At 44.9% G+C, this 144,179-nt stretch overlaps 1 protein-coding gene, 1 long non-coding RNA gene and 5 other non-coding genes across 8 annotated transcripts; all 7 read right to left on the bottom strand.

Annotated features, from left to right (window-relative positions):
• Positions 1-31,502: 31,502 nt before the first annotated feature.
• Positions 31,503-93,119, bottom strand: LOC141086651 (cell cycle control protein 50B-like). 2 transcript variants are annotated; one of them, XM_073572892.1, is made up of 8 exons: positions 92,966-93,119; positions 86,175-86,401; positions 68,911-69,015; positions 64,484-64,591; positions 55,997-56,087; positions 53,009-53,152; positions 45,096-45,299; positions 31,503-33,134 (listed from the first exon to the last, which is right to left on the bottom strand). In XM_073572892.1, the coding sequence occupies exons 2-8, from the start codon at positions 86,385-86,387 to the stop codon at positions 32,950-32,952; spliced, it is 1,050 nt and encodes a 349-aa protein (XP_073428993.1). In that variant the 5' UTR covers positions 86,388-86,401; positions 92,966-93,119; the 3' UTR covers positions 31,503-32,949. The 2 variants fall into 2 exon arrangements, with proteins under 2 accessions (XP_073428993.1, XP_073428992.1); XM_073572891.1 differs by having other exon boundaries at positions 92,865-92,971.
• Positions 93,120-125,325: 32,206 nt separating this feature from the next.
• Positions 125,326-135,146, bottom strand: LOC141086644 (uncharacterized). Its single transcript, XR_012231629.1, has 6 exons — positions 134,990-135,146; positions 133,908-133,944; positions 131,245-131,293; positions 130,543-130,576; positions 127,373-127,413; positions 125,326-125,588 (listed from the first exon to the last, which is right to left on the bottom strand). It is a non-coding gene; the product is annotated as an uncharacterized lncRNA (long non-coding RNA).
• LOC141089157 (small nucleolar RNA SNORD49) lies at positions 127,248-127,318 on the bottom strand. The gene has a single exon (XR_012232196.1). It is a non-coding gene; the product is annotated as a small nucleolar RNA SNORD49 (small nucleolar RNA).
• Positions 127,491-127,559, bottom strand: LOC141089211 (small nucleolar RNA SNORD65). Its single transcript, XR_012232212.1, has one exon. It is a non-coding gene; the product is annotated as a small nucleolar RNA SNORD65 (small nucleolar RNA).
• On the bottom strand, positions 130,936-131,006 carry LOC141089219 (small nucleolar RNA SNORD99). Its single transcript, XR_012232213.1, has one exon. It is a non-coding gene; the product is annotated as a small nucleolar RNA SNORD99 (small nucleolar RNA).
• On the bottom strand, positions 131,378-131,510 carry LOC141089173 (small nucleolar RNA SNORA44). Its single transcript, XR_012232201.1, has one exon. It is a non-coding gene; the product is annotated as a small nucleolar RNA SNORA44 (small nucleolar RNA).
• On the bottom strand, positions 134,825-134,961 carry LOC141089150 (small nucleolar RNA SNORA16B/SNORA16A family). Its single transcript, XR_012232193.1, has one exon. It is a non-coding gene; the product is annotated as a small nucleolar RNA SNORA16B/SNORA16A family (small nucleolar RNA).
• Positions 135,147-144,179: the final 9,033 nt, after the last annotated feature.

Raw genomic sequence — 144,179 nt, 5'->3', positions numbered from 1 at the left:
ACTCTATGTTATATGTACTGTATGTCTATGTATGTATTGTATGAATGTATTGTATGTAGTATGTATGTAGTATATATGTAGTATGTATGTTGCATGTAGTATATATGTAGTATGAATGTAGCATGTATGTAGTATGTAGTATGAATGTAGCATGTATGTAGTATGCATGTTGTATGTATGTAGCATGTATGTAGCATGTAATTTTTTTTTTTTTTTTTTTTTTACATTCAACACATTAGCCGGATGATGGGACTACTACTGTCCCATCATTGGCTAATGTGTCAATCACTGTCATGGTAGCAGGCATCGCCCGATGGAACTTGTAGTCCCATCGGACGATGCCTGCACAGACCCCCGAAGCCGGCACAGCCCCCCGGCAGGCCGGCACAGCCCCCCGGAGCCTGCACAGCCCCCCGGCAGGCCGGCACAGCCCCCCGGCAGGCCGGCACAGACCACCGGAGCCTGCACAGACCCCCTGGCAGGCCGGCACAGCCCCCCGAAAGGCCCGTACAGACCCCAGAGAGGCTGTACAAGGGAAAAACAGGATTTTTCTTATTCCGATACCGGAAGTCCCATAGACTTGAATTGGACTTCCGGTATCGGAATCGGCGATACCGATAATTTTTTTTAAGATCGGCCGATCCATTCCGATCCGATACTTTGAAGTATCGGACGGTATCGCTCAACTCTATTGAGGAGGTAAGAGCGGCTGGGACCCTAGGAGGTAGCGACCATGCTATTTTAGAATATTGGATAACTAGAGGAGGAAGACCTGTGAAGACTCAGACGTAAAGGTTAGATTTCAGAAAGGCAGATTTTAAGATACTCAGAATTGGAGGGATCCAATGGCTGGATATCCTTAAGGACAAAAATGTCCAGGAAGGATGGGAAATCTTGAAAAATGAGATTCTCAAAACACAATCGTTAGCAATTCCAAAAAGAGAGAAGAATAGGAAGCCTTTAAGGAAACCAAGATGGCTGAACACAGAACTTAAACGCATGCTAAAAGAGAAGAAAGAAATGTTTATCAAATGGAAAGAGGGAGGCATATCTAAAGAAGAATATAATGCTGTCTGCAGAACCTGCAGGGCACGAATCAGATTACTAAAGCTGACAATGAATTAAGGTTTGCAAGAGTCATCAAAAGCAATAAAAAAGGAATTTGGGGATATGTCAAAAGTAAAAGAAAAGTCAGAGATGCTATAGGATTTCTACAGGATGAAAATGATGAAATGGTAAGACAGGTTGTTGAGAGGGCCGAACTTTTAAATTCCTTTTTTGTATCTGTTTTCTCTCAGAAAGGAAATGTAGCATCAACTGATCTTCACTATCCTATTAAGGGAATAGAAGAATGCAGGATATCTATAAAAAGAAAAATAGGAAACACTTAGCTAACCTAAATGAATTCAAGTCTCCAGGTCCAGATGAATTACACCCCAGAGCACTGAAGGAGATATCAAAATACATTTTTGAACCACTCTGCATTATCTTTGAAAAGTCTTGGAGAACAGAAGTCCCAGGAGACTGGAGAAAAGCAAATGTTGTTCCTATCTTCAGAAAGGGCAAGAAGATGGACCCAGGGAACTATAAGCCGGTGAGTCTGACTTCTATACAGGAAAGATCTTTGAACAAATTATTAAACAACATGTAAGTACCTGGATAACAATGAAGTAATTAAACAGAGTCAGCATGGGTTTGTAACTAATAAGTCATGTCACACTAACTTAATTTCCTTCTATGACACAATCACTGCCTGGGGGGGGGATCAAGGAAATGCTGCAGCTATAGTATAACTTGACTTCAGCAAAGCATTTGACAAAGTTTCTCACACAATTCTTATTAAAAAAAATGACTAAGGCCGGTTTCACATTAGCGCATTTTCAGCGAGCGCACGGCCGGGGGTAGCTCCGCCCCCGAGCCGGCTCTCTGCCCGGCGTGCCCGCCCCTTCCTTGTAGCGCCGCCTCCTAGCGGACAGCGGCGCCTGCGATCGGCGCACCCTATCTTTAGCATAGGGTGCGCCGATCGTGCGCAGGCCGTGCGCTAGTTGCGCTTTGACCTGCGCTGCGCACTTTTGACGGTGCGCCGTGCGCGCCAAAATCAAACTTTTCGGATTTTGGCGCGCACGGCGCACCGTCAAAAGTGCGCAGCGCAGGTCAAAGCGCAACTAGCGCACGGCCTGCGCACGATCGGCGCACCCTATGCTAAAGATAGGGTGCGCCGATCGCAGGCGCCGCTGTCCGCTAGGAGGCGGCGCTACAAGGAAGGGGCGGGCACGCCGGGCAGAGAGCCGGCTCGGGGGCGGAGCTACCCCCGGCCGTGCGCGCGCTGAAAATGCGCTAATGTGAAACCGGCCTAAGCATGGAATGGACACAGCAACTGTTAGGTGGATTCATAACTGGCTTAGTGATCGGATCCAAAGAGGTGGCTGCACATCCAGTTGGAAGAATGTCTCAAGTGGGGTACCACAGGGCTCTGTCCTGGGCCCTGTTTTCAACATCTTTATCAATGATTTAGATGACGGAATTGAGGGTAAACTGATTAAATTTGCTGACGACACAAAGCTAGAAAGGATAGCTAATACTAGAAAAGAAGATTCAAAAATATATAAATAAACTGGAGCAGTGGGCAGCAACTAACAGAGTGGTTTTTAACAGGAAAAAATGAAAAGTACTACATCTGGGCAATAAAAATGAAAAAAGCATATACAGAATGGGAGGAATAGGGCTAAGCATCAGCACGTGAAAGACTTGGGTAGGACTTCCTGTTCCCTTCGCCGCCATGTGCAGACGCATGTGAGGGAGCTCCTGCTGACCGCCGCAAATACTCTGCATTTACACAGAGCCCTGACTCACAAAAGGTACTGGGATAATCGTGATACCATCCGGGACCATCCGCAACATGGATCGGTTTGTCACGAGAGGCGCAGGGAAGGAGCAGAATGAGGAGGAGGTCGGAGGAGGCCTGCAGAGTGGGAGCACAGTAATGGCGACGGAGACACAGGCACAAACAGGGCAAGCACATGAGGAGATAGAACGGGAGGAGGAAGCCCCAGAGAAAGAAGGAAATTTCAGCCAGGGGGAGACAGTGGAGGCAAGAGGCACATTGGAAACGCAGCTACATGCTCATGGCTCATTAAACTTTAAACAGCTAGCAAAAGAAATGGCATCAAAAACCTTGCTGAAGACTTTAAGCAGGCAGTGGCTGACATGATCCAATCTACCACTAAAGAGCTGCAAAGCAAGATGACTCATCAGGAGCAGAAACTGCAGGAAGACGAGCAGAGAATTTCTGAGGCGGAGGACAAAGTTATTCAGCTAGAAAAACAAGTCAGTGACTTAAAGAAGCAAGCCTCCTACACTGTGGATAAACTAGAGGATCTGGAGAATAGGTCCCGCAGAAGTAATCTGAAAATGGTAGGCCTCCCAGAGACAATAAACGCACAGCAGCTAAATGATATCTGAGGTGGAATTGCCAAAAGCACTGGGACTGTCTTATAACTGCAGAGTGGAGCATGCACACTGGATAGGCCCCCCCAGAGAGGCCTCTGAGACTGAGAGGGGCAGGAATAAACAGAGTAACAAGGAAGCTCAGAGACCACGCCAGGCAGTAGCAAAGTACTTGAACTTTAAAGATAAGGAAGAAATACTCAGGGCTTACAAAGAAAGAAGGCGACCACTGATAATTCAGGGACATAAAATCCTTTTATTTGGAGACTATTCAGCAGAGGTGACACGGAGAAGAAGGGCATTCAGCGAAGCATGCACTTTGTTGTTAAAACGCAACATCAGATTCCAGCTAAACTACCCAGCAACGCTGCATTTTAGGACAAGAGATGGTGTGATGAAATCATTTTCAGATCCCAAAGAGGCCATGAAAATTATGTCCCAGCAGCAACCTTCATCTGGCCAACAATCACCTGAAAATACCAGCCCGCCGAGAGAGGAGACAGAGGGAGATGCTATATCCATATAGCCTGAGGTCAGATTTGCATTTGGAAGGAGATAATGAAAGAGAGACAATAGCTAAGGAACAAAGAACCCCAATGACAAGGGCATTCAGGAAGAACCAAACAAGACAGAATACTAAATGATCTAATGCTTATAAGATTGTGTCAAGATATATCCTGGGGTCAGCATAAGTGAAAAGTATGACTGGAATACCTCACATGATAATATGAAGATGGAAGGGAGAAATTATTGTGGTCCAGGTTGAGCTACAGAAAAACTCCTTATACTCCCAATCACCTAAAATAGGAAGACATACAGTAATAAGGGATATCATCTGTAAACCACATGGTGGTGTAGAAAACTTACAAATTTATAGGTATATTCACCCGACCGGGTCAATATCATACGGAACTATGTATGTTCAAGGAAGACTACAGGACAGCTGGTGGAGAGATCCCCCCCTTCTATTTCTTTTTTTTTCTCCATCTTATTTCTTTTCACAGGTTCTGTTGGACTGAATGGAGAATTTGGGGTGCTGATTTAATTGGTCTGCAAGCTGATCAAACTGGCTGATGGCGAATTTGTGACTTCTAGGTTTATGGACATTGTGAGGTTTTCACAACAAAAAGACATACAGTATATAAAGTTGGGATAATGATGACCAGATGTTATGTATATACTAGGTAGAAGACAGGATCTTCATTGAATGTTGATGCGAGTATTTTGTGTTAAATTCAGATATCTTCCAGGGGGAAAGTATCATACAAATGCTAGGTTCACATTGGGAGATATTGCTTGGGGGGGATGAAGGGGGTGGGAGTAAAGTATTTTTATACCTCTTTGACATCAAAAAGGAGAGATGGAGAAGGGCTTTAAGATAATATGGTTGTGAATATTAAGATGTTAGGAATTTGATATGATAAATTAAGGGACATATATGTTGATCTAAGATTTCAGAGTTTCAAGGTTACATGAGGGTCAGGGCTCAGATAGAGAATGGATATAAAATAGGTACAACATGATAAATATGGGATAATAGGCGAGCAGGAAATTGTTTCTCTTTTGTTTTGGATAATGGCGGAAAAAAGAGGAGTCAACAAAGAGGTTGATATATGGAGAGAGGGTGAGATGAGAAGGGGGGGAAAGGGAGGGAGGGAAGTTAAAGTTTATGAGCCCACTGTTATTGTACTAATTCATTACTGGTGGAGATGACATTGACAGGTAGTCCATACCTAAGAGGGAGAAGCTTCACACGTCCTCGCAGAAGAAACCATTTAGCAACTAAAAGTGGTTAGATTAATAACATGGAATATAAAAGGGTTGCGCTCACCACATAAAAGGATGATGATACTTCGTCACCTGAAAAGATTGAAAGCAGATATAGCCTTGCTTCAGGAGACACACTTGGGTAAAGAAGACTTTTTTAGAATGAAGAAATCATGGGTGGGAGAAGTTTATGGTTCTAGCTCGGTAGACAGAAAAGCAGGAGTCCTAATACTTATACATAAAGCATTGGCACACAAAGCTTCATCCGTAGAAATGGACCAGGAGGGTAGGTTAATCCGTTTGAAATTAGAGATAAATAATGAAAGTATTACCCTGTACAATATATTTGCCCCGAACATAAATCAAAATACATTTTTTATGTCCTTACAGAACAAAATACTGGCTGATAGTGGTAACAACATGATCATAGGAGGAGATTGTAATGAGGTGCTTAAGGAGGGAGAGGACAGAAAAGGGAATTTAATAAGATTAAATCCAGGAGAAGGGAAGAGATATAGGGGGGGAAAAAGGTTATTTGGAAGATATGATGTCAAATTGGCAGCTGAAAGATGTGTGGAGAAGGTCACACCCTATGGATCGGGAATTTTCACATTACTTTCATGCACACAAGACATGGTCGAGAATAGACAGGTTCTTTGTGTCAGATAAGATAACTACACAAAATGTGTGATAGCGTGAATGGCTTGTGAAATACATCACACAAACATACCCAAAGGGGAATGCTCAATTTTAGCAGTGAAAACAATAAAAAAGGACCAATTACGGGAAAAAAATCGCATGTCATAATATAAACCAAGAAAAAGATACACGACCAAAATCCAAGTATAATGAGAAAAATAGAAAATGTTTATTAGGATATACAGATATAAGGGGAAGGGGAGCTACCCAAAAGGCAAATGTTGCAAAAAGACACTCCTGGATCAAATTTTCACATTGATGAATATCATAGGGGATGAAGGAAATGATAAAGACAATAGTAGTCACAAATACAATGGGGTACAAAGACATCATTGCAATATAATTGATGCTACAAATAATAAACACCAAAAGCCCAAATGAAGGGCTATAAATAAAGTGTTAGTAACATCCCCATTGACATGCCATCCCTCAAAAGGTAGAATGTGCAAAAGAGGGCCACCCGCTCCCTAATTGGTTAAATGTGGTACCGATTTACCTAAAATAATGGTGGGGGCAGGAGCCAGATCCAGGAGCGTCACCCTGACGCGCATTTCGGCTTAGAAGCCTTTTTCAAGGGGTGTAGTCATGAAGGGAAGAGGAAGGTATAAAAAGCCCCAGCAGCCAATCAGGTCTGCTTTAACAGCGGTCTTCATGATGCCAAATCAACCAATAGAAAATCGCGGTTCTCATGTTACAGCATCACTTCGACACCGTGGGGTGACGCATGCGCAGGCCAGACCAGGGGACGGGCGTCGTCGTCACGTGACACGCGACGTGGGAAGCGTCGCCATGCCAACATTGACGCCGAGGGCCGGCGCGCAAGCTAAGTTCCTAGCGCGCATGCGTGCCGGGTCAGAGGATGGGAAGTAAGCACGGTGTCACATGGCCGACAGTTTAAACAACAGTATGGTTATACAAGGATGAGGATCATCAAGATGTAGCGGGGGAGACGTGGCTGGGCAGAGTTGATATCCCTAAACTGACGGAGGAGGAATTACAGGATTTAATTGGTTGCATCACGGAGGAAGAAATTAGTATGGCAATAAAAGGACTGGGGGCCAATAAGGCTCTAGGGCCCGATGGATTTAATGGTTCGTTTTATAAGGCGCTGAGTGAGAAAATAGTTCCCACGCTTAAAGATTTATATAATCACATTTTGCAAGGGGAAGCTATGTCAGAAGGGATAAATACGGCCCAAATAAAGCTTCTTCCAAAGGGAGAGAAGGATTTGGAAGACCCTTTGGGATATAGACCGATATCATTAATAAATCAAGATGGTAAACTTCTCTCAAAAATAATGGCAGACAGGCTGGCTAGGATACTGCCTAGATTGATATCAACAGGTTTTGTGAAGGGAAGATCAGCCGTTACTAATATAAGGAAAGCCATGTTATTGCTAGACAAGATTAGAGGGAAGCATTTGGATAAGGGAGAGGATCCAGCTATGGTCACACAGGACGCAGAAAAAGCGTTCGATAATGTGAGGTGGCCATGGTTGGGTCAAGTGTTGGATAAAATAAATCTGGTAGGTCCGTTTAGACAATTTTTGGCTGTACTATATCAGAATCCCAAAGCAAGGGTATACACGCCGGGGTTTCTCTCAGATGCCTTCGAGCTGAAAAAGGGAACGAGACAGGGGTGCCCGCTGTCCCCCTTACTGTTTAATTTGGCGATAGAACCTATGTCGAAATATTTAAGTGATTGCAGTTCCTACAAATTGATAAAGGTGGGAAATGAGACAGTCAAAAATGCCCTATTTGCAGATGACATTATTCTGTTCATGAACAACCCAGAGGAAGATCTCCCTATGTTGCTGCTTGAAATTGAAAAGTTTGGAAAATTCTCGGGCTTTCGTTTAAATAAGTCTAAATGTGAGATTCTGTTCATGAGGAGTGAAGTAAAACGTGGCCAGGAGAGTAATATAATGGGTACCCCGAAAGCGACAACATCTATAAAGTACTTGGGAATTTATTCGGGGAGAACGCCGAAACAGATTTATGATCTCAATTATAAGCCTATCATAGACAAAATAGAGAAGGAGTTGGAGAGGTGGGGAAATCTACCCCTCTTGCTGCTGTGTCGCTGCCACCTAATCAAGATGACAAGCTTTGCGAGATTATTGTACCCAATGCAAACTATCCCAATGTTAATTCATCACGCAGATGTTCTGAGATTAAACAGGGCCTTTTCTAAATTCATCTGGAGGGGTAAAAGAGCGAGATTGGCTTGGAACTCTAATGCACACAAAGGAGGGAGGGGGATTGGGATTGCCAAATATTAGGGGATATAATTTATCATGTTTAATGAGGAATGTAATAGACTGGATTGAAAAAACGGGGCGATATACTGACTACAAATTGGAAACGGAATTTTGTGGTTTGTGGGACCTGACGGCGCTGCTACATACGCTGTTGTCACACATACCGCCAAACATTAAATATTCGTTAATATGTAAAGATACCATTGCCACATGGAAGGCAGTAAGAAAACTAAAAATGTCGTGGAGTGTCGAAACACCTGAATCCTTGGGCATTTCCTACCTTTAGATTAGGTAGAGAAAATAAATTATACACAGAGTGGTTGGGGAAAGGTATACAGACGTTAGGGGACTTACTACATCTACAAGAAGGCCGCTGGTTGACGGGATTGGAAGTGATAGACAAATTTGAGCTGCCGAGATTTAATTTGATGTTATATAGTCAAAGCATTATGTATTAGACCTCCTTCAGGATGTGAGGAAGGAAATCGATTCAGAAATATGGGAGGGCTTGGTTACCAAAGACATTGGAGAAATATCTATCACCTCAATATATGGGATGCTGAGGGACATATTACGCCCTTCAGGGAAGGGCAAAATATTTCACAAAAGGGGAAAACATATACATGATGAAGAACTTGAGCATAAGACTCTGCGGGGCTGGGAATTGGTAAGAAAGCATATCATCAATGAACAATGGAGAGATAGTCAGTTCAGAATAATGCATAAAACTATATGTGGCTTCAATATACCTCTAACTCCGCAGAATCCTGATAGGCAGACAAGTTGCCCAAAATGTACAATGCCCAAAACAGACACAGAACATGGATTGTGGTCATGTCCCAGGACCCAAGAACTCTTTAAAAGTCCAGAATATGTATCTGAAGATATATGGGATATGGGTAGAAGTAGATCCATTGTGTTGGTTGTTTCACTTTACGACGGGTAAAACAAGAGGGGGACGGCTACATGACTTGTTTCACACCATTGCAATGGTGACAAAACGTCTAATTCTGCAACACTGGCTAGCTAAAACACTCCCAGGGATAAAAGAGATCAAGGAAGGTTTAACATCGGTCTTATTTTTGGAGAAGAGAAACAGAAAGAATAAAGATAAAATTACAATTTTTTTTTTTTTTTTTTAAAATGGAGAGTGTTTATAGAAACGTCACTGACCACCAGAGAAATTCAAGACTTAATGAGCGCCTTTGTGGATTCGGATTGGTATCTATTAGAAGATTTGAGTAGTAATCTGGGTAAACTGAAATGTGTTATATGAGCTATATGGAGGATAAGGTGGAGCTGGAGATAAGGTGTCTGATTTCAGTCAATGTAATCTATGAAAGTGTGGACGTAAGGGGGTTTGATAATTTTATATTTGTTAAGTTTATTTTTGCTTCTATTCAGGCTTAGGTGATAAGCATGTTTAAATATGTTCTTTGTAACAATTCAATGCAACGTTTATAACTTGTAATATGCAACTTCATTACAAAATCAATAAAAATGATGTTAAAAAAAAAGAAAGACTTGGGTATACTAATAGATCACAGACTGAACATGAGTCAACAGTATGATGCAGCAGCAAAAAAGGCAAATACAATTGTAGAATATATTGTGGAAGCATACAGTCTAGATCACATGAAGTCATTATGGCCCTCTACTCCTCTTTGGTCAGACCTCATCTGGAATACTGTGTCCAGTTTTGAGCACCACATTTTAAAAAAGACAAACAAACTGGAGCAAGTTCAGAGAAGAGTAACCAGAATGGTGAAGTTCAGAGAAGAGCAATCAGAATGGTGACCGGTCTGCAAACCATTTCCTATGAGTAACGGTTGCAGGATTTGGGAATGTTTAGCTTGCAAAAGAGAAGATTGAGCGGAGACTTAATAGCTGTCTACAAATATAGCACGTCAAATATAACACCTGTCCATTTACAATGACAAAGATCCCCAATTCACATCAGGACTACAAGTTCCCAGGTACTTTCCGCTGCATCACATCTAATGTGGTATACTTAATTATTTGCACTAGATGTCCAACTGGGGGGTCTGTATGTGGGGGAGACTGGGCAAAAACTGAGAACAAGGATGAATTCTCATTGCCACACAATAAGAGAAAAAAAATAATGGATCTACCTGTGGCAAAACATTTTTGTATGCCTTATCACAACACCATGGACATGAACTTACTGGTATTGAAAGGTAACTTCACATCTCAGAGAGACAAAAGTCTGGGAGTACAAACTCATGGCGACCTTTGACACTTTCGTGCAGGAATGAATGTGTCACATGGATTTATGTCTTTTTACATCAATCAAGGAATTTGCTCCTAAGACCTTGTGGGGGCATCACAACACATTACCAGACCCCAATCAGAGGACAATAAAACTTTCACTCCTTTTCTATGAACTAGTCCAATATTTATGGCCATAACTGTCTATCACTCCCCTATGATAGTTCTACTTCATGTCACTTGTCTTATCTGTTGCATTTTTTCTGTGCTGTGTTGTGCATAAATATGTGATTCTTCAGATTTTGTATTAGTCAATGCCTGATGAAGAGACCTGAGTAGTCTCGAAAACTTGCAATTTTTTACCATCTTTCCAGTTAGCCATTAAAAGGTATCAACCACTGAGGACTCTCAATTCTGAATATTTTTCTATCTACTGGCTAACACGGTACAAAGGTATACATCTTTCCTGTATTAATATCAGGTGGAAAGTTACCATGGTCTGTTGGAAATGTATTTGCATCTGCAGCCTTCGACATCTGCAATTATCTCATCCCAACATTCTCTGGAATGTTCCTCACTCTATATAGTAACTGCTACACAGGAGTCTTTACCGCTGATTATGTGCTCTCTGGACTTTTTTAATCAGTGTGAGAAGTATCCTCACATGTAACCTTAGCATTTAAATTTGGCCAGGGCACTAATCTGGCCACTGTCATCTGAAGTGCTGCTACAGGCGGCAAATATATTATGTACTCCCTTGTCTACAGGCATTTGACCAGAGAATGTTACCAGACCTTACCTTTATCTTACCCCTCTGTACCACAAGCCATCCTGGTATTTAACCTCGGACCTCCTGACTACCCTGTCTCAGGACTTGCCCATAGGTAGTGACATAGCATCACATTACAACTGCAATTTACATTTTTTGCCAGCATGGATCCTATTTACACGCTTAGTTATCATGTGGCGAACCTGTCTCTAACATTTCCATATCTGGCTGAAAATCACCAGAGTCTTGAATCTTCACAGTCCCAGTTGCAGGGCCACTGCTAACAGAGATTTCAATGTCTGTCCCCTATGATGTTCAGTTGGTCTTCCCCGAACCAGTAGTGGTCCTCGCTGCTAAATTTTCGGGGGAGATAAACAAGTTAAGAGCGTTCAGGGAGAGTTGTAGGCTATTCTTTACTACCCCGGTCTTCAGAGGATGAGTCCCAGCGGTTGGGAATAGTTATGTATCTATTGCGAGGGGTCCCTCAGACTTGGTCATTTTCCTTGTCCCCACAAGCCCCTGAACAGTCTTCAGCTGACACCTTAGGGGTTATCTATGATGAACCCTATAGAATCCAGGTCGCTGAGGCTAGGATCATAAACCTCACACAGGGAAGCCACACAGCTGAGGACCACTGTACTGAATTCCGACAGTGGTCCACTGAGGTTCAGTGGAATGAAGTGGCTCTTAGGTACCAATTTCATAGAGGTCGTTCTGAATCCCTGAAGGAAGCTCGCTGGTTCTGCATGATCCCCTTTGTTCTTTGGTGGAGGCGGTATGGATGGACCACAGAATTCGCCCAGGCCATATCGATGAACCAAGAAATTCGTGAGAGGCATGGCTGGCAGCAGGATGCCTTGTATTCTTCCCGGGAGCAGGCCCATTTACTTGCAGTAGAGCCAATGGAGTTGGAGCTGCTAGTTTTCGTGCAATGGAGAAAAACAGAAACAGGATCTTGGACTCTGTTTCTACTGTGGTCTCAGGACATTTTTTTAAAGAACTGTTCAACTCGCCCTCTAGCAAGTAAGCCGTCGGGAAAACGTCTAAGTTTGGATGATAGTTGAGGTCACTCAGACTTCCAGGTACTCTCTTTCTCCTCAGATAAAGTATTGCTCAAAATTGTTTTGTATTTTAAGAATTGCTAGCATTGGCTTTCAGTGGCTACGGGTCTGCAGCTAACTTTATTGATTCTCAACTGGTTCAGAAATTAGTATTAGGGACAGTTAGTCTGGCAAAACTTATTCAAATTTTTGCTGCTATTTGCAAAGCACTGCTATTTCAGAACTTTGTCAATTTTTAACAGTTGAATTCATGCTTCAAATAGGAGCACATCACTCAGAATCCATTTCCTGTTTTGTCTTGGATAAGTTACCTCCTAGGGTGGTACTGTGGCTTCCATGGTTGCTCATTCACAATTCTTTTATTGATTGGTGTCAGAAGGAAATTGTTAAGTGGGGCCCCAAATGTCATAAGAAATGTCTAAGCTCTGTGTCAGTATGCTCTGCAAGTCTGGATGGTCTGCCGGGGTACTTGAAATACTTTGCAGATGTGTTTTCGGAAATAGAAGCTGAGACATTACCTACACATTGACCTTATGACTATGCTCTTAAAATTGTCCCTGGTGCCAAATTACCTAAAGTTCACCTGTATAATTTATCTGGACCTAAATGTATCACCAAGAAAAATTGTGAACAAAAGTTTATGGAAAGGTCATATCCATCCCTCCTCCTCCCCTGTGGCAGCTGGATTCTTCTTTGTAAGAAAGAAACAGGGGAGTCTCCGTCCTTGCTTCAGTGTCCGAGAATTGAATTGAAAAAAATCACCGTTTAGAATGCATATCCACTTCCGTTAATTTCTGACCTTTATAATCAGCTTACTGGGTCTAAATGGTTTTCTAAAGTTGACCTTAGAGGGGCTTATAATTTGATACGCATCCGGAAAAGTGATGAGTGGAAAACGGCATTTTTAACGTTGGATGGTCTATTCGAAAATTTTGTCATGCCTTTTGAGTTAATCATTGCGCCTGCTGTGTTTCAAAACTTTATGAATTATGTCTTTTCTGATTGCATTGAGAGATTTGTTGTTATTTACTTTGATATTTTAATTTTCGCTCCTGATTTGAAATCTTGTCAGAAACATGTCATATAGTATTACAATCATAGAGGAAAAATTATTTGCTAAAATTGAGAAATTTATTTTTGCTGTTCACGAGGTTTAATTTCTGGGATATATTTTAGCAGTGGGTGGGTTTAAAATGGATCCTTGGAAGGTGCTAGCCATAATTGATTGGGTTAAACCTAGTGACCTTAAAGAGTTGCAACGTTTTCTAGGATTCACCAACCATTATAGCAAATTCATTAAAGTGTGTTATCAAATTGTTAAACCTTTTACTGACCTCACACATAAGGGGGCGGACCTCAAGGTTTGGTCACCGGATGCTATTGGGGCTTTTGAAAAATTGAAAAAGTTAGTATTTTATGTTTGCTCCTGTTCTAATCCAACCCAATCTTCAGAAACCATTCATTGGGAAGGTGAATGCTTTTGAGATCAAGATAGGGGCCATTTATTCTCAGGGGCCCAAAACTCTGACTAATTTGCGGCCATGTGCAATTTTCTCTGGTGGTCCCAGGCACTGACATCTGCTGGCTTAAAGGTATGGCAGCTGCCTAGGGCCCCCACTGCCCCAAGGGCACTCAGCCAGTGGTGTGTTGCTAATAGCGGCACACTACTCAGTTGCTATGGGGCCCGTGAGTCAGGGGGGCCCACCCGGAGCCAGCGGTGGAGCAGGGGGTGACAGAAGTCAGGAGCCAGCTGCTGCAGCTAAAGCCTGTGCTCGCTGCTAAAGAGAAATGAATATTCACTGCTCCCCATGGGCATGGAGAGGATTGAATATTCATTTTCTTTACTAAAGAGAATTAATATTTACTCCTCTCCATGCCTATGGGAGTGGTGAGTAGTAAATTTTCATTTTTCTTAAGCAGCGGGCACAGGCTTTAGTTGCAGCAGCCGGCTCCTTCCTCCTGTCACCCGCTGCCCAACTGCTGCTGCCCCCAGCGAATGCTGCATCCAACTGTATCTGCATCATAGATGTGAATATAGTTCAAAGCAATAATGGAGTAAAGGATGTAAAATGACACTTCCTCCCCCATCATTCCCCTCTGCCTCTGACACAGCTGGCGCGTGATGACAACACTTCATCGCACACCATGCTGCGTGCCAGGCAGACATTAGTGCAGCTGCTGAGACTGGAGCAACTGCTACGGGTTTTTTTTATATGTACCAGTGAGTGATAACTTGGCCATAATACTGTGGAAAGGGCTACATTATATTCTATGAGGGGGTAGCATTATACCCTGAGGGGGCTTCATTATATTCTATGGGGGGCTGCATTATACCCTATGAGGGGGCTACATTATATTCTATTGGGGGGCTGCATTATGCCATATGAGGGGGCTACATTATATGGAGGGCAGCATTATACTATTTGAGTAGGCTACATTATATCCTATGAGGGGGCTGCCTTATACCGAATGTGGGGACTAAGAGCAACAGAAACACTAGTTATAACATATATAATTTTATACATTCTATATATATTTTGTATGTACATATTTGGGTATCTATAATATGGATACCCCCAGTGCTCTGTGAGAAAAAAAAGTGGTGACCACTCAAAACGTACAAACTAACCAAACAACCAAAACTACTGGATTGCCAAGGACTTCCAGACAAAGAAATAATGTAATAAATATCTTAATTAATGGTGGCAAAAGAGATTACCATATATAAAAAGATTACATAAAAAATGTGCGCGTATTCAGGACAATGATACATAAAAGCCATATTGGAAAAAGCAAACCCTAAAAAATGGGGAACATACAAAAGACCTTAAGTACAAAAAAGTGTGATTGAAAAAAAATGTTATTGAAGACAATATACACTGCTCAAAAAAATAAAGGGAACACTTAAACAACAGAATATAACTCTAAGTAAATCAAACTTCTGTGAAATCAAACTGTCCACTTAGGGCCCCGTCACACATAGCGACTCACCAGCGATCCTGACAACGATATGAACTTGTCAGGATCGCTGGTGTGTCGCTACATGATCGCTGGTGAGCTGTCAAACAGGCAGCTTCACCAGCGATCAGGACAGTGACACGAGGGTAAACAAGCAACGCACGTCGCTTAGTTACCCACTGTGTACCTTAGTTACCAGCGCGCTGGTGCAAGGAGCTGGTAACCAAGGTACATATCGGGTTTCTAACCGCGGCGCTTAGAAACCCGATGTTTACCTTGGTTACCCGCGTCCAGCTCGCTGATCGCTGGTCTCCCGCCTGCCACACGCGATGCGTGCTGGCCAGCGGGAGACCAGCGACCAAAAAAATGTCCTGGCCATTCGAGCATGATCAGCGATACCGGCAGGGCCGGTCGCTGATAAGTGTCACACACAGCGATCTCGCTGGTGAGATCGATGGTACGTCACAAAACTTGTGACTCAGCAGCGATCTCGCTAGCGAGATCGCTGTGTGTGACGGGGGCTTTAGGAAGCAACACTGATTGACAATCAATTTCACATGCTGTTGTGCAAATGGAATAGACAATAGATGGAATTTATTGGCAATTATCAAGACATCAACTTACAAGTACAAATGTAAATAAGGGTTACCTATTACCGACTTACTGAAAAAAACCCAATTAAAATATAACTTTTATTAAGTACAAAAACAACAATATAAAATTGCACAGATGTCCCCTATTTTAAAGCTTAGTAAAAAACGGGCTATTGCATTGATGGAAAGAGATGAGGTATAACAATTAAACCAAATCTAACCAGCTACATCTGCCAATACAATCATATGGTCAGAAAAACCTGAATACAAGCAGTTAAAAACCTGCAAAAAAACATAGCCCAGAAAAAAAACTAAAAAAAAAAAAAACCAGAAAAGAGGGAATGGACATAAGGGGAATGTATAAAAATTGATATTTAGTGCTACCACCTGGTAACAATTTCACTCAGCCGATGTGAAGAAAAGAGTGACCTGGCCCTATACAAAATGACTGTCTGAACACCTACCTAGGTGCGGAGGTTGGCACCCTAAGAAATACGAGAATGGCGCTCCCACTCGTGCGATGGCTATCCCTAGTCTCCTATATCATCCTATTAGACGATAGATTAGAAATAGAGGGCCAGATGGCCTGTATCCACTTGCTTAGAAAATCTTCATGAATGCAGTAAAATAGATTTATACAATCATATATGAATGTGAGAAAAGGTGGAAAGTCCAGTCTAAATAAATGCATAACACTCACATACAGTAGAGCCAATTAGATATGGATTTGTAGCAAATTATGCCCTTTCCCAAAACCACTATATTATGTATATGAAGTATATATAAATTGTCACAGCAACTACCTGGATAAACACTGCCCATTGAGCAAAGTGATAAATCAACAGTAGGCAAACAAAACAGGCTTATCTGGTATCAAATTGTCTGAAATTATCGTAAGCAATCAAAAGCATCACTGAACATGCCAGATTCACATATCCCAGTGCAAATTATCAGGGGCACCACAGCCACTTCAGATATTAGATATATACCATACCCCTAGTATGAATCACCAGATATTGACAACAATAAGCCCATTCATGGAGAAAAACAGTACTTATCTGTGAATAATATACTCCTTCATTATGATAGCCAAAGAGTCCATGATAACATCATTCCTCAGATATAGTCCGCACACTCTCAACGCGTTTCCCCCTGTTGTGGGTTCATCAGGAGAGATACATATTGATCAGAGCGGTCTGGCAGAGGAGACAAATCCAATTATCAAGACACCCTCGATAAAGGAGTGGTTCTGCAGGTGGGGACCACAGACCACATCTCAGTATCAATGCTTTCTGGCTGATGTTTTGGTCACTTTTGAATGTTGGTGTTAGGGCTGGCGGAACGCACCAAATAATAAAGATGGTAATAAGGTGCGTTCGCAGCCCGGGGTCCACCATGCAGGGGTGGTAAACTGCTGCTAGTAATGGCGGACGCTATATGGCTGTATAATAGAGGGGCACACGCGGGTTAACGTCACCCGGTGTGTACAGAGGCGGACTCTGTTGCTTCACAGAGCCGCACTACCGCTGAACATAAATGCTGGCGCCTGTTAAAGCTCACAGAGCTCGGCAAGGTAAACGCTCAGTTTCAGGTCACAGGACTCAGCCCCAAGGACACAGGGTCAGAGTCCCTCTAGACCTACTAAGTGTGCGGCATCGCAACTGCGGACGCCACTAAGTGACACTGGCGACCGTGGAGTGTTGACCAAGAGAACCGTGGCATACAGACCAAGCCACCAGCCACCACTTGGCATTGATGCCAGTCTCTGACTCTTCCTCCTACTTGCTCCTCAGCCTGGGTGCTAACAGGCTAGGCTACACAACACATGCGTACCAAGGGTAGGGGTTTCCAATGAGTCATTCACCAGAGACATTCATACAACTCTCACTCCACATGGTCTAAATCTTTCTCTATATTAGCGCATGGCTGAGCGGCCATGCAAACCTTTTATAGCCGCGTCCTTCCGGGACCTTCCTGACCTACCTGATGGTCCAATCCGAGCTGGAGAAGGACCTGAGCATGTAACCTCCGATCTCCAGATCGTCCCACGGGCATGCTCAGTGAACCGAAATTAGGACTTAGTCCCTGGAGTAGCTCGCTGCTGACCAGCATGCGTTGCTATAACTGGACCAGAGGTGTCAGCAGCAGCAACCAAACCTACAGTGCTGGTCTGAGCAGAGCGCCTGGATCAATGAATCTGCTGAGCAGTCTCCTCTGCGGCCGGAGAGGAATGGGAGACTGCCGAATGCAAGGCTCAGGATTCCTGCTGTGCAGCGACAGGAACCCTATGCCTAACATTACCCCTCCTCCTAGGCCCCCCTCTCCTCTGACCCTCGCTATGCTCAAATGCCGCAATGAGGCGTGGAGCGCGGATGTTCTCCACTGGCTCCCAGGTCCGAGCTTCTGGACCATGACTGTTATGATTGGGTCACCGAGGAGGATAGCAGGCCCAGACTAAGCCACAGAAAACCAGTGAGGTTGGTAACTAAGCGGATATCCACACAACTAGCAGTAGCCGTGGAGCATGCCTACGATGATCCTAGACGTCTCGGCACAGCCGGAGAGCTAACAGCCTAAGGCAAGAAAGGGGAAAACTAAACTGCCCCAGAGCAGACCCCAAAGGAATAGATAGCCCCCAAACATATATTGTCGGTGAGACAAGATGAAAACACAAACGCAGGCAGGAAAATAGACTGAGCAAATGATGGGGTCCACACTGATTAGACAGGAAAGGAAAGGCACTGTCTGCAATCACACAAAAACCCTGCAAAAAAGTCCAACACGTCTGATGCAAAAAATACTGAAGTCGCACGACTTCGCCCACTATATCAGCACTCTGGTATATTCTGAAAGCAGAGCAAAAAGATGCCAATCTAATAAGGGACTAAAACAAACTAACACAAGCAGTAACATATAGATGGTGATTCAGCACAGCCGCAGCCGGAGCTGGCTGACCCACACAAAACTGAGATAGACAAAACCAGATCAAATGTAAACAGAATAGCAAATGAACACTTAGCTGAACATGCAGGGACTGAGCTGGAAACTAACACTTCAGGAGGCAGGAAGAAAATCACCGGCAGGGATAGAGGGAGTCGGCTGTCTTAAATCCCAATCTGAAACCCCAGATCTCCAATCGCGTCGTCCTCATTATCAGGTGTCAAGCCACTGTTAATCAGATCAGCTCCATTACCTCCAGTAACCACCAGAGGGAGCCCAGAAAGAGAACTCGCATCCCCTCTGTCAATTTGATCAGCTCCACTACCTTCAGTAATAACAAAAGGGAGGCCAGAAAGCGAATTCACAACACATGACCCTTCCAGTCCACCAAATAAAACTTTTTTCCACGTACCACCCTGCATCCCACGATGGCATTAACCTCAAATTCATCTGAGGACAGGTCAGATATTCCGGCAGATGACTCGGAGAACCAAGATATGTGGACCGGCTTAAGAAGAGACACGTGGAAGGTGTCAGAGATAGCCAAGTGTGGTGGAAGGGCCAGTCGATAGACCACAGAACTGATCTGCTCGAGGACCTTAAAAGGGACCAATGTAGTGTGGCGCAAACTTAGTGGACTCGACCCACAGCCTGAGATTACGGGCAGAGAGCCACACTAAGTCGCCAGGGGCAAAAGTCGTAGCGGGACGCCTGTGCGGGTCGGCGGACGCCCTCATTCTCTCCTTAGAGGCCTGGATGGCATCCTGAGTGCGGTCCAAAATGTCCCAAGCCTCCACTGCCCAGTCTGCCACCCTGGAATCAGTGGACGACACTGGCATCGGGACAGGAACGTGCGGATGCTGGCCGTAGTTAAGGAGGAACGGGGTCTGACCGGTGGAATCAGCTACAGCATTGTTCAGGGCAAATTCTGCCCATGGTAGTAAGGATGCCCAGTCATCCTGCCTGGCTGAGACAAAATGTCGAAGGTATGTGACCAGGGTTTGGTTAGCTCTCTCAACCAACCAGTTTGTCTCGGGGTGATAGGCAGATGACAAATTTAGCTCAATACTGAGCAGTCTGCAGAGCTCCCTCCAAAACCGGGACGCGAACTGAGGACCCCGGTCACTAACTATCTTGTCCGGCATACCGTGCAAGCAAAACACGTGTTTTATGAACAACGCCGCCAGACCTTGGGCAGAAGGCAGCCGCGAGAGTGGCACCAGGTGCACCATTTTAGAAAAATGATCGGTGACCACCCAGATGACCGTGCTGCCACTGGACTTGGGCAGGCCGACCACGAAATCCATGCCGACCATCTCCCAAGGTCTGTCCTCCACCAGTAGGGGGCAAAGTAGTCCAGCTGGTCTCTGCCTAGAGGACCTGTTCTGGGCGCAGGAGACACATGCCCAAATGTACTCTCCCACGTCCCGAGCCATATGCAGCCACCAATATGACCTAGCCAAGAGTTCCGTGGTCCGCTTCATCCCAAAGTGACCGCCCACCCTAGACGCGTGAGCCCACGAGAGGACCTCTGGCCGCAGGCGGGGAGGGTCAAAAGTCTTGCCCGAAGGCACTGACTCGAGAGCGACCGGAGCCACGGTCCTCAGACTCTCGGAGGGGATGATTAGCCGAGGCTCAGCCTCGTCCTCCTCCGCTGACACCACGGAGCGAGAGAGGGCATCAGCCCGGATGTTCTTCTCACCGGACAGATAGTGCAGGGTGAAGCGGAAACGGGAGAAGAAAAGTGACCACCTGGCTTGGCGAGAGTTCAGCCGCTGGGCTGTTTGCAAGTACACCAGGTTTTTATGGTCAGTGTACACCTGAAAGGGAAACTGGGCTCCCTCCAGGAGATGTCTCCACTCGGAGAAGGCCAACTTCATTGCCAGCAGCTCTCTGTCCCCGATGGAGTAGTTTCTCTCCGCCGGTGAAAAGGTCCTAGAGAAAAAGAAGCAGGGGTGCTTCCGACCTTGGGCATCCTTCTGGAAAAGGACCGCTCCTGCACCGACGGATGAGGCATCTACCTCTAGGATAAAGGGTTTATCCACATCAGGACGATGGAGGATGAGAGCACCAGAAAAATGGATCTTAAGGGCAGAGAAGGCCTCGGAGACCTGTTCCGACCAAACCTTGGGATTGGCTCCCTTTTTGCTGAGGGCGCCCAAGGGAGCCACCAAGGTAGAGAAGTGGGGAATGAACTGGCGGTAGTAATTAACAAACCCCAAAAAACGCTGCACCGCTTTAAGAGAGTGGGGTTCTTGCCAGTCCAAGATGATGATATGATGAGATGATATAGCCCAGGAAAGGCAAAGACTCCTGCTCAAACTGACACTTCTCCAACTTGGCGAAGAGAGAATTCGCCCGCAAGCGGTCGAAGACCTTGCAGACGTCTCTCCGGTGAGAGGCCAAATCTGGAGAGAAGATAAGGATGTCGTCCAGATAGACCACCACGGAGGTGGTGAGCATATCCCAAAAGATATCATTCTCGAAGTCCTGGAAGACGGCTGGTGCATTACAGAGGCCGAAGGGCATGACCAGATATTTATAGTGGCCATCCCTGGTATTAAAGGCTGTCTTCCACTCATCCCCCTCACGAATGCGCATCAGGTTGTAAGCCCCCCGTAGATCTAGCTTAGTGAAGATCCGGGCCCCACGCAACCTGTTGAACAACTCAGATATCAGGGGAAGAGGGTACTTGTTTTTGACGGTTATGGCGCTAAGACCCCTGTAATCAATATAAGGGCGCAACTCTCCACTCTTCTTCTGTACGAAGAAGAACCCCACCCCCGCTGGTGACAACGACTTCCTAATAAACCCCCTTGACAGGTTCTCCCTGATGTATTGTGACATGGCCTCTGTCTCCGGGAGAGACGGGGATACACACGGCCTCGAGGAGGCTCCGCGCCTGGCAAAAGGTCTATAGGACAGTCGTAGGGACGATGGGGCGGAAGAGTCTCTGCAGATTTTTTAGAGAACACGTCCGCGTACTGCTGGTAGTGCTTTGGGAGTGCGGAGAGATCCGTGGGGACCTCGGTGGAGGCAACCTGAATGCACTCCCTCATGCATCTACCCTCACAGGACTTGCTCCAGCATAGTATTCTCCCCGAGGACCACTTTATATGGGGAGAGTGGCGACGCAACAAGGGAACTCCTAGGAGAACCTGGTCAATGCCCTCGGGCATAATGAGAAGGGACAACGTCTCATGGAGTGATGGCGAGAGCCTAAGGGGAGCTGTCTGATGTGTAATTTGAGATGGTAAGGTCGAACCGTTCACCACCCTAATGGTCACGGGATGAGGAAGTGGCACCAAAGGAACTGCGTGCCGTTGGACGAAGGCTGAGGACATAAAATTTCCCTCTGCCCCGGAGTCCAGGCAGACCTCTACCTCCCAGGTAGAAGCACCGCTCTCTAACGTCCCTCTAAAGGACAGTTTGGAGGAGAAAGTTCCAGTGTCTAGTAGGCCTCCTCCGACTACCACTAGACGCAGCCGTTTCCCGACCGCTGAGGGCACCTGTTGGCCAGGTGACCAGGCTGTCGACACTGGAAACAGAGTGTGGAAGTTCGCACCGGGCGAGACTTGGAGCCGGTGCGAGACACCTCCATGGCCTCCGAAGGCATGGCTCCCAGATCAGGTGGTTCCAGAGGTTTAAAGAAGGCGGGGGCCAACCTAACCCTCGGTCTGGACTGAGAGCGCTCCAACCTGCGCTCCATAAAATGGAGATCTATGCGGTTGGAGATGTGTTGTGATTGGGTCACTGAGGAGGAAAGCAAGACCAAGCTAAGCCACAGAAAACCAGAGAGGTTGGTAACTAAGCGGATTGCAGACCCCTGATCCTATCCACACAACTAGCAGTAGCCGTGCAGCATACCTACGATGATTCTAGATGCCCAGGCACAGCCGGAGAACTAAATAAGCCTAAAGCAAGAAAGGGGAAATCTAAACTGCCCCAGAGCAGACCCCAAAGGAATAGATAGCCCCCAAACATATATTGTCGGTGAGACAAGATGAAAACACAAACACAGGTAGGAAAATAGGCTGAGCAAACGATGGGGCCCACACTAACCAGACAGGATAGGAAAGGAAAGACACTGTCTGCAATCATGCAAAAAACCCTGCAAAAAATGTCCAACACGTCTGATAGAAAAATACTGAAGCCACTAGACTTCGCTCACTATATCAGCACTCTGGCATATTCTGAAAACAGAGCAAAAAGAGGCCAATCCAATAAGGGACAAAAACAAACTGGCACAAGCAGTAACATAAGGATGGAAATTCAGCACAGCCCCAGCCGGGGCTGGCTGACCACACAAAACTGAATAGACAAAACCAAATCAAATGTGAACAATAGCAAAGAACACTTAGCTTGAGCATGCAGGGACTGAACTGGAAACGGAACGCACCAAATAATAAAGATGGTAATAAGGTGCGTTCGCAGCCCGGGGTCCACTGTGCAGGGGTGGTAAACTGCTGTTAGTAATGGCGGACACTATGTGGCGGTATAATAGAGGGGCACACGTGGGTTAACGTCACCCGGTGTGTACAGGGGCGGACTCTGTTGCTTCACAGAGCCGCACTACCGCTCAACATAAATATCGGAGCCTGTTAAAGCTCACAGAGCTCGGCAAGGTAAATGCTCATTATAAGGTCACAGGACTCAGCCCCAAGGATACAGGGTCAGAGTCCCTCTAGACCTACTAAGCGTGCGGGATCGCAACTGCAGACGCCACTAAGGCTGGTTTCACATTAGTGCTTTTTAAGCGCACGCACGGCCGGGGGTGGCTCCGCCCCCGAGCCGGCTCTCTGCCAGGCGTGCCCGCCCCTTGCTTGTAGCGCCACCTCCTAGCGCACAGCGGCGCCTGCGATCGGCGCACCCTATCTTTAGCATAGGGTGCGCAGATCGTGCGCAGGCCGTGCGCTAGTTGCGCTTTGACCTGCGCTGCGCACTTTTGACGGTGCGCCGTGCGCGCCAAAATCGAACTTTTCGGATTTTGGCGCGCACGGCGCACCGTCAAAAGTGCGCAGCGCAGGTCAAAGCGCAACTAGCGCACGGCCTGCGCACGATCTGCGCACCCTATGCTAAACATAGGGTGCGCCGATCGCAGGCGCCGCTGTGCGCTAGGAGGCGGCGCTACAAGCAAGGGGCGGGCACGCCTGGCAGAGAGCCGGCTCGGGGGCGGAGCCACCCCCGGCCGTGCGTGCGCTTAAAAAGCGCTAATGTGAAACCAGCCTTAGTGACGCTGGCGACCGTGGAGTGTCGACCAAGAGAACCGTGGCGTACAGACCAAGCCACCAATTGGCGTTGATGCCAGTCTCTGACTCTTCCTCCTACTTGCTCCTCAGCCTGGGTGCTAACAGGCTAGGCTACACAACACATGCGTACCAAGGGTAAGGGTTTCCAATGAGAAATTAATACGTGCATACAACTCTCACTCCACATGGTCTAAATCTTTATATTAGCGCATGGCCGAGCGGCCACGCAAACCTTTTATAGCCGCGCCCTTCCGAGAACTTCCTGATGGTCCAATCCGAGCTGGAGAAGGACCTGATCATGTGACCTCCGATCTCCAATGAGAGATCGTCCCACGGGCATGCTCAGTGGACCCAGAGGCGTATCTAGGCTTTCTGGCACCCGGGGCTTTCTGGCCCCATATCCACTCATTAACCCCCATCTCCACTCATGAACACCCCCATTTCCACCCATTAACCCCCCACTCATTAACCCCCATCTCCCATCTTCGGTGGTTCTTCAGCTCCACAGTGGAGCACACTTACCACCAGCGTTTGCTCTGGGCGCCGGGGAGTGACGTCAGCAGCGTGATCACATGACCTGATCACGCTGCTGACGTCGCTCTGGCCCGGCGGTCCGAGCTTCAATTGTACTGGCGTCTGTATAGACGCCAGTACAATTGCTGCCTGGGAGTCGGCGCGGCCTCCTTCTCTGCGTTGGCTGTCAGCTTGACAGCCGACACAGAGAACCGCCGACACACAGGACGGGGGGCGGCAGAACGCAGCCGCCGGGGGAGACACACTGCCGACGGCTGCATTAGGCGGCCGGGCGGCCCGACTGCGCCCCCCTGCTGCCTGCGCCCGGGGCAACTGCCCCGGCTGCCCCCCCCTGGATACGCCACTGAGTGGACCGAAAGGAGGACTTAGCCCCTGGAGTAGCTTGCTGCTGACCAGCATGCATTGCTAGAACTGGACCAGAGGTGGCAGCAGCAACCAAACCTACAGAGCTGGTCTGAGCAGAGCGCCTGGATCGACGAGTCTGCTGAGCAGCCTCCTCTGTGGAATAGGAGACTGCCGAATGCAAGGCTCGGGATTCCTGCTGTGCAGCGACAGGAACCCGACGCCTAACAGTTGGTTGTGCTTTCACACTCTTGGTAGCATGAGACGGACTCTACAACCCACACAAGTGGCTCAGGTAGTGCAGCTCAAGGGATAGACAGATAGATAGAATAGTTACTGCTGTAACCTCTTCCCTTGGATTTTCCTACACGTCAGAGTTCACTCCAGATCAGGCTGTGAGGGGGCGGAGCTTCAGTGACATCAGCGCTAGTCACTAAACCTCCGCTCCCAGCATCTCATTCCTCTGTGGTTTACAGCCGGGGTTGTCGCATTAGCACCGCTCCCGGTTGTAAAGTATTTACCCCCCAGACATTGATTACACCGTGGGACTTGACTGTTCGCCGGACAGGTATGGCTATATTGTTGGTTTATTATTTCTTTCAGGAGATCGAGGGCTTCGATTGCATTAGGAGAACAATAAAGATGTAAAACCTGTATGTTTAAATAATTCATTAAAATACTTTATTCTTATTGTGTGTGTGTTTATTTAACCCTTGAATAACTCTAGGATTAGTAATGGATAGGTGTCTTATTGACACCTCTCTATTACTAACCCGGGCTTAATGTCACCTTACAATAGCAAGGTGACATTAACCTCTTATTAATCCACTTGCCACCGCTACAGGGTAAGTGGGAAGAGGCGGGCAAAGCGCCAGAATTGGCGCATCTAATAGATGCGCCTTTTCTGGACAGCTGCGGGCTGCTGTTTTTAGGCTGGGGGGGCCAAGATCAATGGCCCCTCACCAGACTGTGAATACCAGCCCCCAGCTGTCTGCTTTAGCAAGGCTGGTTGTCAAAAATAGGGGGGACTCCACACAGTTTATTTATTTAAATAATTTTTTTTAGAAAGCGTGGGAACCCCTCTATTTTTGATAACTAGCCTTGCTGAAGCCAACAGCTGTGGATTGCAACCCCAGCTGTGAGTTTCATCTGGCTGGTTATCAAAAATAGGGGGAGACCCACGCTGTTTTTTTATTTTTATTATTTCTTTATATTCGGCGCAGGAGTGGCCGATTAATACTCTCATCCGCCGCTCCTGCTCTCACTGCAATTAGTGGTAGTAGGTGTCGGATGATGGGATCAGTTGTTTCATCAGCTACACCAGTGACCAGAGGTAAACTGAGCATGCTCATTTAAAAAAAAAAACGGAATCCATCGCCGGATTCCTTTATTTGACAGACTACAACGGATCAGTCACCCATAGGAGTCCATTCTAGCAGACGACGGACGGCGTAGGCAAAAAACGTTCCTAAAAGCTGCCGCGAAACGCGCGTTGGGGTCCTTCCATCCACACCTTGAGGTGCACTGACCACCTTTGTCCATTTCTTATTTTCACATGTCTTTCAGGGTTTGCTGCTGCCTTATTCAGCATTAGCATATACTGGCTATGTAGCTCCCTATTCATTTACATCTGCCCATGCTAAGTGATTTGTTTATACTAACACACTTTTGTGCAATGCTTAAGGGGATTTTATTATCTGCATGGTAATTGCATTATGCTTTAAATACCTTATATGCATATTTATAATGCTTTATACTAAATAAGGAATGCACTGGCATTTATTTAAATATTTATTTCCTCTTTTATGCATTTATATTTATTCCTCAGCATTGGTTTCAGTATTTTTTGCATATACATCTTGTACTTTTTGTGCTCATTATCTTTGATGTGGCATTTTTTGTAGTGCCCCCACTTTTATAATTATTGTGAATTTTATATTCATGGTTTTAACTATGTCCTAAGAAAGATTATTACTTTTAAGCATAGCTTCTTTTTTCTTTTTGGATGAACGTTCCTACATCCGTTGTCTCCAGCTGGACAAAGAATTTCTGACGGATCCGTTGAACGTCGGATGAAACGTGAGGCCATCTGTCGCAATCCGTCGCTAATACAAGTCTATGAGAAAAAAAACGGATCCAGCGGCATCAATCGCTGGATCCGGTTTTTTACAAATTTGACGAATTGTGACTGATGGCAAAAAACTGATGTGTGAAAGAGGCCTGTTTCACACTTCAGTTATTTGAAGTCAGTCAAAATCCGCCGCTTTTAGCAAAAAAACAGATCCGCCACCTTTTTGGCAGATCCATTTTTTCCCCCATAGACTTTCGTTAGTGGTGGATTTTGACTGATGGTCATCCGTTGCATCCGTTTTTTGACAAATCCGTTACAATTTTAGTGGCCGCCAGCTGGAGTAGACAGACAATGTAACATTTTTTTCCAGCGGTGGACCGCTATTTTAGACTGCGCATGCCCAGAAAATTTTCCCTGTGATGCAGTGTAACCCCAAAACGGCGTTCTCTCTCTCTCTCCCCTTTTCCGGACATCGGTTCCTTTAAATTTCATCCACTTAACGGCTGCAGCGGATCCGTCCAACAAACGGATCCGGTTGCATCCGTTTGTTGCTGAACGGAAACGGATCCGTTTTTTCACGCTTTGGCGGTTTGCAACTGACGTCAAACAACTGAAGTGTGAAACAGACCGATGGAAGTGCCAATTGGATTCCTGCCAGTCATTGTAAAATACATTTTATCCTTTTATGTATCCTTTTGATAAAGATATATGGATAAACCCGGGCCAAATAGTGTTGGAAGCATTAAAAATAATCTGACTTATCATGAAGAGGCGTATGTTAATCTGACAAAGGGGAGGGGGGGTGTAGTAACCATGCCCCTTAGAGCTGGATATAAAAGTTTAATTTTTTGTACCAATAATTTTTGTACCAATTTTGTACCAATAATTCACAAAAGAACCCTTTTCTGGTTGTTGACAAATGTAACCTGTTTAAAAGTGTTATAATGAAACATTTTGTTTCCTAAGAATTTAGAAATGAACTTTAATGAAGATTATACCTGTAAATCCAATAGAAAGAAATTGTAGACAATGAACCATAATATAAAACCTGAAATGTTCTAAAATATACAAAATACAAGAGTAAAAATAGTTAAAAAGTGCCAAAACCAGCAATTGGCACAATACAAATTACAGACTGCAGAAGGGCCCTTGAACTAATATATATATATATATATATATATATATATATATATACACACATACACATACACATACACACACACACACACACACACACAGCCAGTGTCGGACTGGAGTGCCAAGGGTCCACCAGTAACACTGACTTTGGGGGCCCGCTTGCATACAAATATTACACTACCCTCGTTCAAAATTTACCTATATCTCTATATAATAATAAACTGGGTAGTTTGAATAATGAATGATGAGATGCTGCATTTTTCTATACAGAATCAAGTGAATTATGCCAAGTACTTTTTATACAGTGGGGTTGGGGGGTCCAGATCTGCACAGGGGCCCACCGAGGGATTCCCGTTACCCTATGGGCCAGTCCAAACCTGTATAATATATATATATATATTTTTTTTTTTTTACACACACACACACACACACACACACACTAAGGACCGTTATTGTGTGTCCTTATGGGAGAAATATATATGGTGATTGCCCCTACTATGTAATTTGAGTGTGGTGTCAATTGTTGGTTTTCCCTCTAACTATTTTTACACTTGTATTTTGTATATTTAATAAAATTTAATGTATTATATTTATATGGTTCGTTGTCTAATTTTTTTCTCTTGGATTACATTCTTTGTTGTACTGAACCGTGATCATTCCTTGTGGTATATTGGGCACATACATTGTAAAATTGAAGCTTCTGTGCCCCCTGTGTCTGCTTCTTCGGCTTCAAAGATTATACTTGTAGAAAACACACGATTACAATTTTTCATGTAAAGGATCATAATCTCACTTTACAAGAAGCTTTGGTACATATTTTTGTTACCATTAAGCTAGCGCATTTGTTTTCATCTATAGGTCACCTTACAGAAAAATCACTGGTATGATGTTTTTACAGGAACAGCCAAGTACTCATATAGTTAATTACTGTATATACTCATTATAAACGAGTCACGGTTCCAGTGAGAAGGTCCCCGAGAAGGGAACACGTCTGTGCCCCCATACTGCTGCTGAAAGAGCCTGCTGGCGGCACCGGGGAACAAGTGCCGGTGTCCTGAGCAGGCGGGGACACCGGCGCGCTATGGGGGTCAGGTGCCGGTGTCGCCGCTGGCTCAGGCCCCCCGACACTTGCGATATTCACCTGTCCCCATTCCACCGCCGCGCTGTGCTCTCTTCAGTGTCCTCTGGCTTTGAGGTTCAGGTCAGAGGGCGCGAAAACATGTTTAATGCACACCCTCTGCCTGAACAGTCACTGCAGAGAGTCGGAAGACACAGCGGCGCACGGCGGTGGAACGGGGACAGGTGAAAATCGCAAGTGCTGGGGGCCCGAGCCAGTGGCAACACTGGCACCCTTAGCGCACTGGTGTCCCCGCCTGCTCAGGACACTGGCACCTGGCCCCCAGCAACGAGGTGAGTATATCATTTTTTTTTTTTGTAAAATTAGTGGCCTCGGCTTATACTCAGGTATATACGATACAAATAACAGTACTAATGGTTGTAAAGGTATATTTTATTCTTATGATACAAAATAAAAACATATTTTAGGACTAAGTTAAGGCTTGGTTTTTGACAAGACGCCTCCTGAAGGAAGAAATAGTGTTGTGTGTTCCAACGAGCCCAAAATTATCTGATGTCCGGAATCCGGTGAAGAGTTCATAAATTCAGTAGGATGGATTAGCCCCTGGAGTTTCGGCATAGGAACATTTCTAGTCTTCTAGAATCACAAAAGGAGGGAATTGTGGGAAATCAGGATCTGCTTTGTCTTTTCAGTTCCCATTTTATGCTGTAAATCTATTGGGTCGCCCTCCCAGGGCTGTGGGGTACTCGGCCCGATGAGCTTCAATGGGAGATGTCACGGCAGCTGGGACCCGGCCCGTGGCCCTGGGCGCCCATTGTAAAAGGGGTTGTTGCAGTGTGCTTATTGTGAAGAAAGTTTATAAGCGATTCGTGACGCCACCTGTGGTGTTCGGCAATGGAGATGTAAGCCGACGCTGCAGACAGATCCTCTGGGACTGATCGTGTGCTGCAGCAATGATGTTATAGCCCTCCACAGGCAGGGCTGTAGTCCCAGGGCAGAGTAGGTGAAGTGACACGTAGATGGTGTAATGTCTGGCGCAAGGGATGTAGCAGTGCTGGGCAGGTTGGCGCAGGAATGAGTGGAGGACACCAGGGCATGTAGTTCCAAAGCTTTACTCACAGTCTGTTGTACAAACAGGTGCCTGCCTCCGTGCCGTGTCCTCCGGGCCAGGGACTCAGTCAACCTCCAGGCCAGATGGAATACTCCTTTCCAACACTCCGCCAACATGTGCCTTTCTGAACGTCTCCTCTTATAGCGCCTTTAAATGAAGTACTCCTAGTACTGAGATACACTGGAGTTCCTCCTGTCCGATGTTCTTATGAACTCTACTTGTACGGCAGACAGCTGTAGCCTGCTTCGGGGACTCCTTGCTACTAAGTCCCGGCTCACTATCCAGTTGCTGTTGTGCCCCCAAGTCTTGTGTGGGAATAAAGCGGTCACTACTTCTATTCCTCCGGTGTCTGCTGCAGGACCATTAGTATCCATACAACCTCGGGGCCCCGGCCTTGCGCTTAGAACTTCTAGGAAGGGTTCTCTTCTAACCCACATCCTCTGTTCTCTTTTACTCCTCACGTTCCATACTAATCCTTCTTTCTATGGAAAATCAGGCTTTCAGTCTATGTTGCTCTCTCTCTTCCTTTCCTGTGCCAGCAGACCTAGGTCACTGGGATCTGCTGCAGCACTTCCATCCATCCCTCTCCGGGGATCTTCTCTCTCCAACTAACCAACTGACCTCTCAATCCTAAACTCTTCCCGCTCTTTTTAATCTAAACTAACTCCACCCACCTCCCAAAACGTTTCATGTTCCAAGCAGGGAGCCACCAATGGGTGCTTTGCTATACTCCAAGCAGGGAGCCGCCAAAGGTGCTATGCTACACTACTTTGTGGTGTGGGGTGCAGGTGTTGGAGTGTGGTCAGGTGTCTCCACCTTATCTGGATGGTGGGGTACCACACCTCAGGAGGAGGTGCAGTACCTCTGTGGCGACTGAGCCTCATGGGCGCCACACTATCATGTAGCACCTTTACACAGAAACCCCTCTACACATTCCAAGTGCCTGAGAAACTGAATAAAAGTAGACATCCATTTCTAAATCCCACAAACACATGCTTGCTTCTTGGCGTAAAGCCCTTTCTGTTAGGGGTGTACGCAAACCCCACCTGCATTTCATTAAGGTGGAATTTCTTTCTGGACACTGTGTGTGCCATTTGTTAATTCTCTGAGCTCGTTCCTCACATCACCTCTAATCTGGCATGCAAAACAACTCTGGTGAGCCCGATGTGCCCAGAATAAGTTCTCAATGTACCTAGGTTAGTGTGTAATACAAATTACTGTTGTACCAGGTGAAGTATTACACCACACATGCCCAAATATCACAAATGTAAACATTTTATTGAGCCAAATCATAACATATACAATTTTTATAAAACAAAGGGAAAAAAAAGTATTGGTACATACACACAAATATGTAAGCCGGTGTATATCTAAGACAATATGGAGTCAATTTGCCGAGCCAGTAATCTGTGAATCTTTTTCACCTCCTGGCTCCTCTTTTGATTAGTTAGATTGGTGTGACATCATCTGTGTGAGTCTCACACACCACGAAGATGGTGTTGCGCCAGCATGGCGAATCAAAAGAGATTCCATGAATGCTGGGAGGTAAGGAGATTTCTTTTATCCCATCCATTGGTCACAGATTACTGACCTGGCCAATGGACTGGACTCCTGCGATTTGATTCTCACACCTCTAGTTCTGATGAGTTAAACAATTTAACTTGGAGTTTTCTACAGGTCTGCCTGAGTATGTAACAGCGGTGGTCTCACCTCTCCATTTGAAAAACATTAACGATCGTCCAAGCTGAAAGTTCAAGTGTATTGGGGAATAAAAAAAAAAAGCCATAGGCTGAACAAGCCAACAGAAATATAAGGTTCCCATTTACATTAGACTATGGTCTGACTTCAGTGTAATGTGTATTGTGACAGCATTTAGACTGTCAGGGTAGAGAAGGGTTGAGCAGTTTAAATTTTAACTCGTGAGTTTTTATTTTTAATTACATTCTGGCGGAGGCTTTTTCTCCTCCCTTCTCCCTTTGAAAATACATGAACATTGTGACGAGCCAAACATTCATGTGTAAGGGTGATGATCTTAAGGCTGGATTCACACATGAACCGTTAAATGCAGTTTTCAGAGAAAAGGAAACAATATCTATGCTTCCTTCATACATTTAGACCCACTCATGGTTTTGGATTTAAACAACTGCACCAAGATGTGCACAACAATCCAGTATAAGACATATCTCAGTCTCGTGAAGAAACAAATGTTTTGTAAACTAGTACATTTTGTGAAGAGGTATCTGTATGTGACGAAATCATAGTTTTCTTGCTACCAATATTGCTATTTAAAAAGTAAACTTTGATACTGTAATATTTTAGGCCCTTTAATTATGAGCAGTTTGTTGGGGCTACAGGTCCTGAGAACCCCACTGATCATTCAAAAGACCCCTTAGAAGTGAACAGATCAGGAGGTAGGAGCACACAGCGGAATATGGGTACAACAGAAAACCTATGACTTTTTACTGCATCATACTTTGCTATGTGTGTGCACTTTCGGACAAGAACTCTGTGGCTCCCGCGTAAACTGTGCACTTCTAAGAAGTCTTTTGAGTGATCAGTGGAGGTCAGAGGATCCAAACTCCCACCGATCTGCTGAATTCCTAAAACATATAAAAAGCCACAAAAGCTAACTTGGTCTTTAATGTAAACATTAAGCAATATGGTATAGCTGGAAACCTTTTGAATAATCATTTTGAGCCTAATGCTAGATGTCTTCATCCATTTTCCCCTGGTATTTTATAAATACAATGAGCATAATAATAGCAAAAACAGTACACAAAGAGCCAAAAACAAGATATGCAATTCCCAGGAATGGATTCTTTCCTCCCATCCAGGACACCGTGCTAAAAACGATTTTTTTTCTTCCATTAAAACTTAAAACGTGAAAGTCTGTTGAGCAACAGTTAAGGTTGAACATCAATATAAGCTTTTTCATGCTTTGATGCCCTGATATTTTCCCTCTAGTGAGGTCGCCCCATTTCCCTTTCATGTGATCTCACTTTTTCATTTCTTATCATGCAGTAACTGATTATATAGACTAAAGATTATAATTGTGTAATTCGTACCTGGCATCCGGACAAAATGTAGGCGTATAGTCAATTTTGCTGACGCTTATCGGCTACCATGTATGTTGACATGATAGAATTACAGACTACGGTTTATTAATGCACTTAAGAATTTAGCTTTGTGTTTTGTTAATTTTGGCATATGATACAGAATTGTTTTCCAGGCACTGCGCCTTAAGAGGACAGAAGGTTTTTGATTTTAATCCTTTCCTCACATGATCTACAGTTACATCATATGCCAGGTCCCGTACTTTGGCTTGCGAGTCTGCATCTTTCCCGACAGCCATGGGTGTAATATTCTATGCCAGTGACATGATTGTGGAGCACCGATGGGTAGCCATGATAGCCTGGGGTCGGTTGAAGACCTCCGCTTCCTTGTCATGACTGTACTCCTGTGAAAGCATCCTATAGCTGGCATTCATAGGAGACCGTGATTTCAGCTATATACGGCAGTACTGCTGTGTATAGCACAAGCAATCAAATGATTACGGCTTCAAGTCCACTAAGGAGATTAACAAGAATAGTAGAGAAATGGAAAAAAAAAAACAAAAAAAAAAAACGCGTTCAAATCACTACATTCCTAGAAGTCTGATAAAAAATGTAGAAAATTAATCAGATAAAAAAAAAAATATAAAATGTTATGGGTCTTTGGAAATGGTGATTCAGGTGAACATTTTATTTTATTTTTTTTTTTCAAAAATTCATGTTTGTTAACTGTGTAATCATTCTGACCTAAAAAATTATATATTGGAAGGTCAGTGTTACCGTATAGTAAATAAAAAAAAAACCCAAAACAATTGTAGAGAATTGCATTTTTTTGGGCAATTTTCATTGTTAGAATTTTTTTCCCTGCTTTCCAATACATCACGTGATAAAATGAATTGTGTCATTCAAAAGTACATTTCTCCCGGTAAAAAAAAAAAAGCAAGTACTCGCACAATTCTGGGGACAGGAGAATAAAAAAATGTTATGGTTCTTGGAGGAAGCGAGGGAAAAAAAAAAAATGAAAAGACGGAAATTGGTCAAGGCGGGAAGGTGTTACTGCCTTATTCCCAAAGTCATAAATTATTCCTTATCTGTAAGATAGAGGATAACTTGCTGATTACTGGGGGGGGGGGTTCAACTGTTGGAACCTAACAGAAAAAACAGTCCCAAATAGAGCAAAGGTGAGCAGGCTTGGCCTCCGCTCCATTCATAAATTGACTGCCGGAGAAAACCAAGTACAGTGCTTGGATATTTACAGCAGTCCAATAGACAATGAATGGACCACAGGCCAAGAAATGCTCACCTTTGCTCCATTTAAGTCAGGGCCTCAGTTAAGGACAATGCTCAAGGGTTCCAAGGCTCGCATGTCAGAATCACTGTGGTCCCATGTTTGGACTCCCAGAGATCAGCAAGTTATCGTCTGATCCGATTTTGAAAAGAAGCTAACTTGAATTTTTGGATTAACCCTCAAAGCTATGAGTGTTTTTTTACATTTCTGTACATAAATCAGTTATTTAAATGGAAAAAAAATTGGCTGAAGTAGATAAACATAGGTGTGTTGGTAGCACACCGAGTCTAGATGAGTGGTTTTTGTACCTTTGCACAAAGTTACTATAACTTTGAAAAGTGCACTGAATCCACATACATAGGACCTCCCTTCTCCTTTGCTCTTGGATCCAGTTTCCAGTCTCTTAAACTTTCCTTACATAATCACATTTCCCTGACTAACACCAGAATCCATACCATACTAAGAAGCAATTCCTATACAATGACAGCATACACCACGATATTATGTGTGTGACCAATCACAAAGCATGTTTCATTTCACCAGAGCTGTTTAAAAGAAGCAGAGCTGTGATTGGTTTCAAGGAAAACTGTTGCTCATAGCAACCAATCACTAAGCAAAGAAGCTGAGCTGTGATTGGTTGCTTTGAGCAATAGTTTTCTCACTCCACGACAACACCTCAGCAGACACTGCCATGGTGGGAGAAATCTAGCGTCCCAGGGAACATAAGCTCCCAGCCATTGTCTGCCCCCCAGAAAGGAGCAGAGAGCACATGACAGAAATGAATCCCCCCCCTTGCCCATATACCCATCACACATCCTCCATTCCATAGGCATATCTTCCCTCTTAACCCCTTTCTGTCATGTGACATACTATCCCATCCATGTGCCCTGGGACTTAATTCCCAGGGACGTGATAGTACGTCACAGCGATCAGCGGCGCCCATGTGGTGAGCGACGCTGATCGCGGCCGGGTGTCAGCTGATCATCACAGCTGACACCCGACACAATGTGTCAGGGGCGGTCACAGACCACCCCCGACATGTTAACTCCTTGCACACCGTGATCAAACACGATCGCGGTGTACCGGGGGTTAAAGGGAAGCATTGGCAGGGAGGGGGCTCCCTCCATGCTTCCCTGAGCCCCCCACAGCAGCGCAATGTGCAGCCCTGCTACGGGGGGCTCCATCCCTGCAGGCCCCCAAATCCAAGATGGCGACGGGGACCTTCGGGGGCCTGCAGGGAGCTGGCTTCCTCATGCCTGCAAAGCGCAGGCAAGGAGGAAGCCTTGTGCAGTGCCTGTGATAGATCACTGATCTGTCACAGTGATCTGTGATGTGACAGATCAGCGATCTGTCACATGACAGTTATGTCCCCCCTGGGACAATGTAATAAAGTTAAGGAAAAAAAAAAAAAAAAAGTAAAAATAATTTTTTTAAAAAACCCCGCTAATTAAAAAAAAAAATATTCCCTAATAAATTCATTTTTTGGAAATTAAAAAAAACGCAATAAAAAAAAGCAATAGAAGTACACATTTGGTATCGCCGCATCTGTAACGACCCGCCCTATAAAACTGTCCCATTAGTTAACCCCTTTAGCGAACCCCTTAAAAAATAAAAATAAAAAACGAAGCAAAAAATGATTTATTATCATGCCGCCAAACAAAAAGTGCAATAACGCACGACCAAAGAGACGCATATAAATATCCATGGTACCGCTGAAAACGTCATCTTGTCCCGCAAAAAACAAGCTGCCATACAGCGTCATCAGCGAAAAAATAATAAAGTTATAGCTCGCAGAATAAAGCGATGCAAAAATATTTATATAAAGTTGTTTTCATTGCATAAAAGCGACAAAACAAAAAAACAAAACAAAAAAAAAAAAGACCTAAATGAGGTATCGCTGTAACTGTACTGACCCGAAGAATAAAACCGCTTTATCAATTTTACTGCAGGCGGAACGGTGTAAACGCACCCCCCCCAAAAGAAATTCATGAAACTCTGGTTTTTGTTCATTTTGTGTCCCAAAAATCGGAATAAAAAGCGATCAAAAGATGTCACGTGTCCGAAAATGATACCAATAAAAACGGCAACTCGTCCCGCAAAAAATAAGACCTCACATGACTCAGTGGGTCAAAATATGGAAAAATTATAGCTCAATATGTGGTGATGCAAAAACTATTTTTACAATAAAAATAGTCTTTTAGCGTGCGACAGCTGCCAAATATAAAAACCCGCTATAAATAGTAAATCAAACCCCCCCCAGTTATCACCCCCTAAGTTAGGGAAAAATAATAAAATTAAAAGAAAATGTATTTCCATTTTCCCATTAGGGTTAGGGCTAGGGTTGGAGTTATAATTGGGGGGTTTCCACTGTGTGGGCACATCAGGTGCTCTCCAAATGCAACATTGCGTTTGATATCAATTCCAGCCAATTCTGCGTTGAAAAAGTCAAATGGTGCTCCTTCCCTTCCAAGCTCTGCCATGCGCCCAAACAGTGTTTTACCCCCACATATAGGGTATCCGTCTACTCAGGACAAATTGCAAAGCAACTTTTGGGGTCCAATTTCTCCTGTTACCCTTAGGGAAATAAAAAATTGGGGGCAAAAATATCATTTTTGTGGAAAAAAAATGTTTTTTTTTTATTTTCACACCCGGGCGTTATAAACTTCTGTGAAGCACTTGGGGGTTCAATGTGCTCACCACACATCTAGATAAGTTCCTTGGGGGGTCCAGTTTCCAAAATGGTGTCATTTGTGGGGGGTTTCAATAGTTTAGGTACATCAAGGGCTCTCCAAACGCACATGACACCCGCAGACCATTCCATCAAAGTCTGCATTCCAAAACATCACTACTTCCCTTCCGAGCCCCGACGTGTGTCCATACAGTAGTTTTCTCCCACATATGGGGTATCAGCGTACTTAGGACAAATTGCAAAACAACTTTTGGGGTACAATTTCTCCTGGTACCCTTGGGAAAATAAAAAATGGGGACTAAAAGATCATGTTTGTTGAAAAAAATACGATTTTTTTTATTTTCACGCCCGGGCGTTATAAACTTCTGTGAAGCACTGGGGGGGTTCAAAGTGCTCACCACACATCTAGATAAGTTCCTTGGGGGGTCTAGTTTCCAAAATGGTGTCATTTGTGGGGGGTTTCACTGTTTTGGTATATCAGGGGCTTTTCAAACGCGACATGGTGTCCGATCTCAATTCCAGCCAAAAACGTCAAATGGCGCTGCTTCCCTTCCAAGCTCTGCCATGCGCCCAAATAGTGGTTTACCCCCACACGTGGGGTATCAGCGTACTCAGGACAAATTGCACAATAACTTTTAGGGTCCTATTACCCTTGGGAAAATAAAAATTGGGGGCGAAGATAATTTTTGTGGAAAAAATATGATTTTTTTAATTGTACCACTGTATGTTAAAAACTTCTGTGAAGCCCTTGTGGGTTCAAAGTTCTCACCACATATCTAGACAAGTTCCTTGGGAGGGGTCTAGTTTCCAAAATGGGGTCACTTGTGGGAGGTTTCCACTGTTTAGGTACATCAGGGGCTCTCCAAACGTGACATAGCGTCCAATCTGAAATCCAGCCAATTTTGCATTGAAAAAGTCAAACGGCGCTCCTTCCCTTCTGAGCTCTGCCATGCGCCGAAACAGTGGTCCCCCCCCCCACATATCAGGTATCAGCGTACTCAGGACAAACTGCACAATAACTTTTGCAGTCCAATTTCTCCCGTTACCCTTGGTAAAATAAAAAAAATTGAACCTGAAGTATATTTTGTGAATAAAAAAAAAAAAGTTCATTTTTTTTTTTTTTAAATATTCAAAAAATTCCTGTGACGCACCTGAAGGGTTAATAAACTTCTTGAATGTGGTTTTGAGGACCTTAAGGGGTGCAGTTTTCAGAATGGTGTCACTTTTGGGTATTTTCTATCATATAGAAAGTGGCTTCAAATGTGATGTGGTCCGTAAAAATAAAATGGTGTTGCAAAAATGAGAGCTCGCTGGTCAACTTTTAACCCTTATAACTTCCTAACGAAAAAAAAATTTTGGTACCAAAATTGTGCTGATGTAAAGTAAACATGTGGGAAATGTTGCTTATTAAGTTTTTTGTGTGCCGTATCTCTGTGATTTAAAAGGCATAAAAATCAAAGTTGAAAAATTGCAAAATTTTCAAAATTTTTGCCAAATTTCCGATTTTTTACAAATAAACGCAAGTTACATGAATTAAATTTTACCACTAGCATGAAGTACAATATGTCACGAGAAAATAAAGTCAGAATCACCGGGATCCATGGAAGCGTTTTAGAGTTATTACCTCATAAAGGGACAGTGGTCAGAATTGTAAAAATTGGCCTGGTCATGAATGTGCAAGCCACCCTTGGGGGTTAAGGGGTTAAAGGGATCATTGCTATGGAAGTCAGAGCAAATCCATCCAGCGCTTTGGTTTTGACCCCAGGCATCTCTTAAAGGGATCCCCGGTATGGAAGTTAGGATGTGGGATATTAGGGGTAGTAGTCCAGAGGCTCTGACAGGATGATGTGGGATATTAGGGGTAGTAGTTCGGTGGCTCTGGCTGATGGGATGATGTGGGATATTAGTCCGGTGGCTCTGGCTGATGGGATGATGTGGGATATTAGTGGTAGTAGTCCAGTGGCTCTAGCTGACAGGATATTATAGTGAATGTGGCTATGCGGAGTGGGGCTCTAATATATATCACACACATAATAACAAATTATAACTAACCGTAGTTAGTCATTATGCTCGGGCAGCGCCGGGCTCTTCAGCTTGTATATAATGAAATAAAAACACATTTCAGAAGGTGCATAGATGGATATGGGCAAGGATGCCACCATATATGATGTAAGCAACAAATAGTAAGGTTGCACCATAATGTACAAAAAAGGATTACTCTAGAACATTGAAACTGCATTACTGCCATAGGAAACAATTGAAAAACGCACTATATAATGTACACATGAAATATTTATCTGCAAAAATTGCTATGAAAAAAGGAAGGTACTTCGCTCATAGATTGGCCAATATATGTGAGCCCAATTGGCATGTCAAGGCGTCCTTTGTAAATTGGGTCCCTGTCCTGATATGTCAACTCTCCTGGGCAAAAAAAAAAACTACAATTTATGGGGCAGGAATGGACCAGCTAATCTGCTTAACCCCTTACTGCCATTGGACGCAATAGTTCGGTGAGCTCGAATCATTGCCGGGACATGTCAGCTGTTTTCAACACCTGACATGTTCCCGCAATAGGTGCAGGTGGAATCGCAATCTACCCGCGTCTATTAACTAGTTAAATCCCGCTGTCAAATGCTGACAGCGGGATTTAACAAGCGCTTCCGGCTGCTGGGACGGAAATACGCACAGTGACGATCCTCGTCACGCCAGCGACGCGTTGTTGTTGATGAGGCATTGCTATGAGCGCCACCTGGTGGTCGGCACTCATAGCAATGCAGTAATTCTGCTACATATAGGCGATCTGCTCATCGCCTATATGTAGCAGAGCCGATCAAGTAATGGATGCTTCTAGCCTCTCATGGAGGATATTGAAGCATGACAAAATTAAAAAAAAATAAAAAAAAATTAACCCCTTTCTGTCATGTGACGTACTATCCCATCCATGTGCCCTAGGACTTAATAGTACGTCACAGCGATCAGCGGCGCCCACGTGGTGAGCGCCGCTGATCGCAGCCGGGTGTCAGCTGTGATAATGTGACCGCCCCGACACGTTAACCCCTTGCACACCGCGATCAAACACGATCGCGGTGTATCAGGGGTTAAAGGGAAGCATCGGCAGGGAGGGGACTCCCTCCGTGCTTCTCTGAGCGCCCCACAGCAGCACAATGTGCAGCGCTGCTGTGGGGGGCTCCATCCCTGCAGGTCCCCGAATCCCAGATGGCGACGGGGACCTTCAGGGGCCTGCAGGGAGCTGGCTTCCTCAATGCCTGCAAAGCGCAGACATGAGGAAAGCCTTTGCAGTGCCTGTGAGATCGCTGATCTGTCACAGTGATCTGTGATGTGACAGATCAGCGATCTGTCACATGACAGCTATGTCCCCCCTGAAAAAAAAACAAAACAAAAAAAACCCCCGCTAATAAAAAAAAAAAATTCCCTAATAAATTCATTTTTTGGGAAAAAAAAATAGAAAAGTACACATACTTGGTATCACCGCGTCCATAACGACCCGCCCTATAAAACTGTCCCACTAGTTAACCCCTTAAATAAAAATAAAAAAAACTAAGCAAAAAATAATGATTTATTATCATACCGCCAAACAAAAAAGTGCAATAACGTGCTATCAAAAAGACGCATATAAATATCCATGGTACCACTGAAAACGTCATCTTGTCCCGCAAAAAAACAAGCCGCCATACAGCATCATCAGCAAAAAAAAAAAAAAAAAAGTTATAGCTCGCAGAATAAAGCGATGCAAAAATATATAAAATTGTTTTAATTGCATAAAAGCGCCAAAACATAAAAAAACCTAAATGAGGTATCGCTGTAACCGTACTGACCCGAAGAATAAAAGGGCTTTATCAATTTTACCGCAGGCGGAACGGTGTAAACGCACCCCCCAAAAGAAATTCATGAAACGCTGGTTTGTTAATTCTGCGTCCCAAAAATCGGAATAAAAAGCGATCAAAAGATGTCACGTGCTCGAAAATGATGATACCAATAAAAACGTCAACTCGTCCCGCAAAAAATAAGGCCTCACATGACTCGGTAGGTCAAAATATGGAAAAATTATAGCTCTCAATATGTGGTGATGCAAAAACCATTTTTACAATAAAAAGCGTCTTTTAGCGTGCGACAGCTGCCAAAAATAAAAACCGCCATAAATAGTAAATCAAACCCCCGTTATCACCCCCTTAGTTAGGGAAAAATAAAATTAAAAGAAAATGTATTTATTTCCATTTTCCCATTAGGGTTAGGGCTAGGGTTAGGGCTAGGGGTGTGATGGGGTTAGGGCTAGGGTTAGGACTAGGGTTAGGGCTGAGATTAGGGTTAGGGGTGTGTTAGGGTTGGAGTTATAATTGGGGGGTTTCCACTGTGTGGGCACATCAGGTGCTCTCCAAATGCAACATGGCATCTGATCTCAATTCCAGCCAATTCTGCGTTGAAAAAGTCAAATGGTGCTCCTTCCCTTCCAAGCTCTGCCATGCGCCCAAACAGTGTTTTACCCCCACATATGGGGTATCAGTCTACTCAGGACAAATTGCAAAACAACTTTTGGGGTCCAATTTCTCCTTACCTTGGGGGGGTTTCTACTGTTTGGTACATCAGGGGTTTTCCAATCGCGACATGGTGTCCGATCTCAATTCTAGCCAAAAGTGTCAAGTGGCGCTGCTTCCCTTCGGAGCTCTGCCATGCGCCCAAATGGTCGTTTACACCCACATATGGGGTATCAGTGTACACAGGACAAATTGCACAATAACTTTTAGGGTCCTGTTACCCTTGGCAAAATAAAAATTGGGGGTGAAAAGATCATTTTTGTGGAAAAAATATGATTTTTTAATTGTATCGCTGTACGTTATAAACTTCTGTGAAGCCCTTGTGGGTTCAAAGTTCTCACCACATATCTAGACAAGTTCCTTGGGGGGGTCTAGTTTCCAAATGGGGTCACTTGTGGGGGGTTTCCACTGTTTACGTACATCAGGGACTCTCCAAATGTGACATGGCATCCGATCTGAATTCCAGCCAATTTTGCATTGAAAAAGTCAAACAGCGCTCCTTCGCTTCTGAGCTCTGTCATGCGCTGAAACAGTGGTTCCCCCCACATATCAGGTATCAGCGTACTCAGGACAAACTGCACAATAACTTTTGCAGTCCAATTTCTCCTGTTACCCTTGGTAAAATAAAAAAAAATTGAATCTGAAGTATTTTTTTTGTGAAAAAAAAGTTAAATGTTCAATGTGTATTTATTTATTTTTTTAAATATTCAAGAAATTCCTGTGACGCACCTGAAGGGTTAATAAACTTCTTGAATGTGGTTTTGAGCACCTTAAGGGGTGCAGTTTTTAGAATGGTGTCACTTTTGGGTATTTTCTATTATATAGACCCCTCAAAGTGGCTTCAAATGTGATGTGGTCCGTAAAAATAAAATGGTGTTGCAAAAATGAGAACTCGCTGGTCAACTTTTAACCCTTATAACTTCCTAACAAAAAAAAATATGGTTCCAAAGTTGTGCTGATGTAAAGTAAACATGTGGGAATGTAACTTAAGTTTGTTGTGTGCCGTATCTCTGATTTAAGGGCATAAAAATTCAAAGTTGGAAAATTGCGAAATTTTAAAATTTTTTGCCAAATTTCCGTTTTTTTCCCACAAATAAACGCAAGTTATTTGAATGAAATTTTACCACTAACATGATGTACAATATGTCACGAGAAAACAATGTCAGAATCACCAGGATCCATGGAAGCGTTTCAGAGTTATTGCCTCATAAAGGGACAGTGGTCAGAATTGTAAAAATTGGCCCGTCAAGAAAGTGCAAACCACCCTTGGGGGTTAAGGGGTTAAATCACCCCCTTTCGCCCCATAAAAAAAAAACAAAAAACAGATACACATTCGGTATCGCCGCGTTCAGAATCTCCCGATCTATTAATAATTCACCGCACTTGGAATTTTTTTCCCCCGTTTTCGAGTACACGACATGCTAAAAATCAATGTAGTTCAAAATTACAACTCGTCCCGCAAAAAATAAGCCCTCATATGGCCATATTGACAGAAAAATAAAAAAAAAAGTTATGGCTCTGGGAAAAAGGGGAGCGGAAAACGAAAACGCAAAACCAATAAAAGTGACGGTCATTAAGGGGTTAAAATCATCTGTGGCTAATGGGAGTGGGAATGCACATGTCCAAAAGGCTATGATTCAATAGGAAAAAAGAAGACCAGCACATCTAGACTAGTGTGAACAGGAGCCAAAAAAAACCCAAAACATATGGTCATTATTACAGTATGGCTGATACAGTGTTCAGCCCTGCATACTTGCAACCTACTTCTATAAGCCCCATATTAGCCTTAGGCTGCCGGTCTCACCTGCAAGCTACTATTATATGCCCCTTTTACACCAGTCTAAGTACAGACATCTTCCACAGGCAAATTGCTTCAGCAATCCAGCGGGAACCTCTCCTCTTTTCCTTATGGAATATATTGCATCTAATTGAATTACCTGCACAGCACACCTTAAGGGTAGCTGGAAGCCTGCTATATGCCTACACCATATTTGGAAGCAGGAACTTACAAAAAATAATTTTGCTCGTGGACATACATTTGTTCATACTATATAGACAGCAGGCCAAGTGTAGGCCGAAACGTCTTTTTGTAGGACTGCACATAAATAAAAACTTCACCTAAAAAGGACAATTCAGTTGAGTGCCAAGTTACATTATTATTATTATTATTATTATTATTATTATTATTATAGTACAGGCTGCAGATCACCGCCAATATGTTCAGAGCGTAGCAGGGAGATCATCCATCTGCTGTGCTCTGAACAGGATGCAGGGCTGAGTGGGAGCAAAGTGCAAGTATTTGTTTTCTAGGCATTGAATGTATGGGGCTATATACTATGTATGTGTAGGGAAGGTGACCTGACGGACGGACAGACTTGACAGAATAGAGAAAGGAAGGTTTGCACAGTTTAAATAGGTGTCAGTTACTACAGTGGGGAAACAGCTGAGAAAGTGTAGTGGACATGCAGTACCTTGGATTGACCATTAGAGGGCAGGGAGGAGTGTGAGCAAAGGACTTGACATCAGCTTATGGCTTAGGAAACCGTTGGTCATGGGGGGGCGGAGTTACAGGGAACCAGGAATGATATAAATACTGAGGGAGGGTTCCAGAAAGTTCCAGTCCCCAAGGGGAACTCGAGTGACAGGAGGACTATGACAGTTTGTGCACTCTGAGGAAAACCAAACCAGGGGGACTGAGGAGAGAGAACGTCAGGGGGTGGTCCTGACAGGAAAATACCACAGTATAGACAAGGCACCGAGGTAAAGCATACCATATTGAAAGAGGGAGACGACTGTTCAGTGAAAGTACTGTTGGTTTACGGGCCTAAGGCGGCCACAGTGACGGATCTGACAGGAGCGTCAAAGAGTGAAGAATGGCCGGTACGTACATGTACGTCCCCGGTGTAAAGTACAGTGTGTGGGAAACGACTCTGGAAACGGAGAGCCGATAAGTGAAGTGAAGTCAAGTGAGGTAAAGTGTATTGAAGTGCGGTGTACTGAGAAGGCTGTCAGGTGGACGTCGAAGAGAATAAAACTTGGACCTGTTGTACCAGATATCTGCCTTCATCGTGTCTGTTACATCTCTGCGCGGTAAGAGGGACCACCCCCAGTCCGGCCCACGAACCCTACATATGAACTAGTACACTCATTGAATATGAAATCCTAGTAATTCTTCAAGAATTACACCCAATGTTTAGTAACTAGGCCGTATTGTAGGATTGCAGCAGTACTAAAAGGAAACTGATTTGGGGGATTTTCAGTAAAGGATACTGTATTGAATTTTTAGTTGATATTCTCCAGCGCGAAGCCCATCTGTGAAGTTTCCACTCTCGATTCTCCTGTATAGTTTCCGAAATGTAGGTAATGCAGCACTTCTCATCCATACAATGAAGTCCTCATTTATAAATCCTGTATTGAATGGGTCACTTGACAGGTTCCATACTTCTGTTAGCCAGTTCTGAGGTTTTGATGTCCCTGTTAGTATGAGGAAAACCATTATGGACAGGATAGATGATCACTTATGTTTATGCTATGCCGTACAGATAAATCTAATTACTGCAGAGGACACCGTCCTCCGTGATTGGACTACGCAGCTGAAAACCTGGATCCCACTGAACCGTGAAGCATTGTGGCCCCTTTGGCTTTTATTTCACACAGCACCAATCTGAAGGGATCTGGTGTCAGAAAAGTTATAAAGAACAGTTCTGCATAACAGTGGAAGGCCCTGGGCATCAATGAGGGCCCAGTTATGGGGGGGGGGGGGGGGGGGACACCATAAGCCAATTACATCCCATTAGTGGACTGAAATAATCAAGTCCGCAGAAGATTAAAAATTTGCTGCTCCTTCTGTACACCCCAAGACAGTGTGTGAAAGTGATTTTTGTGTGTTCCCCTCTTGAATTTTGCTACCCCAAGCTATTTACCATTTTCCTTATATACAGTGGGTATGGAAAGTATTCAGACCCCCTTTAAATTTTTCACTCTGTTTTCATTGCAGCCATTTGGTAAATTCAAAAAAGTTTTTTTTATTTCTAATTACCGTATTTTTCGGACTATAAGAAGCACCAGAACATAAGATGCACCCCAATTTTCAGAAGGAAAATAGGGAAAAAAATGTATCAAATGGGGATCCGTCTTGCAGTCCGAATTCAGCTTAGCTGGGAAGGGATCCAGCACAGGTGGAGGAGTGGTCACAGGGGTCATTCAGTGGTCCAGGCTGGTGCGGCGGCTCTGTGCTGGGGCAAGTGGGCTGTGCTCCGGTGCAGGCGCGGCGGCTCCGCCGGCATTTCTTCGAAGCCCGGAGGCCCCCGCACATCCGTTGCTGGCTGCCGCCATGTTGCGGTGGCCTCCGGGAACATGGACGCCGGGAAGATGGCTGCTGGTCCAGGGACGGCGCATGCGCAGGTTCAGATCTCGTCCCGAGATCTCGGGGAAGATATCTCGTTGCAGAGATTAGAATCTCGTCTCCCGAGATCCCGGGACGAGATCTGAGCCTGCGCATGCGCCGTCCACGGACCATCGGCCATATTCCCGAAGGCCAACGCACAGGGGTGAACCTAGCCTATCTGCTGCCTGAGGCAAACAGCAAAATGACGCCCCCCCCCCCCGCACACAAAACAAATTTTCATATCTATCCTGTAAAACTGAGTACAATAATGGACATTTTGATTTAGATAAATAGAAAAAAAAAAAAAAAAAAGTGGTGTCCAAACACAAGGATGTCAGCGCCATCACACGCACATACAAGAACAACACGTAAGTATCCAGAACAAGGGTCAATAAAGGCAATGGTAGGCCTGGCACAGGGCCGGACTGGGACAAAAATGCAGCCCTGCCACACAAATCCCACCAGCCCACAAACTATAGCACTCATCACCCCGATCAGTGAATTTTTGCTATAGTTTGTCGTCCCCTCATCACTCTCTTTAAGGAGTTATTTGAAGAGCCACATGTGAATGGCACCACAGTGCGTATGACTGACCACAGCTCCATTTACATGGTGCTCTTCAAAGCTACGCTTCCTAGGATCATGGGGGTCCCAGCGGTCTGATCCACAACAAAGTCATCCCCTATCCCCACATAATGCTCCATACAGTATTATGGCCCCATATATTACTGCATACAGTATATTGGGCCCCAAATTTTATTTCAAACAGTATAATGGGCCCCATATATTACTTCATACAGTATTATGAGCACCATATATTACTTCATACAGTATAATGGGCCCCAAATATTACTTCATATAGTATAATGGGCACCATATATTACTTTGTACAGCATAATGGGCACCATATACTACTGCATACAGTATAATGGGCACCATATATTACTTCATACAGTGTAATGGGCCCCATATAATTCTTCTACCCAAACCCAGCTGTTCTGGTCTCCTCAGTGTATTCTGATCCTCCGCAGTGCTTGGCACAGGGACATCATTAACTTTACCTATATAATTGTCCACTTGGACTGATAGTAATAGTGATTTGTTTGTACCCCATTGTCTGACGTTGGCCCACTTTATGGGGGTGCTCAGGGCATATGATTATACACCAGTAAAAAGTATGAGAGGCTCAATGTGACCAGTGCCACCTAGTTTCCTACCCCTCTTATTCGACTGGTACTGTGGGCACACTGACTGGTACTGAGGAAAAGAAAGAGAAAAGAAAGAACAGAGAGAAGGAAAAGAAAGAACAGAGAGAAGGAAAAGAAAGAACAGAGAGAAGGAAAAGAAAGAACAGAGAGAAGGAAAAGAAAGAACAGAGAGAAGGAAAAGAAAGAACAGAGAGAAGGAAAAGAAAGAACAGAGAGAAGGAAAAGAAAGAACAGAGAGAAGGAAAAGAAAGAACAGAGAGAAGGAAAAGAAAGAACAGAGAGAACAGAGAGAAAGATTCTATAAAGATACTACAGCAGCCCGGCTCCCACTGTAGTGCCTACATGAGCTTCACGATGCAGGACATATCATGATCCGCACACATGGCCGGCATCCCGTGTCCACAGCGATCCTGCTGTCCGCGCTGTTGGGGGGAGGATACGGTGATGGATCTGAAGCATTCCCTGAAGTGCCTCCATGGTTCTGTCACAATCGCCTCCCGAAATTACCTCATTTCCAGTCAGCTTCTAGCACGTCACTTCCAGTGGAACGTCACGTGCAAATTTTAAAGTGCTCCTCGGGGCTCCGCCGTATACTCCTGTGTCCGCGGGAAAAGTAAGCTCCCAGCCGGGAAAGTGGGGCAGAATCTCTCTCAAAATCAGGACTGTCCCGCTGGGAGGTATGAAAGCTCCCCACCATACACCTTGTACCCGTATGGCTCCGCATACATCATATACACACGGTTCCGCTTTTTATGCCTCATACACACACGGCTCCGTTTTGTACACCTCACACACACACGGCTCCACTCCGTAAACCTCGTACACATGCGGCTCTGCTCCGTACACCTTGTACACACGTGGCCATGCTCTGTAAACCTTGTACACAAATGGCTCCACTCCGTAAACCTTGTACACGTGGCTTTGCTCCATACACCTCGTAGACTCGTGACTCTGCTCCATACACGGCTCCGCTCCGTACACCTCACACACACGGCTCTGCTCCATGTACACACAGCTCCACTCCGTACACATCGTACACGTGCAGATCTGCTCCGTGCACCTCGGTCCTCGTACACATGTGGCTCCGCTCCTTACACCACACACACACACACACACACACTCGCGGCTGCACTCCGTACACATCTCTGCTCCGTACACCTCGTACACTTGCAACTCTGCTCCGTACACCTCACACACTTGCGGCTCTGCTACATACACCCTGTAAACCCCCCCTGACCCCACAAATAAAACTTCCCTCATCCAGGACAATGACAGCCAGCACAGACAGCAGAGTCCTGCATAAAACAAGGGCTGATGCACACAGGACCTGTGATGAGGTCATAGGAAGGGAGGAGTCAGGATCACATGATATCCGGATTGAAGACGCAACAGATGAGGAGAGGAGCGACTACAGGACCTGTGATGAGGTCACAGGAGGGGAGGAGTCAGGGGTCACATGATCAGGGGGCCCTGACTCCTTCCCTCCTGTGATCTCATCAATTACAGCCTCTTGCACGACCGCTAAATTGTAGGTGCTGCGGGTAGAGGAGCACATAATGCAGCCCCCTGCTGCCTGCCGCTTCAGCACCTGGCTCAACTTGCCTCATTATAGCTGTGGCCCTGCCACCGCAACATGGCAGCAGCCAGCAATGGATGTGCGGGGGCCTCTGGGCTTCGAGGAAATGCTGGCGGAGCCCCCCACAGAGCCGCTACCCCTGCACCGGAGCACAGCCAGCTGCCACCACTGCACCACAGAGCCTCGCGGCACCCGCACCAGCCATGGACAGATGTAAGTATATTGCGACCATAAGACGCACCCCCCCCCCACTTTCTCCCAAAATTTTTGGGGAAAAAAAAAAAAAAATGCGTCTTATGGTCCAAAAAATACGGTAATATACACTCTGCACCCCATCTTGACTGAAGAAAAACAAAAATGTAGAAATTTTCAAATTTATTAAAAAAGAAAAAACTGAGACATCACAGTCATAAGTATTCAGACCCTTTGCTCAGTAACCTTTTGAGCTAGTACAGACATGAGACTTCTTGAGAATGATGCAACAAGTGTTTCAAAACCTGGATTTGGGGATCCTCTGCCATTCTTCCTTGCAGATTCCCTCCAGTTCCATCAGGTTCGATGGTGAACGTTGGTGGACAGCTATTTTCAGGTCTCTCCAGAGATGCATTCATGTTTCCTTCAATTGCAACCAGTCGTCCTGTCCCTGCAGCTGGAAAACACCCCCATAGAATGATGCGCTAAAAACTTTTGGGATAGTATTGGGCAGGTAATGAGCAGTGCCTGGTATGACTAAGTATGTAATGGACAAGGCAACTGTTAGGTGGATTCATAACTGGCTTAGTGATCGGACCCAAAGAGTGGTCGTAAATGGCTGCACATCCAGTTGGAAGAATGTCTCAAGTGGGGTACCACAGGGCTCTGTCCTGGGCCCTGTATTGTTCAACATCTTTATCAACGATTTAGATGAAGGAATTGAGGGTAAACTGATTAAATTTGCTGATGACACAAAGCTAGGAGGGATAGCTAATACTAGAGAAGAGAGAGAGAGGATTCAAAAAGATTTAAATAAACTGGAGCAGTGGGCAGCAACTAACAGAATGGTTTTTAACAGGGAGAAATGCAAAGTACTACATCTGGGCAATAAAAATGAAAAAAGCATATATAGAGTGGGAGGAATAGGGCTAAGTGACAGCACATGTGAAAAAGACTTGGGTATACTAATAGATCACAGACTGAATATGAGTCAACAGTGTGATGCAGCAGCAAAAAAGGCAAATGCAATTCTAGGATGTATTAACAGAAGCATACAGTCTAGATCACGTGAAGTCATTATTTCCCTCTACTCCTCTTTGGTCAGACCTCATCTGGAATATTGTGTCCAGTTTTGGGCACCACATTTTAAAAAAGACATCAACAAACTGGAGCAAGTTCAGAAAAGAGCGACCAGAATGGTGACCGGTCTGCAAACCCTGTCTTATGAGGAAAGGTTGCAGGATTTGGGAATGTTTAGTTTGCAAAAGAGAAGACTGAGAGGAGACTTAATAGCTGTCTACAAATATCTAAAGGGCTGTCACATTGTAGAAGGATCAACTTTATTCTCATTTGCACAAGGAAAAACTAGAAGCAATGGGATAAAACTGAATGGGAGGAGACACAGATTAGATATTAGAAAAAACTTTTTGACAGTTAGAGTGATCAATGAGTGGAACAGGCTGCCACGAGAAGTGGTGAGTTCTCCTCCAATGGAAGTCTTCAAACAGAGGCTGGACAGACATCTGACTGGGATGATTTAGCGAATCCTGCTTTGAGCAGGGGGTTGGAACAGATGGCCCAGGAGGTCCCTTCCAACTCTACGATTCTATGATTCTATGTATTCGACACATACCGCTTAGAATCATCACCAAAAAGTTCTAACTCATCAGACCGGAGATTCTTATTTCTCAGTCTGAGTCCTTCATGTGTTTTTAGCAAACTATGCAGACTTTCATATGTCTGGCACTGAGGAGAGGCTTCCATAAAGGCACAACTGGTGGTGGGCTACAGTGATAGTTGATTTTGTGGCTCTTTCTCTCATCTCCCTACTGCATCTGTGGAGCTCAGCCTCAGTGATCTTGGGGTTCTTCGCCCACGATTGCTCATTTTGGCTAGACGGCCAGGTCTAGGAAGACTTCTGGTGGTACCAAACTTCTTCCATTTAGGAACTATGGAGGCCACTATGCTCTTAGGAAACTTGAGTACTGCAGAAATTCTTTTATAACCTTGGCCAGATGTGTGCCTTGCCACAATTCTACCTCTGTGCTCCTTGCCCAGATCCTTTGACCTCCTGATTCTCATTTGGTCTGACATACACTGTGAGGTCTTACCGTATATTGACAGGTGTGTGTGTGTGACGCACCCCAGGGGCCGCGGGGTACTTGGTAACGGGCCCGTCGACTTCAATGGGGGACGGTGTCACAGTGGCCGCGACCCGGTCCATGGCCCCAGGCAGTCAAATGAAAAAGGAAAGTTGTTGTTATTATTGAGGTGTAATAAAATGAGAATAAAGTTTATAGATGAGTACGTGACGCCACCTGTGGTATTCTCGTCAGAGGTGACCAGCACTGTTATGTTGTTCTCCTGAGACTGTTGGTGTGACGCAGCTGAGGTGACAATGGCGCTCCACAGGTAGAGCAATAGTCCCAGGGCTGTTGGGAGTTGTTTTCAGGGGTGATGTTGACAAGTGGAGTGGAGGATGTAGCAGTGCTGAGTGTTGGATGTAGAAAGGAGACAAGGACTCAGTTGAATGCAGTTTAAAAGGGCTTTACTCACTGTCTGGTGCACACAGACACCCACTTCGGTGCCGAGTCCTCCAGGTCAGGGGTCCAGTAAGCTCCCGGGTAGATGAGTACACCCCTCCAATACTCCCTGTCAGTATATTCCTTCCTAGGCCATCTCACTGTGCTGATTTCCACTCTCCAACCCAGCACCTTCACAGTCAGTGTCCCAGGCTAGCTGCCACGGATCCTGTCAGAATTCATCACTCAGGCGGCTTCTTGATCCTATGTTGCTGCCTTTCTGGGAAGATAACTGTGGGATTCGCTGTGGCCCTTACAGCAACCACAACTGTCAGCTTGCTTGTTAAGTTTGTTGTTCACTTCGCTAGGCTAGGGGCTGAGACCCTTCTGCGACCCAATTTCTTCCCCCCACCTGATGGCTATCAGCGTGGGACTCTAGAAATCTCACTCCTTCCTTCACGGAGCTTCCCTTCAAAGCCAATCTAGCAGCCCCTCCTGACAGGAGCTGCTCCAAGACCATCCTTCCACCTTCTCTCCCCCTGAGGGAACTCTCAACTACTTCTTCAAATCTCCCACTCTCTCTAAGCTCCGCTTACTCGCTATCACTCATTAGCTGCTCTAAATCACTCCACTTTCTAAGCTCCTCCCCTTCTACCTACCTTCCCCACTAACTCCCCCCTCCCCCCCCCCAACACCCTTTCCTAGCCAGTCTGGGATGAGGCCATCCTCCTGAAGGGTACACCCAGATGCCCTGACTAACTAGTGTGTGTTGGGTGCAGTGTTAGGAGTGTGGTAAAGTGCCCCCATCTTACCCGGTCGTGAGATACCACACCTCTGGATGAGGTTCAGTACCTCTGTGGCTACTGGACCCGCAGGGGCACCACATTTGCCTTTACAAATCAAGTCCTCTCAGTTTAATTAAACACAGCTGGACTCCAGTGAAGGAGTAGAACCATCTCAAGGAGGATCACAGAGGATCACAAGGAAATGGACAGCATGTAACTTAAATATGAGTTTCTGAGCAAAGGGTCTGAATACTTATGACCATGTGATTTGTTTTTCTTTTTTAAGAAGTTTGCAAAAATGTCTACATTTCTGTTTTTTTTCAGTCAATATGGGGTGCAGAGTGTACATTAATGAGAAAAAAAACATGAACTTTTTTGAATTTACCAAATGGCTGCAATGAAACAGAGTGAAAAATTTAAAAGGGGTCTGAATACTCTCTGTACCCACGGTATAGTAACATGTGCAGCCACTATATCCTTTTGTATGACCTGTATAACATGTTTGATAATTACCTTTAAAGAGGTCAGTTAAGCTCTGATTACCATTTTCTGGGTTCCGGAATTTAATGTTGTAATCTGTCCACCAAGATATTCCTTTTCCATTAAGTGGAACTTCAACAAACGTGCCATTTTCATTGTAAAATAGAGTCAGAACATCTGAGAAAAAAAAAAAAAAAAAAAGACCACGACCATATGCAGATGAGAACACATATAGGGACTTGTAGAATAGGGAGAAAGGGGAGGACCTTTACAATAAATCAAATTACTAAAGTATTTGGGGTTAAAAATATTTATAAGGAGGCCATTTTAGGCATCAGACAACCCCTTTAAAAGACCCTGCAATTTTTTTTAACAAGAAATTATGAAAGACATTTACATTTTTTGTCTTCAAAGTCAAAGTCAAAAGGTCTGTTTTTGCCTGCAAAATGAAAAAGTTGAGAACATAATGACTCACAGAATAAAGATAAGCCATTTAATTGATATAAAATTACATGCTCAAAAAACTATGGTAGAATTAGTCCACTTTCATAGTAACAATATAAAAGAATACAGCTTTTCTTCTTTGCATTTTGTAAGCAAAAAAAAAAAAAAATAAAATATTTTTTTCCCTTTAACCACACAATTTACCACAGCATTTAAGGAGTTAAATGGCTGGGACTAGAGTAGAGTAGACAGGAGACACTGCAGTCTTAGCTCCCGATTTTACACCAATACCATGCTGTACATTTACATTGGCATGTAATATTTTGGGCATCCCTGGTCAAAATCACTATTATTGTGAACAGTTAAGCAAATTGAAGATGAAATGATCTGTAAAAGAGTTAAAGTTAAAAGGGATTGCCGGTCAAACCAATAAGTCTGCAGTCACTCTGTGTGACTGCAGACTTATGAATACCCCAGAGCCCGCACAGTGCGGACTAGCTCAGACCTGGGACTGGAGGGTATGCATGCATTATACATACTCCTGGCCAGTGGGTGCTGCCTCGCTCCATACACTTGTAATGCCATGCCCCAGCTAGTTATGCAGCTTGTAGTTGGTGTGTCCAACTAGAGGGAGCCGCCACACCCCATACAAGTGTATGAAGCGAGGGTACACCCACTGGCCAGGGGGATGTATAACTCATACATACCCTCTGGTCTGAAGCCAGGGAATCCCTGCAGTGTGCAGTGCTTTTGACTGGCCAACCCCTTTAAAAGAAGACATTTGCCTTGTATTTTAGGCAACAAAATTACAATTTTGTATATAAGATTTTACTTGACCTTTTACATGTTAAAACGATACTAAAAGGAAAATGGTCCAATGCAAAAGTTTGGGCACCCTGCATGGTTAGCACCTAGTAGCACCCCCTTTTTTGAAAGAATCACAGCTTGTAAATACTTAATAGCCAGACAAGAGTCTCTCAATTCTTATTTGAGGAATTTTCATTGATTCTTCTTTGGAAAACTCTTCTAGTTCTGTGAGATTCCTGGGTGGTTTTGCATATTTTGAGGTCTAGCCACAGATTTTCAATGCTGTTCAGATCAGGGGACTGTGAGGGCCATTGTAAAACCTTCTGCTTGCACCTTTTGTGGATTGTGACGTGTGTTTAGGATCATTATCCATTTGTAGAAGCCATCCTGCTTTCAACTTCAGCTTTTTTGCAGATTGCGGTTATGTTTGCATCAAGAATTTGTTGAAATTTCATTGAATCCATTCTTCCCTCTACCCGTGAAATGTTCCTCATGCCATTGGCTGCAACACAACCCCAAAGCATGATTGATGTACCCCCATGCTTAATGGTTGGTGAGATGTTCTTTTCCTGAAATTCTGTGCCCTTTTTTCTCCACACAGACCTCTCATCATTGTGACCAAAGAGTTCTATTTTAACCTCATCAGTCCACAGAACTTGTTTCCAAAATGTATCAGGCTTTTCTAGATGTTCTTTTGCATACTTTTGACACTGACTTATGGCGAGGAGGCAGGAGAGGTTTTCTTATGATGACTCTTCCATGAAGGCCATATTTTGCCGCTGTCTCTGAGCAGTAGAACAATATACCACAACTCCAGACTCTGCCACGTCTTTCTGAAAGTCTTTTGCATTCAAGCGGGAGTTCCGATTTGCCTCTCTATCATTCAAACGAGGAGCTCTCACTGAAATTTTGATTGGTCTTCCAGACCTTATCTTAACCTCTACAGTTCCTGTTTACTGCCATCTCTTAATTACAATTCGTACTGAGGAACAGGCAACTTGAAAATGCTTTTCAATCTTGTTATAGTTTTATTGGCCTACACCATTGTTATTTTCAAGATGCTAGGCAGCTCCTTAGAAGAACCCATGGCTGCTGTGTTTTGGTACAAAGTTAGAGGATGCTGAGTTTTTATAAAGCTGAGGAATTTGCATCGCCAGGCCATTCCCATTGATGTTAGGTTCATGGCTTCTTCACCAACAGGTTAATTAAGGTCTAAAATCTTGGTCAAAGTTGTTTGAGTACACAAATCTCCTGGGGTGCCCAAATTTTGGCATCGGCCCACTTTCCTTTTTGTAATTTTTAAAATGTAAAAAATGAAAAAGTATATTTTTTGCTTAAAATACAAAAGGAAAAAGGTGTCATCTTCAACTTTAGACCTTTTAGAGATCATTTCATCTTCAACTTGCTTAACTGTTTACAACAGCAGTAACTTTGACCAGGGAGGGGTTCATGCCACTTTATGGCACTCCACAGGAGGAAGTGGGTCCAAGTATAAAACCTGGGACCCAAATAATTTCAGAAGCAATGGCAATGAGGAACACTTCATTTCAATTTGACAATTTTATTGAAATTAAATCTAATCTTGAATAGAAATACAGTAAGATGACCTACTACATGGTGCATATTCTGAAAATCTAGTATCCCTGATGCATGGTCTAAAAATATCTATTTCAGTACATTAACTTTTTTTTTTTTTTTTTTAACAGAAATTACATACTGTAAGGTAAAATGATATTTCCAAGTGCATAAGTTAGATTTCATTACACTTACCATTAAACATGCTGTTTGCAACAGCTCCACATGGAGCAATTGGCTTTTGTCCAGAATCCACTCTATATGGGGCACACTCATTGGCTGGATTCTACAATAAAACAGGAAAAAAGCTTGGTTCAGCACAAGTAAGGCATATATCCCTGTAAGGGTATTTAAACACATCACAATCACAGGAAGTATTGTAACAATTGAGTGAAAATAACAGCAAAAGCTGCAACATAACCAGAGCAAGCGAATCAAGAATGCCTACCAACATATCAGTAGTTTTAAATACAAGTCCAAAAGCTGTGAGAATTTGCTAAAAAAAACTGCATGCGTTTCTAGTGCTGCACCAACCAATACAACTGAGAACTTTAAATGCAATTTAAAGGAAACTGGTCATGTCCAGAAACGCCATTTACCTTCAGATATAGGGTTAATCTGCATGTAAATAGCATTAAAATCACGTTAGGCTGCTGGAACAGCGACTATAAAAGGGGAAAATGAACTAATATCCCCAGTCATTGGGGTGGTGCATGGAGGGGTGACGGTAACTGCTCATCATTTAGCTAGCATGCAGAGCTGGCTGTCCAAGTGCCAGGGAGTGATTACAGCATGCTCATTGTATAATAAACAGTTACCATAACCGCTCCATGCACCACCCCAATGACTGGAAGAGATACAGGGAGAATATAAAGTTAATCATCTCCCTGTAGCCGCTGCCCCAGGTTATGCAGCCTAGCATGATCTTAACACCATTTACCTGCAGATTGGAATCATGGAATGTTAGAGTTGGAAGGGACCCCCCCAGGGTCATCTTGTCCAACCCCCTGCTCAATGCAGGATTCAATAAACCCATCTCAGGCAGATGTCTATCCAGCCTATGTTTGAAGACTTCCATTAAAGGAGAACTCACCACTTCTCGTGGCAGCCTGTTCCACTCATTGATCACCCTGTCAAAAAGTTTTTCTAATATCTAATCTGCATCTTCTCCCTTTCAGTTTCATTCCATTGCTTCTCATGGTTCTATGTGCAAAGAAGAATAATGATGATCCATTTACACTGTGACATCCCTTCAGATATTTTAGACAACCATTACGGTAAGTCTCCTCTTAGCCTTCTTTTGTACAAGGTAAACTTTCCCAGATCCTTTAACCGTTCCTTGTAGGACATACTTTGCAGTCCGCTCACCATCCTGGTAGCTCTTCTCTGAACTTGCTCCAGTTTTTCAATATTTTTTTAACCCCTTTCTGACATTTGACGCACGATCCCGTCCTGGTGACCCGGGCCCGTATGAACGTGGACGGGATAGTACGTCATCGTGTAGCGCAGCTGATCACGGAGGGAGCGCAGCTGATCGCGGCCAGGTGTCAGCTGATTATCACAGCTGACACCCAGCACTATGTGCCAGGAGCGGTCACTGACCACTCCCGGCACTTTAACCCCCAGCACACTGCGACCAAACATGATTGCAGTGTTCTGGTGGCATAGGGAACCATCGAGCAAGGAGGGGGCTCCCTGCGAGCTTCCCCGAGACCCTGCTGCAGGACCCCAGATCCAAGATGGCCGCGAGGTCCTTCCGAGTCCTGCAGAGAGGTGGTTTGTCTGCCTGCTGAGAGCAGGTGCCGAGAAGCCTCCTGCACTGCCTGTCAGATCGCTGATCTGACACAGTGCTCTGCAAAGTGTCAGATCAGCGATCTGATATAATACAGTGATGTCCCACCCTGGGACAATGTAAAAAGTAAAACAAAAAAAAATAAAAATAAATAATAAATGAGGTATCGCTGTAATCCTACTGAGCCAAAGAATAAAACTGCTTTATCAATTTTACCACACGCAGAACGATATAAACACCCCTCCCAAAAGAATTTGCTGGATTTTGTTCATTCTGTCTCCCAAAAATCATAATAAAAAGCGATCAAAAAATGTCATGTGCCTGAAAATGGTACCAATAAAAACAGCAACTCGTACTGCAAAAAAAAAAATAAGACCTCACATGACTCTGTGGGCCATAATATGGAAAAGTTATAGCTCTCAAAATGTGGTGATGCAAAATCTATTTTTTGCAATAAAAAGCATCTTTTAGCGTGTGACAGCTGCCAAACAAGGACCCGCTCTAAATAGTAAATCAAACCCCCCCTTAGTTAGGGAAAATAAAAAAAAAAAAATAATAAAAAAAAAGTATTTATTTTCATTTTCCCATAAGGGTTAGGGCTAGGTTTGTGGTTAGGGGTATGTTGGGGTTAGAATAGATGGTTTCCACTGTTTAGGCACATCAGGTGCTCTCCAAACACAACATGGCATCGGATCTCAATTCCAGCCAATTCTGCATTGAAAAAGTCAAACGGCGCTCCTTCCCTTCCGAGCTCTGCCATGCACCCAAACAGTGGTTTACTCTCATATATGGGGTATCAGCGTACTCAGGACAAATTGCACAATAACTGTTATGGCCCAATTTCTCCTGTACCCTTGGGAGAATCAAAAAAAAATTTGGACCTGAAGTTATTTTTTTGTGAAGAAAAGTTAAATGTTCATTTTTTTTTTTTTTTTTTTAAAACCATTCCAAAAACTCCTGTGAAGCACCTGAAGGGTTAATAAACTTCTTGAATGTGGTTTTGAGCACCTTGAGGGGTGCAGTTTTTAGAATGGTGTCACTTTTAGCTATTTTCTATCATACAGACCCCTCAACATGACTTCAAATGTGATGTGGTCCCCAAAAAAAAAAAAAAAAAAAGTGTAAAAATGAGAAATCGCTGTCAACTTTTAACCCTTATAACTTCCTAACAAAAAAAATATTGGTTCCAAAATTGTGCTGATGTAAAGTAAACCTGTAGGAAATGTTACTTAAGTATTTTGTGTGACATGTCTGTTATTTAAGGGCATGAAAATTCTAAGTTGGAAAAATTGCAAAATTTTCAAAATTTTTGCCAAACGTTCATTTTTTTCACAAGTAAACAAGTCATATCAAAGAAATTTTACCCCTATCATGAAGTACAATATGTCACGAGAAAACTGTCAGAATCACCGGTATCCATGGAAGCGTTCCAGAGTTAATACCTCAAAGGGACAGTGGTCAGAATTGTTTGGCCTGGTCATCAGCGTGCAAACAACCCTTGGGGGTAAAGGGGTTACAGTATGGTGCCCAGAACTGGACATTGTATTCCAGATGAGGTCTAACCAAGGAGGAGTTTACCCCTACATCTAGAATTAACACTATATCTGCTGAGTATTTGGACTTGATATGTTCCCTTTCAACTGTACGTCTCTCATACCTCATTACCCATGTTTTCCAGACTCCTAAATAGGAAATCTTTATAGCAATACAGTTTCTTCCTATGATTTTCATTCAACTGATCTTGTTTTAGTGTATTAATATTTTCACAATATTTTAAATGTTTTACATTATAATATACATTTAAAAAATGCTAATGTTTCTAATAAGTTTTAAATTGGGATTATCATTTGTATCTATTGTTGTTACACCAGGGGTATATGCATTCCAGTACCTTTAAAAAAAAATCTGTCATCAAGACCAGAGTATTACATTGGTTTCCATGGTGAAATCCCAGTTTGTAACGTCAAAATGTGACATTTGCGAAAACTGTTAAAACACTAATATCATAAATTACCATTTAGGATTGAGAAAGCCTCAGTTGCATTTTTACTATTAAAGTTGATTTCCTGGATGTTAGTTCTGTTTGACAATTTGTTCTGAAGTATACTGGTAACAAGCTCATTTTGTTAGTTGCCTAGATTATGGTGCCATATCATTGAAAATATATATTCCTCAACATTGAAATAGCAAAACCAAGAAGGAAACGTCGTGGAATTATGGAAATCACAGGATCAACATCATAGCACCTACTTGGGGATTATGGTAGGCGGACCCTCTAGTCTTCACCAACAGCTGACCGTTACATTGATTTGGTCGTGGAACCACGTTTTTTTTCAACACAACAGGAGACCACATTTTGCTTATGTTACTGTGGACAACCTTCATGTCTTGAATGTGCCATGCATCATCTATGGCAGGGATGGGCAACCTCAGGCCTTCTGGCCGTTTGCGGCCATGACGACCTTTTATCCTGCCATCAGTTAGATTCCCAGAGATTATATAAATCACAAATTCTGGTATCTAGTAGACCAAACAGTAGAATGAATACAACACCTCAAATTTGTGTACATTTCACCGCTGGCTTCTTCAACATGCGTCGGGGTGAGGGGAGTCTACTTTGCCACAAATCTGAGGTATTGTATTCATGCCACTCTTTGGTCTATTATTTTCTCCCCCACTATTAGGTGTAAGCCTTGGACTGTTGAAATTGATATGTCAGTATATGGATAGTGACAATCAAACTGCTAATTATTTTTGTTGGTTTGTGATTTATTTAGGGGGTTTATATTGGATATTATGATTAACAATTGGATTTATGATTGGATTTAGTTCCAGCATTCCCCCTTCTTGTAATAACATCTAGCCTGTTTGTCTTACTGCCTTGCTATATACCTACTTGCTTTCATTTGTGGTTATTTACCTCTTGAATATACCAAGTATTCTAATTTACTATTATTGCATGTGGCTCTCCCCTTCTGAGGCACTTTGTTTTAATTTTTTTGCATTTGAATAAATTTGAAATAAAACATGTATTATGGATCTCTTCTTTGTTTCTGGAATTATTAGATACCAGAATTTGTGATTGTTGGATTTGAAGTGTCATTTCTTTATTTTTGTGGATACCATTGTGCTAATTTAGATTCCCAGAGATTGCAGTGTTTCAGCCAGCAGCTGTATTTTGATAGATCCAAGTCCTTTCATTTCTTTTTGCTTTGTGAGCATGCGTATATAAGCAGGATGTGGAATGCCATGACGCAAGGAAGGCAGAGTAAGGGTTAACAGTGGAACAATTTAATTATAACAAGGGAAATCCTCGCAGGGAGATAAGTTACATTGCAATTCCGGTTTTCAATTTAACAGTCTGGTTATTAAACTCATGGCGTCTGTAGGTTTCTCAGCCGCAAGTAGTCAGATGGGGGTGGTAGTACCAGCTACGGCAGATATGGAGTCTAGGTGGTTCTCAACAGATCTCGGTCCGGCTTCTGGCGGTCACTGGTTCTGCCCGCTGAGCCCCTAGTCCATAAATCTGTGCAGCCAAAGTGGGAATTGCTGCAGGAATCTTTGTCCAACACGGATGCGGCTGTCTGTGATCAATGAGGACCGCAACTCAGGGTCCTGCACGTGACACCCGCTCCTCCATGAGAGCACTGTCCCTTGCTTAGCCAGGCTCTTGGCGCTTTGCTCCCTCACTGGCTGAATGGCGCATACGCGAAAGCTCTGCTGCAGCTCAACCCCGTGCTGTCTCTCACCCTGCGGAGCGCGCCGCACACTTGCCTCTGGCCTCGCTGCAGGCGTTAAACTGAGCGCTCTTTCCCGTGCTTCCTGCCCTCTGCCCTGCCCCCTCATTTTGGGTCATGGGACACGTCTGGACCCTCATTCTCTCCCCCCGGCAACACTTGGCGCAGCCTCAACAGTTCCGGACCCAGCATTGTGCAAGTACCCACAGTCCGGTCTTCCTCCTTACATGTACTCAGTGTTCACTACTGAACACTGAGGTGCGCACAGTTAATGATTTCATCTGACACCAGTGCCAGCATATTTGAGGAACGAGGGAGAATCCATTTTGGATTATAGGTTCAGGACATCTCCGTCCACTCCTGGAATGTGCCCCCTCCCTTGGCATGCATTCCAAAAGGCCATAAAAAGCCATAAATCAGGATACAAATCCAGCTCACCAGATACGGCATTCCAACATCGGAGCACGAGACCGCTGTGTCAAAGAGCACAATCCAAGGCAAATGAGAAAAAACTTTGTCCAGCTCCACGATGTAGTGAAAAATATTCTTTATTCACTCAATAGAAATGAGGTTTAAAAGCCAGCATGAGTTACAAGGCATGCGATCGATCTACACGTTTCGTTTACGTCATCCCCTGAAGAAGAAATGGTATACATTTCGAAACGCGTTGGTAAATAAATGGATTAATCTTTCTCATAAACTGGATTGGTAATTTATCTGGCAGCGCACAAAAGTCAGAGAATTTATTCCAATATCTGTTGTAACTCATGCTGGCTTTTAAACCTCATTTCTATTGAGTGAATAAAGAATATTTTTCAAAACATCGTGGAGCTGGACAAAGTTTTTTCTCATTTGCCATAAAAAGCCATGCAATGTTTCCTTTTAATTAAAACACCAGGAAGAAGCTCTTTGAAGTTCTAACACAAGGGTGTTAAATCTTCTGCAGCTACAGTTAGCTGGCTCCTTTTGTCTGACTGAAGGACATGTTGTGCCATGGTATCTCCAAGCCACAGCAATGCTCTGAGGTATTAAATCCAGAAAATGACCTATAGTAACAGAACACAATATCTCAGACTAGAGAGCACAATCTGAATCGGCATTCCTTCCCCCATATGCCCGTGCCCGACAGCCACCTGTAGCACTCTGTTATTGAGTTATAAAGCATAGCTACCAGGAATTACATACGGTAGGCATATTTAGTCTTTGCACAGATGAAATCCAGTGGAACCCAGTGGTGGCGCCGCCAACCCATTCAGAGCTTTGGGCGGAAAGTTATGGGCCATCCACGATTCTGGACAGAAAATCTTATTCTCAGACATGGGAGGAGGAAGGCAACCCAGCCCAGGGGTGACAGCAGAGTGTGGGAGGGAACAGCCTAAGATATAAGGCAGTCCCTCATTTTGGACTAAGTTCTTCTACTGGCAGGAGGTCCGTTACCTGACGCGGCAAAGGGAACCACATAACTAAGATTTGGACCTGTGATCCATCAGCGCCTCCCTGTGGTCACATGCTACATAACACGGTAATTGCAACCTATCTATACCATACCTTTGTAATACAATCCTGACTGTATACCTGTATATTGTTCTTGTAAATATATTCCTGTATATTTCTAGTGCGCCTTTTCGGCAATTAATTTTATAATTAATCTTGGGCTGCTCTTTTATCTCGATACACGAATGCCCACGTCCGCATGTTCCTTGGTCAATTATACGCTACCTGGGTTGGTTTCTGACCTGATATAAGCCTGTTGTCGGACGGGGCTTATGTTGAACGAGGAACTGGTGGCAGAATACCGTACTGTGTTAGTGAGGAACTCTGCTCTGGCAGTGATGGCCGGGAGGTTTACATATATATCCTCAGCCTGGACTGGTTAGCCATGCCCTCTCCTCTTGGATCATGGGACCTCTCCAGCCCCTCATTCTCTCCCTCCCCCCTCAGCAACACTTGTCACAGCCTCGACAGTTCCAGACCCGGCATCATGCAAGTACCCGCACTCCGGTCTTCCTCCTTACATGTACTTAGTGTTCACTACTGAACACTGAGGTGCATACAGTTAAAGATTTCGTTTGACACCAGTGCAAGGGTGTAACGGGTGGAATTAGCACACAAATTGTACAGCCCTCGAAGAATAGTATAAATAGCCATATGGCCCTTGTCAGAAAAAAAGGTTTCTCATCCCTAGTCTAAGGACTTGTCTCCCATTGAGCACATCTTGGATGTCATTGGTTGTCAGCTGCAAAGCATTCTGCCAGCAGCGGATCTTGATGTGTGCCCAAGAGCATTCAGCGTGGCTAAACATTCATCAGGCAATCATTAATAACCTTATTGATAGCATGCCAATATTTATGTGTGTGTACTTCTGATTGTGGAGCTCACACTTCATACTAAATAAATCGTACTGTTTTAAAAATTGAGTTTCCATTTTTCTTTATCATTGGAATATCATTAACAATTCTATTGATCCTGTAACTTTCATATCATCTTGACTTTTCCTTTTTGGTGCTACAATAACAATGTTGAGGAGTGAAATAGATCTCTACCTTTTGGACGCGTGTGTTATATTTAGGTTGTTGTAGAAAAGCAATGCAAGTAAGATTTTTTTTTTTTATTTTGCGTGTCGATTGAGAAAAATAAAACTATTAAAATGGAAATTTAAAGAAGAGAGAAATTAAATCAAATCAGTATTTCAGTGTATCCACCCTTTTCCTTCAAATTAGCAGCAAACCTTCAGTTCTTCTAGGCACACTTTTTGAAAGAAACTTGGCAGTAACGTTGTTCCAAACATCTTGGAAAACTAGTGAGTGACCAAAAATGGGGAAAAAAAAACAAAAAACACACTGATGCTCACTAAGTGCTGGTATAGTGAAGCTTCTGGTAGTGAGGCAGGCTGTATGCTAGCCTGTCAGCAAAGTGACTAGGTAGGAAAAACAGTAGTCACTACTGTGCTACTAAAGACAGTCTATTTTGGGCGCACAATACTTTTGGTGGAGATATCTATAGCCACTTGGTTGAATTACACAAGCCTACATCGGGCTATGTACACTTAATACACCTATGTCCTATCTTGGTTTGCCAGCTTAGCCAAATGTTTGTTTGCTTGTAAATAATAAGAAGCTTATATTCATCATGATTATCAAAGTTTGTTCTTACCTTTAGGCTATCGAGGTCTCCACTTAACTGATTCTCATCCCTAGATATCATATAGCGATAGTGGTTCTGGTAAAAGTCCGATAATTCATAGTACATAAAAACAGGGGCCTAGAATGAAAGGATTTTACATCCATCAATATAAACCAAGATACTAGCACAGATATAGCATCAATTGGAAATTTGAAATTAGAACTAATAAAAAAAACAAAACAAAAAAAAACAAAACCAAAACCTACCCAGAAATAGACTAATTGCACGTCAAAGACACAGTAGAACAGGCTCGGCCCCCTGAATATTCCTGTCCGGCCCACTGACACTCTCAGCCAAAAGGCCGGAGAGGGACTGGTCTATGATTCTGATCTTTATCAGAATTGTATCTCCCCCCCCCCCCCCGGTCTTCTGATTGGTGGATGCGGGGCTGCTCAGTTCCTGGCTGGCAGAGGATGAGTGTTCTTAGTGTGAGATCAGTGGCCCAAAGTCATTTAACCCCTTAAACACCACTTATTCAAATTGCCAAAATCGACTCTCTGTCCACTTTGATGTCAGTTCTGATGCCCAGAACCCATTTTGGCCAGGCTGGAGAGACCTGGTTTTGATATGGGTTTCCCTGTTCTACATGTCTGCAGTGTGATATCAGTGGCCCAAATTCATATAACCCTTTCATTAACGCCCATTGTTATGCCAGTTTTGTAGTTTATGTAGCAGTTTTTAGTGTATTTACATCAGGGCACCTCACTGCAGTGTATGTTATTATTGTGATGCTTATTTTTTGTTAAACCTATTAAAAAAAAAAAAAAAAAAAACACACTAGAAGAAAAAGTTGCCGAAGAAATTGACAAAAAAGAAATAAACTTCAGCCTCGTCCTGTTTCTGCTGTCCTGAGCAGGCCATAGCATCTGCATTGCCTCCTTTCACACTGTGGAATGAAAGTTGTGGGACTGCAGATTATGTTCAGGGAGAGCAGCCACCACATCTCCCTGGATCTTCCTGGCAGCTGATAGGAGATAAAGCACTTGGGCTGAGTATTCCTTCTGAATACAGGGCACAGCAGTGTCCCCTCACCTCCACTATATGAAGTCTTCAGATGGGATATTCTGTGTGCTCCCCAAACTGCTCTTCTGCCCCACCATGTACTCTGCTGCTTCCTTACCTCTGCCCTTACCTCCCTCTTTTCTCCCAGCTTGTACTGTTGTATATCCTGTGCAGGAGAGGTAAGAGTTATGTCCCCCCATAGTGCCCCCCCCCCCCCCCCATCTGTGGCTTATCACATCCATTCCATAGACTGCAGTAAGGCTCTCTCACACCCTGCCTGTCACCTGCTGTGGATCTATGCATGTGGAATATTAGGTGGGCTAAAAAATTGGGAACATTGGAAAAAAGTTATTTCTTAATCAACTAATATTACTTGTTACAATAAGCTTTATTGCAACAAGTATTGTCAGGCTAGGTTCACACAACTGTAATATTTGTCCAAGTGCGTCCATAAAAAAAAAACCCGACCTCACGCGGAGCACTAGAAACAATGTCATGGAATTGGGCTATCCAGATTACAGTCAGAAAATGTCTGTGTGAGAAATATCACAGAACCCATCGGTCTCTTCTGTATTTCACATCAGACTCAACTGTTGAAGTGTGTGCAAAAGTAAAAAATTGGATCCCTTATGAATCATCCGTATAGCATCTGATTTTTACAAATGCATTTCCATTACTAACACAGGACACTACGTGGTTTTTTTTTTTTACATTTTATTCACTTCTGACGTATAAAAATGGATGCCATACGGAGGACAATACAGATGGAAAATAGTCTTTTCTGGATGAAAATCATGATTTTTTTATGCTCATGTAAACTTCATCACATAAGCAACTGCCACGGTTACTGCCACAGCTGCTTTCCCAACCTTGAAATGAAGCGTCATCTGTTTCAGAGACTGAACTGGTCCCTGCCAGGTCATCACTTCTCTTTAGAGCCAGCAAGGGAGCGCACTGTCACTGTGCATTCAAAGGAATACAGCACAGGGAGCTCATACAGAGTGTACGTCACAATTTACAACCGACACATTATCAGGTGAGCAGGACTAGCCGAGACGCCAAAACAGACATCACTGACGGCGCCTCATTTCGGAGATGGTGCAGAGGCTGTGGCAGTGACCGCAGCTACTGCCCCCTGATGAATCAGTGCATGCTGGGATACTTGAATTAGCCTTCATCTCAAAAAGAGTCATTGGAAGTAAAAAAACACAAACTAATATATATATATATATATATATATATATATATATATATATCTCCCAGGAAGTCAGAATGTAGAGGCTACGTTAGGGAATTTTTCATTGAAGTATAGTAGAATACGAGATGAGATTATTACACTGAATATACATTTAATATGAAATTCACCTTCGGCTTCGGACCGCCCCTTTAAGTTCAGCTGGTTGATCGGCCCTCCACAGCTGTACCAGTTTCTTATGTGGCCCCTTGGGAAAATTAATTGCCCACCACTGCACTAGAATGATGCTTCATGGCATATATGGAAGCTGGGATTTCAACGGATTCATAAAGCTCACATTTTATGGCATGGTAGAACTTACATAAGTAAACCTTTCAACGCTCTAATATTACAGGATCGTGTTCCTGTATTGTGGGAGAGATATTGCATATAATACACTGGGTTCGCTGACTTGACATCAACTAACTTTTCCAGGAAAAACAATATATAACAAAGGTTTTACCATACCACCATGTAAAGGTCTAAAATTTCACCTGCCCTGGTTTTGGCAAACAGTGGCAGTCCACCATAACAGGGGCACAGTTTATTCCTTGTCCAAGACAACTTTTCATTGGATGACGCCAACGTACAGTTGGTTTAAAAAGCACTCCCATGAAGGTTTATATCCTCATAATATATTGAAGTCATCACATTATACAGCACTGTGTACTAGGGTGACCGGATCTCATATGGGGGGGGGGGGGGGGGGGAAATGTCAGAATCTTGTTCGTCTGGACCCCACAAAACGATTCCCCTTTCCAGATATTGGGAGAGCCAAAATTTGAGCTCGATCAAACGACGTTAACCCGTGCCGCTCGTCGCTCAAAGTTTGAAAAAATCCAAATTGAGGTATTTTAAGATTTAGGTATTTTGCATAGTCTGTTAGACTATAAAAGAATGTGCCAACAACATTGCAGAAATAGCCCTGACCAAATTTTCGAACCATTTGTGGTATTTGAATGCAGAGTTGGTGGGATTATCGTTTTTTGATCCCACCATTACAGACAATGAAAAGTTGTTAATGGCTAATAAATTGCTCAGTAGCACAGATGAACCATCAGAGCACGCTAACCTACATGAGTTGATAATTTTACATAGTTATCTAATCTCTTCTAGAGCTTTTGTTAAAGTAGTTTTTGAAACGTCAGAATATAATGCTCGGCATTTGCTTACAACTTGCAGGACATATTGCTTTTGTTCTTCATCTTTTGTCAGAAGGTCGTTAAAGTCGGTTACTTCCCACCTCTTTTCATTTTTCTTTCCTAACTTTTGGATTTACAACCCTAGCGTGCTCTGATGGTTCATCAGAAATTTTGGCTCTCTCAATATCTGGAAAGGGGAATCGTTTTGTGGGGTCCAGACGGACAAAATTCCGACATCGATTTTTTGCGGTCACCCTACTGTGTACTTACAATTGCTCATTTCGCCTTTCTACCCAGCTAATTCTTCTCTTTTCTTTATGCAGAAACAGGAAGTCTCTTTTCCCTGCATTTAGCATTCCCCTTTTCAGCTCCTGACCCAGCTGCTCCCTCTCCCCCAGCCAGGGACTTTTGCAGTGACTGAAGACATGTGCAGGGAAAATTGATCTCCTGTTTCTACATAGAGCTCAGGCTACGTGCACACGCTGCAGATTCACCTGCAGGTTTTTTCCCGCGGAACCTCAGGTAAAGCGACCTGCGGTTTTGCCCTGTGGTTTCACACCTCTACTATGTTAAAGGTGTGAAACCGCAGCGGAATCTGCAGAAATTGACATGCTGCGGAAAAAAAACTGCAGCAAAACCGCAGTGTGAGCACTGTGGTTTTGAAAACCCATAGGGTTACATGGTACTGTACCATGTCTACGGAACTGCTGCGGTTCCACAGGGCCGGAACCGCAGCAAAAACCGCAGCGTGTGCACATAGCCTCAGAAGGATTCAGCTAGTCAGTTTTTAATCATGTGATGACATAGACCTAATGGGAAGCAAGAATTAGATGGGTAGAAAGGCAAAATGAGCAATTGTAAGTTCATAGGGCTATATAATATGATGATTGCAATAGAGTAAGAGGATTAAAAAAAAAAAAAAAACACACTAAAAAGTCCATGAACATGTGCAGATGAGAATTGTAGTGTATACTAAAAATTGTCATTATAAAAAGGAAAGTCAAGACAATGTAACTTACCGGAAATAATTCTGTTATATTAAAGGTAAAGTCACAGAGGCAGCGGTCGGAGGCATTGACACAATTATTGCAAGCTTCTCCTGGCACGGCACCTGTGTAATCATACTAAGTAGAAAAATAAATATACACACACATTATAAAAGTGTTCATACATTACTGTATGGAAGGCCATAATGGTGCCAAGAAAAGATAAGTGTGGCTTATTAAAGACTGGTTAACAAACGTCATTATTAGGGTGTGCACACACTGCGGATTCTGCTGCGGATCCGCAGCAGATTTGGCCCTGCGGATCCGCAGCAGTGTCTGCTGCGGTGTACAGTATCATTAAAATCAATGAGAAGTGAAAACCGCAATGCAGACGGTGCAGATTTTTCCGCGCGGATTTGCGGCGGTTACAAAACCGCAGCATGTTAATTCTTTGTGCGGATTCTGCTGCGGTTTGGCACCTGCTCCATGACAGGTGTCAACCGCAGGTCTTTTGACCTGCGGTTTTTGACAAATCTGCACAGAAAAATCCGCAGGACAATCCGCAGCGTGTGCACACACCCTAAGGGTATATGTGGAATTTGTCATTCTTTAATTATCAATTTTCATGGTAAATAAGACTCATGTCAAAACTTTTTTTTTTTTTACACATACATATTAAAATAAGAAGGCTACCATCAATTGGTAAACATCTGCATCTGACCTTTTACTAGAAAGCAACTCGTTTCGACATGTGACTTAGGCCTCTTTCACACATCAGGTTTTCGCCGTCAGGCGCGATCCGGCGCTTTTGACAGAAACCGGATCCGGCGAAATGCAATGCCGGATCCGTTTTCCCCCCATTGACTTGCATTTGCGCCGGATCGCGCCGGATGGCCATGCGTTTCATCCGGTTTTCGCCGGATCCGGCAATGTGTCGCGATCCGGCGTCTGGAAAAAACGGTGACTGTAACGTTTTTTGTCTCCGTCGAAAAAGCCGGACACGCCGGATCCGGCGCGTCTGGCTTTTTCACACAATGAAAGCCTATGAGCGCCGCAATGCGCCGGATCCGGCGAAAGCCGGATCCGTCGGCCGGATCCGGTTTTTTGGTCTGAGCATGCTCAGTAGCTCTGCCCACAAGACATATATAAAAGCAAGACAGTGGGACCCACAGCCACACCCAACATGCCACCCAAGACAGCAACCAGGCGCAGGAGAAGGCAGGAGACCACTGCAGCACCATCCGCACCACCACCACCCCAAATGGAGCAGCAAATAGAACATGCTGAGGAGGGGAGGCCAGCAGCAGATGAGAGACGGTAATTATCAAATCCCCCATTCCTCCAAACTAGGGCTATTGAATATCAAGATATTCATTGGCCCTTTGTTTCGCTTTATTCAACAGCCGCCCAAGAGATGCAGCAGCAGCAGCAGCAGCACTGGCTTCACTGGCAGCAGCTGTAACACCACCCACAGCCATGGAGTCTGGCCAGCAAGAGGACAGCACATCTTCTGGGAGCCCTCCCTCGCATCGTCAGCGTTTGACGGTAAGTTTTTATTTCCAAAATCCATCTTCTCTGTAATATATGTCTATTCATTGCCTTTTATTTCAAAACAGGAATCACAAGATGAAGAGGAGCTCCCAGAAGAAGAAGGAAGGGGTGGACAGACACTTGGAGTGGGCTCACAATTCGTAAGTTTTTTGCATCAAACGCAGAAACACAACATCACACTACACACAACACATAGAAAACAATGTTCTGCAGACCACACACAGCAAACAAATGCCTACATCCAAAGACATAACATTTTTTGTTTTCTTCTCTAGTCTTCCCAATCTGGTGCTTGGCCAAGAGGTCCTCGCAGTGCCTCCCAGGGTCGTCGGCGACAGCAACGCGGCGGTCACCAGCGTGTAAGTATAAATATTTTTGCTTTGTTTTTTTGCACTTTTTATTTCATTTCTTTTGTGGAGGCTAATTATGTTATTTTTGTCTTTTTCTTTAACAGCCTTCACAGCGTGCTCCCGACTCTGACGGTGAGGATGGAGGGATTGATGTGGACCGCCTCATCGATCTCGTCAGAGAAAGGGAGCCGCTCTGGAATATGGCTGACCGCCGCCACGCTGACCTGATTGTTACCCGACGACTCTGGGAGGAAATCTGTTCTCTCCTTGTGGGCCGCTGGGAGGACCTCGAAGCTCGGGCCCAGATTAAAGAGCGTAAGTATATACAGTACCGGTTGCTTGATGTAAACCAGTGTTTCCCGAACTCCAGTCCTCGTGGTCCCCACGGATCATGTGTTCAGGATTTCTATTTACTATAGAAATCATGAAAACATGACCCCTGGGGACCATGAGGACTGGAGTTTGGGAAACACTGATGTTGTATACTAACCACTCCTTTCTTGTTTCAGGGAACAGAATTGTGAATCGGTGGCGGTCTGTGAGGGATCGTTTCAAGAAGGAGTTCAATAAAGAGATGCGGGCCCCGAGTGGATCTGGAGGACGCAGGAGCAAGTACAAGTACGCAGAAGCCCTGTCGTTCCTCCGGGAAACAATGGTCACCAGAAGGTAAATATTACACACCACATGTGAAAAAAAATGTTATATGTAAAAAAATTTTTCAGCCAGGGCCATACCATGTCAGTATTTTAATTGTTTTTTTTTCTCTTTATTCCACAGCACGGTGAGCAGCACTCGGGAGCCGGCACGATTGGACCCTTCTGAGGCGATCCCTGAGGAGACCGGCACCGAGGGACACTTCGACCGCCCCGGTACATCTGCACCTTCCCAGCCTTCCCACACATTCGACCCATCTGTCCCATCCACCAGCACAGGAGCATCGTGGCCGCCTACATTACATGAAGCTGCTGGTGAGGAGATCGCTTTCCCTTTACCCCACCCTTCTGCCCCTGCCACCTCTAGTACACCTGCGGGTACTGGGCGGCAGCGGCAGAGGGGTCAGGAAAAGACTTATGCGCCAGAGTTCTTGCATCTGAATGCATCTTTCCAGAACTGTCTAAAAGTCTTGTCAGAGCAAATATCCGCAGGCTATCAGCAGATCAACTCCAGCATTCTGGAGGTGAAGACACTTCTGCAAACCATGCATTCAGAAGCAAGATCTTCGCCAAACCACACCTTTTTCAGGTCTGTTGTGGAGCGCATGGAAACGCTCTCTCCTGCCCAGCAGATGCATGTAATGCATTCATGCCACGCTGCTCTCCAGCAAGTTACCTCCCAACCTCCTCCTCCTCCCACCACAGTAGTTCCTCCACCTGCACCCCCTCCAGCCACTTTCCATCCTCCCCCTCCTATTACATCTACACCCCCTCCAGCCACTTTCCATCCTCCCCCTCCTATTACATCTACACCCCCTCCAGCCACTTTCCATCCTCCCCCTCCTATTACATACCATCCACCTCCAGCCACTTTCCATCCTCCCCCTCCTATTACATACCATCCACCTCCCCAGCACCATCCACCTCCCCAGCACCATCCACCTCCCCAGTACCAGCAACCTCCCCAGTACCAGCAACCTCCCCAGTACCAGCAACCTCCCCAGTACCAGCAAACTCCCCAGTACCAGCAAACTCCCCAGTACCAGCAAACTCCCCAGTACCAGCAACCTCCCCAGTACCAGACATCTCCCCACTTCCAGCAACCTGCCCCGTACCAGACATCTCCCCACTTCCAGCAACCTGCCCCGTACCAGACATCTCCCCACTTCCAGCAACCTGCCCCGTACCAGACATCTCCCCACTTCCAGCAACCTGCCCCGTACCAAACTCCTTCCCCATACAACTTGCCATCAACATCATCTGCTCCTACAGTCCCTGCCCAACCCTCCACTCCACCACCCACCACCTCTTCTGCTTCCCACATGTCCACCCATTCTGTAGTTTTTTCCACACCTTCACCTCTAACTGTTCCTTCCCCACCACGATCCCAGTCCTCTCTCCACACTCCCAGTGTCGAAGTGTCCCGCAGCCCCTCCAGCAGTATTTCCACCACACACTACACAGATTTATAATGTGTGTATGTAAATAAAAATGACCAGTTTTATGGTTTCAAAGCTTTATTAAACAAGTTTATTAAAATTTTAAAAAAGTTTACTAAAAAAAACATTTTTCAATAAAAGTTAAATTATTTTACACTGGTTGTCTGTCATTTCTTTCTGCGGCGAAAAAGGTTAAATACAGGGTATTTAAAAGGTGAAATGGTATTCAAAACTAGGTATATAACTGTGGGTAAATTTTAGCTTTTTGCCACAGTTGTGTTCCTGGTTGTGTTTGAAGCAAAGTATTTCACCTAAAAAGTTGTGTTTATTGTTGGTGATTTCCTAACAATGTACACAACTTTTGTTAAAAGGTGAAATACTTTGCATAAAACACAACCAGGTACACACCTGTGGCCTAAAGGTAAAAATAGTAAGACCATGACAAGATAGCCAACTTTGGTTGGCAAAGGTATATACTGTTGGTCCAGAAGGTACACAAGTTTGGTTAGGGCACAAATCTTTCACACTCTGTCATCCTGCCAGTGTACTCTGCCTTGAGGTGACAAAGTATAGTGCAAAATTGTCCCTCATTACTGAAACCGTCACAGAACTTCTAGTGGTAATGTCATGGTAATCTTGCAAGGTGGTTTCTTCAGAGGTGTCCTCAATGGAAATGGGTTCCTTGCAGATAACAAAATTGTGGAGTACCACGCACGCTTTGATCACCTCGTCCACAGTTTCTGTCTTGAGGTTGATCGCAGTCAATAGGACCCGCCATTTGGCTGTCAGAATACCAAAGGTACATTCAACCATTCTTCTTGCTCTTGTGAGGCGGTAATTAAAAATGCGTTTTGGTCTTGTCAATCCTCTGCTAGAGTACGGTTTCAAAAGGTGTTCTGACAGCTGGAAGGCTTCATCCCCTACACAGACAAATGGCATAGGTGGACCAGATGTTTGCGGCAGCGGTCTAGGTGGTGGGAACTGGAAGGTGTTTCCATACAGTTTACGCCCCATGGCAGACAGTTTGAAAACTTGAGAGTCATTGGAGCGGCCATAGGCCCCAATATCAACCGCAATAAATTTGTATTCCGCGTCAGCGATGGCCATGAGGACAATTGAAAAATATTTCTTGTAATTGAAATATTCCGATCCCGATCCGGCTGGCTTTACAATGCGGATATGTTTCCCGTCCACAGCGCCCAAGCAGTTTGGAAACTGACATATCTGTTGAAACTTGTCAGCAATTTCAATCCACCTCTCTGTTGTGGGCTCTGGTAAAAACTCTTCAGCTAAGGAGTCCCACAGTGCACGGCATGTGTACTTCACAATTCCAGATATGGTGGAAATCCCGAGTCTGTACTGGAAATGCAGTGACGAAAGGGATTCTCCAGTTGCAAGAAATCTGTGGGGAATTAAAAAACAATAAATTAGTTTTAAATCACAGCATTACATACCAAAACTGAGCTATAACACTTGGAGATACAAATTACCACCAACAAGATTGCAGTGAAAGTGTGCTCTGATGCGAGCATATCCAATAAATGTGGCTTACCTTAAAGTCACCATCAGACGCTCTGCGGGTGAAACAGAGAAGCGGCAATAGGTGTCCGCTTTTCTTATGAGGTGTGCAATGCGCTCCACCAAGTAATCAAAATTCTCCATTTTCATCCTAACATATCCAAAAAATTTATCCGGGTTTCGTCGAAGGTCCATGCATAGTGTAGAATAGACCCCACGCGTCATTCTCTTGGCTGTGATGGGGTGGATCCACAAACGTCGTCTACGATGCCTGATACGCTGCTGTCTCGCTCTCTCCTTCTCCAGAACAATCACCCTCAAACGATTCGCCTCCGCTGTAAAATCCGCCAAATTCTTCAAAATATTTCCAATCACAACATCCATCTTCGCCAGTAACTTGCTCTTCTCTCCAACCTGCACTTTCTCCTCTACAACCTGTCAAAGAAGGGCTGTAGGAACACGCTATATATAGTTTTCCAGTAGCCAATCCCGTTCGGAAGGCCACAAGGGTCAATTTTAAAAACCGGATCCGGCGTAATCCGTCGAAAAAACGGATAGAAAAACGGATGAACCGGATGAGACGGATCCGGTTTTGTCTGTCCAGAAAAAGACGGATCCGGCAGAAAACCGGATCCGTCACATCCGGTTTTCAGAAACATTTGCCGGATCCGGCACGACGCCGGATCGCGCCTGACGCCGAAAACCTGAAGTGTGAAAGTAGCCTTAGTGAAGCATTGTTCAATTCTGGACTGTATGAACAACAACACAGATCTTTCATTAAATTCATTAAAAAGCTTTGTTGACTTTTTATTCAGATTTTTTTTTTTTTTTTTTTTTAAAGTATATGATCTGAAAAAAAAAAAAAATTAAAAAAAAAAAAAAGCCTGAACGTTTGCTACTAGAAGAACACAACGATTACCAAATTTCATGATACAGACTGTGTACATTAACAACATGTTCCTGCAATAGGATGTAAATAAACATCCTTGGAAAAGGTTCACTTGTGTGGAGAGGGTTCAGAGGACCACGATTTGCACTATACACTGCAATACTGTGTGTCATAAATGGAGTTACAGGTTATACAGATGAAAGGCTGAGGACATTTGATCTGCCCATGTAGGGTCGGTGGGCTGAGCTGGGGGGTGGTCCCTCTTCAACAGGTCCAAGCTTTATTCTCTGGCCGTCCACTTGACAGCCTCCACAGTATACCGCACTTCAAAGCAATACACTTTACTTCGCTTCCCTTGTCGGCCCTCCGTTTCCAGAGCCGCTTCTCTCACCGTACTTTACACTAGGGACGTGTATGCGTACACTGTCCCCTCCTCACTCGTCGACGCTTCTGACAGGTCCATCACTGTGGCCGCCTTAGGCCCGTAAACCAACAGCGCTTCCACTGATCAGTCGTCGTGTCCAACACTGTCTCTCACACCCAGTGCCTCGTCCCTTCTGCGGTTCTTCCTGTCAGGACCACCCCCCTGACGTTCTCTCTCCTCAGTCCCCCTGGTTTAGATTCTCCTCACAGCGCACAGACTGTCACAGTCCTCCTGTCACTGGAGCTCCCCCTGGGGACTGGAACCTTCTGGAACCCTCCCTCAGTATTTATAGCTCTCCCGGTCCCCTGTCACTGTAACCCCGCCCCCCATGACCAACAGTTTCTAAAGTCCTAAGCTGATGTCAAGTCCTTTGCTCACACTCCTCCCTGCCATCTAATGGTCAACCCAAGGTACTGCACGTCCACTACACTTTCCTAGCTGTTTCCCCACTGTAATAACTGACACCTACCTACACTGTGCAAACCTTTCCTTCTTCACTCTGACTAGTCCGTCCGTCAGGTCACCTTCCCTACACCCACACCACCCCACCATGAGCTAGTAATTGAAGCAGGTTATCTGATGGAGAGCAGACATGGAGTACACAGAGTAATTAACAAGTAGGAAGTACAAGATATCTCATGCCATATCTATAAAATTTGACTGACACAATCCATGGGTATATCCATGATCAGGGAGCATCTGTGAGTGAAATCGCAAAAGTTTTGTGAGCTGCCAACCCACAGGAGTGCAGTATCTCCTTGATTTATAGATATATCATATTCATGTGTGGTATGTATAGAATGCTTGAAGTATGTTCAGTAAGAAGATGGCCATATTGTTTTTCTAGGGAGGTTCCTTGGGGAAAATATTACCAACAGCAGATATCTAGCCTAAAACTGGATTAGAATAAAATCTAATTAGCCGTCCTCCTCTGACCTCAGCTGAGGGAGAAGTAAAGCCCCCGTTACACACTGCGATATCGCTAGCAATATCGCTGTAAAGTCACCGATTTTGTGACGTAGCAGCGATATTGCTACCGATATCGCTGCATGTGATACTTACCTCCGACCGGCTCCCCCGCTGGTTATCGTTGGTCGCGCGAGAAGCTCCTGGCTCATTCCTCGTCGGTCACTTCCTGTGGCAGCGACGTGTGGAGCCGGGCGGGAGGACGCAGGATCGCCGCGTCTGACAGGTAAGTAGCGATCCCCGTCCTCAGCGATGTCGCTAGTGAGATCTGCCTGTGTGGCAGCTCACTAGCGACCACCTAGCGATGCACCAGCGATCCTGACTGCGTCATATCGCTAGTTGGGATCGCTGGTGCATCGCTAGGTGTAACGGTACCCTAAGGGGTCTGGTAGACCTTTTATAACATGTCATCTAAGGAATATCCATATCAGATCCCTGGAGAAGCAGTGAGTATTGCAGATCCGTCTATATTTCATGTAGCATTCTCCTCTGCCAGAAGCTCTCACAGATCCAATTCTTAAGACTTATTTGTATTTTATCCCTTTTATTTTGTTTTTGCGTGTATGAATGTCTTTATATTCATCTTTTGTAACCTTTTTTAAAGCACTGTACTTTTTTTCATTCATTTAATCTAAAATTTAATACATTTGTTCCTTGCTGCTCTATATGTATCCACAAACAATGAGGAGGGCGAGTATAGTTTGGTTGTGTTACCCAGTGTATGCCAATGTCCAAGAAAAGTACCTATTAGGTGCTTGGGAAAGTTGGGTGGCGTGTGTGCATCTCACTGGCCTATCAAAACAGTGAGTGGGGGCAACAAAAGTGTGGATATTAAAACTAGTTGTAGGGTGTGCTTGGCTCATTGTCGTGTGTGTTAGTCCCCCTTTTTCGTAGCATTAAATTCATGGGTGTCGGAGGCAAGGTGTGTTTGTGACAAATCGGTGGCAAGCATTGAGATGTTTATGACGCCGTGCTATTGCAGGATGTAATTATAAGTGATCAAATCATTGCAGTTTACAAGTAACCTAAGAAGACAAAAAAAAAAAAAAAAAAAGTTTAAAGAAGTATGAAAAAAAAAAAAGCATCAAAAGAATAATCAAAGGATAAAATAAATAAAAAGGCGCGAGACTGCCCATGCTGTCGTTGAGGGTCTAAGAATTGCACTTACCGGTAATTCGCTTTCTATCTTCTACAACAGCACCATAGGAGCAATACCAAAGAATAATGCTAGGGAGGGAGAACTGCTTTTTCCTTCCAAAGGCTAAATTCCTGTTTGAAATCTTGTCTATAGTAGTGGAGTCATTAGCCCTTTCGGCCCAGGAGACAGATGTGGCTCTGATAGAATGAGCTTTCAGAGATTCTGGGGGAGATAGATTCTAGCTCTTATGATTCACAGATCACCTTCAAATCCAGTTTGCTAATGCATTTTTTTTTTTTTTTTTTTTTTTTTTTTACACATCTTCCCTTTGTTGGGGGGACCATATTGTACAAAGATTCTGATTATTTATGCAGGCTTCAGTCTGTTGTAAGTAGTAGAGAATAGTCCTCCGGACATCCATAGCATGGAATTCTTCTGCTCTACCATTTTCAGATTCTGAGAAAAAGGAAGGGAGGACTATCTGCTGAGACATATGAAAGTCTGTTGTCACTTTCGGCAAGAACGATGGGTCTAACTGGAGAACTACCCTATCCTCAAGGATCTTTAGCTAGTATTCCCTGATTGAAATCCAGGAGACTAGAAATGCCACTTTCCACGATAGATAAACTGTGTGTATCAAGGACATTGGGTTGAAGAGAAGCATGGTTAGACCCTGAAGTCCAAAGGGATTCCATTGGATATATTTGAGAGGCAGCCGTCAATCTTCTTATCCATCAGTGAGCATCCAGATGTCTATTGAAATAAGAACTTAAGTCCTGCAACTTGTCTTTAACCCCTTTTAACAAGTCCTCCTGCAAGAAATCAAAATTTTGGCAATGTCTGGATGAAAAAGATCCAGAGGAAGGGACCCATACCAGAACCTGAAGGACCCAAGTGTTAGCATAGATGGAATTTGTAATCTACTTCCTGCTCTTCTGGAGGGTATGGATAACTCTCTCCAAGAGTCCTCTACCTCTTAGGATTGAGGCTTCAGAAGCCAAGCATTTAGACAAAAGTGTCTGGGGGGGGGGGTTAAATGATAGATTGAACTCTCATGCAACAGGTTTTAGACCGGAGGAAGAACCAGTGATCCTCTATCTTCAGAATGTTTAGGGTCCCGAATCATCCTCTTGTTGGCCACATCGGTGCGATGAGGACACCTTCTGGCCTGATTTTCTGCAGTGTTCTTGGAAACAATGGGATTGTAGGAAACACATAAGCAAGCCTGATCTTCCAAGGCTCGGCAAATTCATCTACGATGGAAAAAATGTGGTTTTATGTTTGCATTTTGATGATTTGCAAACAGATCCACCTCTGTATAAGCCCATCTTCTCATAATCATCTGGAAGATATCTGTATTCAGACTCCATTCTCTGGGATTGTGTTCGTTAAGGAAACAGACTTAAGCCCCCGTTACACACAGCGAGATCGCTAGCAATATCGCTGAAACGTCACTGGTTTTGTGACGCAGAAGCGATATCGCTATGTCTGATACTTACCTGCGACCGGCTCCCCCGCTGGTTATCGCTGATCACGCGAGAAGGTCCTGGACCATTTCTCGTCGGGCGCTTTCTGCTGGGCTTCCTGTGGCGCCGACGAGCGATGCGTGGAAGCGGGTGGGATGACGTCAGGATCGCCGTGTCTGACAGGTAAGTAGCGACCCCCGACCGCTGCTATGTCGCTGGTGAGATCTGCCTATGTGGCAGCTCACTAGCGACCACTTAGCGATGCACCAGCAATCCATATCGTTCTCGGGATCGCTGGTGCATCGCTTAGTGTAACGGTACCATTACTTGTGTAAGCTGGTAATATTGACATTTCATATAACATATTGTACACTTATCCTTGATGACTAGTAATGTTTACTGATATACTAATTATGCATTGTGTAGGCTAGATAGTTTGGTGACTTTGAAAACAGAGGAGGAAAAACTATTCAAATAGATTAAATAATCAACTAATGCTACTTGATCTCATCTCCATTCTTACCCTTTGTCAATACTGAATGAAGGACACTTATTAAGTATAAGAAGGAGGTTACATGTCGAGAGAGAGAGAGAGAGAGAGAGAGAGAGAGAGAGAGAGAGAGAGAGAGAGAGAGAGAGAGAGAGAGAGAGAGAGAGAGAGAGAGAGAGAGAGAGAGAGAGAGAGAGAGAGAGAGAGATTCTGCCAAGACATCCAAACAGCCTGAGGACCCTACAGGACTGGTGCCAATTCTGGTGGGGTGATCCTCGATTCTGCGCTCTCTTTCAAACCACATATCCAAGCCCTCGCCTCTTCCTGCCACCTCAAACTCAAAAATATTTCCCGGATCCGCTCATTCCTCAACCACGAAACGACAAAAACACTAGTGCACGCTCTTATCTCCCGCCTCGACTACTGCAACCTCCTACTCTCTGGCCTCCCCTCTAGCACCGCTCCAGTCCATCCTACACTCTGCTGCCCGACTAATCCACCAGTCTCCCCGCTACTCTCCAGCCTCAGCCTATGCCAGGCCCTTCACTGGCTTCCCATCACCAAGAGGATCTAATTCAAAACCCTAACCATGACATACAAAGCCATCCACAACCTGTCTCCTCCATACATCTGTGACATGGTCTCTAGGTACCTACCCGCACGCAACCTTCGATCATCTCAAGATCTCCTTCTCTACTCCCCCCTTATCTCTTCTTTCCACAGCCGCATACAAGACTTCTCCAGTGCTTCCCCCATACTCTGGAACTCCCTGCCGCAACACATCAGACTCTCACCATCAACAGAAACCTTCAAGAAGAACCTGAAGACCCACCTGTTCCGACAAGCCTACAATGATCCTCGGTCTAATGAACCACCGCACAACCTGCTCTACCCCCTCCTACTGTATTCTCACCCATCCCTGTAGACTGTGAGCCCTCGCAGGCAGGGTCCCCTCTCCTTATATACTTGTGCGTCCCTTGTCTTACACTTGTTTATTATTCTTGTATATATTACACTTGTCTATAATTCCCCTTTTGACATGTAAAGCGCCATGGAATAAATGGCGCTATATAAATGCATAATAATGGCTCCATCACGAGGGACACAGATCTATCATTCTACAGAAAACAACCTAGGGGACCTTGGTCCCGGTTGGAAGAATATGGACCTGCTCCATTGACAAATCGTTGAACCATGGATACATTTGGAGAAAGCCAGGATTAGGACCAGCCGGTCTCCTGGCTACATGGAGATGTTCGGAGAAGCAAGGTTGCGACCCTCGCGTTAACTGGCCTTGTACCTAAATGGACTGTCATCTTCCTACGCTTGGCCAATCTATGGCCAAGTACCTTCATTTTACTGTATTTTTCATAGCAAATTTTGCAGGTGAATATTTCATATACACATTATATAGCGCTTCCCCCCCCCCCCCCCCCCCTTTAATTTTCTATGGCAGCAATGCAGTTTCAATGTTCTAAAGTAATTATTCTTGGTAAATCATGGTGCACTTTTATTGTTTTTCCAACTTTTATGCTTTTTTTTGGTTGGCACTTCTTCACACTAGTTTGGATGTGCAGGCCTTTTTCTCTATTTGTATCAAAGCCTTTTTGGACATGTGCACTCCCATTAGCCACAGGTAATTTTAAGTAGCTAGCTGGTCCATTCCTGCCCCATAAATTGTAAGCTTTTTTTTTGCCCAGGAGAGGTGACATGTCAGGATAGGGACCCAATTTTGGAAGGACGCCTTGACATAGCAATTCGACTCACATATATTGGCCAATCTATGCGCCAAGTACCTTCTTTTTACTGTATTTTTTCATAGCAATTTTTGCAGATTAATATTTTATATACACATTATATAACACTTTTTTCCCCATTTCTATGGCAGCAATGCAGTTTCAATGTTCTAGAGTAATCATTCTTGGTAAATCATGGTGCAACCTTTGTTTTTCAACCTATCTTCTTACACTTGTCATTACCTCCTCTCTGTGTGCATGCCACAGGTGGTGTAGTCGACCCTGGGAGATCTGAAGCAATGGCTGCTATTATCCCGGCGAGTTAGCAGAAGGGTGAGACTCTAATGTGCACCATCTTGGGGTATTTTGCTGGGACTGTTCTATGTGCCAACTGCCTGTTTTGTGGTTCAATAAAGCATTGCCACACTTTAACCTCTCTCTGTGTTGTCTGAGTAGCGTTATGCCCACATTAAAAGGGAGCTGGCGTTCAGCTGGACGATCTCTGGTCCATGCGGTTTCAGCTAACAGACTGGGGTGACCACCAACCTCCCATGTCTCCACAAGGATGTATATCACTTTTGATTAAAAAAAAAAAAAAAATAAAAAAATAATTATATGCCAGAATGTTGTCAGAGCTGACAAAAACAGGTGATTTTCTGCCATGCGAAGATTCTTGCCAATATTTTTGAATCTTGTGCTCCGTTGAGGTATCCGGTGGGCCACTGTAGTCATGTTGTCCAAATAAACTTTGACAGGGTCCCCTGAAGCAGAGATGTTGCTGCCTTGAGGGTCTTTTCTACTGTCTAACTCCCTGAAGTTCAAGGACTAACTGGTGATCTCTTGTGGCCAGGTTTGATGGAAGGCCACTTGGGAGATAATTGGAGGATCTTTTGGAAAAAGTAAAATCCAAATACACTGCCCAAAAAAATAAAGGGAACACTAAGATGCCACATCATAGATATTACTGAATTAAATCACAGCTGCAAATCTTTATTCATTTCATAGTGGCATGCGTTGAGAACAAGAAAACATAAAAACGATCAATGTATATGAAATTTAATATCCCATAGAGGTCTGGATTTGGAAGGATACTCAAAATCAAAGTGGAAAATCAAATTAAACGGCTGATCTAACTTCAGTGGAAATGCCTCAAGACAAGGAAAAGATGCTCAGTAGTGTATGTGGCCTCTACGTGCCTGTTTGACCTCTCTACGACACCTGTGCATGCTCCTGATGAGTGAGCAGATGTCATGAGGGATCTCCTCCTAGACCTGGACTAAAGCATCCGCCAACTCCTGGACAGTCTGTGGGGCAACGTGACGTTGGTGGATGGAGAGAGACATGATGTCCTAGATGTGTTCAATCGGATTAAGGTCTGGGGAACGAGCGGGCCAGTCCATAGCTTCAATGCCTTCATCTTGCAGGAACTGCTGACACGCTCAAGCCACGTGAGGTCTGGCATTGTCCTGCATTAGGAGGAACCCAGGGCCAACCGCACCAGCATATGGTCTCACAAGGGGTCTGAGGATCTCGTCTCGGTACCTAATGGCAGTCAGGCTACCACTGGCGAGCACATGGAGGGCTGTGCGGCCCTCCAAAGAAATGCCACCTCACACCATTACTGACCCACTGCCAAACCGGTCATGCTGAAGGATGTTGCAGGCAGCAGATCACTCTCCACGGCGTCTCCAGACTCTGGCACGGCTGTCACATGTGCTCAGTGGTGTGAACCTGCTTTCATCTTTGAAGAGCACAGGGCACCAGTGGCGAATTTGCCAAGCCTGGTGTCCTGTGGCAAATGCCAATCATCCTGCACAGTGTTGGGCTGCGGAACACAACCCCCATCTGTGGACATCGGGCACTCAGACCATCCTCAAGGAGTCGATTTCTAATAGTTTGTGCAGACGCATGCACATTTGTGGCCTGCTGGAGGTCATTTTGCAGGGCTCTGACAGTGCTCCTCCTGTTCCTCCTTGCACAAAGGCTGAGGTAGCGGTCCTGCTGCTGGGTTGTTGCCCTCCTATGGCCCCCTCCACATCTCCTGGTGTACGTTCCTGTCTCCTGGTAGCGCCTCCAGCCACTGCGCTGACAGTCACAGCAAACCTTCTTGCCACAGCTCGCATTGATGTGCCATCCTGGATGAGCTGCACTACCTGAGCCACTTGTGTGGGTTGTAGAGTCCGTCTCATGCTATCACGAGTGTGAAAGCACAACCAACATTCAAAAGTGTCCAAAACATCAGCCAAAAAGCATTGGTACTGAGATGTGGTCTGTGATCCCCACCTGCAGAACCACTCCTTTATTGAGGGTGTCTTGATAATTGCCAATAATTTCCATCTGTTTATTCCATTTGCACAACAGCATGTGAAATAGATTGTCAATCAGTGTTGCTTCCTAAGTGGATAGTTTGATTTCATAGAAGTTTGATTTACTTGGAGTTATATTCTGTTGTTTAAGTGTTCCCTTTATTTTTTGAGCAGTGTACATATTCTTCTGTGAAGTAAATGGAGCAAATCTTAGACTTAGAAACAATATCTCCACATCTTCAACCAGAGAGTTCTTCTTGAGGAGTTAGCCAAGACCAAAGATCTTGCTGCTATCCTGACCGACTCTACTGAAGCATCCGCTAGAAATCCCGTACCCTTTGGAAGTGACTGTTACATCAGCTTTCCTCCTTTTACCAACAGAAAACAGAACTTGCTACACAAGTTGAAACGACATTCATCTTCAATGAAGCCATAGATGTTTCCCAAGACTTCCGTAATAAGCTATTCATTTTCCAGTCAATAGGATCTTTAAGTTGAAAGGAATCCTCAAATGGTAGTCGTAGTCTTTTTCCACTCTCACAACATGGATATTCACTTTTGGAATCATGGACCCAACATTTGGCTATAATAAACAAAAGAGTAAAAGCAGTGGTAGATCAATCAGCTCACCAAATAGTAGAAGTGGAGTTGTCAGAAGCCACGCATGGAACCAGACAGCAGCTGCACATGTGCAAAAATGAAGGGAGAAATGATCCAGTGGGAATAGAGGCTCTCTTTTAAAAGTAAAACTTAGCAATAGAGGCTCTCTTTTAAAAGTAAAACTTAGCATTTTTGTTGAAGTGTAAAAAAAAAAAAAAATAAATCCAAAAATACAGGGAATGTAGTATAAAATACTGTTAACAAGACCTACTAGTTTTGACAATTATCTCATGGTCTATGGTCTCATCCTGAATGGTTCGAGTAGTCTTCTCTTCCTCTACTGCCATTGTATTTCTCACAGCTGACAACAGTTCCTCCATAACTTCAGAAGAAAAATACTTTTTATGCTCCTCCTCCAAGTTTCCATTAGAGCTTAAAGGGAATCTGTCACTTTTTTTGGCCTTTCAGCTGCCGGCATAGACATCGGGGGCTTATCTACAGCATTCTGTAATGCTGTAGATAAGCCCCCGATGTAACCTGAAAGAGAAGAAAAACACGTTATATTATACTCACCCGAGGTGGGTTGGTCCGGTCCGACGCCTCCCTTCATGCGATGACGTCCTCTTCTCCCGTCCTGTATTGGCTCTGGTGCAAGCGCACTGCTCTGCCCTGTTGAGGGCAGATCAGAGTCCTGCAGTGCGCAGGCGTCGGGAGAGGTAGTGACATGTTTGTCCAAAATTGTAGGCTAGTGGCCCAGAAGTGGCTTATGTACGGTAGAGCAGGGACCCATCAGGTGAGGTCACCTTGCCATGGTTGATGGGCTTACATGAATTGGCCAATTTGTGCTCTAAGAGCCTTCATTTTCATATTACTGTAAGTAAAAGTTTTTTTTGGAAAAAAATATTTGAGGATTATCTAAATTGAATGGTTTTAATGTTTCTGTGTTTCTACATGGCCTAGATTCATGTACATGTGCTGCTGTATTCTTTTTCTATCTATATATATTTATTTTATGGCTATGGGAAGAAGGGCAGGGAAATACAAAAAAGTGTCTAGCTCAATGTGACATCACGATTATACAGCTGTCTATGCACACCAGCCTCATCAGGTCTAAAATAAGTTTCTATTGTATTAGCTTGTGATAGACTTGATTTTATTATATCAAACCAGAGGAAATGTTAATGCCTTGTATAACAAAATAATTACTGTACATATGGCAAAATATTCTTTAAAATAGTCCTGCATCATTCACCTCTCACTTTAGAAGTTTTTGATTAAAAAAAAAAAAAAAAAAAGCCAAAACACTTGTTTACCCACATCTGTAGGGAAGGGGATTATTTGCAGATTGTTTGGAACCACAGCTATCCTAAAACTGAAGCCTTAAAAACAGTGCGCTGCAGCCCCAGCCCGAATGCAGCAGAGATGTGCATGTGTGGCCTACGCTTCATTCATCGTCTATGGGACATGTGGGCAAAGCTTCAGCGCGAAGGACAAGGATTGGAGCAGAGGCCGCACATGCACGCCTCTACTCCATTCAGGACAGAGCCCATTTTTTGCAGCTCCAAAGCCGCCCCCCCCCACATCTTGTGATCACTGGAAGACCTAGAGTTGGGATCAGAAGTGATCAGCAAGTCATCTGCTATCCTAAGAGAAGATAAAGTGTTATTCCATAAAAATCAAGTTAAAATATGGTATAAACTCCAAAAATGAATTGGAGGCATTTGGGGTTTTATGGAGGTTCTTGAAAAATAATGGTTCCGGAAACACTTACTTCAAATTCTTTTATGCTGTTGGATGAGTAATATAATCCAATACCAATTCCAATAAAGGATAATCCTATAAGAAAGAAAAATGGCAGAATGATACTGGCAGAGAGAAGAGGCTGCCAGGCTGGAAGTCTCTGCTGTGTAAATGCAGTGTTGTCAGGTCTCTGAGATGGAAGGGGTTCATGATCATTTGCAAAGTTCCTGGATGCCGGCCTCATTCTGCTTCAGATAGCTTGAAAAACAAAAACACATAATTGAAGGTAGTACAAGGGGTCAGATTATCATTACTTGATATGTAGTGACATCCTGTGCTGACAGACTCTTAAATAACGCTATAGTGTTCCTGCCATATGTGTGAGCTTTAGGGCTCATTCACACGTACAATTGAATTGTGTGAAGTAGACAGAAAAGTGTAGAAGTATCCGCAAAATACCATAGATACAGAAACAAGACCTCAGACAGAACACGCATCCATTACAAGCCATGAAAATCATGGAAAGAAAACGTAAAATTAAAAAAACCTATTTCTAAAAGGAAGCAGTATGTGCCAAAATTTGGTCAGTCACTGGTCAAAACAAAGCTTGGAACAATCTAAATAAGCATCTGTCAACTTGTATCTCTTCTGCTAACACATGTCTGACCTATGGCCAGATTAGTGCACACAGCATAAGTGACAATCCTTACTGTCAAGCAAAACAATAACACTCAGTTGACAATTTATTAATATTTTTCTAGGATAAAGAGAAAAACGCACAACATTCCAGCACTTGTGTTGGGAATGTAAGAATATACGGACTTTTCAGGGCAGTGACAGATCCTCTTTAAGGAACATCTCATGCATTTTATTAGTAGTCTGTAGAATAAAACTTTTTTCTTTAATGTTGTAGCAACATTTTAAACATTTTAATAGGTTGGTTATATCATTGGCACACCCTTCCTGCATGGTCTGTATAAACAGTACTTTTTATTATGGTCTAATAATTTGGAATTAGTAGAGCATGTCAGATTATTACAGTAGCGATGGTGTTCAACACCAGAAGAAAGTGTACAGGGCCCAATTCATCAGAAAGAAGGCATACGAGAAGCTGGAGAAATACCAGGGCCTCAAAGGAGATCTGGAGAAGATGTGGAAGGTGAAGGCAACAATGATTCCAGTGGTGATAGAGGTCACTGCTCCAAGTGCTCCCAAGTTGGAAGAATGGCTACAACAGATCTCAGGAGCTACATCTGAGCTCTCTGTCCAGAAAAGCACAATGCTGGGAACAACTAAGATCCTGCGCAGAACCCTCAAACTCTCGGGCCTTAGTACACGAGATAGAGGGCTTCACAGGAATTAGGTGAGGTTATAACTATGGTTTAATTAAGAATATTTAAAGGCGTCTTTTATGTCATTATTTCAAACAAAGGACTTTATTCTGGGTGCGTGTTTTCTTACAGTGCGACTATGGGGTTAGTAATGGGGGCGTCTTATTGACGGATCTCCATTATTAACTATTACCGTACTTGCCACCGCTACAGGGCAAGTGGGAAGAGCGAGGCCAAGTGCCAGAATTGGCACATCTTAGGCTAGTTTCCTCTGTGAAGCTCCACCCCCGACATGCGTACCCTATCTTTAGCATTAGGTACGCAGGCCGTGCCGATGTACGCGGATGCCTCCACATGCGTCGTTTCAACGGTGCGGCGACCGCACCAAAATGCAACATGCTACATTTGGCGCAGGTCGCTGCACCGTCAAAACAATGCATGCAGAGGCATCCGCATGCATCGGCACGGCCTGCGTACATAATGCTAAAATAGGGTACGCAGGCCGCATGCTGACAGAGGTGGAGCTGACTGGAGGAGGTGCAGCCGGGGGTGGAACTTCAAGGAGGAAGGTCGCAGCCATCCACAGCTCCTCCATACGCTAGTGTGAAACTAACCTTAGAGATGCACCTTTTCTGAGGGGGCCGAGAGCTGATGTTTTTAGTTGGGGGGGTCAGTATCCATGGCCCCTTTTAGGCTGTTAATATCAGCTCACCGCTGTGTGCATAGCCTTTGCTGGTTATTAATTATAGGGGGACCCCATGTCATTTTTTTTGGGGGGTCCCCCATTTTAATAGCCAGTAAAGGCCAAGTATACAGTTGTGAGCTGATATTAATAGCCTGGGAAGCTCCATGGGTATTACCCCCTTCACAGGTTATAAACATCTGCCCCCAGTCGCTGGCTTTCCCTCTGCTGGTTGCAAACAGTTGTGCGGGAGCCCACGCCATTTTTTTCCAAAAAAATAACCTTTTATTAAATACATGTCCGGTAATTTGCACAAACACTGTACTAATTATATTTGTCACTGACATCTATATATCTACCTGTTGTATATGTATTTACTGTACAGAATGTAATCCATCTTTTCTGTCCTGTTGGCTGCTGCTGTGATTTTACAGAACCCGGCAGATGAATTATCTGCTTTTCTTGTATCCATCTCTCTATGAGAGACATATATGTACCATGTGGTATATATGTTTTCTCGCACCCATAGGCTTGCATTGGCGAGACTCGGACAATATACGTGTAAAATGGCAGCATGCTGCGATTTTACCCGCGTGTAGAATATACCCAAGAAAAAAAAAAATACGGGGATGTGAGCTGCACCATAGATGAATACTGGTCCAAGTGCTATGTGATGTTTTCTCACATAGCACTCGTCCGTATTCAACGCTAGTGTGACCCCGGCCTTAATGTGGAACTTGATACTGTGCTAAAATTTTGCAACTCTTAGACTATGTTCACACAATGAGGTTTTGGTTAGTTTTTGATGCTGTTGAATTTTTGCACCCATTATTTAAATTAGGTTACTTGTGGTTTTACATAGCATTTTTGTGTGCGTTTTTTGCCCCTATTTGGTGTGTAATCCTTCGCATAAAGCCACTTTGTTTTTGATACTTCCTGTTTTTTGCCTTGACAAAAAAAACTTTACTAATATACTTAGATGCTGATTATATGAGTTTCTGCCATGGAAACGCACTAAAAAGCGAATGTGCTTTTTTTACCTGCTGATTTTATGCATCTGATACAAGTCTATGGGGAAAATCTACAAATAAAACGCCATATATCTGCATGACATGCTGCAGAATTGAAACCCGCGTCACAGGTACGTTTACGCTGCGTAAAATGAAATCACCGTGGGCAGGAGATTTCTATTAATCCCATCCTCTTTGATGGAATCTGTAATACACTGCATTTTTGAAGCAGGAAAAACGCACCAAAAACTCATTATGGAAACGTAGCCTTAGGCTTTGATGACTTTTATGCTGCAAATTTTCTAAAAAAAAAAAAAAGAATTATAATAGGGTGGGTTCAACTTTATTTTCTATGAGCAGCCAAAATTGATAGTTGCAACCCTCAGCTGTCAGCAGGGTTGGTTATCAAGAATAGAGAGGTCCCCACACAGTTTATTTTATTTAAATATTAATTCAAATAGCGGCCTGGAGTCCCCATTTTTTGACAACGAGCCTTACTAAAGCTAACAGCTGAGTACTGGTATTCTCAAACTGGTAAGGGGCCATGGATATTGCCCCCCCAGCCTAAAAATAGCAGCTTGCAGCCTCCCAGAGAAGGCACATCTATTAGATGCACCAATTCTGGAGCTTTACCTGACTCTTCCTACTTGCCCTGTAGCGTTGCAGCCCCAGCTGTCAGGTTTGCCTAGCTGGTTATAGAAATTACAGGGGAACCCATGCTGGATTTATTTATTGGTGGCTGATGAATACTCCCACTGTTATTAGCGGCAGTAGATATATGCTATGGGAGCAGTAGTCCCATCAGCCACTGCCTGCTGTCATTATAATCACTTGAATATAACTCATCATTCTCCCCTGCTCACACTGATTGCCGGCAGAGCAGGGGAGAATGATGAGAGCAGTCTTCAGCACCCGTCAATGGGGGAATAGCGCTTACTGTACTGCTTCTTCTCAGGCACGTCACATGGATGAACTCACAGTGTGTCATCCGCGTGCACGTGAGAGGGACGTTTTCCACCCCCATGCTGCTGTTAAAAACAGACATGTCTATGTTTGGGTCACACGGTACGTAGAAACACACTGACATGTACACAGACCCATTCACTTGAATGGGATGGGTTAATAAAGGTAAGAGTGGAGGGAGATGTGCCAAATTCATTAAAAGGTTTTTGTCTATATTGAATTTGGTCTGTCCATCAACTGCCATATGCCAACACCAGAAATGTATGCCATTTCTGTTGCAAATTTCAGTTGCGCAGAAGTTTAGCAACATTTCGAGCGGTTTTACACCAGAATTCTAGCAAAAATGACTTGCTGAATCAGGGCACATATCGGCACCAGCTATGGTCATAACTGTGTGATATAGCTGTTGGCACCATTACTTTTGCAAAGCCCTGCCAAATAATTTGAAAAGTAGTAGAGCCTCCTCAATAAGTCAAGTAGTCATAAAATGTAAAAATTGGTGCAAGAGGAATTTTCATAACTTTTTGATGCCATAAAACATATATGGATGATAAAGTCCCCCACAAAGGCCTGCAACAGACTCAGTTCCTATACTGTAGACCTGTGCTATGCAGCTACGTATGGATGCATGCTCACTCCTTGAATCCTATTGTAAATGACATAACAGAATACATTTTAGGAGATCCCTTTGAATTAAAATGTGTAGATGACCACTTTCATTTGAGTAAAAAAAATGTATGATGACATATTACTCGAATGAATGTATACCAAAAAGACCAGTTATTAGGGCTATGGACACACATATATAGAGAACAAAACACCCCTAATATAAGGCTATGTGCACACGTTGCGGATTCTGTTGCGTTTCCGCAGCGTTTTTGGCCCTGCGGAAACGCAGCAGTTCCGCAGACATGGTACAGTACTATGTTACCCTATGGCATTTCAAATCCGCTGTGCTCACGCTGCGTTTTTTTCTGCGGTTTATAAACCGCAGCATGTCAATTGTTTGTGCGGATTCCGCAGCGGTTTCACACCTTTAACAGAGTAGAGGTGTGAAACCGCAGGGCAAAACCACAGGCTAATCCGCAGGTCACTTTACCTGCGGTTTTACCTGCGGATCCGCGTGGAAAAACTCACAGGTGAATCCGCAGCGTGTGCACATAACCCAAGTTGAGTGAATATCGTATACCTAGCTGTCGGAGAAATCCTGTTTAAAGGGAATCTGTAACCAGGTTTTTCCCCATCTATTCTGAAAACATCATAAAGTACTGACAGAGACCCTGATTCCAGCGATATATCATTTACTGGCTTGCTTAGTATAGTTTTGAAAAATCATTAGAGGACTAGTAAACCTGCTGCCAGGTAGTCAAGCATATTCATAAGCTCTGTATAACCCCACCCCCACCACTGATTGGCAGCTGTCTGTGTATACTGTACATTAGCAGAAAGCTGTCAATCATTGTTGTGGGTGGGAAGAGTTAATGAGCACCAGTAGATCTGCAGCAGATTAGACTGTAATGTTATCAAAATGACAGAAAGATGCCCAGTAAATGTCACAGCACAGAAATCAGGGTCTCTGCCTCTATATCATGTTGCACTCAGATGGGCTAACAACAACCTGGTGACATTCCCTTTAAATATATATTTAACTTCAGTGACATTACTTAACCTGGTACAATGTTGAAGTGTTGAGTTTTTGGGTCTTCGGACACGTTCACACTTTCAGAATTTGACATCGGTATTTGTTCCTCTCCTAATTTTGGCTTACAATCATAGGAAAAGTATAATAGAAAAACGTCACCACTTCTGTTTTTATCACCCACTCCTGGTTCGGGCTTACAAAATACTGAACATGACCTTACAGAAAAACTCAGGCTGAAATTGAAAGGGAACCTGTCTGCACATTTTTTTACAGATGGAATTATTGGTATACTTTTTTTTTTTCCTAGAAATCAGATGTGCCATGAGAAATCTAGCATAAAAGCCATATGCAAATCAGGCTGGAAGTGCGCTAGGGGCGTGTCAATACACATGGACCGCTTCTTCCAAGTGCACAGAAACTCCTCCGGTGCACTTACCGCCTGACTTGCATTTGATTTCTACTCTAGATTTTCATGACTGGCATCAGATCTCTACATTTTTATTGAGTCACAGATGCCTTCACAGCATTTCCACTATGTTCATATTACGTAAAAACACGCCCAGAGTTTCCCATTAAGCAAATGGCAGCCTCAGTTTTAGTCCCATTGATATTAACACAAATGTCCACGGTCTTTTGAGCAACAGTATTAAAAATCTTCGAAATTGGGACCGTGACCTAGATGGCCGCTATGAAATCTCAGCAGTAAGTTGGAGCTGCTCCAGAGCAGATGTATGGAGATTACAGACTTGATAAAGTGTCACCTACATATTCCAGCCCGGAGCGAAGCCAAATTTAGATGTGCAATAAACCTCTGGCCCAAACACCTATCGAATACAGCGCCTGGAAATATATCGGAGAGGCCTTTATTATTGGGAAAAGGTTTCTCTCATCTTCTTCCTCCTTCATGTTTCAGAGACACGGAGCCCATGGTGGATCCTGAGGAAGGCTGAATATCGCGTGATACACTACTAATGGAATAATAAAGGCCACCAGCCGCTGTAAAGTCACGTCATTCCCAGCCTTTCATATGGGCCGGTATCTAAAATCTAAAGATTAATAAAAAAAAAATGGTAGACGTAAAAAGACAACTTACCAGAGACACAAACACAGCAGCCGAGGGCGCAATCTCTTGTCACGCCACTCCTCTGGGGAGATCTAGATAAACCAGTTATCCCACTAGCAACATTGTCTTACCTTTGCTCACACTTCTCTGACACTTTTCTATCAGGACCTAAACACGTTCACCTGACTCCACCCCGCATCACATGAAGTGGCCATGACTGTGATAATGACGAGCTGGACTCCACACATCCCTGGAATACTGATCGAATGAGGCATGGCGGCCGCTGCAATAGAGCAGGGTTCCCCAACTCCAGTCCTCAAGGCCCACCAACAGGTCATGTTTTCAGGATTTCCTTAGTGTTGCTCAGGTGATAAATTGCTTCACCTGTGCAATACAAAGGAAATCCTGAAAACATGATCTGTTGGTGTGCCTTGAGGACTGGAGTTGGGTACCAGTCCATCACCGTGACAGATATGGTTTAGTGACCTTAGCGTATTTCTGTGACACCAAATTGTCCGTGGTACTGAACGAGATGGATAAACATTACCAATTTTACAATTCAATTCACCCCTCCCCCCTAAAAATAAAACATTTTTTTTTCGCAAGCATTTTTGGTGGCAACCTATAAGGGTATGTGCACACGTTGCGGATTTGGCTGCGGATCCGCAGCAGTTTTCCATGTGGTGTACAGTACCATGGAAACCTATTGGAAACCAAATCCGCTGTGCACATGTCAATTCTTTGTGCGGATTCCGCAGCGTTTTTACACCTCTTCCATTATAGGAATCCGCAGGTGTAAAAACACAGGCAAAATCTGCCGTAAATCTGCACTAAATCCGCAGGTCATTTTACATGCAGATTCAGCCAAAACCGCGCGGAAAAATCCGCAACGGGTGCACATACCCTTAGGGTGTGTGCACCCGTTGCGGGTTCTGCTGCGTATACGTAGCGGATTTTGCCCTGCGGATCCGCAGCAGACTCTGCTGCTTTGTACAGTACCATTAAAGTCTACAAAAATTGAAAAACGCTGTGCACATGCTGCGGATTTTTCAGGGCGGATTTAAATCCGCAGCATGTCAATTCTTTTGTGCGGATCCGCAGCATCTTGACACCTGCTCCATTACAGAAATCCGCAGGGGAAATCCGCAGGCTAATCCGCACTAAATCCACAGGTAAAACTCAGGTCATTTTACCTGTGGATTTAGGAAAATCCGCAAGGTAATCCGCAATGTGTGCACATACCCTTAAGATTACTATGGGAAAAACCCTAGAAAGAACACTATTCACAGAGCATGATAAATAAAAAAAAAAATGCCACAGGCTAGGGTCACACAGGCGTATAAAAAGTCATTCAGTGATGAATTCGGAAAAGTGGGGAGATTTTTCCTGACTTTTTATGCCTACACAATCCATTTGTTACAGCAGCAGTTACTAATCATTTATAAGGCGATTCTCCTATATTACAGAATTGCAATGTATCCGTAAAAATCGGAAGTCACACACTGGCTCGGTATGGCATCCGATTTTCTTACGCAGCCATAGACTTGAATGAGTGTCTCCTCCAATTTACCGAAGAAACTGGTGCATGCTGCAATTTTTTTTCCGCACACATTGAATAAAGTCACTCATCTGCACTGCCCCATTGAATAACATTGGTTTGATTGCGGTACGTTTTTTCCACGGACAGCACTCACACCAAAAATACGGTGGAGTGAACGAGCCCGAAGACTACCTTTCACATGGGCGCTCAATTTATCGAACCAGTCACAACCGCAGCTCTTACATGGCCAGCAGTCATATCAATATTAGCCTACGGGCAAAAGGGGGGCTTCTCACATGGACCTCAGGTCTGCAGCATGCTCTAGTGTGGCCGGATTAATGGACCAGACTAGAGCATGTAAATATCAGGCACCTACAGCAACAATCCGCTATATGTCCAGTCACAATCTGTGGATGTGTGATCTTAGCCTAATACAAATCACACCACAAAATCACCAAAACTCATTGGATGGCGATTTATTAAAGTGGCTGTCCAGAATTCCAAAAACATGGCTATCTTCTTTCAAATACAGCATCATCTCTGACCATGGGTTGTGTTTGGCATAATAACTCAGCCTCACTGAACTGAATGGAGCTGAGCTGCAGTACCACAAATAACCTACAGTCAGGGGTGGTGCTGTTTCCGAAAGAAAATAGCCATGTAATTCTAATCCTGGACTAAATGTGCTGTTGCAATTTGCAGAAAAAAGCTGTCTTTCATGACTTTAAACACTTTCCGCATTTTGCGATTGTATAAAAGGAGATTATTTTATTCAAAAATTTTTGACATATTTTTTTTCACGGTTAAGAGCTCGCTCACACGAGAGAATCAGCTCGATCATGGTAATGATACTCGGCTCAAACTCTGATCTGAGTTTGATCAGAGTGTCAGTTTACTGCGATCCGATTCTCTCGAATAAGAGAATAGTATCACAGGTGCGGAGAAGATGGAGAACGTAGTTTCTCCATTGTTTGTGGCCGCGTAATTTGGACTGCACTCAGATGTCATCCAAGTGACGTCCGATGTTTTACACGCACCCATAGACTTGAATGGGTGCACGTGACCTGCGGAGCCACTCGCAGTGTGTTGCGATTTTCTCGACAGACTGGGTCGGTCTGTAGGAAAAATCACAGATTTGCACTGCCCCGTAGTAAACCATTGGATCGAGTGCTATGTGATAAAACATCTCATAGCACTTGTCTGAGTTATACGTGTGAGCGACACCTAGCTGTAGTTTGGGCACACTGCATTTCTCAGAAGAAGTCATTTGACGTTCAGGTCTTGGATGTTACTGGATTGCTTTTGGCATCTATCTTACGTTTCCAGTGCCTTTGAACTACTAGGAACATGTTTTTTTGCGGGATGAGATAATGCTTTTATTCGGGTCTTTTGGGGGGGGGCATAATATTTTTAATTGCTTTTTATTCTGATTTTTGGGAAACAGAATGAACACTAAACAGCAATTCGGGCATTGTCTTTAATTTTTTTTACACTGTTTTACATTATTCATGTAATGCGTTGCGGTAAATGTGATAAGACGACCTTATTCTTCAGGTCTGTTCGAATACAGCGACGCTAGAGTTATGTAGTCATGTTACAGTTATGTAGCTGTCAGCTTTGCCTGGCTGGTTATCAAAAATACAGGGGAACCCACGCTGTTTTTTTATTATTATTAATTTATTTATAGCGCAGGGGGCAACTGATAAATCCTCCCATGAGCTGCCACCTGCCCTCGCTGTTATCAGCATTCTCACCTGCTAGAGCTGATTGCAGTGCAAGCAGGGGAGAATGATGAGAGCGATCTTCAGCACCCGGCGCTGGGGAACAGCGCTTACTGTACCTCTGCTTCCCAGGAGCCGGTATGTGTCACACTGATGTCACAGGGATGTCATCCGTGTGTCATCGGTGTGCACGGGTGCCAGACGTTTTGCTAGTTATCAAAAATACAGGGGAACCCACGCCATTTTTTAAAATGTATTTATAGATGAGAGTTGTCTTCAGCACCCGGCACTGGGGAACAGCGCTATCAGTACTGGTGTTTACCAGACGCTGCTATGTGTGGTACTGATGCGGCATACGGTTGACACATGTATTACACACATGCACACACACGGATACTGATATCTCCGGTACTGATTTATCAGGATGTCTGAAAGAGCCCTTAGTAGGCAGAATGAGCAAAACAGCATCAGATGGAGAATGGGTTTTATATATTTTTTACGCCGTTCCTCGTGCGGTATAAGTGATTAGACGACTTTATTCTTTGGGTCAGTGCGATTACAGCGATACCAGATTTATACACTTTTTTATGTTTGGCTGCTGTCACACACTAAAAGACGCTTGCTTTTTGCGGGACGAGTTGGTTTTTATTGGTACCATTTTCGGGCACATGACATTTTTGATCGCTTTCTATTCCAATTTTTGGGAGACAAAATGAACAAAAACCATCAGTTCAGGAATTGTTTTTTTTTATGTTGTTTTTCCGTGTGTGGTAAAATTGATAAGGCAGCTTTATTCTTCGGGTCAGTACGATTACAGCGATACCACATTTGTATATTTTTTTAAATGTTTTGATGCTTTTACACAATACAAAATATTTTAGAGAAAAGATTATTTTTACATTTATTTACTCTGAGAGCTATAACATTTTAACTTTCCTGCTGATGGAGCTTTATGGCAGCTTGTTTTTTGCAGGACAAGATGACGTTTTCACAGATACCATATTTATTTACATTCATCTGTGGTCCATGTGAGAAGCCCCCCTTTTGCCTGATCGGGTTTTATTCCACTTTTTGTTCAGTGGTATGATGATAAAGCATTATTTTTTGCCTTGTGTTTTTTTTACAGCGTTCACTAGAGGGGTTAACTAGTAGGACAGTTTTATAGGTCAGGTCATTCCAGACTCGGTGATACCAAATATGTGTACGTTTTTAATTATTTTTGGCTTGTTTTCATAAAAATATTTATTGGTACACTTTTCCAATTTTCCACTTTTTTTACTTTGTCCCACTATGGAACTTTTACTTTTTGCAGTCTGATCACTTGTAAAGCATAGCAAAGCAGAAGCACTAACAAACAAACTTGCTACACCATGCTCTGAGCATGGTGTAGCAAGTTTGCTAGCTCTGGTGACCCAGATGTCATGACTACATCGGGTCACTGTGGCAACCATCAGCCCCTCGTAATGACGTCACTGGGGCGTGGATTGGAGTGCACATGGGGCTCTCTCTGCATGCCTGCTAAATGCAGTAATCGATATCGATTGCAGCATTTACGGGGTTAAAGTGCCGGGAGCAGTGCGGGCACCACTCCTGGCACTGAGAGGCGGGTGTCAGCTGTCAGAATCAGCTGACACCCGTCGGCAATTGCATGCACACAAACTCTGTGAACGAAAAAATCATCATGACGTATCCATGCGTCCAGGGTCGGTAAGTACCAGCCAACCTGGACGTATGGATATGTCCAAGATCCTAAAAGGGGTTAAATGTTATTTCAGAGTTTTATCAAGAGCTGTACAGATGTAAAATCCACTTTACAAGGGATCAGATTCTCCCCAGACTGATCAAAAATATTTGAACAATCCACTCCAATTGGAAGACTGCAGATTGCGGTGGCCTATATGGTTAACAACAAGTTGCCGGGCTTCAATGAGCTTCCCACCAAGATATCTAAGAAACTTTGGGATATCCTAATGCCTCAACTATTGAGTACTTTCCAAGAGGCTGTTAAACAGGGGGCACTACCTCGATTAATGCAAGAAGCAGTTATTGTAGTTCTACCCAAACCAAGAAAGGACCCACTGCTTCCCGATTGCTACAGATCCTTGTTATCAACAGACATCAAGTTAATGGCAAAAGTCCTAGCTACCAGACTTAATAAAGTTATATTAATTGTAGTGCACACTGACCAGTAGGGCTTTATCCCTATCCACAGATGTTAACATTGTTCATTTACACCTTAATCTACAACTTCTGGCAGATAATGCAGGCGATAGTCATATTTTCACTCAATGCCAAGGTATTTGACTCCATTGAGTGGGAGTCAGTGTTGGGACAGTGGACAGTGTTGGGAAAAATTTGGCATGTGTTCTGGCTGGGTTCACTTCTTGGTTAAAGTTGTTGTATGAGGGACAAATGGCTCGGTTAAGAGTAAATGGATGACTTTCATGGGCCTTTGGGTTGGGTAGGGGTACACGGCAGGGTTGCCGACTATCTCCCCTGCTCTTCGTATTGTCAATTGAACCTCTTGTTGCAATTATTACCCAGGAATCACCTGGGAATATAATATTTTCGTAGAGGAGAAGGTGGCATTCTACGCTGATGATAGTCTGCTGTTTCTGGCGGGAGCTTCCACAACTCCACTCATAGCAATGGAGACTGTAGAGAAATTTGGGGAATATTCAGGTCTGGAAAGTAATTGAGCCAGACCTGAAAAACAGCCTTGTTCCCATTAGATAATGGCGACAATGTGCCACACTACGCTGGTTCAGGCTTAAAATTGTAACAAGCCTCTGAATTTAAATATTTTGGTGTTAACATAATGACAAAAGTAAATGACTATGAGAGATTAAATGTTACACTAATTCTTACTAAGACACAGAAAACACAGTATAACAAATGTATAAGAATACTCTGTTGTAAAAACGTAACAGTAAACAGCAAGTGCTAGTAAAAAGGTAATAACAAAACAGGGTATTTTGTTGATACGTTTTAAGCAAAAAATGTATACTAAGCCGCTCTACCAAACGTCAAGGTATTCCCATATCAGAGCAGTCCCAAACCAATTTATTTAAAAACCTTACCAAGTGTATACCTATATGAGCAGGATTCAGAAACTCCACCCCTCCCTTGTGCGCCATGCACATATAAGCCGTCTTCCACAACGTGTCCACATCGGATATTACCTTTCTGAATCCTGCTCATATAGGTACTATACACATATCGGTTAGAGACTGCTCTGATATGGGTATACCTTGACGTTTGGTAGAGCGGCTTAGTATATCTTTTTTGCAAAAAAAAAAGTATCACCTAAATACCATGTTTTGTTATCATCTTTTTACTAGCACATGCTGTTTACTGTTACTTTTTTACAACAGAGTATTCTTATACATTTGTTATACTGTGTTTTTCTGTGTTTCAGTCTTTTGGTGGTGTGAACACTGTTCTACAGACTTGTTCACTGTGTGCATGGCCCATGTGTTTTTATATTCAATTGCTTTCTTGTTTTTGCAAGATTAGGGAGGTCTCCACCCCTCCCTTGTGGGCCATGCACATATAAGCCGTCTTCCACAACGTGTCCACATTGGACATTACCTTTCTGAATCCTGCTCATATAGGTACTATACACATGGTCAGGTTTTTAAATATGTCAGTTAGGGACTGCTCTGATATGGGTATACCTTGACGTTTGGTAGAGCGGCTTAGTATACATTTTTTGCAAAAAACGTATCACCTAAATACCCTGTTTTGAATTCTTCTTTTTACTAGCACTTGCTGTTTACTGTTACTTTTTTACAACAGAGTATTCTTATACATTTGTTATACTATGTTTTTCTGTGTTTCAGTCTTTTGGTGGTGTGAACACTGTCCTACAGACTTGTTCACTGTGTGCATGGCCCATGTATTAGGTGGATTCATAACTGGCTTAGTGATCGAACCCAAAGAGTGGTCGTAAATGGCTGCACATCCAGTTGGAAGAATGTCTCAAGTGGGGTACCACAGGGTTCTGTCCTGGGCCCTGTATTTTTCAACTTCTTTATCAACGATTTAGATGAAGGAATTGAGGGTAAACTGATTAAATTTGCTGATGACACAAAGCTAGGAGGGATAGCTAATACTAGAGAAGAGAGAGAGAGGATTCAAAAAGATATAAATAAACTGGAGCAGTGGGCAGCAACTAACAGAATGGTTTTTAACAGGGAAAAATGCAAAATACTACATCTGGGCAATAAAAATGAGAAAAGCATATACAGAATGGGAGGAAAAGGGGTAAGCAACAGCACATGTGAATAAGACTTGGGTATACTAATAGATCACAGACTGAATATGAGTCAACAGTGTGATGCAGCAGCAAAAAAGGCAAATGCAATTCTAGGATGTATTTGGATCGGTCGCCCTCACCCAGGGCAGCGGGGTACTCGGAGCCGGGCCTGGTGGATTTCAATGGGAGATGTCACGGTAGCTGTGACCCGGTCCGTGGCCCTGGGCGTCCATTGTAAAAGGCGGGTTAAAGGTGATGGAATAAAGTTTATGAGTGAATGATTCGTGACGCCACCTGTGGTGTTCGGCAATGAAGATGTTAAGCCGACGCTGCAGACAGATCCTCTGGGACAGATGGTGTGGTGCAGCAATGATGGTGTAGCCCTCCACAGGCAGGCTGTAGTCCCAGGGCAGAGTAGATGAAGAAGATAGGTGTTAAGGGAGAGGGTGTAGTGTCTGGCACAGAGATGTAGCAGTGCTGAGTGGGTTGGCGCAGTAATAAGCGGAGGACACCAGGGCATGTAGTTCCAAAGCTTTACTCACAGTCTGTTGAGCATACAGGTACCCACCTCGGTGCCGTGTCCTCCAGGTCAGGGGCTCAGCCAACCTCCAGGCAAGATGAAGTACTCCGTTCCAACACTCCGCCAACATATGTGCTTTTTCTTAACGTCTCCCTTTTGCACCTATAGTGAAGTACTCTCAGTACTGAGTTACACTGGAGTTCCTCCTGTCAGATGTTCCTATGAACTCTACTTGTACGGCAGACAGCTGTAGCCTGCTTTGGGGACTCCTTGCTAACAAGTCCCGGCTCACTCTCGTTGCTGTTGTGCCCCCAAGTCTTGTGTGGGAATAAAGTAGTGACAACTTCTATTCCTCCGGTGTCTGCTGCAGGACCATTAGTATCCATACAACCTCAGGGACCGGACCCCGGCCTTGCGCTGTGAACTTTGGGAAGGGTTCTGCTCTAACCCTAATCCTTAGTCCTCCTCTCCTCACGTTCCGTACTAATCCTTCCTTCTTATGGAGAGAGTCAGGCTTTACATCAATGTCTCTTTCCTATGCCAGCGGACCCAGGTCACTATGGTCGGCTGCAGCACTTCCTTCATCCATCCCACTCAGGGGATCTTCACTCTTGACTCTGTCAGACTGACTAAATCCTAAACTCTTCCCGCTCTTTTGGTGCCAACTAACTCCACCCGCCTCCCAGCACGCTTCGTGTTCCAAGCAGGGAGCCACCAAAGGGTGCTTTGCTACACTACTATGTTGTGTGAGATGCAGGTGTTGGAGTGTGGTCAGGTGTCTCCACCTTACCTGAATGGTGGGGTACCACACCTCAGGAGGAGGTGCAGTAGCTCTGTGGCGACTGAACCCTCAGTGGCGCCACATATTAACAGAAGCATACAGTCTAGATCACGTGAAGTCATTATTGCCCTCTACTCCTCTTTGGTCAGACCTCATCTGGAATACTGTGTCCAGTTTTGGGCGCCACATTTTAAAAAAGACATCAACAAACTGGAGCAAGTTCAGAAAAGAGCGACCAGAAAGGGGACCGGTCTGCAAACCCTGTCTTATGAGGAAAGGTTGCAGGATTTGGGAATGTTTAGCTTGCAAAAGAGAAGACTGAGAGGAGACTTAATAGCTGTCTACAAATATCTCAAGGGCTGTCACATTGTAGAAGGATCATCTTTATTCTCATTTGCACAAGGAAAGACTAGAAGCAATGGGATGAAACTGAATGGGAGGAGACACAGATTAGATATTAGAAAAAACTTTTTGACAGTTAGAGTGATCATTGAGTGGAACAGACTGCCACGAGAGGTGGTGAGTTCTCCGTCAATAGAAGTCTTCAAACAAAGGCTGGACAGACATCTGTCTGGGATGATTTAGCGAATCCTGCTTTGACCAGATGGCCCAGGAAGACCCTTCCAACTCTACGATTCTACTCTATTCTATTCTATATTTAGTTCTTACTAAGTTCAAACACAAAATGGGTACCTGGTCTAAGCTACCATTGTCAGTGGTTGTGTGCACCAATGTAATTAAATGATTTTGATGCCTACATTGCTATATGTTCTGCACAACTCCCCAATTTGGATATCCCAGAGAGATTTTTATTTTTAATTTTTAAATTAACAGTCTGTTCAGGGAATTAATTTGGGGAAAGCAGACACCACGTATTATGATGGAAACTCTACAAAGAGACAGGGTGGTTTGGCACTCCCAACCCCTTGGATCTACAACATGGTAGCTCAACTCCAACATGTTTGTGGCTAGGTTGATTCTGGAGGTGGGGATGCACAGAATTTGTTACTTCAACTTTATCTTAAGTCATCTAGGTTATATGAGGCAGTGGGAGCACACAGGTTTAGGGCTTCTTCTGGCAAAACCCCAACTTTACTACTAATATACCAGCTTTGGTAGAATGTGAGAGACTTGCAGGGCCTGGATGGAATCACACAATTTACCTCACTGTGGGAAACCTCATGGCTCTCTAAATTATATCAATTGAAGGGGATCAAAAGCTGGAGCCTAAGGGGGATGATTAGGTTTTCTGATATTTTAAAGGGTGATTCGATTAAGGACTTCTCGTAATTGCACTGCAAGTTTGGAATAACTCACTCTGAATTTTATATATACTTTCAGCTACGACATGCATATCAGGCAGAGGGGCTCATTTTTGATGACTGTGTACCTAAGAATTTGAGGATGGAGGATGGCTTCCTCATATGGCTCAGGTGGTCTGCTCTCAATATCATTTAGCGCCCTACCGGACATGGTTTTAATTAAATATCCGATATGTTCAACATAAAAATGGGAGGGCATAATCAGTCCCATAGAAGAAGGACATTGAAAAGAAATTTTTGAAACGAGTTCCCCAACTGTCCCTAAGTGAATCCCAGATTCTCTCATGTATGTGTGTTGCATCAGGAATACGGAATTCCTCAATTCCTATTTGACATAGTGCTTAGACCAAACCCTTTATGTGCTAGATGTAAGGTACATTCCGCTATGCTGCTGCATATGAGGTGGTCCTGTCCCAATTTTGAATCCATTTAGAAAGGTGTACTAGAAATTATTAATAGGATTTATTCAGTCAACATTGATCCTACACCTTTTGAGGAATTATGTACGGAGGATCATGGCTAGACTGCAGTGTCTCATATGCTGTATATGGCCAGAAAATTAATAGCCCAATACTGGATATCAGTCCAGGTACCCAGAATTTATAAATATAGTCAACTGTTTATTGAATCTGGAAAGAGGTTCTTACTTGACAGAGGATTGGCATTAGGTCCTGGCAACGAGAATCACCTTATCGTTGCTGCCTGGTACACATGAATTGGCTAATTTATGCACTAAGCATTCTCAATTTTTCATATTTCTAGTGCAGTAATTCAATTCAATTTTCAGAATTCATGTTTGCATGCTATGGCGCTACAGAGTGCTGCTTTATTTGTTTGATTTTATATGAGGTGGCTACTCTTAGTAAGCACCTGTTCAGACCTAGTTTATGTTTGGATGTGACGGACAGTTTTTTGATATTTACTTGAAAAGAAACATCATTACTAAGTTCGAAAAGCTATGGGCCCTGTGAATTTCTGACTACGGTTTGGCATCAAGAGAATTGCAGCGGCATCGCCTAGGTCTCTTCTGAGCGATATTACTGTTTGTTAGCGGCACCCTGTACACCACATTAAATATTGTCTCTTCTGATGGGTCCCTACTAGAACAATCGAAAAAATAAATAAAGTCTCCTGTTATATATGGGCTACAAGGCTGAGGCTAGGTGCATGGAGCTGCAGGTCATCCATGTGGTTTTCTCCTCCAAAGCTGCCTCATTCAGACAATTTTTTTTTCCCCCTCACATATATAGAAGAAAAAAAGTGAAACTGTTTTGGATCAGATTGCGATCATTGTGTCATTTTCACCTTTAGTGATTTTCATACAAAGCTTCTCCTACCTATTCCAATGTCAAAAACAGGCTACTTAGAACAGCCCAGCGACATTGTTCTTGCCAATGATGGCAAGTGACTTTCCCATTTCATGCGCTTGTCTGTTGAATTGGATACATCTCAAAAGCCTGGCAAGTGCATTTATGCCAGAAAATTTGTTTAATGATCACATTATGATTGCACCTTAACCCCTTTATTGACCAGGCCAAATTTTTGATTTCCGACATGTCACTTTAAGTGGCCAAAACTGGGATGTTTCAAAATGTTTTAGTGATTGAGATTGTTTTTTCCAAGACATCGTGATCATGGTAAATGTTGATGTTTTGAATTTATTTATAAAACTATCAGAAGTTGGACAAATTCCTAAAAATTAGTAACTAGTGATGAGCTAGTATACTCGTTACTCAGGTGTCCTCTGAGTATTTTGGCGTGCTCGGAGATTTAGTTTTCATCGCCTCAGCTCCATGATTTGTGGCTGCTGGACAGCTTGAATACATGTGAGGAATGCCTGTTTTTTAGGCAATCCCTTCGTGTATTCAGACTGTCTAGCACCCGCAAATCATGCAGCTGCGGCGAAGAAAACTAAATCTCCGAGCACTACAAAACGTTCGGAGATCACCCGAGCATGCTCGGGAAAACCAGAGCAACGAGTATACTCGCTCATCACTATTACAGTAGTAACCTTTAAACTACGAATTATCCCTTTAATCCAATAATACTACACAATAGTTAACTTTACCTTCTGTCATCTTTACTTCAGCACTAGTGTTGAGCATTCCGATACTGCAAATATCGGGTATCGGCCGATATTCGCTGTATCGGAATTCCGATACCGAGTACCGATATTTTTTCAATATCGGATATCGGAGTTGGAAGTTCCCATAATGCAAAGAGCCACTGCTGTGGCTCTGATTGGCTGCCGAAATGACGTCATCATGATGCGCGGTCTGTGCGCATCATGATGCGCCGTCAGTTCGGGCCTTCCGGGGGGTCTATGCCGACTGCCCGGGGTTCTGTACCGGCCTGCCGGGGGTCTGTGCCGACTGCCCGGGGGTCTGTGCCGATTGCCCGGGGGTCTGTACCGGCCTCCCGGGGGGCTGTGCGCCTGCCGGTGGTCTGTGCCGACTGCCCGGGGGTCTGTGTGGACTGCTGGGGGTCTGTACCGGCCTGCCGGTGGTCTGTACCGACTGTCCGGGGGTCTGTGCAGGCTGCGGGGGTCTGTACCGGCCTGCCGGGGGGCTGTGCCGGCCTGCCGGTGGTCTGTACCGACTGTCCGGGGGTCTGAGCGGACTGCCGGGGGTCTGTACCAGCCTGCCGGGGGGCTGTGCCGGCCTGCCGGGGGGCTGTGCCGACTGTCCGGGGGTCTGTACCGGCCAGCCGGGGGGCTGTGCCGGCCTGCCGGTGGTCTGTACTGACTGTCCGGGGGTCTGTGCCGGCCTGCCGGGGGGCTGTGCCGACTGTCCGGGGGTCTGTGCAGGCTGCGGGGGTCTGTACCGACTGTCCGGGGGTCTGTGCAGGCTGCGGGGGTCTGTGCAGGCATCATCCGATGGGACTACAAGTCCCATCGGGCGATGCCTGCTACCATGACAGTGATTGACACATTAGCCAATGATGGGACAGTAGTAGTCCCATCATCCGGCTATTGTGTTGAATGTAAAAAAAAAAAAAAATACATACATGCTACATACATACTACACGCAGTTTTTGCCATAAAGTGAGAATAGGGACTTTTTTTTTTTTTTTTTTAACAGTGGCGGAGGAATACAGGGCGGAAGGATACCTACCTCCCGACACTGGTTTCCTGGAGCCCGTAGAGAACGGTAGCATCAGCTGATGCTGCTGTTCTCCACGCAAGATCGTCGTGGGACACTCGTGGACTTCTGCGGATCAGGGGTAAGTATATTGCTGCTTTGTTATTTTAATATTTATTCCATAGATGACAATGGCTTTGGGGAACAAAGTGACAAGTGATGGTGAGTATGTACTCTGTTATATGTACTGTATGTCTATATGTATGTATTGTATGAATGTATTGTATGTAGTATATATGTATGTTGCATGCATATAGTATATATGTAGTATGCATGTTGCATGCATGTAGTATATATGTAGTATGTATGTTGCATGTAGTATATATGTTGTATATATGTATGTTGCATGCATGTGGTATATATGTAGTATATATGTAGTATGCATGTTGCATGCATGTAGTATATATGTTGTATGTATGTTGCATGCATGTAGTATATATGTGGTATATATGTAGTATGCATGTCGCATGCATGTGGTATATATGTAGTATGTATGTATGTTGCATGCATGTTGTATATATATAGTATGCATGTTGCACGTAGTATATATGTATGTTGCATGCATGTAGTATATATGTAGTATGCATGTTGCATGCATGTAGTATATATGTTGTATGTATGTTGCATGTAGTATATATGTTCTATATATGTATGTTGCATGCATGTGGTATATATGTAGTATATATGTGGTATATATGTAGTTTGCATGTTGCATGCATGTGGTATATATGTAGTATGCATGTTGCATGTAGTATATATGTATGTTGCATGCATGTAGTATATATGTAGTATGCATGCATGTAGTATATATGTTGTATGTATGTTGCATGTAGTATATATGTTCTATATATGTATGTTGCATGCATGTGGTATATATGTAGTATATATGTGTGGTATATATGTAGTTTGCATGTTGCATGCATGTGGTATATATGTAGTATGCATGTTGCACAGCCCCCCGGCAGGCCGGTACAGACCCCCGCAGCCTGCACAGACCCCCGGACAGTCGGTACAGACCACCGGCAGGCCGGCACAGCCCCCCGGCAGGCCGGCACAGCCCCCCGGCAGGCCGGTACAGACCCCCGCAGCCTGCACAGACCCCCGGACAGTCAGTACAGACCACCGGCAGGCCGGCACAGCCCCCCGGCAGGCCGGTACAGACCCCCGGCAGTCCGTACAGACCCCCGGGCAGTCGGCACAGACCCCCGGCTGGCCGGTACAGAGCCGCGGGCAGTCGGCACAGACCCCCAGCAGGCCGGTAAAGACCCCCGGGCAGTCGGCATAGACCCCCCGGAAGGCCCGAACTGACGGCGCATCATGATGCGCACAGACCGCGCATCATGATGACGTCATTTCGGCAGCCACTCAGAGCCACAGCAGTGGCTCTTTGCATTATGGGAACTTCCGATATCCGATATTGAAAAAATATCGGTACTCGGTATCAGAATTCCGATACAGCGAATATCGGCTGATACCCGATATTTGCAGTATCGGAATGCTCAACACTAGTAGAATGTATGTATGTTGCATGCATGTGGTATATATGTAGTATGCATGTAGTATATATGTAGTATGCATGTTGCATGCATGTGGTATATATGTAGTATGTATGTTACATGTAGTATATATGTTGTATATATGCATGTTGCATACATGCAGTATATATGTTGCATGCATGTAGTATATATGTAGTATGCATGTTGCATGTAGAATATATGTAGTATGCATGTTGCATGTAGAATATATGTAGTATGCATGTTGCATGTAGTATATATGTAGTATGCATGTTTCATGCATGTGGTATATATGTAGTATGTATGTATGTTGCATGTAGTATATATGTAGTATGTATGTAGTATGTATGTAGTATGTATGTTGCATGCATGTAGTATATATGTAGTATGTATGTAGTATGTATGTAGCATGTATTTTTTTTTTTTTTTTGTACATTCAACACATTAGCCGGATGATGGGACTACTACTGTCCCATCATTGGCTAATGTGTCAATCACCGTCATGGTAGCAGGCATCGCCCGATGGGACTTGTAGTCCCATCGGACGATCCTGCACAGACCCCCGCAGCCTGCTCAGACCCCGGGGCAGTCGGTATAGACCACCGGCAGGCCGGCACAACCCCCCGGCAGGCCGGTACAGACCCCCGCAGCCTGCACAGACCCCCAGACAGTCGGTACAGACCACCGGCAGGCCGACACAGCCCCCCGGCAGGCCAGTACAGACCCCCGGACAGTCAGTACAGACCCACGGCAGTCCGCTCAGACCCCTGGACAGTCGGTACAGACCCCCGGCAGTCCGCTCAGACCCCCGGACAGTCGGTACAGACCACCGGCAGGCCGGCACAGCCCCCCCCGGCAGGCCGGTACAGACCCCCGCAGCCTGCTCAGACCCCCGGACAGTCGGGATAGACCACCGGCAGGCCGGCACAGCCCCCCGGCAGGCCGGCACAGCCCCTCGGCAGGCCGGTACAGACCCCCGCAGCCTGCACAGACCCCCGGACAGTCGGCACAGCCCCCCGGCAGGCCGGTACAGACCACCGGCAGTCTGCTCAGACCCCCGGACAGTCGGCACAGACCCCCGCAGCCTGCACAGACGCCCGGACTGTCAGTACAGACCACCGGCAGGCCGGTACAGACCCCCGGGCAGTCGGCACAGACCCCCAGGCAGTCGGCACAGACCCCCGGCAGGCCGGTACAGAGCCCCGGGCAGTCGGCACAGACCCCCGGGCAGTCGGCATAGACCCCCCCGGAAAGCCCGAACTGACGGCGCATCATGATGCGCACAGACCGCGCTTCATGATGACGTCATTTCGGCAGCCAATCAGAGCCACAGCAGTGGCTCTTTGCATTATGGGAACTTCCGATTCCGATATCCGATATTGAAAAAATATCGGTACTCGGTATCGGAATTCCTATACAGCGAATATCGGCCGATACCTGATATTTGCAGTATCGGAATGCTCAACACTAGTAGTATGTATGCATGTTGCATGCATGTGGTATATATGTAGTATGCATGTTGCATGTAGTATATATGTAGTATATATGTATGTTGCATGCATGTAGTATATATGTGGTATATATGTAGTATGCATGTTGCATGTGGTATATATGTAGTATGTATGTATGTATGTTCCATGCATGTAGTATATATGTAGTATGCATGTTGCATGTAGTATATATGTATGTTGCATGAATGTGGTATATATGTGGTATATATGTAGTATGCATGTTGCATGCATGTAGTATATATGTTCCATGCATGTAGTATATATGTTGTATGCATGTTGCATGTAGTATATATGTATGTTGCATGCATGTAGTATATATGTGGTATATATGTAGTATGTATGTTGCATGCATGTAGTATATATGTAGTATGTATGTTGCATGTAGTACATATGTATGTTGCATGCATGTAGTATATATGTGGTATATATGTAGTATGTATGTATGTTGCATGCATGTAGTATATATGTAGTATGTATATAGCATGTATGTAGTATGTATGTAGCATGTAGTATGTATGTAGGATGTATGTAGTATGTATGTAGTATGTATTTTTTTTTTTGTACATTCAACACATTAGCCGGATGATGGGACTACTACTGTCCCATCATTGGCTAATGTGTCAATCACCGTCATGGTAGCAGGCATCGCCCGATGGGACTTGTAGTCCCATCGGACGATCCTGCACAGACCCCCGCAGCCTGCACAGAGCCCCGGACAGTCGGCACAGCCCCCCGGCAGGCCGGCACAGCCCCCCGGCAGGCCGGTACAGACCACCGGCAGGCCGGCACAGCCCACCGCAGCCTGCACAGACCCCCGGACAGTCGGTACAGACCACCGGCAGGCCGGCACAGCCCACCGCAGCCTGCACAGACCCCCGGACAGTCGGTACAGGCCACCGGCAGGCCGGCACAGACCCCCGGCAGTCCGCACAGACCCCCGGGCAGTCGGCACAGACCCCCGGAAGGTCCGTACACCCCCCCGAGAGGCTGTACAAGGACAGAAAAGGGTTTTTCTTATTCCGATACCGGAAGTCCCATAGACTTGAATGGGACTTCCGGTATCGGAATCGGCGATACTCGATACTTTTTTTGTATCGGGCTGACACCATCCGATCCGATATTTTGGGGTATCGGATGGTATCGCTCAACACTATTCAGCACTATCTATAAAAAAAAATTGTTAGGCTGTTAAATGGTTTTAAAGTTGCAGCAGTAGTTCAAGAAAATGTACAAACCTTATTTTAGGGACCTATTCAATTTTTTAGTATCTTTGGAAGAACTGTATAATTGGAAAACCACTAATAGTTAAACTAGATTAAAAACTGCTCTCAGGTCGTTCAACTTTTCTTGTGCTTTCCAGGAATTAATGCAAATAGTATGACAGGAAAGAAAAGTTTGTTAGCTAAATGTTGCGGACTTCTGAGCAGGACTCAATCGTTGGCAGAGGCTTTGGCTGTGAATTGTCATGGCAAGTGGCTGCAAACATATTAGAGCTCGTTCACTCATCACTATTAGACACTAGACATAAGATCTTTGCATAAAGAAATTATCTGTGGTGCTTTGCTTTCACATTATAGTGTGTGCCACTCAATTGTATATTATATGCTAGTGCAAGTTTCACATGAGCTATGGGAGAGTCAGGCCATTATACACACTGCATTAGTCTGATTAAGGTCAATCACAATGAGGTTTCATATACTCATCATTACTACACATGAAGTGCCAATCATACCAACAGAATAGTAAAAGGCAGTTTGCCCCACCATTTTTGCTTTCAATACTTGATGTTGAAACACATTCATGTCCAGATGTGTGTTAACACTCACATTCCATTTGGCAACAGTGATTGTACCAGTAACGTGGAAGCCCCCTATATTTCGTGGACAGACCTGAGTGGACTTGCTTTTTTTTTGGATTGAGTTGAAGCTTTTATTGGGAAGTTCACATAACGTTTGGGATCACAGTTATCTGACGCTCTACGCTGAGCACTTTGTGGTTTCCATCTAAATCTGAGGGGCGTGACAGATGAAACCCCCGTGGGATCCATTCACTATAGTGAGGCAGTAGAGTTAAGGCCCCGTCACACATAACGACTCACCAGCGATCCCGACAACGATATCAACGTGTCAGGATCGCTGGAAAGTCGCTATATGATCACTGGTGAGCTGTCAAGCAGACAGCTTCACCAGCGATCAGCACAGCGACGCCCAGTGCGCGGCGTCGCTGTGTTTGTTAGTTACCAGCGCGCTGATGCAGGGAGCTGGTAACTAACGTACACATCGGGTATCTAAGTCACAAAACTTAGTCACAAATTTGTGACTCAGCAGCGATCTCGCTAGCGAGATCGCAATGTGTGATGGGGCCTTTACTCTGGACTCCGTTTAGCGGTGTCCTTTTCAGAAGAGCATAAAACTGGCACTTTTATGCAATCCAAAAAAGACAGACACCGCTGGATCACAGGTTAGGCCTGTTTCACACATCCGTTATTTGCCATCAGTCAAAATCCGCCAATTTTTAAAAAAAACGGATCCGCCAAAAAAGGGGCAGATCCGCTTTTTTCCCCATAGACTTACATTATTGGCGGATCTTGACTGACAGTCGTCCGTCCTACCCATTTTTGTACGGATCCGCCAAGATTTTAGCGGCTCCCGGGCGGATGAGACGGACCCTGCAACGTTTTTTGTCTCTGACGGACCGTCAGTTTGAACCGCGCATGCCCGGAATCATAGCCCCGGGAAGCATTTTAACCCGTTACTGCCATCCCGGGAGCCGCTAAAATCTCTCTCTCACCATCGCTCCCGCCGTCTCCTCACCCGAGCTCCGACCATCGCTCCCGCCGTCTCCTCACCCGAGCTCCGACCATCGCTCCCGCCGTCTCCTCACCCGAGCTCCTACCATCGCTCCCGCCGTCTCCTCACTCGAGCTCCGACCTCCCGCGACATCACGAGCTCCGACCTCCCGCGACATCGCGAGCTCCGACCTCCCGCGACATCGCGAGCTCCCCCCGGCACATGTCTTCCCGTGACATCACGAGCTCCCCCCGGCACATGTCTTCCCGTGACATCACGAGCTCCCCCCGGCACATGCCTTCCCGCGACCCCGCTCTCTTCTCGCGGTTCCCCCGGCACATCGGCTGTCCTTTTTTTTTTTTTTTTTTTAAGCGCGGTTCCTTTTACATTCCTAGATCGGCGGAACCAGTCATATCAACGGTCCGGTGGCACCCGTTGGTGTCTTGACGGACACGGATCAGTCCTCCGCTTTTTTGGCGGATGGCAACTGACAGGTAAAAACGTATGTGTGAAACAGACCTTAGACTGCGTCCACAGTGCCTCCATCTGCCTCATTATAGGGAATCTTCCGCCAGAGATCTGAATCACGTATTTCAGAGATTTACACAGAAACGCAGAAAAAATGTGCACTGAGACTTACTGCGATCTTTGGGAGAAAGAATGAAGAGCAACAGCATGTGGAAAATATGTTTAATTTATTTTTACGCCATTCCTTGTGAGGTATAATTGGACGACTATTCTTCAGGTCGGTGCGATTACAGCAATACCAGATTTATATCTGGTTTTTATGTTTGACTACTATCACACACTGAAAGACGCTTTTTATTTGGGAAAAATAAAAGTTTCACATCACCATATATTGAGAGCGTAAAGGGAACCTGTCATCCCCTCCAGGCGGTTTTAACTAAAAGAGTCACCTTGTGCAACACTAATGCTGCATTCTGTCAAGGTGGCTCTTTTATTTGGCATCCCTTCCACCGCAGAAAGAAGCGTTTTTAAAATTTGTCACTCATACCTGAAGTTTGTCCGGGGGGCAGGGGGGCAGGTCTTTCCCCCTGGACACAGACGCCTCACATCCATCAGTCATTTCCTCTTGGCGCCGCCACCGCAGCGTTCATTTATTTTCCTGGCGCCTGCGCTGTTATTTTTTTTTCTTGGGCATGCGCAGTTAGCGCTGGCCGTCCACTGAGATCACATGATGTCTTCCTTATCGCGCCTGCGTGGACGCGCGGCCCGAGATCCCGCACCGCAGTCTCTTCTGATTTATTCACACTGCAGGGCGGGATCTCGGGCCACGCGTCCACGCAGGCGCGATAAGGAAGACATAATGTGATGTCAGTGGACGGGCAGTGCTAACTGCGCATGCCCAAGAAAAAAAAATAACAGCGCAGGTGCCAGGAAAATAAATAAACACTGCGGGGGCGGCGCCAAGAGGAAATTACTGATGGATGTGAGGTGTCTGTGTCCGGGGGGGAAAGATCTGCCCGCGGACAAACTTCAGGTATGAGTGACAAATTTTAAAAACTCTTCTTTCTGCGGTGGAAGGGACGCCAAATAAAAGAGCCACCTTGACAGAATGCAGCATTAGTGCTGCACAAGGTGGCTCTTTTAGCTAAAAACGCCTGGAGGGGGTGACAGGTTCCCTTTAAGGATGAGTCTACAGCATATACATCTTCAGATTCCAACACATGGAATATGTGTACACACCCCGAAACAGTCACAGCTAACGTTCCAATAACCCCAGACTACTCGCTGCCACCACAGCTTATTCAGTCAAATGGACACCATTTAAAAGGCAGCTTGTGGCTTTGAGGTGTAGTTTATAGAACAGAACTAATTTTTATATTTAATCAAAAGGGAGGCAGTGAAAAACGAAAGATTTTACAAGTGGGACAAAATACAACATAAACCGTTACATAAAATAAAGAGGATTAACATAATTTACTACACCAGTCGCAGAGATGAGTCAGTTTAGCCGAAGGAGAGCGCGTCGGTTTGGCTATCAATAAGCAGAGCCCCTGCATACATAGATGATATGTAGCTCTCTGCACGAACACTGATAATTTGGGTTGATCTTTTATCAGACCCTAAGGGTGTGCGCACACGCTGTGCATTCTGCTGTGGATCTGCAGCAATTTCTGCTGCGGTGTACAGTACCATTATTCCCTATGGGAAATGGAAACCGCTGTGCAGATGCTGCGGAATTTTCTGCGCGGATTTTCTGCGGTTTCTAAACCGCAGAAAGAATTGACATGTCAATTCTTTCTGCGGATTCCACAGCGGTTTACCATCTCCTCCATTGTGGAGGTGGTAAAACCGCAGGGCAAAACCACAGGCTAATCCGCAGATAAATCGCAGGTCTTTTGACCTGCGGATTTATCTGCGGATTTTGAAAATCCACGCGGATCAATCCGCAGCAGATTCCGCAGCGTGTGCACACACCCTAAGGGTTTTCCTGTCTTTAGACAATAGACACTCTTCAGTCACCTGACAAATCTTTGCATTTTAATTAATCTACTTCAAAAAGCTGTACTTGGCATTCAAACCTGTCTATGTAAAATGCCATCTCCCATCTTCTCATGACAAATGCTGGATGAAAGGAAAAGGAGAGTGGAGGGGAATGAGGGACCTCAAGGGTTAATATTTTCTATCACAGGTATGATAAAGCATTGTTTGCCTCATTTTTTAGTGTTCACCGAAGGGGCTAGCGAGTGGTACAGTTTTATAGAGCAGGTCATTATGGACGTGGCAATACCAAACGTGTACTTTCACTTTATTTTACATAAAGGTATTTATTGGAAAAATGTGTAATTTTTGGGAATTTAAAAATTTTACACTTTAATTTTTTCACTTTGGCCTCAGTCCATGTGTCCTAAAAGTGTGCAAACCAACTGTGTAATGTCTTTCAGCTCCTGTTTAACAGGAGCCTACAATCTCAGAGAATATCAGTGCTGTGGAAGACCACCTGCCTGGCGCCAGTTCCCAAGATCACCTTTCCAACTTCCCTACATGACTATCGTCCAGTGGCCTTAACATTGCATGCTATGAAGTCGTTGGAGAGAATAGTAGTTGCCTACTTGTGCCTGAGGGTGAAGACCTACACTGACCCCCTACAGTTTGCGTACCAGCAGAGATTGGGGGTGGATGATGCTGTAGTGCCTCTGCTACATACAGTACATTCATTCTTGGACAATAATGGAACTGCAGTGTGCGCCATGTTCTTTGACTTCTCTAGCGCTTTCAATACCTTACAGCCGCTCTTATTATGAAATAAGTTGACTGATATCTCAGTGGATGAGGAGATGGTGAACTGGATAAGCGACTACCTGACGGACAGGCCACAGTTTGTAAGGATGGGAGAGGTGGTATCTGGCAGTGTACGGAGCAGTGTGGGAGCTCCTCATGGTACAGTGCTTTCGCCCTTCCTCTTCACATTGTATACAGCTGACTTTCAGTATAAATCCGATCTCTCACCTCCAAAAATTCTCAGAGATGACTCAGTGATTGTAGGGGGAATTGTAGGGGGACCGGGGTGAGGAGGAATATAGAAGGGTGGCTTCTGACTTTGTAGATTGGTGCCAGACTAACTGTCTAGAACTAAATGTAAAGAAAACCAAGGAGATGATGGTGAGTTTAAGGGTGTGTACACACGCTGCGGATCCGCAGCGGATTGGCCCTGCGGATCTGCAGCAGTTTTTGCTGCGTTGTACAGTACCTTTATTTTCAATGGAAAACAAAATAGCTTAGTTACTCACCGATAACGGTGTTTCTCGGAACCCATGACAGCACCACGGAGAGGGGATCCGTCCTTCAGGGACAGGAACCTACAGATAAAAAGGGCGGTACCTCTCCTCCGCCTTCAGTTGGTTACAGAGCATCAGAGGGTCTCCAGGTTAGTTAGACAACAGAAATATATACACAGCATTATAATATTGCTTATTTATCATAAACACCATGCCTAAACGGAAACACTCTACAAATAGTAAACATGCTCACCACACTCGTGAAGGGGAGAGGAATAAGCGGGTGCTGTCATGGGTTCCGAGAAACACCGTTATCGGTGAGTAACTAAGCTATTCTCTCTCACCCATGACAGCACCACGGAGAGAATTACAGAGATTGGTAGCTTAGGGAGGGACCACCGCCTGAAGGACCCTTCTCCCGAAGGTCAGGTCAGACGTAGAGGCTAGATCTAATCTATAGTGCCTGAAAAAGGTCGAAGGTGATGACCAGGTGGCTGCCTTACAGATTTGTTCTATCGATACCTCAGATCTTTCAGCCCATAAGGTCGCCATCACTCTTGTGGAATGGGCTCTCAAGCCTTCCGGGATGGTATTTCAACTGGATGAATATGAAAGGGCAATCGCATCCCTAATCTACCTTGCCAGGGTACTCTTAGATGGTTTGAGTCCCTTCCGAGGTCCCTGGAAACACAAAAAGAGAGAGCCTTCCTTCCTATATTTTTTTGTGGCCTCTAGATATTGTACTAAGCACCTCTTGACATCTAAGATGTGAAATATTTCTTCCCCCTTATTTTTAGGATTTGGGCAGAAGGAAGGAAGGACTACCTCTTGGGACCTATGAAAATGTGATGACACTTTTGGTAGATAGGCCGGGTCAGGTTTTAAAATGACTCTATCCTCTAGAATTTTTGTGAAAGGTGGTCCTGCTGATAAAGCTTGAATATCGCTCACCCTGCGAGCTGATGTTAGTGCCACCAGAAGCACCGTTTTAAATGACAGGGTTCTAAGGGATGCCGAGTGAATGGGTTCGAACGGAGGGCCTGTCAGTGTGGACAGTACAAGATTCAGGTCCCATGACGGAATCCTTTGACTAGCTATTGGCCTGGATCTGGTTGCGGCCTTAATAAATCGTGCCACCCAAGGGTTACCCGCCACATCATGGTTATAAAGAGCGCCTAAGGCTGCTACTTGGACCTTTAATGTGTTGACCGCCAGACCCTGTTCTAGGCCCTTTTGTAGAAATTCTAGGATCTTATCGATCTGAACCCCGTCCTGAACCTTTACCCCAGAAGTGGATAAGAATTTTTTCCATGTTCTTCCATATGCTCTCATCGTAACCGGTTTTCTACTTTTTTGTAATGTAGTTATCAGGTTCTCTGAAAATTCTCTGACCCTCATCAGCACCCTCTCAAATTCCATGCTGCTAAATGGAGGTTCCCTGTCTGAGGGTGTAACACTGGGCCCTGCGATAGCAGGTCTTGGAGATCCGGTAGGATCCATGGGTCGGTTACCGAAAGCATTCTTAGCCAGGAGAACCAGGTTCTTTTCGGCCAGAAGGGGGCTATTAATATCATTCTTGCCCCGTCCTCTCTGACTTTTCTTAGCACTGCCGGGGGAAAAGCGTATGTTAGACTCTGCGTCCATGTAAGCATAAATGCGTCCAGAGCTACAGAATTCTCCCTGGGGTCTAGGGAGCAGACCGTTTCCACTTTTTTGTTTCTGAAGTTGGCAAACAGATCTATGTCCGGGGCCCCTCACCTTTTTACAATCTGCCGAAAAACGGACCGCTTTAGGACCCATTCCCCCTGCCATAATTGGGAGCGGCTCAGGAAGTCTCCCCTTTGATTCTCCGTTCCTTGGATATGTAGTGCTGACAGGGATAGCAGATTTGTCTCTGCTAGCTTGAGGACTCTGGAGGATGTGTCCATTAGGGCCCGGGACCTGGTTCCCCCCTGATGATTTATATAGGCCACTGTGACTTGATTGTCCGAAAATATGCGGACATGATGATTCTGGAGCAGGGGTAGGAAGTGTGTTAACGCGTAGCCCACTGCTAAGAGCTCTTTCTGGTTTGAGGAGGCTTCTAGTTCTTGACGACCCCACGCACCCTGAGCCACCTTGTTGTTCATGTGTGCTCCCCATCCCGTGGGACTGGCGTCCGTGGTAACTATGTGTGTTATTTTTTGTTAGCGCTGGAGTCCTGGGTTCGAATCCCACCAAGGACAACATCTGCAAGGAGTTTTTATGTTCTCCCTGTGTTTGCGTGGGTTTCCTCCGGTTTCCTCCCACATTCCAAAGACATACTGATAGGGAATTTAGATTGTGAGCCCCATCAGGGACAGTGATGATAATGTGTGCAAATTGTAAAGCGCTGCGGAATATGTTAGCGCTATGTAAAAATAAAGATTATTATTATTACCCAGGGAATCCCTTTGGAAAGATTGTCTTGGTTTCCCCACCAGGCTAGGGAATGAATAGTCTTTGAATGTAGGGTAATACGACCCTCTTGGTGTCCCCCTACAGCTGACTGGTTAGCTAATACGTCCCACTGGAGCTCTCTAGTGTGTAACTGAGCCCATTGGACTGCTGGCAGGCAGGAGGATAGTGAACCCAGCAGTGACATAGTTTTCCTTAACGTCATGGAGGGATTTTGGATTGCTCTTGTTATAATTTGAGTGATTTTCTCTTTCTTGCAGTCTGGGAGACGGCACTCTTGAATGTTTTGAGTCCATTGTTAGACCCAAGAATTCCTGTACTCTGCTGGGCTCCAATCTTGATTTTTTTCAGATTTAGGAGCCAGCCTAGGCCTTGTAGAGTGTCCATCACCCTGTCCTTCTGTTCCTGGCATTTTCGGGCCGAGCTGCTTGCTATTAAAAAATCGTCCACATACGGGACTATTATTATGTCTTGCTCCCTTATATGGGCCGTCATTTCCGCTACTATTTTGGTAAACACCCGTGGGGCTACAGATATTCCGAATGGCAAGGCTCTGTACTGGAATTCTTTTACCTAGCCCTTTATTGAGACAGCTAACCTGAGATATTTTCTGGAGTTTTTGTGAATGGGGACGTGATAATAGGCGTCGCTGAGATCTAATAGCGTCATGAAGCAGTTCGGGAACAGGATTTTGGTGGTGGACCTGATCGACTCCATTTTGAAACTTTGATTCCTGACGTATGTTTAATTTTTTAAGTTTATGATCGTCCAGAAAGTGCCGTCTGGTTTGGTCACCAGGAAAAGAGGGGAGTAGAACCCTCTGCCCATTTCCTGCAGGGGAACCTCCTGGAGGACTCCTTTTTTTACCAGGTTTAGGACCTCGTTTTCTAGGGCTTCCTGCTCCTGCGTACTGGATCTTAGCGGAGTTATTACGTACTTTTGAGGTGGGAAAGAGAGAAAGTCCATTTTTAGGCCCTCCTGGATTAGGTTTATTATCCACAGGTTGTTTGAGATTTTCTTCCAGGCTGGAAGGAAAAGGGTTAGCCTTCCCTCCACCCTGGGCAAACTGTCACTTAGAGGGCTTTTTGTCTCGGGCCGAGTTACCAAAGAGGAACCCTCTATCTTTGCTTCTGTCATCCCACTTTTGTCTCCTCTGAAAAAACTTTCTATTCCGAAATGGCCTCTTAAACGTTACAGGCCCCAAATTTGGGAACCCTTTCTTCTTGTCCCCAGCTTTCTGTAGGATGTCATCTAATGTCTCCCCAAAAAGGAATTTCCCTTCACAGGGGATTGAACACAATTTCATTTTTGTCTGTAAGTCCCCTGGCCAACGTTTGAGCCATAGTGTTCTTCGGGCTGCATTTGAGAGCGCTGCTGCTTTGGACGATAATCGGACTGAATCGGCCGATGAGTCTGCTCCCCTTATTACTGGGATAGAATATAGGCTCTTATCCCTTGGCGTCCCTTCCCTTAGTTGCTTATCAAGTTGGTCCACCCATACCATTAGGGCTATTGAGGTACATGTCGCCGCTATGGCTGGTCTGAGATTACCCCCTGCTGACTCCCATGCCCTTTTAAGGAAAGTATCTGCCTTTTTATCTAGGGGATCCCTGAGGGTGCCCATGTCCTCGAAGGGGAGAGTGAATTTTTTTGAGGCCTTTGCGACGGCTACGTTGAGCTTCGGGGCCTTACCCAAGAAGTGAACGCCTCTCCATCAAAGGGATATTTTCTTTTAAGGGAAGGGACGGTGGTGTTTTTCCTGTCCGTTTTGTCCCGTTCTTTTTTGATTAGCCCCTGAACATTTTCATTTAGCGGGAAGACTCTCCGCTTTTTCTGGCCTAGTCCCCCGAACATTATGTCCTGGACTGTTTTATCAGGCCTAGGGTCCAATACCCCCATGGTAGACCTTACAGCTTTCACTAGCTTGTCTACAGTGACGCCCCCCGTTTCCTCGTCTGAGGATGAGGAGCCGGATTCCGAGGTTTTAGAGGTGATTTCTCCCAACGTCGAAGAATCCGACTGGGAAGACACTATCGTATCTTTCTTTTTTGTTTTGTCCCTGTGCTTAAGGAATATAAGGGCACTCTGAACCTCCGGTTTGATCACGGTTCTTAGGTCAGAGGCGAAATCCGGGGTTTCCTGACAGAGGACTTCTTTCGTACAAGATTCACAGAGTTATTTCTCCCAAGATATAGGTAGGGGGTCTAGTACAAGTGGGACATTCCCTGTTCTTCTTTTTCCCCTTCTTCTTTCCCTAATAAGGGAAAGGAATTCTATTACAATGGTGAATATTCACGAAGATCACTCACCCAAAAGTACATGGCTGCAGGTACCAATTCGGGAGATGGAGTCAGGTCCTGTACAGGCTGATCTCCCGGTGGCGATTTGCTCCTTGCAGCGGACGTGCTGGGCTGCGTGGAGTGGCTGCTGGAACGGCCATTTCTTCTGTTCCGTTCCTTTTGGCGATGGTGCTGCTTGGCTTGCTGCTCCTGTTGCTGGTCGCTATCCCCCATTGCTCAGGACCGCTTCCAACCAGGAGTGTTTCCAGCCCCACCATTTTAAATTTCCCGGCGAGTGACGTCACCGCTCCCATTCTGCACCGCGTCTGTCTGGGAGAGCGCTCCTGCCTATGCACCGGTTCCCGGTTTCTATTTCCAGGGCAGCGGCCATTTTGGTACAACTCTGTACCATGGCGCTGCCTGCATGTTTTCCAGGTCCGCGCGATCCCCGACCTCCTTTCCGGAGCGACGGCTCCGACTTCTCCCCCCCCCCCGCTCACCTGGCAGCCCACATCGGGCACCGCACCCGCCGTGACAGGGGCCTCCCCGCTGCCATCATTCAGACAGGTCGGCCACGGATCCGGACTCCAGGAGCACGCAGGTAACGCCGTCCTGTGGGTCACCCGTCAGGGACAGGAACCCAACTGAAGGCGGAGGAGAGGTACCGCCCTTTTTATCTGTAGGTTCCTGACCCTGAAGGGCAGATGCCCTTTCCGTGGTGCTGTCATGGGTGAGAGAGAAAACCGCAGTGCACACTGTGTGGAATTTTCTGCGGTTTCAAAACCGCAGCAAGGCACTTCTTTGTGCGGAATCCGCAGCAGTTTCCCACCTGCTCCATTGTAGAGGTGTCAAACCGCATGCTAAGCCGCATGTCTTTTGACCTGCGGATTTAGCAAATTCCACAGCAGAATCCGCAGCGTGTGCACACACCCATAGAAGGAAAAAGGATGAGTACTTACCGATCACTATTGCTGGCCAGGAGGAGATGGTTGAGAGCTACAAATATTTGGGGGTTCACCTTGACAGTAAACTCGACTGGAGGTGTCATACAGAGAAGGTTCACAAGAAGGGAATGAGCAGACTGTACTTTCTGCAGAAGCTCAGGTCGTTCAATGTGTGCAGTAAAATGCTGGAAATGTTCTACCAGTCCATTGTAGCAAGCGCCATCTTTTGTGCTATCATTTGCTGGGGCAGCAGTGTGTGAGTAGCTGACGCTAATAAGCTCAACAAACTTATCAAGAAAGTGTGGCTGTTGGCCTCCATCTTGTCTCTTTTGAGGAGGTAGTAGAGGATAGGGCTCAAAAGTGCTGGGCTATAATGAACAATACTACACACCCACTATACAAACTGTTCTTGAATCAGAAGAGCACATTCAGCAGCTGTCTAATCCTATTAAGGTGCAAGGAGAAATTCAGGAAATAATTTGTGCCAACTGCTATGGGGATGTATAATTCACTAAGGGTGAAAGATGGCTACGACCTAGGGCTAGCGCACTAAAGGGCCCGTTACACTAAGCGATATCGCTAGCAATATCAATATAACGTCACTAGTTTTGTGACGCAGCAGCGATATCGCTGTGTGATACTTACCTCCGACCGGCTCCCCCGCTGGTTATCGCTGATCGCGCGAGAATGTCCTGGGTCGATTCTCGTCGGCCACTTCCTGCTGTGATGACGAGCGACGCGTGGATGGATGTCAGGATCCCGCATCTGACAGGTAAGTAGCGACCGCTGCTATGTCGCTGGTGAGATCTGCCTGTGTGGCAGCTCACTAGCAACCACTTAGCGATGCACCAGCAATCCTGACCGCGTCATATCGTGGTCGGGATCGCTGGTGCATCGCTAAGTGTCACGGTACCCTAAGGGAAATGATCGGAGATTTGTGCACCTTTGTTTGTTACGTATTGTGGTTAGTCATGTGCAAAATCTGTGTCTAGTAATTACTCTATATAATGCTGTTCATGTTTTGTTTGTAATACTGTTGTAACGCTGCTGTGATACCATAATTTCCCTCGGGATCAATAGTGTAACGTATCGCATTATTTGACATCACCAAGATTGCGGATTGATACTCTGCAATGCTTCTGCACTGCCAAGTATCAATCAGCATCTGATGGGCAGGGAAGGAGGAAAGTCCATGCCTCCTCTCAACAGGCACTCTCAAACCACTTTCCCTGCAGGACCCAGTGGCCATCTTGGGGCCAGGGGTCTCCATGGAGACCATCAGAACGCAATTACATAGAGTTGTTCATATGGAACACAGGGAGCCCCCTTCCTATGTGCAATCTCCTCAATGTTGCAGTCAATACTAACTCCTGGTTTTCCTCCTAGCTCTCTGACCGCTCCTTTACTGTATCTTTTGCTGGTTCCTCCTACTCATCTTCCCCTTACTGTTGGGGTTCCTCAAAGATCAGTCCTATGCCCCCTTCGCTTCATATACTGCCCCTATTGGTCAAACAATCCATAGATTTGGTTTCCAGTACCATCTCTATGCTGACAATACCCAATTATACACTTCTCCGGATATCACGCCTGCCTTGTTAGAAAACACCTGTGATTGTCTAAACGCTGTGTCTATCATGTCCTCACTATGAAACTGAACCTGTCAAAGACTGAACTTGTTTCCTCCCGCTTGTTTGTGTGTGGTTCTACTATTACTCCCCAGCACATGTCCGCTGTCTTGGGGGTCATACTGAACTCCGAGCTTTCCTTTGCCCCCCCACATCCGATCACTGGCTCGCTCTTGTTATCTGCACCTCAAACATTTCTAGCATTCAATTTTTTTTACTTTTGATTCCACAAAAACTTACGGTTTCTCTTATTCATTCTCATCAGGGCTATTGCAACTCTCTTAATCGGTCTCCCTCTTACCAAACTCCCACCTCCAATCTGTCTTGAATGCTGCAGCCAGGATCATAATCCTCGCAAATTGTTACACCAATGCCTCTACCTTGTGCCAGTCATTACACTGGCTACCCATCCACTCCAGAATCCAGTACAAACTTATTACCCTCACCCACAAAGCTCTCCATGGATCAGCACCATCCTATATCTCCTCCCTCGTTTCAGTCTACCACCCTACCCGTGCCTTCCGTTCTGCTGATGACCTGAGGTTATCATCCTCAATAATCAGAACCTCCCACTCCAGTCTCCAAGACTATACACGTGCAGTGCCAATTCTCTGGAATGCACTTTCCAGGTCAATACAATTAGTCCCCAATCCTCTCAATTTTAAGCATGCCCTGAAAACTTTTAGGCTGAGTTCACAAGTAGCATTTTTTTTTGGCTTTTCCATGGCAGTTTTAACCACGCGATTTTGCCGTGAAAAATAAGCATCCCATGCATTCCTATTGGATTCCGCAATGCTGCGGTAGCATCGCTTCGCGGTAAGAAACGCAGCATGCTCATTAATTTTGCAGAATCGTGGCGATCCTGCACCCATAGGAATGCATTGTTCTGCTTACTTTCCGCATGTGGCTGTGCACACCATGCAAAAAGTAAGCAGAACATTTGCGGATGGTACCCACTGTCCGGAGAGGAGACTGTCCTCTGGGCTTTGGGTACCATATCACTGTAAAACATAGAATTTAAAATAAAAAATATTGTTATTCTCACCTTCCGACATCCTCTCTCCATGCTCCTGGTACCAGTAAGCCTTTGCAAGCGATGACGTCCGTTCTTGCGGGATCGCGAAGTCTCAGTCGTCGCAATCCCGCGAGAACGGACGTCATCGCGGTAATTGTCACAAAGGATTTCTGGGACCGGGAGCGTTGAGAGGCAGGAAAGCTGTGCGGGATGTCGGAAGGTGAGAACAATTTTTTTAAATAATTTTTTTTTACAATCTTTTACTATTGATGCCGCATAGGCAGCCTCAATAGTAAAAAGTTGGTCACTCAAACGCTATGTTTGACGAGTGTGACCAACCTGTCAATCAGTTCTCCAAGCAATGCTACAGATTGTTTGGAAAACGCTAGCAATTCTGCAAGCTAATTACGCTTGCAAAAGGCTAGTTTTTTGGCAGGAAAATCTCAGGAATTTAAAATGCGATTTTCCCACGAAATGGAATTTGAAATTCTCGGTAATTTCCACGATAGTTCCGCTACGTGTGAACCCAGCCTTATTTCGCCTCAACACATTAACCTAACTATCCCCGTGTGGCACAGTCAAAAGTTTTACCATAGCCAGGTTCCCTGCATCATGTTCCCACATGCTTTATGCATCTATTAGCCCTGTGTTTGTACTGTTACACACTTAACGTTTTGGCTGGTCCACACAATCAGGGTAATTGTTACCATCCACCTTTCGTGTCTACCTTTTTTCCTCAGATTGTAAGCTTGCGAGCAGGGCCCTCATCCCTCTTGGTATCTGTTATGATCTATGTTGACTATTGTTATGCTGTAATATCTATTGTCTGTACAAGTCCCCTCTGAAATGTAAAGTGCTGCAGAATATGTCAGCGCTATAGAAATAAAGTTTTTTATTAACTGCAGCATCAGGAGGGTTAAACACCAGTGACTGGTGCTAGCAACGATTGTAGCCGTTGCTGCAGGGTGTCAGTTCACACCCGCAACCAATCGTCACTGCGCTCAGCACGAGGCCATGTGATCACTCCACTACCTATACTGCAGTTTATGGGTATGCAGCTCCTGCAGAGCAGAATATGTACAGTGCATGTCAGGAAGGGGTTAATACCCAAATTAGCAAGTTACAGGAAGAGATGCAGAAACCATGAACTGCCAACACACCCTTTACAGACTGCTTCTTATGGTTGATTCAGGAGCAAATAAAGCCAGATGGGGGTACACATTTTACAAGTGAATGAATAATCTACATCTCACTCTATAAACAGTGGCACTAAGGTATAGAAGAAGGGCAAAAACAGTATGCACTTAAGAAAAATGTATTAGTGAATATAGAGGAGACCACCACTAACAAGAGTTTTCAGAAATTCAGGTTTATTATAAAATCCTCATTAGTGTCAAACTTCAGCTTCTCTTTTGTAGACCACCATGTGCTGGAGCCTCAGATCTAACATGTATACTATGAAAATCAAACAAGTTATTTCCAAGAATCAAGTACATGTAAAGGCAAAGACTGAGGCCTAGTCCTGTATCTGAATCTCATTTAGTAGGTCCACCAGTTAGAAGGTTATCATTGACGAGTTTAACAGCTTCCATCTCAGATGTCCTTTGGTATCAAACCTGTACAAGAAAAAAAAAAAAATATAAATCATATTTTAAATTACTTTGTAGCAGACATTAAAGACATGTATGAACATCCACACTGCATCATTTGGGGAAGTCAGCCAGCAACCTACTTGTCACCATCAACTGTAAATTGCAATTAAGGGTTTGAGAGACATCACCCTTAAAGGGGTTGTGCAGTCCAAACCATTAAGTCTGCAGTCACCGACTGCAGACTTCTGAATTCCCCCAGTGCATGCACTGCAGGGATTCATGTACGAGTAAGGCCAGTTTCACATTTGCGTTAAAGGCAGCAGCGGCCTGCACACGGCCACCGCCAAGCCCCGCCCCTGCCGTGCCTCCGGGCGCATGACGCTGCATCCCCTATCTTTATCACTGAGGATGCAGGCCGTGCACAGTATGCGTTTTGGCGGTGCCTGCGTCCTTTTGACGGTGTGCTGACCGGAGCCAAAGGCAACCTGTTGCAGTTTGGTTGCGCTCGGCGCACCGTCAAAAGAACACAGGCGCCGCCAAACGCATTCTGCGCACGGCCTGCATCCTCAGTGATAAAGATAGGGGACACATGCAGCGTCATGCGCCCGGAGGCGGAGCTACCGGCGGAGGCGCGGCAGGGCTTAGTGGCGGCTGTGCGCAGGCCGACACTGCGGCCTTTAACGCAAATGTGAAACCGGCCTTAGACATACTGCCAGCCAGTATGCAGACTGATCTGGACAACCCCTTTAAACATTTTTCCAAATACCTTTATTTAGCAAAAACTTGCAAAATTTGTAGTGCATTTTGAAAGGATTTTAAAGATGGCAGCTTTCAGCCAGCATTGTGCAGCCATCCTAGAATGGGCTTCATGGAGACACAGGTACTCCCTGCACTGCAAGATGGATGTTCATTGTGTTAGCTAAAGTCTGTCAAGTTGACAAAAGAGGGATGCAAATTCATGATGCCTGGCAAGATGCTGCTCTGACCTGATGTCTCAAGCGGATGTTCTTACACATTTATGGAAGCTGCCACCATTACAATCTCAACAGTGCATAAGATAAAGAGAACAAATCTTTTAGCTAAAAGCAGTTAGAAAAAGTATAACAATTCTCAGAGAACCCCTTTAAGTGTACAATCTGTAATATTAACATCTAGATAGAGGTTGTCCACCACTTTTACATTACCTATCCTGCAGATAGGTAATCAATGTCTGATCAGCCAAGGTCCAACACCCAGCCACCTCTGCTGATCAGCTGTTCTGGAGTTGGCCAGAAGTACCCCCGCTGAGCTGCTCCATTCACTTGTGTGCAGTACCCTGTGGCCACCACATCTGCCTCTTATTGATTTGAATAGGAGGCAGATGTGCAGTACCAAGCCCCAGCCACTATGAGTAGATGGTCAGCTCAGCAGGTGAGCACTTCATGCTGGCAGCCAATGCTACAGATAGCTGGTTGAGGGAAAGAGGAGACTGATAGGTCATTGTAAAATTGAAGCAAAACCTCTTTAAGCCATGTTGATGTAGAATTTGAGATCTAGCACTTAGACCTTTAAGCAAGTCTGGTGATTAATAGTTGTATGACTAATTGTATACATGTCCTCCTTAAGCCTAGCTGGTGAAGAGTTCTCTAGATGGACAGACATGTCCAAGCCTTGCGCAAATGACCAGTATAATTAAAGACTGCAAGTCAGAGTGGAAAATCATCGTCAGTTATCGCATCTGACGGCACTTCCTATTCCAGAGTCTCATCATATCAGTCTTTTGTAGCACTCTCACCACCCATTCATCAGGTGGAATAGTAATAACATACCTGATCTTATAGAACATCTGACTTCCATCCAATGCATGTCCCTGGAGAAGTGAAATAATGAAGCAGGTTAGTTGGGCAGGTTTGTAATTACACCACATCATAATAAGACAAACAGGACAGTCAGAAAACAGTTATCAACAAGAAGTTTCTGCCGGTAATTCCAGCTATTGTTTTGTTTTCATCATGTATCAGTTGTCCACATCCTTACAGCAAGAAGTCAAAGCATGTCTGACAATAGAAGACTACATACATCACTAATTAAATCTTAGACCTGACATTTTACTTCTATCTCAGACAATTGATAGCTCGCATATTGAGAATTTTATGAGTCCAGCAATAAAATGACAGCTCACAAGAGCATTTACTACAACCACCCAGACTAACTGCTGAAGAGACACTGGAGCAGTCAGTAAGGCTAGGTAGGCAGTGTTAAACTGACGATTATACAGTAAATCTGTAATATAAGGCTGAATCACCAATTTCAGCAGTATGTCACATTCTGAGCTTCCTGCTGTAGTTTTGAGAACAGTCAGCTGCAGCTCTTAATCCTCACAACAAGCTCCTGCTATGTTTAATATTCAAAAACTGTGGCCTCCATGCACACAACCATTGATAGTTGTCAGCTTTCTGCCAATGAACAGGACATTGTTAGGTCTAGAGTACCAGATTGCCCTAGGATCTGCCCTCAGAAAGGAAAGACCAAACTTGGTTAGACTTTCCTTTGGGTGGTCATAAAGTAAACACCCTTGTATAAACCATGCAACAGGATGTGCCATTAGCCAAGTGATAAAAGCTATTAACTTTGTGAACAATTTACAATGAGTTCTTACAGCAGTCTGACCTTGTCATTGTTAAAGGGAATCTCCCAATATTTGATTTTCTTTTAACTTTTCATATAGGCATACAAGTTATAGAATGCTGGAAGAAAGTCACTGTATGCCTCATATCAGATGTCTTGTTGAGAAATCATTTTATCACTTTGCATAGATGACCTCTTCCAGGCTATGGGGGAGCCATTTGATGATTTCCATCCTGTGGTGGTTTAATCTTTGTTCTCATTTTAAGAGCTTCTTGTGCTCCGGGGCAGCCTGTGTAGGGGGAGAGGTCTGTGTGGTGCTCTGCTTACATATTCATTTGTATGGTTTCTGACAGGTCACCAGTTACTGCAAATATGAAACAAGTTTCCTTTGAGCAGAATAGTGAACCTATGCAGTAAGCATGTATAGCATTATGCCTCCATTACTGCGTAAGAACACCTACATTAAAAAGGTGCCAGCAAAGGCACATGTGCAGTAGCAGCTATCACATTCTGATATATGCTACTGCCATTTTTTATAGAGAAGAAAAAAAGAAACTGGGCTTCAGTATAATGGCACTGATGTAGCATCATCCATCAGAACATGACAGGCGTTATTGTGCATGCATTGTAGCAGCTGCCAATTTAATGGTTAATTTAACAGCAATATCTGAGGCATAATGCTACACATTACTGTGCAGGTGCCACCACCATTATGCTCAGAGATTTTTTTTTTTATTTAAATTAACATAGAACATGCAGTATGTAAAATAGGGGCAGGTGACTGAAGGATCTGTCATAAGCCTGTACAGATGAATATAATCTTTATTTATATCGCACCAACATATTCCACAGCACTTCAGTTTAACAGTTTCAAAACACAAGTCATAAAAGTAACATCGTTAACAATACAATAATTAAAGCAAAAGACGAAATAAGACGACCCTGCTCATGAGAGCTTACAATCTACAATGAGGTGAGGGAGATACAAAGTACAGGTGTGTATTTACATTGATGGTCCAGCCATCTTGAGGGAGTGAAGGATTGATGAGATAGTGAATGGGCGACACACACTAAAGCCCCCGTTACACACTGCGATATCGCTAGCAATATCGCTGTAAAGTCACCGATTTTGTGACGTAGCAGCGATATTGCTGCATGTGATATTTACCTCCGACCGGCTCCCCCGCTGATTATCGCTGGTCGCGCGAGAAGCTCCTGGACCATTCCTTGTTGGTCACTTCCTGCGACGCGTGGAGCCGGGCAGGAGGACGTCAGGATCGCCGCGTCTGACAGGTAAGTAGCGATCCCCGTCCCCAGCGATGTCGCTGGTGAGATCTGCCTGTGTGGCAGCTCACTAGCGATGCACCAGCGATCCTGACCGCATCATATCGCTCGTCAGGATCGCTGGTACATCGCTAGGTGTAACGGTACCCTTACACAGAATGACTGATTAATGAAAGTGATAATCCGCTCTGAACAAATGTATTTTGAGGGAGCGCCTAAAGCTATGCAAATTGTGGTTAGTCCTAATTTCTTGAGGTAGAGCATTCTAGAGGATAGGAGCAGCACGGGAGAAGTCTTGGATTCGGGAGTGGGAGGTTCGGATTAGTGCAGAGGTTAGTCGAAAGTCGTTTGCAGAGTGCAGCGATCGGCTAGGCTGATAGACAGAAATGGAGGAATATGTAAGGGGGTGCCGCACCGTGGACAGCTTTGTGGAAGAGAACAAGTACTTTGAATTGGATCCTATAATGAATGGGCAGCCAGTGTAATGTAAAGCCGCCCCACATGCTGACCCGGAGCACATGAATCTAACTGAAGATTACACAACCACCACAAGAAGAATATCAACCAAGGTATCACTAATTAGTACAAGGCGAAGTTCACACTGGGCATTTATGCCAATTTTCAGTTGCATTTTATGGTACCAGCAAAAGCCTATGAGACAACTTCAGAGATCTCACGCACACAGCTTGGTTTGTCATCAGTATTTTGTGCTTTGCATGGTTTTTTGGACAGAGCATGTTACTGTCAGAGTTATTTACAGAACTGAATAAAAAAAAAAAAAAAAAAAAAAAAAAAAAAAAAAAAAACGCATGCAACGCACCAAGTCCTGTGTTTTTTTGCCACAGCTCCTTTACTGCAGAAAAATGCAGGAAGAACACCTAGTGTGAACTCAGCCTTACAGCACCAACCTGACTATAGTTTACTGAGCACAATCCTGCTGACAGGTTCACTTTAAGCCACAACTGAATGCTGCAGGATAAGCATAAAAAACAAGACATCATTGACCAATGTACAAATTTATGCATCAGTCTGCTGGATATAGCATTTCATTTAGTGGAAGGCATACAGAAGTAATTTTGTAACTCACCATCCATGTTGAAAGCTGTGAGTATCAAGTTTACCTGAAAGGTTGAAAGAAAAAAAAAAAAAAAAAAAGTCAGCAAGGAGTTGCATTCTTCCTTTATATTTGATAAGCTAGGGTATTGAACCTCTACATTATAAAGAAACAGCCATGTACTTTATAACCATGTTGGCTGCATTTGTACTGAAAAACAGCTTGTTTTTAGCAAGCTTAAAAATTGAACACTGCACACTCCTACAACAATTACCTATGTAGACATCAATATGCCAATTGAAAGACATCCGTAATTCCTTATATTCTTGGAGAACCACAAATCACACCACAAGCCATCCTCAATCGCCAAGTTGTGAAAACCACAAATTATAGTTCACAGATCATCAACATGTTATTGGTGGACATTGCCGGCCTCAGTCCCATATCCGCAGGAGTCATCCAACAGTCTCCAAAGTAATTGGTCATCACAGACCAGACAAAACCCACCATCATATAGATGTTAACTATGCAAAGCAGTGACTGCAGAGATCACACCACTGGGACCAATACTCCCAACAATGGTCTTCAAGGCCACATGGCTAGAGCAGAGGTGTGCAAGTGGGACCATTAGTCCATTCACTTCACTGGATTTAATGCACAGCTGTCAGTTCCAGTCAGCGAGTGCACACTCGCTTATTACTTTTGTTTAACCCTTTTAATTTGAAAAGCACTTACCACTCAAGTGATCTATAGCCTTTGGGTAATAATGCTTCTAGCAGCACACCTGAAAATAAAGGTCACAGAAGATTAATCATTGCAAAGGGTGAAAGATTAAATAAGATTAGGACAGTGATGGTAACTGTCAGAACTTTGTAGGTGGGTAGAGTGACAGCTTCAGGCACCAGATTAAGACCCAACCTGTCAAAGCCCCACCGTTTATCTTGCATGTCGTTGGAAAAGCTGCTGCTACATACTAGCTGCAGCCCTCGGTAAACATGCGTCAGTCAACAAAAGCAACCATTGTGAATCAACCTAAACAGTGGCTACATTACTGTAGTTTAACCCCTTTCTGACCTTAGACACAATAGTTCATCCAAGGTCAGATCCCCACTTTGATGAAGGCTCTGGCGGTGAGCCTGCATCAAAGCCAGGACATGTCAGCTTTTTTGAACAGCTGACATGTGCCCACAATAGGCACAGGTGGAATCACGATCTACCGGCGCCTATTAACACGTTACATGCTGCTGTCAAATGCAGACAGCGGCATTTAACCAGCGCTTCCAGCCTGGAAATACACGCATCGCCAACCCCTGTCATGTGATTGTGGGTTAGCAATGCGTTGGCATGACAACCAGAGGTCTCCTTGAGACCTATATGGCTGTTGATGCCAGATTGATCTGAGTGCCACCCAGTGGTCAGTGCTCATAGCAATGCTGTAATTCTGCTACATAGGTGGTGATCTGCTCATTGCCTTTATGTAGCAGAGCCGATCAAATTGTGCATGCTTCTAGCCTCCCATGGAGGCTATTGAAGAATGCCAAAATAAAAAAGTTTTTTTTAAAAAAAAAAAAAGATATGAAAAAAAATAGACTATAAAAGTTTAAGTTACCCCCCCTTCCAAAAAAAAAAACAAAAAACCATTAGGTATCGCGTTTAGAATTGCCCGATCAAAAAAAAAAAAAAAAAAAAAAAAAAAAAAAAAAAAAAAAGAAGGATTAATCCGATTGCTAAACGATATAGCAGGAAAAAGATAGTCAGAAGCACTTTTTTGGTCACCGCAACATTGCATTAAAATGCTATAACGGGCGATCAAAAGATCATATCTGCACCAAAATGGTATTAAAAACGTCAGCTCGGCACACAAAAAATTAAGCCCTCACCCAACCAGAGATCACGAAAAATGGGGACGCTACAGGTATTGGAAAGTGGCGCATAATTTTTTTAGCCAATTTTGGAATTCTCACCACCTAGATTTAAAAAAAAAAAAAAAAAAACCCACTCCATGACCTGGAGAATCATAATGGCAGGTCAGTTTTATTATTTAGTGAACCTAGTAAAAAAAAAAGCCAAAAAAAAAAAAAAAAAAAAAAAAGTGTGGGATTGCACTTTTTTTTGCAATTTCACCGCACTTGAAAACAAGTCCTCACATGGCCATATTGATGGAAAAATAAAAAAGTTATGATTCTGGGAAGAAGTGGAGCGAAAACAAAAAACCCCTGAAAAAAGCTCTGGTCATTAAGTGGTTAACAGATCCAGTCTAGTAAACCCTGCTATAGACCTCAGATCAGCAGGAAACTTCCAAAGATGGAAGTATCTAAACTTTAAGACACTGATCAGTGGGACCAAGGTCCCAATTGCCTCTACCCTCTTAACATGTTAACACTGACCCAGTGAACAAGCAAATCTATTGTGCTATGATCTCTTTATGCACATGTAAAATTGTAACAGCACTTCCCCCCCATGGTGGGCAGCCGATAATACAAGATGTCTGCCTGCCAAATAATCCTGGTAATGACCACCGATTGGCTTTTCATATAGCTCAGACACTGTTTGCGTGGGTTTCTTCCCACATTCCAAAAGACATACTGTTAGGGTATGTGCACACAGTGCATATTTTACTTTGGAATTTTCTGCGCCGATTTCACGAAGTCTGCAGGTCAAATGACCTGCATATTTTGTGTGGTTTTAGGCTGTGCGCACACGTAGGAAAAGTGGTGCAGAATTTTCTGCACAAAATCAGCATCTCCTGGCAGAATCCGGAGCCGCAGATTTGCCACTGGTTTTATGTGGATTTTCTGCAGTTTTTGCCACTGCGGATTTCTATCATGGAGGGGTCCAGAAACACTGCAGATCAGCACAAAAGTGACATGCACTTTTAAGTCTGCAGCAATTCCACACTGATTTTTCTGCAGCTTTTTTTCCATTGATTTACATTGCACTGTAAATCACAGCGCAGATCTGCAGCGTTTCTGTGCGGAAAAGTCCACTGCGGATCCACAGCAAATCTGCATCGTGTGCACATAGCCTCACTGCATCGTTTTGTGCAGTTTCCCCTGAGGTTTTCTAGAATCGAGCAGGTAGAAATCTGCACCAAGAGAAATGACATGTTGCTTTTCTCATTCTGCACCAAATCCACGCAGAAAAAAAAACTGCATGTGCACAGCAGATTGTGTTTTACATAGCCTACAATGGTACTGTACATCACATGCAGTTCTGCTGCATATACGCAGGGCCAAATCCGCTGACTATATACAGCAGAAACGCACCGTGTGCACATAGCCATAGGGAATTTAGATTGTCCCCGATGGGGCTCACAGCGATGATACACCCACCATGTCAAGCCAAGCTATGAAGGACCGCCATGTGTGTGATTATGTCTATTGAGAAATAACAATTACCTTTAAAGGACAGCTTCATCTCCACATGGAACTTCATCTAGAAAAAAAACAAAAAACAGACATTAAGTACCAAGTTCTAAATTACAAGGAGAAGTACAGGGCTGATAGCAGATTAGCCCGCATTACCCATGCTGCAGGCATTAGTTCCCAGCAGTGTCCAGGGGTGACAATGCTACTAGTGTGAGCTGGCATTGTGCACATGGGCTTCTCTAACCAGACGGGCAGATGGTGACCTTACAATATGTGCACAACTCACCCCCAAAAGCAGCAGCTCTGGAGGACACCAGAAAGCATTTTCACCAGTGTATAGTAGTATAATCAATTACCCCCTCATCTTTAGTGTAGAGCTGTAGGTACCCAAGCCTGTGTTAAATGCCAAGGAGGCATGGATACTTCAGCGAGATACCCCATGCCAGGCTCGGTAGTGTGGTGGGTTACACCTCGTCTATTCTGGATGCCAGTAATAGGCTACAAGCCCGGGCATGGTGCCGCTACACCTAACACAGAGCATTACTAGGGCCCAGCAGGACAACACACCGCTTGCATTTCCCACCATAGAGCAGAGCCGCCGTTCATCTGCACCAACAAGCTTACCAGCCCCGGTACCGCGCTCACTGCCGCCCTGCACCCGCCCTCCCCGGTACCGCGCTCACTACCGCCGCGCGCCCTCCCCGGTACCGCGCTCACTACCGCCGCGCGCCCTGCGCCCGCCCTCCCCGGTACCGCGCTCACTGCCGCCCTGCACCCGCCCTCCCCGGTACCGCGCTCACTACCGCCGCGCGCCCTGCGCCCGCCCTCCCCGGTACCGCGCTCACTACCGCCGCGCGCCCTGCGCCCGCCCTCCCCGGTACCGCGCTCACTACCGCCGCGCGCCCTGCGCCCGCCCTCCCCGGTACCGCACACCGAGCAGTAGTAACAGCTGTATTCCCCCATAATGTTGCCATCACCGGCACAGGAGCCAGAGCAGCGACCGTCGGAAGGAAACATTCATGTCGGCCTCTGTTTGACCGCGTTAGACACGTTGAGTTCTACCGCAGCTTCGATCAGGGCCTGTACGCTGAAGGAAGCCGGCTCATCCTCACCTGGTCACCTCCATGTAAAGCTATGTGGAGACTGCGGGACGGGCAGCGCCATGGTACAGGTGTGGCGGCCGGCCGGGCCCTTGTAACACCCGAACAGACCGACCATCATGATAGACAGCACGGCAGAAAGAGAGCGAAGGGAGCGTGAGTCAGCCTTTTATAGGGCTCTGGCTGACATACCGAACCCTCTGATTGGTAGGGAATAAAAGCGCATTAGCGCAATGTTTGATGGGATATAGTACAGAAAGCGCAATGATTCATGGGATTTGTAGTTCTAGGTAAAATTCGCGGGTAAATCCTTGTACATTATCCTCGTGTGGTGATGTCACGAGGCCCCACAAGGAGTAAATGGCTGACGTGATGGCTCTGCCCTGACAAGGTTGATTACGTAATTGTAAACAGCCTGCTGAGCAGAGCCATGCTTCTGCCATTTACTCCTTGTGGCAACAGCACTGGACTTTGGACCTGGCGTCCACAGTAGAGCAGAGAATCCACCAGTGTCGGAGTGACCATGTTGGACTCTTATGGTGCGCAGTTTTTCTGCCATTTTTCGAGCAGAAAACGTTTCAACATTTCAAGAAACTCCTCTCTGACATTTTGGCCTATCCCTTTGCGGGTTTTTCTGCCATTTTCTGGGTATAGTAAAGTCCATTAAGAGAATTGTGGTAAAACATCAATTTTATTTTAAACCTCTAAAAACTCCCAAAATTGGATTCAAAACAAATAACTCTGGCGAATACATAAATGTTTGTCTGGAAGCCCCCAATAAACAAATTCATAGGAACGATAATCACTAGTGTCCCTGCCTTACCGCAGAGGTTGCACCCTACACAACACGCAGATGGCGCTCAATGTCGGCTCTCCCAGACTGGCCCTATCAGACCCGTCACAGCACGGGACGTTACTGTACCCAAAAACTTTCATCAACTGGGGTATTAGTACATCAAGCCAATGGCACCCACACCCACCAAAACAGTCCCTTGGTATAATGTACCTGCATGCTCACCAAAGGGCCAGACATTCTGTGCATACGTTGCCCCAGGATGGTGTATTCTGCAATTTAACATGGTGGAAATGTGAAAAATCTCTTAACATACAAATTGATCCCAAGTACGAGTTATTGAAACCTCTTACATAAAAAGGAATCCCAAGTATGTATTATTCTCAGCGCTCAAAGTCGGGGCCGTGCTATACCCAAAACAATATAGATCCTTCTTAGGCTAATTTCACATTAGCGTTTTTTTGCGCAATACAAACGCATGCAAAAAACGCATCATGCGTTTTTGCGTGCGTTTGCGTTTTTTATGCGCATTCGTTCTCTAGGGGTTAAAACCAGTGTCTACACATATTTACGCCAAAAACGCATGCGCATGGAAACGCAGACGAAAGCATGTCCATGCGCACGCCTGCGTTCCCATAGACTGTAATGCGTTATTTTGTCGCATTCTGTGCGCAAGCGTTTTTTTGACGCCTTTCGGCGGACCCAAAAATGCAACAGGTTGCCTCTTTCGCACTTAGGCGCACACGACGAAAAAAACGCATGTGCACAAAAAAGCATACGAACGTGTGCAAACGCAAGACCATGCGCACGCCATGTTAAACATAGGCACGCATGACGCATGCGCATGGAGGAAAAACGCTAATGTGAAACCAGCCTTAGCGATCTGGGTCGACAAAATATAACGTTTATTTTTTCTATTAATAATTATTAAAAGTTCAAACGTGCAAATACAAACAGTGCAAATGAAGAAAAAATGCAGAGCACCACCATACAAATCACCATCAACAATTTTACATCAATGGTCAACAAATCTGAAATTATAGTATAGTGTGATCACAAGATCTCTCTGTGTCTATAGAAATTAGAAAATAGAATTAGACTTACCGGTAATTCGGTTTCTAGGAACCTTCCACGACAGTCATCTTGGAGGTTGTCTCCTTGCCCTAATGGGGGACAGGAAACACAAAGAGGTTAAATAACCCTCCCCTTCCTGCTACCTCCAGTGTTTTTTCTGGACATACTAGCATGAATAGTTACCGCCAGTAGAGCAGGAATCATCCGGTAAAGGTATTAAGTAGGGAGGGAATATTAGTGCTGTCGTGGAAGGTTCCTAGAAACCGAATTACCAGTAAGGCCGGGGTCACACTGGCGAGGAATACGGCCGAGTGAGAGGCGCTAAAAGCACGCATTAGACACGGACCAATGATTCTCTATGGGGTCCCTCGCACCAGCCGTATATTTCTCATCCGTATTCTACGGTCCGTGCCAATCGCAGCATGCTGCGATTGTCAGCGTACTACGGCCGTAATACGCCAATGCAAGTCTATGGGTGCGCAAAAAATACGGATTAGGCCGGTTTCACATTAGCGCATTTTCAGCGCGCGCACGGCCGGGGGTAGCTCCGCCCCCGAGCCGGCTCTCTGCCCGGCGTGCCCGCCCCTTCCTTGTAGCGCCGCCTCCTAGCGGACAGCGGCGCCTGCGATCGGCGCACCCTATCTTTAGCATAGGGTGCGCCGATCGTGCGCAGGTCGTGCGCTAGTTGCGCTTTGACCTGCGCTGCGCACTTTTGACGGTGCGCCGTGCGCGCCAAAATCCAACTTTTCGGATTTTGGCGCGCACGGCGCACCGTCATAAGTGCGCAGCGCAGGTCAAAGCGCAACTAGCGCACGACCTGCGCACGATCGGCGCACCCTATGCTAAAGATAGGGTGCGCCGATCGCAGGCGCCGCCGTCCGCTAGGAGGCGGCGCTACAGGCAAGGGGCGGGCACGCCGGGCAGAGAGCCGGATCGGGGGCGGAGCTACCCCCGGCCGTGCGTGCGCATAAAATGCGCTAATGTGAAACCGGCCTTACACACGGACCACACATGTGACTTGCGAGAAATACACACCCGGTGTCTTTTAGCAAAGCCGGCAATTCAGTGCGCTATACAGTAAACTCACACTGACAGGTTTAATAAAGAAATGAAAGAATAGATATATTCACATATAATACATATATATATATATGTATATATATATATGCATTCTATGTGTCTATATCTATTCTTTGGTTTCTGTTAGAAACCCTGTCATAGGGCTCCATTATATGTCCATTTTGCAAGCCTGCGAGAAAATCTCGCCATACGGATGCCATACGGATTACATACGGATGCTTACATGCGCAAAATACGCGACCACACCTTGTAAAATACTGACCGTATTTTGCGTCGGTTAGTGTGACCCCGGCCTTAGTCTAATTCTATTTTCTCCAGTCACCTTCCACGACAGTCACCTTGGAGTTATACCAACACTAATTTTTTAGGGAGGGACCACGGCTTGCAGAGCGCGTCTGCCAAATATTAGATCCCTATTAAAATTCAGTCTGTAGTGTCTGGTAAAGGTGTGTACAGAGGACCAGGTGGCAGCTCTGCATATCTGCTCCGAAGATGCGTTCCCTCTTGCTGCCCATGATGTAGCGACTGATCGATTGGAGTGGGCCTTCAGAATCTCGGGAGGAGAGAGATCTCTTGATGAATATGCCAGGGAGATGGACTGCTTGATCCAGCTTGCTATCGTGTTTTTTGTCGCCTTCTTTCCCCTGTTCCGTCCTGAATATTGAATGAAGAGGTTCTGGTCGATTCTCCAGTCCTTGGTTAGTTCAAGATAATGGAGAACCACCCTGCGGACATCCAGGGTGTGGAACTTTTCTTCCTTCGTATTGGAAGGATTTGGGCAAAATGAGGGCAACACGATATCCTGACCTCTATGAAAGTCTGACACCACTTTGGGCATAATGGAGGCGTCTAGGCGCAGTACTATACTGTCCGAGTTGAGCAGGAGGTTTGGTTCCTGTACCGATAGGGCCTGTAGTTCCCCTACTCGCCTAGCAGTGGTGATTGCTACAAGAAAAACTGTTTTGAGTGTGAGCATTCTCAATGAAATTTCCGACAGGGGCTCAAATGGGGCCTGTGTTAGGCTATTCAGCACTATATTAAGATACCAGGGGGGAACCCGGGTAGGGAGTGTAGGCCGTATTCTGTTTGCAGCGGTCATGAATCGTTTAACCCAACGGTGCCTGGCCAGGTCCTGGTCAAAAAAGGAACTAAGGGCAGACACCTGTACCCTTAGCGTGCTTGGAGTAAGTCCTAGCTCTAACCCTTTCTGCAGAAAATCTAGGACCTGGGCAATATTGGGATGGAAGGGGTCAAGGACCTCAGGAAGACACCAGGAAGAGAATTTCTTCCATATTTTGCCGTATATGGCATTTGTTATCGGCTTTCTACTTTTTTGAAGGGTCCGGATTACTTCATCCGATAGCCCTTTGGCCTTCAGAATGTTGGCCTCAATAACCAAGCTGCTAGACTCAGTTTGCTGGGGTTTGGGTGCAGTAAGGGACCCTGGAAAAGGAGGTCGGTCTTTTGGGGTAGAAGCAAGGGACCTTCCAGGGCTATGTCCAATAGGGAACTGTACCAGCTCCGTCCTGGCCACATTGGAGCCACCAGGATTGTCATGAACTTGTCTGATCTGATCTTCTGCAGCGTCTTTGCCAGCATAGGGATTGGTGGAAAAGCGTAGGCCAGTCTGAAGACCCACAGATGGGCGACCGCATCCGTCCCCCGGGCTCCGTACGTTGGACTGAGGGAGAAATAGGTTGTCGTTTTTGCGTTTTGCGCATTCGCAAACAGGTCGACTTCTGGGTCTCCCCATCTCGAGGTCAGAAACTGGAAGACCTCCTGATTCAGACACCACTCTCCCGGATGGACGTCCTTCCTGCTTAGGAAGTCCGCCTGGATGTTTTCCGACCCCTTCAGGTGTACCGCAGAGATGGATAATAGGTGCTTTTCTGCCCAGAGGAAGATTCTTGCTGCCACGGCCTTCAAACTGGCGTGCATCGTGCCCCCTGGTGTCTGAGATATGCTACCGTGGTTACGTTGTCGGCGTATATCCGAACGTGATGGTTCTGGACAAGGGATGAAGCGGCTTTTAGTGCTTCTTCCACTGCCTTCAATTCCCTTAGATTTGAGGATCTGGTTTTTATGCTCTGGGACCATTGTCCCTGGAAGTACGACTTGTCCACCATGGCTCCCCAACCTCTCAGACTGGCATCGGTACACAGTATTTTCAGAGGAAGCTGGTCCCAGCTTATTCCTCGTCTCAAGTTCCGGTAACTCAGCCACCACAAGAGGGCCGATTTTACGTGTCCTGGAAGTGGAATCCTTTTTGACAGATTGTTCTGATACTTCCTTGTGTTTATCAGGACGTATGACTGGAGGACTCGCGTATGTGCCTGTGCCCAGGATACCGCCTGGATACACGATGTCAGGGAACCCAGGATAGACATGGCGTCCCTCAGAGTTGGTGCGCTTTGGTCTCTGAACCGGATTATTCTCTGACAAAAGTCTGATTGACGATCCTTGGGAAGAAAGGACGCCCTCTCTTCCGAATCTAAGAGGATCCCCAGGAATTTTTTCCTTGGGGAAGGATGAAGGTCCGACTTCTGGAGATTCGGTATCCAACCTAGGGATTCGAGCATCTGCAGGGTCTTTGATACATCCTGGCTCAGCCGGGATACCGATGGAGTAACAATGAGCAGATCGTCTAAATATGGAACAATGCATATTCCCTGAAGACGGATAGAAACTACTGCTTCCCTCATAATTTTCGTAAATACCCTTGGTGCCGGGGATATGCCAAACGGGAGGGCGTTGAACTGGAGATGGCTGATCCCCTGGTCGTGGGAGACCACGAACCTCAGGAACTTCCGGTGATCCGGATGAATTGGGACGTGGTAATAAGCGTCCCTTAGGTCTATTGTAGCCATCAGCCAGCCCTGCCCAATAAGAGGGATTGCCAATTTTACTGACTCCATCTTGAACCTCCGGTATCTGATGAAGCGATTCAGGGGTTTCAGGTTTATGATAAGCCTGTGCTTTCCGGAGGGCTTTTTCACCAAGAATAGGCGGGAGTAATGTCCTCTGCCTATTTCCTGTTGAGGTACATACGAGATTACGCCTTCGCGTAATAGATCTTCTATCTGAAGTAGAACTTTTTAGCGATTTGGGGACTGTGCAGGGGTGACTCTTAAACAGTGAGGTGTTCGAACTCCAGTTTCAGCCCAAATTGTATAGTATGCAGGATCCACTAGTTCGAGGTCGTGGCCTACCATTGGGCGAGAAACTGAGTGAGTCGACCCCCCACCGGGGAATCAGTTTGTCCGGGGGTTGCTGTTGCTGAGGGACAAGGATGCTCTTCCCTCTACCCCGCTTCGGGTAGCTCCATCGTCCCGTCTTGCCTTTCCCTCCGAACTCCTTCTGGGAGGACTGCTCTCGTGGGGGACGAAAAAATCGTCTTTTGGCGGCGCTCTACTCGGGTAGCAATTTCTTTTTGTCGGAAGCCTTTTTGAGGATGTCATCCAAGACTGGTCCGAACACGTGGTGCCCTTGGAAGGGGATGGCACAGAGTTTTGTCTTAGAGGTGATGTCGCCGCCCCATGACTTCAGCCAAAGGGCCCTTCTAGCCGAATTTGAAAGGACTAGGGCCCTTGCTGCTACCCGTACCGTTTCTCCCGAAGCATTGGCCAAAAAGCCTGTTGCTTTTTGGAGGAGGGAAAGGGAATCTAAGATTTCTTCTCTGGGAGTACCCCCTAGGAGGTGTTCCTCTAACGTACGAAGCCAGAACAATGATCTGGCGACGCAAGTGGAAGCTACATTCCGACGTCACATCCGGTCGGGAGCCCGCCCCCTCCTACGCGCGTGTGGCCAGCAGCGTGGTGAGGAAGGAGGGAGCCGGGGAACTAACTGGAGGACCCTGGCCAGCACTATACCGCCCCACTTTATCCCGGAGGGCGCTGGAGGGGCGGACAAGTCCCAATTCATACCGGGAGGTGGAGACGGGAGCAGCGGCATGGAGGAGGAGAGGCGAACCCCCCGACCTCGGCTGCCCAGCTTGTGAGTTTGTAGGCGCTCCGCTCGCTGGCCACTGCAGCCCCTCTTGTAACCTCTTCATGCCCCACTGGGGGACAGGAAAAACACTAGAGGTAGCAGGAAGGGGAGGGTTATTTAACCTCTTTGTGTTTCCTGTCCCCCATTAGGGCAAGGTGACAACCTCCAAGGTGACTGTCGTGGTAGGTGACTGGAGAAATTCACAGTTGCTGTTTTTTCTATCCAAGTCAACAGTTTTCACACATAGGATTTTATCACTGCTCTCCAATAGGTAAGTATCATAACCTTGGATGAACAAACCACTCATGTGAACCAGTAATGTAAAATTCTACCTGCATATGATAGGTTAATTCCACTTTTTGGGAGGGGCATGCACCATATCTCTCCCGGTATTCTCTACCCATCCATTTATACTGCAGCCAGTGGACAAACTGGCCGTATATCGCTACACCATATTCAATACATGCAATGGATAAAACATGAGAACATGCTGTTCACATTTATCTCATTCTATTAAATACAGCAACAGGTATAATCAAAGACGGAAATACAAAATACATTTATATATGGTCCCCTAATCCCCATCCTGATACACATGGTTCCTCATCCCTATCCTAGTATGCATGGCTCCTTCATCCCTATCCTGGTATGCATCGCTCCCTTATCCCTATCCTAAAATGCATGGCCCTCATCCCCATCCTGGTAGGCATGGCCCCCCCCTCATCCCTATCCTGGTAGGCATGGCCCCCCTCATCGTCCTGGTATGCAGGGCCCCATCCCAGTCCTGGTATGCAGGGCCCCATCCCAGTCCTGGTATGCAGGGCCCCATTCCAGTCCTGGTATGCAGGGCCCCATCCCAGTCCTGGTATGCAGGGCCCCCATCCCAGTCCTGGTATGCAGGGCCCCCATCCCAGTCCTGGTATGCAGGGCCCCCATCCCAGTCCTGGTATGCAGGGCCTCATCCTTATCCTGGTATGCAGGGCCCCATCCCAGTCCTGGTATGCATGGTCCCATCCTTATCCTGGTATGATTGACCCCATCCCGTTCCTGGCATGCATGGCCCCATCCTTATCCTGGTATGATTGGTCCCATCTAGTGAAAAGCGAGTATACTCGTTGCTCGGGTGTCCTCCGATTATTTTGGCGTGCTTGGAGATTTAGTTTTCGTCGCCTCAGATACATTATTTGCGACTGCTAGACAGCTTGAATACATGTGAGGAATGCCTGTTTGTTAGGGAATTCCCACATGTATTTAGGCTGTCTACAAGTCGCAAATCATGCAGATTAGAGACGAAAACTAAATCTCCGAGCACACCAAAATACTCGGACACCACCCACCCGAGCATGCTCAGGAAAACCTGAGCAATAAGTATACTCACTCAGCACTAGTCCCATCCCATTCCTCGTATGCATAGCCCCATCAGAAAAGATTAAAAAAAAAACCTAACTATTACACTTTCCTGCATCAGTGCCACCAACTGCTTTACGCTTGTAAGCAGCGCATGATAGGGACATCAGCGCTGCTCACAGAGCACAGCTGCCAGAATACTCGCCGGGACTGTGCACGCAGAGACCAGTGAGTATTCATTGCTCTTCAGTAGTGTGCAGTGTCAGCCGGAGCCTTCCTGCTGCTGCTGGCGGTCACGTGTGCCAATATTTAAGAGAAATTAAGATTCTTATGTATTGGCACTCATGACCGCCAGCAGCAGCAGGAAGGCTCTGGCTGACACTGCGTGCTACTGAAGAGCAATGAGTCCTCACTGCTCTCTGCGATGAACAGTCCCGGTGAGTATTCCGGCAGCTGTGCTCTGCTTGTGAGAAGCACATGACGTCCCTGCCATGCGCTGCTTACAAGCATAAAGCAGTTGCTGGCATCGGAGCAGGAAGCTGCGAGGTAGCGGAGGAAGGTAAGTGTAATTTTTTTTTTTCCTATTAATCTTTTCTGATGGGGCTAATCATACCAGGAAAGGGATGGGGACATGCATACCAGGATGCCAAAAAGAAATGCCCATGGGTATGAAATGCAATGAATATTCATTTCCCTTTAGCAGCGGGCACAGAAGTTAGCTGCAGCCGCCGGCTCCTGCCTCTGTGTGACCCGCTGCTCCGCCGAAACCGCTCCCACACCACAGCCAGATCCAGTACATCCAGACTATAAGACGCATTCCCCCCTCATTTTGGGAGGAAAAAAGTGCGTCTTATAGTCCGAAAAATACAGTAATATCGTGACAAATTTCTACATTGCATGCACAGCATGGTGAACTATGAA

Source organism: Dendrobates tinctorius, unplaced genomic scaffold (genome assembly GCF_039654945.1).
Source record: "Dendrobates tinctorius isolate UK_male_01 unplaced genomic scaffold, ASM3965494v1 ptg000007l, whole genome shotgun sequence".
Classification (NCBI taxonomy): domain Eukaryota; kingdom Metazoa; phylum Chordata; class Amphibia; order Anura; family Dendrobatidae; genus Dendrobates; species Dendrobates tinctorius.
Note: the sequence above shows the minus strand (reverse complement) of the source record. Positions and strands in the feature narration are given on the sequence as shown.

Bases quoted from the DNA above. Each gene is read 5' to 3' on its own strand.
- LOC141086651 (XM_073572892.1), bottom strand. From the start codon at position 86,387: ATGAGGCCGGCATCCAGGAACTTTGCAAATGATCATGAACCCCTTCCA. The intron at 69,016-86,174 runs GTAAGTGTTTCC...TTTTCTACTTAG, and splicing joins ACAGCATAAAAGAATTTGAA to TATGATTACACAGGTGCCGT. The intron at 56,088-64,483 runs GTAAGAACAAAC...GTTTTATTGTAG, and splicing joins GAGACCTCGATAGCCTAAAG to AATCCAGCCAATGAGTGTGC.